The sequence below is a fragment of the Carcharodon carcharias genome, chromosome 15, assembly GCF_017639515.1.
Source record: "Carcharodon carcharias isolate sCarCar2 chromosome 15, sCarCar2.pri, whole genome shotgun sequence".
Classification (NCBI taxonomy): domain Eukaryota; kingdom Metazoa; phylum Chordata; class Chondrichthyes; order Lamniformes; family Lamnidae; genus Carcharodon; species Carcharodon carcharias.
The window spans coordinates 65,226,632-65,370,810 of NC_054481.1; the positions used below are offsets into that span (position 1 = coordinate 65,226,632).

A 144,179-nucleotide genomic window follows, 5' to 3' on the forward strand; every position below is an offset into this window, starting at 1 on the left:
TTAAATAACCCACTCAATCACTTTATCATCCTCACCCTTGCTCTCACTCACTTCGCCCTTGACTCTACTCCAATCTGCTATTCCCAATGGCCCAGAAGGAGGTGGCAACAAATAAGGTGCTCCATCATACTCAAGGCAGTTTCTCTCTTTCCTACCACTCCAAACGTATCAGTTTATTTCTCTTAAAGCTTTGGTTGCTTTCAAAATTCAAGTTAAAATAAAAAAATCAAATTAGAATTTCTTGCGCTCTCTCTCTCTCTCTCTCTCTCTCTGTCCCTCTGACTCAAATGTTAGAAATTAGAATATTTTTCTTTCACAGGTCTAAGCATTTAGCATTGTCGGTCAACAAAACACAAACTAGACAATCAACTGACTTCAAAATTCAGCCATTTCTCCTTTCTTATGTTTTTTTTCTGCCTCCAACCTCTCAGTTTCTAACTTTCATAGAACATAAACCAAAAGCTATAAAATCTGTACAATCAAATGTCTTTTCTTTCCCTCACATGCACACCATTGTTTTAAAAAAAAAAAACTTTCAATATGACTTTGAGCTTAATAAAGTTATAGAAATTTACCATTTAGTTTTTGTTCAAATAGCTTGGAAAGTGTTTGAGCAGAAAATACTAGAAGCTCAAGAAAAAATATTCCCCAGTATGGCTGACTGAAAGATACTGGTGAATCCTGGATAAGTTTTCAGGAACATTCCAAATGTAGTTCTATGTCAAAAATATCACTTCCACACCCAGCTTCCAGGAGAGGCTGAGGCCTTCAAGTAATAATATTAATAAATATATTAAAATACAAAAATCAATGGATAGATTTAATCGTGCTCTTGTGAAATATGTAATTGTTTTAATTTTATATTTTGGACAATAGAAATTTCTGTTCTAAAAAAAAATAGTATCTTAAACAAATTTGAAAAAGAATATTGAGAGATTTATGGTTCTCCTGTGTCCGCATTGTGTAACCCAGTGGCCAGATGTAGAGTGACAATTTACATAGATGTTTCCATTATAAATGTGCACATGGGAATTCATAATGAGAAGTACAGAACAACAGATGTAAAACGAACTTAAGAGGAAGTGACCACAAAAGTAAGATTTTTAATACAGTATAATCTCTTAGTCTGGAAATGTATTGTTTGGAAACACCAGTTGTCTGGAAGTATTTTGAGCAGATCCAAGAGACTCATGGACTTGACAATCAAATGTTTGGGCACTGTACTTTGGAAGCAGAAACCTGGAAGATGCAGTATTTGGATAAGTAAAACAATTTTTTAATTCCTGCTTTTGATATTTTATCCCTGTTTTGTTTCTAATGTCACTCTCCAGAAAATTCTGAAATCCAAAAATGGCTTGGTCCCAAGCATTTTGAAATGTATATTGTAGACATATCTGTACACAAACACTAGTGAATTGTGTGGTGTTGGTTATTATCATAGAATGTGTTGCTCTATAACAGAAGACAGTGAAACCTTCCTGAAACAGTTGAGAGGTTGTGGAATTCACAGGTTTAGCAGTTGAGGCAGATACACCCAACATTTGAAATTGGATTGGATAAGGTGAATGAAAGAAAAAGGATTGAAAAGGTATGGTAACACAAGATCAGAAATAGGAGTAGACCACTAACTCCTTTGAGCCTGTTCCCCATTCAATCTTCTACCTCAATGCTACCTTCCTGCACTATTCCCATATTCCTTGATTCCCTTAGGATCCAAAACATATCGATCTCTATCTTGAATATGCTCAAGCATAGCCCTCTGGAGTAGGAATTTTAAATATTCACACACTTTGAGTGAAGAAATTTCTCGTCTCAGTACTAAATGGCTGACTCCTTAGCCCAAGACTGACCACTAGTTCTCGACTCCCCAGCCAGGGAAACAGGGTGTGATTAGGACTGGCTTTGTGGAGGGTAAATACTAATATGGACTAGTTGAGCCAAATGATCTGATTCTTTGGTGCAGTTTCTAAGTGTGTGCATCACATTTGCTATCCACACTTGCCATACTGCGTATTGGGCAAATGGCACAAAGCATTTCCATGATTATAGGATTCAATTACAAACGGGCCACTTACAAAGTATGCCAGATATTTTGGGCAGTTCTTGGCACCTCTATGTACCACATGCAATGTTTGCACAATGTGCAGAAAAGGATGCCAGGCCAGGCTCTTCACAGAACTTTGCTGCAGCCATTAGGCCATAATATGCTGTTACATTGTTGCAACATATTAGCATTCACCATATATAGTGGGAAAAACAAATTAACACGTGTGCCCACTATATAACTGGGATGGAGTGTATCATGACAGGGACACACACCAATGTAAACAAAATGAAGCTGTTTTTACAGACTTGAGGGGATGATAATTTAAACAGCCCTGATCTCTCCTCTCTCCACCTGTCTGCTTCCCCCTTCATAAGCAATGACATATATTTCTGAAACTCTTGGTTTTGCTGTGATCCAATTTCTTTAATAACCCCACAACAAACTTAAGATAGGATGAACTCAAAGGGTTAGTTTATTTGCACACCTACCAAAGTTGGAGAAGGATAGCATCTTTGCTGCCTTTGCCCCCATACAGTGAAATAGAGAAAAGACCACAAAATAATTGTTTCACATATGTCCAGAATCAAAGTCCAATGAGGTATTCCTTCATGGCAGGTTGAAAACCAATGCTGTAAAATTCACCTTTTCCAGTGGCATTGACTTCAGTGGGGCCAGGTATTCAATACGGACAGAGCCCCTTTTCTGTGCTGCTGCTTGCAGATGGTAAAATGGCAGACTGAGACTTTGCAGTCCAGCAAGGCAATATTATAAATATTTCTTTACAATATTTAAACCAGATGGATTTGATAAACGTGCTCCATCAGCTAGAGGTTCAGGCTACATGACTCCCATGACTGGTCAGTGTCTTTGACAAAGGGTGTTTTACCTGTTTGGATTCGTAAGATGGTTAAATGTTTTAACCATTGAGACTTGAAAGGGAGGTTGTGGGATCCTTTGCCCTAGCAGATGAATAGGCTCTGATTAGCTAAGCCTGTCTTATGAAATGCAGATGGCCTTTGTATAGTTCTCTTTGAATTTAGTCTTAACAGCCCACAGGGTGTCGTTAGTGTCTCTTCTGAGTTTCTGCGATGCTGCCATGGTAGCTTCTTTTTGTTTGAGGAGCTTGAGCCAGTTTAAACAGGCATAGCTTCTGCCATTTTACAAATGTCTTTGTCTAGTTTTTAAAATTTTAAAAACTAGCTATATATGAATGTTTGTTTGTTAAAATTTAAATGATCCTAGTTTGTCAGAATCATTGCTTAAAAATGTAACCTTTCTTAAATGAACACATATTGAGGCTTACTACAGCTCTTGAGAAAGAAAAGAAATAATGAGTAGGGGCACCAGGGATAGTAAGCAATCAAAAGATGAATTTGCATATAGGAGGATAATCCAAGAGCCACAAACACCTAGCCCACTCCCCTTTGTGTGATCTCAGTTTAATTCAGGTTGGTTTGCATATGTCAGTTTTGACGTGTGAAGCCAATTTACAGGTCACCTATGACTGAAGCTCCTAATTCAGAGTTACCATCTTCACATGGAAATAGTCTGAAACAAAAGATTCCAAAGAGATTGGGAGATAGATGAGGGTGATTTGGGACCTGTTAAATGTAGATGAGACCTGTTAAAAGTAGCTTCAGCTGGGTAGCTTGATTGCACCTTGTACAACGCAGGAGGGTTTTGTGTGTATTACAGGATGGGTTTCGGCATATGATTGCTACTAGTTATAGATTGGATATGGAGCCTTTACACCTCTTACTAGCAGTTACAGTCAGATCTCCCTCAAATAACAGAATTACAATAAGGCATGGATAGTTATCAGTTTCACTATTAGTTATTGTTGCAATTTCAGTGAGTTCCTATTCATTTTTTAAATTCATTCATGGGATGTGGCTGTCGCTTGCTACACCAGTATTTATTGCCCATGAAGGTGGTGGTGAGCTGCCTTCCTGATCTTGAGGAATCTGAGTTCCACTGAGTTTTCCTGCTGCTGATCCCTCCTCCACTCTTGATTGCAAGGAAGCCGTTTCTTCTTTATATAGACATCTGAGAAATGTGTAGTTGCTTGATTGTTTCTGCTGCAGCTTCCAATGAAGCAGCCAGGGATTAGTTGCTCTCTCCATCTCCACAAAGCACAAACTGCAGCTCTGATAGCAATAAGGGAGAGAACAGACAACAGCTTACCTACTGGCTTCCAAACTATGACAGCCACGATGTAGGCTCTGTCTCAGGCCCTTCAGCATTTGATAGTTGTTATTAATCAGCCTGCTGATCAGTGAGGGCTTAGTGGAATAGTGACAGCTGAGTCTGATATTGCTTCATCTCAGTACATGCCAGCCTTCCCCGTCTCCAGAGCTTGGCCTAAATAGCCAAGTGGTTATGGTACTGGGTTTGTAACCCCAAGATCAAGAGTTCAAATCTCACAATGGCAAACCATGGAACAATGTGACTTCATCTGAAACAGATGGAAACAGGTTTGTACTCGAAAGAGTATCAAGAGTTCAAATCTCACAATGGCAAACTATGAAACTATGTAACTTCATCTGAATAGGAACAGATGGAAACGTGTTTGTACTCTAAAGAGTTACCCCATCTCCAGTCTCAGCCTTCTCTCTGGATTCAGATGTGGGGGAGGGGCAGAATAAGAGTCAAACACTGCAAATTTTTTTCACTTAAAAAGCAACCTAATCTAAAGTCTCTTCTTATCATTACCTTCAAGACCACCATCCTGTGGTATGGGCAAGCAGCAGGACCACAGATGTACACAGGCAACAGTGGGAAATTAGTTAATCCACAATAAATGAAGACAGTGGAGGCTGGAAGCCCACTGGGTGACTTGCTATTCCTCTTTAGGATAGCACTCCATGGCATGAGGTTAGAAAAGGTGCCCTAAAAATTGTCTGCTTTTCTATTCTCTATTTGATTCCAGTATACTGATGAGCAACACATTTTTGTTACTGAAAACATCCAAAATGAAAAATCAAATCGTTCCCTTCCAGCATTCCTGCCTTTACTGTTTAAACAGTTACGGGCAGTGATTTCCCCCAGTAGATCTGAATATCAAATGGCTTTGACTGCCAGAGAGCTGAACAGATATAAAATAGTCAAGCATTAAGCAAAACTCTTCATGCTGAAGTTTGACAACTTGAGGAAACTGATGCTGTCTCTATTGTGGACAAACTTAAGATCTTTCTTGAAGATGTTAACAGGGGTCAGTTGACACTAAGATTGCAACTTCCTGGGGAATATCATGCTCTATGAAGACAGATCATGTTATGTCTTGGGTACCTACAAATGACAAATTAATCATCCTGAGCAGCTTCAATGCTCATGTAATATCAAACCAGCAATCCTGGTGGTATTCAATGGTAAAGCAGGCAGCCCTTCAATTGGGGATCCTGGCAGGGCAATCAGTAGCAAACCAGGATTTGGGAATTACAACAACAATCTTCTAAACCTTAGGAAATGTGCTGAGCAGAGCCTGATCGCCAATACCCTATTCCAACTGCCAAACAAGAACAAGACATCTTGGCTGTAACCTTGTTCTAAGTACTAGCATTTGACTTATTACATCTCATTCATTTCAAAGGACATCAGCCATCCCAATTTCACCAAAGCAATGAGGTGTTGAATGTTGCACAGACCATCACCTCATTCACACACAACTCAACATTCACATTCAACCCCCAGAGCAAAAAAAAACCCCAAAAAATTAAATGTGAGCAAACTCTTGGTGAAAAAAGATCTAATCTTCCCTCAGCTCTTTTGTCAATAATTTTAAATCCTGACCTCTGATTATTGATCTGCTCTCCAGAGGGAATAGTTTTTCTCTATCAAAAGCTCTTAGCTCCAAGGAGAACCGCCCTTTTTTTCTGACTTCTCATCACAGCTGAAGAACATTCACACGTATTAAGAAATGGAATCACTAAAACCTAAGCTTCCCAGCTGACTGACGGTTAGATGGCAGGATAAGATTCCTAACATCAAAGTTCTTAAGAAACCTGGCGTGCCAAGTGTAGATGTTCAGGTCATGAAGGCATGACTGCAATTGCCAGGTCAAGTGGTGTCATGATGATGAATGAAACCCATTAAGATCTTTCGTGGTGTATTGGCAACTGGGAAATGATCTCATGGTGGACAAAGTAAATATAAAACTGAATTACCTGGAAAAACTCAGCAGGTCTGGCAGCATCGGTGGAGAAGAAAAGAGTTGACATTTCGAGTCCTCGTGACACTTCAACAGAATTAGGTGAATCCAAGGAGAGGGGTGAAATATAAGCTGGTTTAAGAGGGGGCGGGGGGGTGTGGTTGTAGGGACAAGCAAGCAGTGATAGGAGCAGATAATCAAAAGATGTCACAGACAAAAGAACGAAGAGGTGTTGAAGTTGGTGATATTATCTAAACGAATGTGCTAATTAAGAATGGATGGTAGGGCACTCAAGGTATATCTCTAATGGGGGTGGGGGGGCATAAAAGATTTAAAAATAATGGAAATAGGTGGGAAAAAGAAAAATCTATAAATTATTGGAAAAAAAGCAAAAGGAAGGGGAAGAAACAGAAAGGGGGTGGGGATAGAGGAGGGAGTTCAAGACCTAAAGTTGTTGAATTCAATAATCAGTCCGGAAGGCTGTAAAGTGCCTAGTCGGAAGATGAGGTGCTGTTCCTCCAGTTTGCGTTGGGCTTCAATGGAACAATGCAGCTAGCCAAGGACAGACGTGGGCAAGAGAGCAGGGTGGAGTGTTGAAATGGCAAACGACAGGGAGGTTTGGGTCATTCTTGTGGACAGAGCAGACCGCATTGGGAGCAACGAATACAGTAGACTAAGTTGGGGGAAATGCAAGTGAAATGCTGCTTCACTTGAAAGGAGTGTTTGGGCCCTTGGACGGTGAGGAGAGAGGAAGTGAAGGGGCAGGTGTTACATCTTTTGCGTGGGCATGGGAAGGTGCCATAGGTGGGGGTTGAGGAGTAGGGGGTGATGGAGGAGTGGACCAGGGTGTTCCGGAGGGAACAATCCCTATGGAATGCCGACAGGGGGGGTGAAGGGAAGATGTGTTTGGTGGTGGCATCATGCTGGAATTAGCGGAAATGGTGGAGGATGATCCTTTGAATGCGGAGACTGGTGGGGTGATAAGTGAGGACAAGGGGGACCCTATCATGTTTCTGGGAGGGAGGTGAAGGCGTGAGGGCGGATGCGCGGGAGATGGGCCGGACACAATTGAGGGCCCTGTCAACGACCGTGGGTGGAAAACCTCGGTTATCTTGACTCCCTTCTCTCTCCCCTTGTCCAGTCCCTTCCCACCTACATCCGTGATTCATCTGATACCTTACGTCACATGCTCAATTTCCAGTTCCTTGGCCCCAACCACTTCCTCTTCACCATGGACGTCCAATCCCTCTACACCTCCATTCCCCACCAGGATGGTCTGAGGGCCCTTAGCTTCTTCCTCGAACAGAGGCCCGAACAATCCCCATCCACCACTACTCTCTTCCGTCTGGCTGAACTTGTTCTCACACTGAACAATTTCTCCTTCAACTCCTCTCACTTCCTCCAAATAAAAGGTGTGGCTATGGGTACCGGCATGGGCCCCAGCTATGCCTGTCTCTTTATGGGGTATGTGGAACATTCCTTGTTCCAGTCCTACTCCGGCCCCCTTCCACAACTCTTTCTCTGGTACATTGATGATTACTTTGGTGCTGCTTCATGCTCTCGTCGGGACTTGGAAAAATTTATTAATGTTGCTTCCAATCTCCACCCCTCCATCATTTTCACGTGGTCCATCTCTGACACTTCCCTTCCCTTCCTTGACCTCTCTGTCTCAATCTCTGGTGATAGATTGTCCACCAATATCCATTACAAGCCTACCGACTCCCACAGCTACCTTGGCTATAGCTCCTCACACCCCGCTTCCTGTAAGGACTCCATCCCATTCTCTCAGTTCCTTCGCCTCCGTTGCATCTGTTCTGATGATGCTACCTTCAAAAACAGTTCCTCTGACATGTCCTCCTTCTTCCTTAACCGAGGTTTTTCACCCACAGTCGTTGACAGGGCCCTCAACTGTGTCCGGCCCATCTCCTGCGCATCCGCCCTCATGCCTTCTCCTCCCTCCCAGAAACATGATAGAGTCCCCCTTGTCCTCACTTATCACCCCACCAGCCTCCGCATTCAAAGGATCATCCTTCACCATTTCTGCCAACTCCAGCATGATGCCACCGCCAAACATATCTTCCCTTCACCGCCCCCCCCCCCCACCCCCCCCATCGGCATTCCATAGGGATCGTTCCCTCCGGGTCACCCTGGTCCACTCCTCCATCAGCCCCTACTCCTCAACCCCTACCTATGGCACCTCACCATGCCCACGCAAAAGATGTAACACCTGCCCCTTCACTTCCTCTCTCCTCACCGTCCAAGGGCCCAAAAACTCCTTTCAAGTGAAGCAGCATTTCACTTGCATTTCCCCCAACTTAGTCTACTGCAATCGTTGCTCCCAATGCGGTCTCCTCTACATTGGAGAGACCAAACGTAAACTGGGCGACCGCTTTGCAGAACACCTGCGGTCTGTCCGCAAGAATGACCCAAACCTCCCTGTCGCTTGCCATTTCAACACTCCACCCTGCTCTCTTGCCCACATGTCTGTCTTTGGCTTGCTGCATTGTTCTAGTGAAGTCCAACGCAAACTGGAGGAACAGCACCTCATCTTCCAACTAGGCACTTCACAGCCTTCCGGACTGAATATTGAATTCAACAACTTTAGGTCTTGAACTCCCTCCTCCATCCCCACCGCTTTCTGTTTCTTCCCCCTTCCTTCTGTTTTTTTCCAATAATTTACATAGATTTTTCTTTTCCCAACTATTTCCATTATTTTTAAATCTTTTATGCCCCCCCCACCCCCACTAGAGCTATACATTGAGTGCCCTACCATCCATTCTTAATTAGCACATTCGTTTAGATAATATCACCAACTTCAACACCTCTTCGTTCTTTTGTCTGTGACATCTTTTGATTATCTGCTCCTATCACTGCTTGCTTGTCCCTACAACCACAGCCCCCCTCCACTTCTCTGCCTCCACCCACCTCCCCCCACACACACCTTAAACCATCATATATTTGAACCCTCTCCTTGGATTCACCTAGTTCTGTTGAAGGATCATGAGGACTTGAAACGTCAACTCTTTTCTCCACCGATGCTGCCAGACCTGCTGAGTTTTTCCAGGTAATTCTGTTTTTGTTTTGTATTTCCAGCAGCCGCAGTTTTTTGTTTCTTCCTCAAAATAAAATAAAGACTGTTTAAAAGCAACACAGAGATTGGCACCCATATGTGAGAACCACATGCTCAAGAATCCATCCATGAAAGCACCTCCTTTTGAAGGCTGTTCCATTGCTGATATTGAACACAAATAGTGGCTGAGTAAGTTTCCCCTGAAAAATCCAGATTCCTGACCTATTTCCAGGATCTACAGTTTACTGTGATTCACATGCCTAGAAAAAAACACATCAACCTCATCAGTCATCAAAAAACTAACTGTAGAAGATGAGATTATAAATTAGCTGTCCTTTTCCAGGACAAACAAGGTTCAATAGAGATCATTACACTGCTGTGATGCAACCTCAGGAGTTCAGGTGATTGTCATAAACCAGGTGAGTGAGGTTTGAGCCATTCATGAATACCACCTGATTTGAAATTTGATTTTATATATTGGTAGAACTACCATTTAACTTAATATGCAAGTGAATTTGGAGGAGAATATATTACATTAAAGTATATTCCTCTTTCTGCCCTTTCCCCAATTTTCCTGTCTCCTTCCCTAACTGAAATTGGAAACCTCTTGTACTTTCCCAAAAAACACTGGTGGATACAGTATTGGACTAATCCTACCAGAGGTCAAGTTCCATTGTGACATGTTGTGAAATTCCCAGAACTGTTACAGCACAGGAGGCCACTTGGCCCATGTATCTGCACTGCCTCTCCGAATGAGCAATTCATTTCATGCCATTCTTCCTTTTTAACCCTGCACATTCTTCCTTTTTCAGAAAACAGTCTTAATCCCTTATGAATGCTTTGAACCTGCCTCAACCACCCTCAGCCAGTGCATTCCAGACCTTAAATACTCGCATCACTTTTGCCAATTACTTAAAATCTGGGCCCCTTCATTCTGGTAAATTGTGGGTGACATCAGAAAAGAAACTGTTACGAAAGTTGCTGGATTGTCATTTAATTCCAACTGGTCCCTCAGGGAAGCAATCCCACCTCTAGACTACACATGACTCCAGTCACACACTATGCATTTGAATCTTAATGCCTTCTGAGGTAATCCAGCAATTGAGGCGTAAAAGGAATCACTACAGAAAGCAAGTCCACCACCAGGGCAAACTAAGTGAGCAACAAATGCAGCCTGACCTGTGCCATCCACTTTCCATGAAATAAAATTCAGAAAATTATACAATGAGCGTTGGCAGGCTTTAAACTATCAAGGTGTCACAGCCAATGTTGAATCCAGGAAAAAACACAAGTGTATTTTTTGAGCACATCACAAGATATTTCTGCCATTAGTTCAGAGGTATGGATTTAGATATCTTGTGAATTTCAGTTACTGAATTAAATTGAATGTGAGATTTCTGCTGTTATTATGGGGTGAGTAATAGGGCTTTACCTCTGGGTGGGGTAATAGGGCTTTACCACTTACAATGAGTTTGGTAATTACCAATGATAATGACACACACCAATGGGTATACTGGATGGAATATGTTTCACGAGTTGCTGGGGCCATAGCTGAGTCACCCCTGGAACTCCACCAAAGCACTTATGGTTGGATTGTTATGTTCGATTGATATTACATAGCTTCATTTTCCCAAGTTTACAGTTGGCCTCCCAGATAGGGAGGTACAATCTGCAATTGCAAACAGTCTCTGTATAGGACAGGTCTAATGGATTAAACAGTGGGGTACAAACTTAACAAGTTCTGTTGATCTTAAGTGCTACATTGTTGGAGTTACTGCCCTTTGGACAAAACCTATCCACCATGGTTCGGGTAAGTATTAAAAATACTAATATACTAACCAAAACTGCACCCTCAGTCATTGCCAAAGACAATTTAATTTATCATTCATCTTATTGCTGTGTATGAGATTTGTTACATGTTGAGCATTCTGGACAATTTTAAGGTGTCACAAAGTGCTATTTAATCCACAGCATGTTTTCTTATTTTCAGCTGCTGTATGCAGGGGAGTTAGATATCTCTGTAGGGAAAACAAAAACAGTATTACCTGGAAAAACTCAGCAGGTCTGGCAGCATCGGAGAAGAGAAGAGTTGACGTTTCGAGTCTTCATGACCCTTCGACAGAACTAGGCGAATCCCAGGAAGGGGTGAAATATAAGCTGGTTTAAGGTGGTAGGGGGGTGGGGTTGGGTGGGGGGAGAGAAGTGGAGGGGGGTGGTGTGGTTGTAGGCAAAAGCAGTGATAGAAGCAGATCATCAAAAGATGTCACAGACAGCAGAACAAAAGAACACATAGGTGTCGAAGTTGGTGATATTATCTAAACGAATGTGCTAATTAAGAATGGATGGTAGGGCACTCAAGGTATAGGTCTAGTGGGGGTGGGGGAGCATAAAAGATTTAAAAAATATTTTAAAATAATGGAAATAGGTGGGAAAAAGAAAATTCTATATAATTTATTTGGAAAAAAACAAAAGGAAGGGGGAAGAAACAGAAAGGGGGGTGGGGATGGAGGGGGGAGGTCAAGACCTAAAGTTGTTGAATTCAATATTCAGTCCGGAAGGCTGTAAAGTGCCTAGTCAGAAGATGAGGTGTTGTTCCTCCAGTTTGCGTTGGGCTTCACTGGAACAATGCAGCAAGCCAAAGACAGACATGTGGGCAAGAGAGCAGGGTGGAGTGTTGAAATGGCAAGCGACAGGGAGGTTTGGGTCATTCTTGCGGGCAGAACGCAGGTGTTCTGCAAAGTGGTCGCCCAGTTTAAGTTTGGTCTCTCCAATGTAGAGGAGAATGCATTGGGAGCAACGAATGCAGTAGACCAAGTTGGGGGAAATGCAAGTGAAATGTTGCTTCACTTGAAAGGAGTGTTTGGGCCCTTGGACGGCGAGGAGAGTGGAAGTGAAGGGGCAGGTGTTACATCTTTTGCGTGGGCATGGGGTGGTGCCATAGGTGGGGGTTGGGGAGTAGGGGGTGATGGAGGAGTGGACCAGGGTGTCCCGGAGGGAACGATCCCTACAGAATGCCACCGGGGGGGGGGTGAAGGGAAGATGTGTTTGGTGGTGGTAACATACTGGAGTTGGCGGAAGTGGCGCAGGATGATCCTTTGAATGCGGAGTCTGGTGGGGTGATAAGTGAGGACAAGGGGGACCCTATCATGTTTCTGGGAGGGAGGAGAAGGCGTGAGGGCAGATGCGCGGGAGATGGGCCGGACACGGTTGAGGGCCCTGTCAACGACCGTGGGTGGAAAACCTCGGTTAAGGAAGAAGGACGACATGTCAGAGGAACTGTTTTTGAAGGTAGCATCATCAGAACAGATGCAACGGAGGCGAAGGAACTGAGAGAATGGGATGGAGTCCTTACAGGAAGCGGGGTGTGAGGAGCTGTAGTCAAGGTAGCTGTGGGAGTTGGTAGGCTTGTAATGGATATCGGTGGACAGTCTATCACCAGAGATTGAGACAGCGAGGTCAAGGAAGGGAAGTGTCAGAGATGGACCTCGTGAAAATGATGGAGGGGTAGAGATTGGAAGCAAAATTAATAAATTTTTCCAAGTCCTGAAGAGAGCACGAAGCAGCACCGAAGTAATCATCGATGTACCGGAGAAAGAGTTGTGGAAGGGGGCCGGAGTAGGACTGGAACAAGGAATGTTCCACATACCCCATAAAGAGACAGGCATAGCTGGGGCCCATGCGGGTACCCATAGCCACACCTTTTATTTGGAGGAAGTGACAGGGCCCTCAACCATGTCTGGCCCATCTTCCGCGCATCCGCCCTCGCCTTCTCCTCCCTCCTAGAAACATGATAGGGTCCCCCTTGTCCTCACTTATCACCCCACCAGCCTCCGCATTCAAAGGATCATCCTGCGCCATTTCCGCCAACTCCAGCATGATGCCACTACCAAACACATCTTCCCTTCACCCCCACTGTCGGCATTCCAGAGGGATCGTTCCCTCCGGGACACCCTGGTCCACTCCTCCATCACCCCCTACTCCCCAACCCCCACCCATGGCACCACCCCATGCCCACGCAAAAGATGTAACACCTGCCCCTTCACTTCCACTCTCCTCACCGTCCAAGGGCCCAAACACTCTTTTCAAGTGAAGCAACATTTCACTTGCATTTCCCCCAACTTAGTCTACTGCATTCGTTGCTCCCAATGCGTTCTCCTCTACATTGGAGAGACCAAACGTAAACTGGGCGACCGCTTTGCAGAACACCTGCGGTTTGTCCGCAAGAATGACCCAAACCTCCCTGTCGCTTGCCAGTTCAACACTCCACCCTGCTCTCTTGCCCACATGTCTGTCCTTGGCTTGCTGCATTGTTCCAGTGAAGCCCAACGCAAACTGGAGGAACAACACCTCATCTTCCGACTAGGCACTTTACAGCCTTCCGGACTGAATATTGAATTCAACAACTTTAGGTCTTGACCTCCCCCCTCCATCCCCACCCCCCTTTCTGTTTCTTTCCCCTTTTTTTTCCAATAAATTATATAGATTTTTCTTTTTCCCACCTATTTCCATTATTTTAAAATATTTTTTAAATCTTTTATGCTCCCCCCACCCCCACTAGAGCTATACCTTGAGTGCCCTACCATCTATTCTTAATTAGCACATTCGTTTAGATAATATCACCAACTTCGACACCTATGTGTTCTTTTGTTCTGCTGTCTGTGACATCTTTTGATGATCTGCTTCTATCACTGCTTTTGCCTGCAACCACACTACCCCCCTCCATTTCTCTCCCCCCACCCCCCCCCCCTCCACCACCTTAAACCAGCTTATATTTCACCCCTTCCTGGGATTCGCCTAGTTCTGTCGAAGGGTCATGAGGACTCGAAATGTCAACTCTTTTCTTCTCCTCCGATGCTGCCAGACCTGCTGAGTTTTTCCAGTTAATTCTGTTTTTGTTTTGTATTTCCAGCATCCGCAGATTTTTGTTTTTTGTTTTTATCTCTGTAGGGAAAGTTGTCACCAACTAATTCACTGCTCCATGTTTCCCATTAAGGGGTGTTAATGACACTGGGAGCAGGTAGCTCATGGAGAGTTCTCAAATGTGTAAAAGGCATTAGCAAGGAAGGTCAGAAGTGTAGAAATAATTGAATAATCAGAAGGTAGAGTACCCTCAAAGAACTTTTTCCTTCCATGTTCATTGTGTAGTCATTTAGATCTTGCATTTCTGATTTTTGCTGCCCAGGTTGAACATTTTTTTTTGCCTGTTTCATAGCACAAATTGCAACTTTGCTTCTGTTCAAACTGCTTTTACATTACATCAAACCTGGCAAATTAAACTGCTGTATCAATTGGTTTATGGTTTCAGAAGTATTCTATAGTTCATCCAAACATTGATCAAGTCGTCTGGCTATTCAAATTTGTTCCTTCCTAATCTCTCATTCAACTTAATCTAGTAACTGAAATTCACAAGATATCTAAATCCATACCTCTGAACTCAGTAGCTAGACTCAACTAACCAGCTCTGAACTTAATGGTATTCTAGATTAGCCCAGTGCTTTGATATAAAATCAAAATAACCTTCAATATATGTCAAATATTCAATCCATACTGAATTTTATCATTTTAACTGATATTTAATTAAGTGTTGAAATAATCTCCAATATCAACAAATTATAGGTGTGGTAATTGATATTCCCAATAACTGATAGAGCTTATGTTCTGCAGAGTTGAAGTGCCAGTAGATCCATTTCTTTCAATAGATTCAACATTTCTTGCTGATGTTTGTTTGTACCCTTCTTCCCTGAGGATTATGAATTAATAATCAGAGTAACCAGGCACAATCAGATTTCATTCTGAACATTATTGAAGGACTTAAGCCTCCTGCCAGATATGTCTATCTTTCTATTTATTTCACTAGAATCTGAAGCTTTATACAAACTTAGCTGGCCAGCGGTCAGGCTGCCAAGAGAAATACAACCCACTGTTTCCACTCCTGATCACTATGCAGCAACTCTGATCCAATGTGTGTATTATGATGTAGGGCAGGATCAGCATCAACTATGATAGTGCTCAGTGGTTGATGTCTAAATGGATAGTGGATACTTGAATAAAATGCCAGAGCTCTGACAACGCCTGCGGACCTGTACCCCAGCAAATGTCTGCATCTATGAAACTCTATCCCAGTAAGTGGCAGTATCTTCAGGAAAGAAGAAAAACTGGAGGAAAATACTTAAGTTTGATATCGTCCTCCAAAAGAGAAATAACAGATATTTTAATTACTTTTTTTAAAAAAAGCTTCCATATCCTACCTGTATTGGAAGAACACAGTTGTCACTTAATGATCACAAACAGATGTGTCTGAGTGTTTGTGTAGTGAAGTACCATGTATGTGAGGAGAGGAGGATGTTTAAATATTAACCTAAACAATGCAATGCTATCTGTTTGAAATAGTAGAGGCAAATAAATAAAAATCAAACCTGGTTATCAATGTGTCAGTGCTTTTACTTGCAATGAGCTGAAGACTTGGCACCATATCAAGACAAAAAGCATCAGATCCTGTTCTCTTCAATGGCTAAGTAGGTAAAACCAACACACAAACTTACAGAAGTTCCAAGGTTAAATTCTTCCTCTACTCAGCTCATTTCATAAGAATGGGAGCAGGAGTAGGCCATTCGGCCCTTTGAGCCTGTGGCATCATTTAATAAAATCATGGCTGATAATCTGCCTTGATTCCTGCACTACCTCAATTCCCTCTAACCCAAAAATTTATTAACCCCTCTTCCTTAAATATACAGAACTAAGCATCCACAGCTTTCTGGTTTGGGATTTCCAAAGATTACAACCCTTTGAGTGAAGAAATTTCTCATCGCAGTCCTAAATGTCTAAGCTCTTATTCTGAGACTGTGACCTCAAGTTCTAGACTCCGCAGTTAAGGAAATCATCCTTCTAGCATCTACACTATCAAGTCCCTTAAAATTTTATGTTTCAATTAGATCACCTCTCATTCTTATTTCTAGGGATTAGAAATTTGTATCGTCAACAAATTTGGATACGTTACACTCGGTCTCTTCTAAGTCATTGATGTAGATTGTAAGTAGCTGAGGCTCCTTGCAGTACCCTACTACATATAGCCTGACAACCCAAAAATGACTAGTTTATTCCTACTCTTAATTTTCAAACATTATTTCCGTATTATAAATCCATATTGGCACTGCCTAATCATGTTACAATTCTCTAAGTGCTCTGTTACCACATCTCAAATAATAGATCCTAGCATTTTCTCTCCTACTGAAGTCAGGTTAACTGGCCTATGGTCCCTCATTTTCTCTTTATCATCTTTCTTGAATAGTTAACAGGGTAAATACAGGAAGGATGTTTCCCTTGGCTGGGGGTGCAGGGGATTGAGGACCAGGGGACACAGTCTCAGAATATGAGGCAGCCCATTTAGGACTGAGATGGGGAGGAATTTCTTCAGAGGGTGGTGAATCTTTGGAATTCTCTGTCCCAGAGGGCTGTGGAGGCTCAGTCATTGAGTATATCCAATACCGAGTTTGATAAATTTCTACATATTAAAAACATCAAGGGATACAAGGATAATGCAGGAAAATGGTGTTGAAGTAGATCAGCCATGATCTCGCTGAATGGCGAGCGGGCTCAAAAGGGCTGAATGGACTACTCCTGCTCCTATTTATTATGTTATGTAGGATCATATTTACTATCTTCCAATCGAAGAAATATTCTTGAGATTAGGGAATTCTGGAAGATTAACAACAATGCATCTAATGTTTCTGCAGCTAACTCTTCCAACATTCTAGGTTGCAGGCCATCAGGTCTAGTGGATTTGTCAATTTTCAGTGCCATTAATTTCTCCAGTACTTTATTTTTATTAATACCAATTTCTTTAAATTCTTCATTTTCATTAAACCTTTGGTTCCCAACAATTTGCAGAGTGTTTTTGAATCTTCTACAATGAAGACAGGTGTAACTTATTTGTTGAATGCCTCTGCCATTTCCTTATTCCCCATTATAATTTCTCCTGTCCTTGTCTCTAATGGACCCAGAATTACCTTTGCTAATTTCTTCGTTTTTACATACCTGTACCTTTTTACAGGCTGTTTTTCAATCTTATCAGTGTACTCTCAATCTCTATCAATTTCTTGAATTTTAAAATAATTCTAACCCTCCAGCTTATTATTCTTTTGGGCAATGTTATAAGCCTCTTTTTAACTTCTTTTATAACTTCCTTTTTAATTTCTCTTGTTAACCGTGGTAGAACCATTTTTATTCTTTTGAGGAATGTATATTTGTGGCAAATTATAAATTAATTCTTTAAATGTTTGCCATTGCTCAACTACTGTCATGTTTCTTAATCTACCTTAGCCAACTTTCCCCTCATTCCTATGTAGTATGTTTTGTTCAGATTTAAGAGCCTAGTTTTTGACTTAACTTTTAAACTCAATATCAAATTTTCATATTATCATTCTTCCCTAAAGTCTCCTTTACTAGGTTATTAATTAACCCTTTCTCATTGCACTAGATCCAAAATAACCTTCCCCCAAGTTAGTCCCTCTATGGGACTATATGGATCTTAAACTCCTGTAATTACAAGAACTCATCCTCCACATTATTGTAAATTTGCTTTTCCCAGTCTTGAGGATTAAAATATCCCACAATTACTGTATTACCCTTGTTTCATGCCTTTAAAATAATCCCACTAGTGCTTTCTGCCTCATCTTTTTCTTTAGCTCCACACAATGATTATAATCTTGATTTTCCTAGTTAAGATCTTTTATTTCTAATGTCTTTGTCTCATGTTTTATTATCAGGGCTATTTCCCCTCTTCCAACTTTTCCAATTTGCCTATCTCTTCTAAAAGTATCCTGGAATATGTAGTTCCCAATCTTAGTCGCTCTGTAGCCATAATGGCTATTAGGTCAAAGTGTTAACTACTTTTAATTCAGCTATTTTGTTGTGAATGCTTTGCACATTCAGATACAGTAGTTTTAGCTTTAACTTTTATCTATTTTTCCTTAATGTCACTATTGCCTTATTACCTTTAAGCTCTCTGTCCCTTCCCAATCCATTTTGCTTGATTTTACTCAAATTGCTACTCTGTTCAATAGCATTGATATTTCTCCTACTGCTTTTGAATTTACCTCTTCCAGAATCCTCCTGTCCTTGACTATTAACCAGGCATGCACCACTTCCAAACCTAAGGGGTATGACTATCATCTGGATTGAAGGTAACACTTGCCACAGATGTGGTTATCTGGGATCACAATATGAGCAAATAGTCCACACTGCGAGCCCAACTGACAAATATTAAGTTGGTTGTATGTACTGGAAGCTACATATATCAATACACAGACCCTGTTCTTTGCAGACAGAAAGAACATGTATGTACATTGCGCCTGTTTCAGCTAAACAAAACAAGTGATAGCCATTCGCTAGTTCATTCCTCAGGGTGATGCCTTGACCAGAACCAAGCTGCCTGTTTTAAATTTCAAACAATGCTTGGCAGTTAACTGCCAGTCACCATTAACTGGTGCATTTTTCATGACATTGCCTCCACCAACCTGAGTTCACTTGCCAACCAATTAGCGCTCTCTTCTCATACAGTATAAAGTTCTTGCTTCCCCTGACATTGGTATTCTTGCGATTTGTGCAAGATGAGTGCAAGACAAAAATGTTCAACAAAATGTATTTTTTTTTAGCAATACTCAGGTTCTGTACTACCAAAGAATTACTTAAACGTGAGTTAAAGATTTGGGTAGTAGACTTTTGGATGGGAGAGCTCAAGATGATGAAGATGGGAGGCTGATTAGGAGAAGGAATAAAAGGCTAAAGCCAATGGTTTCGATCTTCTCAATAGCTAATTGGAAGAACTTTTGCTTATTCGATACTGGATGTCAGACAAGCAGCATGACAAATCATAGATAGATGGTGGTGAGATAGAACTGGGTGTCATCAGGATAACTGTGGAATTGGATATCATGTTTCTGGATGATGTTGGTGAGGGATCTCACATAGATGAGAAATAAAAGGGAGCCACTCTCTCCTCAAAGCCGTCTATCTTTCCTCTTCAGATATTTGTCTATTTTCTTCAAAAGACGCAACTGCATTCAAACTAGAAGCAGTAGATCACTCAGCCCTTCAAGCCTGATCCACCAGTCAATAAGATCATGGCTGATCTAATTGTAACCTCCTGCTTCAAAACATTTTATGCTCCAAAAGGAAATTTCTGCTGACCCCCTTTGCTATTTTAAATTGAGGAAGCCTTTATCATAGACCCTCCAACAAGAGGAAATATAAACTATACCAAAACCTTGATAAAAACTTAAGTTTTCTCTAAGCCTTTTCCATTCCTGTAGAAATAGTCCCAGTATCTGGAGTTCCTTTCCATCACAACAGCTTCTCATCCCTGATATCAGCCTGGTGTGTTTTCTATGGCTTTAATTACCTTTGTAGTGGTATGCTCAAAATTATGCACACAAAATGAGACCTAACCATTGCTTTCTGCAAGTCATCATAACCATCTTGCTTTCATACTCTAATATTTATGTAACCCAAAATATACTAGCCTTTTTTTTTGCTTTCACCTGCACTCAATTTCAGGAAATTACATATTTGACATGAGCAAAAATACGATGAATCCTGTAAATCTAGAAATAAAAACAGAAAATGCTGGAGACACTCAGCAAGTCTGGCAGCATCTGTTGCGAAACAGTTAACGTTTTAGGTCAAAGACAGTATGTCAGTGAACCCTTAAGGATCTCAGTTCAAGCACACTTTTAAGCACTTCTTTACTTGGCAAATATTCCCATTTTTTACTTACAAGAGACCAGAACCATTTGTCCATAGAATTTGGGAGCAGAAGTAGGCCAAAGGAACAGAAAATGTGTGTTGGGGGGTGGGGGAAGGGATTGGAAGGCACACAGAAAATGGGGAAACAAGGTCATGAGGGATTTAAATATGACAATGAAAACTTTAAATCTGAGGCATTGAGGGGCTTGGAGTGAATGGAGGTCAAGGATGAGTGACTGGGGTTGAATACAGGCCAACAAGAGGTACACTGGAATAATCAAAGATAGAGATGACAAATACAAGAATGCAGACTTTAGCAGTAAATAGGCTGAGGTAGAGGTGAGGTAGACAATGTCACAGGTGGGAAGCAAGTGGCCTTTGTAATCGAGGAAATGGAGTTGAAAGATTATCTTGGGGTCAAATTAGGATGCACAAGTTGTGATCAGTCTGGTTCAGACAAACAATAACCAAAAATGAGTGGGATTGTTGGCAAGATTATTGAGTTTGTGGCAGGAGCAAAGAAGATAGCTTCAGTCTTCCCAATATTTAACTGAGATAAAAAACACCCTTTAACCTCCACTTACACATCATGGGCTGGATTTTCCACCTGAGGCAGGTAGGCTTGGCCTGCTTTTTTAAAAAAATCCGTTTGTGGGATGTGGGCATCACTGGGTAGGCCAGCATTTATTGCCCATCCCTAATTGCCCTTGTTCAGAGGGCATTTTTAAGGATCAACCAAATTTCTGTGGGTCTGGAGTCACATGTAGGCCAGACCAGGCGAGGGTGGTAGATTTCCTTCCCTAAAGGACATTTGTGAACCAGATAGGTCTTTACGACAATTAACAATGGTCTTTAGGCTTTTAATTCCAGATATTTATTGAATTCAAATTCCACCATGGTGAGATTTGAATCCGGGTCCCCAGAGTATGAACCTGGGTCTCTGGAACACTAGTCCAGTGACAATACCATTACCCCAATGCCTCAACTTATTGCCTCAAAGTGCCAGGAAAGACAGGATTTTCATTCCGGGTTTAGGATGTGGGTGTTGGCACTGGCTAGAGTTGGGCCAGTAAGCCCAGGAAAAATTTTAGAGGGTGTTGAGGCAGGCTGTTTAAAAGGTCCCCGTTGGCACTGTGGAAATTCATTCCAGTTATCATGAAAAAAAAGGCCCTTTAGCCCTTAACTCCCCATGTCCTATCTTTGCTATCTCATGCCCTCACCTACCCCCCCATTGCCCTTCATGCCAAAGTACACCTCCACCTACCCCTTATGGCCCCTCCATGCTCATCATCCATTATATGAACCCTATAGTGACAATAGGATGTGTAAAAATAAGAGCCATTCATTGATAATTTTCCACTTTCTCAAAAAAAATTCTTTTCCTACAGTGCAATAAAAGCGTCAGCAGAAACTGCAAGCACTGAAACCTCCATGTGTAAATGAACACTGTGAAATTGACAGAGTAGAGGAGAGAACCAGCGCTGTCAATCAAGCAATGCTTTCCCTGGGACTGGGCTGTTTCAACAGTCTAATGGTCTTCTGGGCTATCAGCCAAGCCTCACAATTCATCCTTGGCTGAAAGCCCAGAAATCTATTAGAGTACCTAAACACCTGAGCCCCAGGGAAAACATTGTTTGATTGACAGCTCTGGCTCTGATCTCTTCTGACAACTGCACAAATGTTATCCTTTGTGGTTCAACACAATAAACTACCCTCTCACCCATCCTTGGAACAGTCCTGTCTATAAATAAAAACTTTAATTTTGGTAAGAGGAGAAAGACTGATGGATGCTGATATTTATAGCTATATGGCAAGCTGTATTCATAGCTAAACCAACAATATTAAAAAAATAGATTAACTGCTCATTTGTCCTCCTGATATGCAAATTGTTTGCCACATTTCCCTCACTCAACAGTGACTAACATCAAACGCACTCCATTGACTATGAAGCATTCTGGCAAGTATTGTAAAAGGCACTATAAATATGTAACTTCTCTTTTTAAAGATGATCGATAAATATTACAACGACTGCTTCACTACATACCACAGGCTATTAGATAAACCAATCTACAGAGATAAACACAATTCACACTTCAAACAATAAAACAAACCACTTTGATCTGGTCAAAAAAAGACCATCTACTTTTTAATCAACAGAAACAAGCAATTCAAACTTGTTGACATTCAGGTTTACTTTTATCCGTCCTGGTAAAATCAATTTCATTCCTAACATTATTTATCCATCATCTTTTTGCAAGTTGATTGACTCATGAACTGCTCAAATCTTACTTGGAGTACATTGATTTTGCACAGAAGTCTTCTGGTTGTACGTTCAAAGCTAAATATCCAACTTACATAACATTATCTATGCCTCTGATTTGCATAAAGCTTCTTTTCTTCAGTGAATACATGTTTCTGTCAGCTTCTCTTCATACAGTTCAATCTCCCAGGTCATCAATTTTCTGAATGCTCATCAATACAACAATAACCTTTTGACGATAGCATTCCCAAGATTTCACAGCAAGTCCAATATATTGCTCCACGTGTTTTCAAACTTATCAAATGTCTTTGAGAACCACAGTTTAGTTGACTGAGTTAGCGTCAAACATTGCTGCTCATTTATATTGATGCCATGCAGCAGACAAGCCATGATAAAGAAAGGCCCACAACCTCTGAGCACAGCTCTCTATTTTTCTCCTTTGACCAGCCGTCAAACTTATGGAGCTTTTAAATTGATCTTGGGGCACCAAATGAGTAACATTCAAACCATGTTCCTGATGGTTATCTAGTGACTTCCTGGAAAGTGCAGTGCAAGTCTCTTGCAAGGGTAAGTTTAGACTTGGCAACAAAATCCTCCATGGTTGAACATCCTGCTGATATTAACTGCTTCGTCTTACAATGAATGTCTAAAGTACCAAAGTGCCAATGTCATCAACTTTGACATGAAAGAAGAAAATTGGGAATGACTTTTTTTTGTAAATTACTATGGGGATAAAAAAACAAAGAAACAAAAAGGGACCCAATGGACAAATGTGTTTTTGTGTGCTGATATAGGAAGATGCAAGCTCTGCTCTGCAATACATATGGGAAGCAAGGAGAACATTAAGCTAATTAAAGCACTTGGTAAATGCCTTGCACAATGAACTGGATCTCATCTCCATTCAAACATATACATATTTGAATTACTGTAAATCACACACTAATTGGATATTTTTCAGTTCCATAAGGAACAAGTCTATGTTTTGAAAGTTGGCAAAAGGCTAATAAGGGAAATACTATCAGAGTCCTTTGCGGTAATGAAACATTTTGGTGATAAAATAAGAATTGTTACAAATAAACAGGCGTTACTGTTTGAGCAGGAGCCACAAAGTATAGTATTAGCCTATATAGTGGGCACATGCTTCCATTTTAACAGTCACCTTACTACAGAATACCAGTCATGGTATATTTGGTATTAAAGGGCTGCCACAGCAAATCATTTCCATCGGCAATTTAACACAATTCTTGCATTACAATTTCCAAAAAGTCCATTTTCACATTGCCTGTCGTGCGAGGGAAAGAGAAGGCTGGTGATACACTGCAGGTACTGTGCAACATGGGTCATTGTTTATTTCTTGACGATTTGGATGACGTCTTCATGTTCCATTATGTGAGTCAGCCCCACTCGTTGAGGACTATATTTTGTACTTGTTCCCTAGAATTAAACAAAATGATATTCCTCATTAGCAAAAAATTTATTTGACGTGAGCAAGTATCAAACATTTGAAATTTGCAACTCAATGTAGAATGTCAACATACTCACCCAGACAAGAGCATATTTGAACTGGCTCGCTAATGTCCTATGAATTCGATGACACTACAACAAGAAGGCAAGAGCAGTACATTTAAAATCTTGCATTCTGTTAAGTATGTAACACAGGTTAAATTCATTGTTGAATTTCGCTAATCTCGCTAATTCAAAATCGAGCAGAACAGTCAAAAATATAATGGTCAATATGGCAAGCCAGACTCTGCTTTATCAAACACAATCAATTCACCCTAAAATGAAAAACTAAAGTAAGACTGTTACTAACAAAGCTTAGCTGCCAAAGCCTCTTTTCTTCCTTTCTAAGTGTGCAACAGGATGGTTTAACACTCACCAAAATGTCACTAATTCACAGGAATATAACAACAATTGTGTGGCATAATTGTGCATTAAATTCTCCCTTCTTCCATTAAATGACGATGAGGCATCTAAACTGTCAAGCTTATTGCTTGCAATCTCACCTCTGAAGGCTGTGATTTTAAGCCCCACTTCAGAACTCAAGATATAATCTAGACTGACACTTCTGGGTACTAAGGAAATGCTACTTTGTCAGCAGTACCATCTTTCCAATGAGATGGTAAACTGATTTCTGCCTGTTCAAGTAGATGTAAAGGATTCTATGGCACCACCAAAAGAAGACTCAGTGTCCTGGTCAGCCTTTATTAACATCAAAGACAGACAACATTGCCTATTTATTGCCCTGTCATTTGTGGGACATTGTCACGTGCAAACTGCCTGCTCAGTTTTCACAACAGAGGACACAAGCAACATCTCAGAAATAGCTGCAAATCAGGACATGGGAGGGAGGGAGGAATTCAAGAAAATTACAATCACCAGGGGAATGGTACTGAGCAAATTGTTGGAGCTGTGGGCTGACAAGGCCTCGGGTCCTGATGGGCTTCATCCCAGGGTCTTAAAAGAAGCAGCTGGGGAGATAGTTGATGCTTTGGTTTTAATTTTCCAAAATTCCCTGGATTCAGGGTAGGTTCCATTAGATTGGAAAATAGCAAACATAATTCCTTTATTCAAAAAAGGGAGACAGACCAGTTAGCTTAACATCTGTCATGGGGAAAATGCTAGAAGCTATTATTAAAGAAATCATAAATTAGCAGGGCACTTGGAAAAATTTAAGGTAATCAGGCAGAGTCAACATGGTTTTGTGAAAGGGAAATCATGTTTACCCAATTTATTGGAGTTCTTTGAAGAAGTAACATATGCTGTGGATAAAGGGGAACTTCGATTTCCAGAAAGCATTTGATAAGGTGCCACATCAAAGGCTATTGCAAAAAATAAAAGCTCATGCTGCAGGGGTAATATATTGGCATGGATAGAAGATTGGCTAGCTAACAGGAAACAGAGGGCAGGCCTAAATGTGTCTTGGCAAGATGTAACAAGTAGTTTGTCACAGGGATCAGTGCTGGGGCTTCAACTTTTTACTATATATGAATGACTTGGATGGAGGGAATGTAGGTATAGTTGTTGATGGCACAAAGACAGGTAGTAAAGTAAGATGTGAAGAGGATATAAGGAGGCTACAAAAGGATATAGATAGGTTAAGTGAGTGGGCAAAGATCTGGCAAATGGAGTATAATGTGGGAAAGTGTGAAATTTTCCATTTTGATAGGAAGAGTAAAGGAAAGCCACATTATCTAAATGAGAGATTGCAGAGCCCTGAGATGTACAGCGATCTGGGTGTTCTAGTGCATCAATCACAAAAGGTTAGTATGCAGGTACAGCAAATAGTTAGGAAAGCTAATAGAATGTTATCATTTATTGAGAGAAGAATTGAATACAGAAGTAGGGACATTATGTTTTAGTTATACAGGGCATTGGTGAGACAATATCTAGACTACTGTGTATAGTAGTGGTCTCCTTATTTAGGCAACGATGTAAATGTATTGGAAGGAGTTCAGAGAAGGCTTACTAGGCTAATATCTGGAATGGGGACGTTGTCTTATGATGAAAGGCTGGTCAGGCTAGGCTAGTATCCGCTGCAGTTTAGAAGAGTAAGAGGTGACTTCTTGGAACAAACAAGATCCTGAGGGGTCTTGAAAGGATGGATGTGGAGAGGATGTTTTCTCTTGTAGGAGAATCTGGAACTAGGGGTCACTGTTTAAAAATAAGGGATCATCCATTTAAGACAGAGAGAAGGAAAGTTTTTTTTCTCTGAGGGTGCCGAGTCTTTGGAATTCTCTTCCTCAAAAGGCGATGAAAGCAGGGTCTTTGAATATTTTTAAGGCAGAGGCAGATAGATTCTTGATAAACAAGAGGGTGAAAGGTGATGGGGGGAGGTGGGAACGTTGAGTTGAGATTACAATCAGATCAGTCATTATCTTATTAAATGGCAGAGCAGGCCCAAGGGGCCAAGTGGCCTACTCCTGCTCCTAATTTGTATGTTTGTATATAGCATAACAATTGTGACTACACTTCAAAGTTAATTCTTGCTATGGAGCACTTTGGACATCCTGAGGATATGAAAGGTGCTATAACATTTTCTAGTATTTAAAAAAAATATAAACAAAGAGTGCTTCACCAACAAATCCCATTTTAAAGACGTATATAGCAAGCTGAAGATCATAACTATTGGTATCACTAATTCTTATCAACCCACCTTCTTGCTATGCTTGTGAAAAGATTGAAAAAATCTGAAAATATTGTTTTGCGTCTGCAGCAAAGCCTTAAGTTTGGAATGTGAGACCTATCCTGATTTGAAATCGTGGAGACCATAACGTGCTTGGGAATCTTTTTTTATTTATTCGTTCACAGGATGTAGGCGTCGCTGGCTAGGCTAGTATTTATTGCTCATCCATAACTGCCCTCGAAGACAGTGGTGAGCCACCTTCTTGAACCTGCAGTCCATGTGGTGCAGGCATACCCACAGTGCACAATTCTAGGACTTTGATCCAATGACAGTGAAGGAATGGTGATATAGTTCCAAATCAGGATGGTATGTGGCCTGGAGGAGAGCTTGCAGATGGTGGGGAGCTTGCAGGTGCTGGTGTATCTGCTGGCCTTGTCCTTTAAGGTGGTATTGGTTGCAGGTTTGGAAGGTGCTGTCGAAGGAGCTTTGGTGAGTTGCTGCAGTGCATCTTGTAGATAATATCCACTGCTGCCAGTGTGTGTCAGTGGTGAAGGGAACGAGTCCTTAAGGTGGTGGATGGGGTACCAATCAAGCGGGTTGCTTTGTCCTGGATGGTTTCGAGCTTCTTGAGTGTTGTAGGTGCTGCACTCATCCAGGCAAGTGGAGAGTCTTCCATCACACTCCTGACTTCACAGAAGCAAAGAATTGTTATAGTGCGCGAGACAGCCATTTGGCCCATCGTGTCTACATCCAAATAATCAACTTGTCTAGATCCATTCTTCCACCTTCTCCCCATAACCCTGCACATTCTCCTTTTCAAATAACTGTCCAATTCCCTTTTGAATGCTTCAGTTGAACCTGCTTCCACCACATACTCAGACAGAGCATTCCAGACCCTAACCACTCACTGCGTGAAAAAGTTTTTCCTCATATCATTATTGTTTCTTTTACTAATTACTTTAAATCTGTGCCCTCTTGTTCTCGATCCTGAATGGGAACAGTTTCTCCCTACCTACTCCATCCAGATCCCTCATGATTTTGAATACCGCTATCAAATCTCTCAGCCTTCTTTTCTCTAAGGAAAACAGTACTAACTTTTTCAATCTATCTTCATAACTGAAGTTCCTCATCCCAGGAACCATTTTTGTGAATCTTTCCACACATTCTCCAATGCCTTCACATCCTTCCTAAAGCGCAGTGCCCAGAACTGGACGCAATGCTCCAGCTGAGGCTAAACTGGTGACATAACCAGTTCAACATAACCACATTGCTTGGGCACTCTATGCCCTTATTAATATGCCCTTATTAATAAAGCCCAGGCTACTGTATCTTTATTAACCACTCTCTCAACCTGTCCTACCACCTTCAATCACTTATGCACATATAGATCCAGGTCCCTATGCTCCTGCACCCCTTTTAGAATTTTCCCCCTACTTTATACTGTCTCTCCATGTTCTTTCTACAAAATAAATCACTTGACATTTCTCTGCATTGAACTTCATCTGCTACCCGTCTGCCCACTCCATCAACTTGTCTATGCCCTTTTGAAGTTCTACACTATCCTCCTCACAGTTCACAATGCTTCAGAGTTTTGTGCCATCTGCAAGATCTAGGTCATTAACATATACTAGGACAGCAAGGTTCCCAATAATGACCACTGGGGAACTCCACTATAATTAATATATAAATTCCACCACAAACCTACCTCCAGCCCCATAAACATCCATTAACCACCACTCTCTGTTTCCTGCCACACAGCCAATTCCACATCCACGTTGCTACTATCCTTTTATTCTATGAGTTCTAACTTTGTTCACAAGTCTGGGGTATGACAACATATCAAACATCATTTGGAAGTCTGTGTACACCACATCAATTGCAATGCCCTCATCAACCCCCTCTATTACCTCTTCAAAAAAAACTCCAGCAAGTTAGTTAAACATGATTTTCCCTTAAGAAATCCATGATGGCTTTCCTTGAATTAACCTATGTTTGTCCATGTGGCTATTAATTTTACCCCAAATTATTGTTTCTAGAAGATTCCGCACCACCGAAGTTGAACTGACTAGCTTGTAGTTGCTGGACTTATCCTTACACCCTTTTTTGAACAAGGGTGTAATATTTGCAATTCTCCAGTCCTCTGGCACCACCCGTGAGTCTAAGGAAGACTGGAAAATTATGGCCTGTTCCTCTGCAATTTCCACTCTCACTTCCCTCAGTATTCTTGGGTGCATCTCATCTGGTCCTGATGCCTCATCGACTTTAATTACAGATATCCCATCCAATGCCACCTCCTTTTCAATTTTTAAACCCTTCTAGTGTCTGAATTAAGTCCTTTTATCATGGCCAGGATAGCATCATCTTTCTTGGTAAAGACAGATGCAAAGTATTCATTTAATATATCAGCTATGTCCTCTGCTATCACATGTATATTTCCTTTTTGGTCCATCATCCCTTCTCCTTTTAACCACTTGTGCCTTGTAGATAGTGGACAGGCTTTGGGGAATCAGGAGGCGAGTTACTCACTACCGAATTCCCAACCTCTGACCTGCTCCTCTAGCCACAGTAGCTTTATGGCTGGTCCAGTTCAGTTTTTGGTCCATGAGTAACCCCTAGGGTTTTAGTGATGGTAATGAATGTCATGGGGGGATGGTTAGATTCTCTCTTGTTGGAGATGGTTTTTAAAGTAAATAGCGGAGGCAAGGGATCAAGTGAAGCAAGATGTGATAAATTAGAGAGGGGGACAAGGCAAGACAGCAAGGTAGCAATAAGGGAATTAATAATCTGAGCGTGGCAGGAAAGGAAAGAATATACAAACTTAAGAGTGCGCCAGCAGATAAAGTTAGAGGCTGCAAAAATAACAAAAAGACAAAATTAAAGGCACTATCTGAACAGACACAGCATTCACAAGATAGATGAACTGACGACGCAAATGGAAATAAACAGGTATGATCCAATTGCCATTATGGAATTATGGAGACATAGCTGCAGGGTGACAAAGGCTGGGAACGGAATGTTCACGGGTATTCCACATTTAGGAAGGATAGGCAAAAAGGAAACGGAGGTGGAGTAGTGCTGTTAATAAAGGATGAGATCAGTACGTTAATGAGAAAGGTGTTTAGATCAGAAGATCATGATGTAGAATCAGTTTGGATGGAGCTGAGCAACAACAGGCAGCAAACTTTAGTAGGAGTTGTTTATAAGCCAAACAGTAGTGATAATGTTGGACACAGTATAAAGCAGGAAATTAGGGGTGCATGTAAATGTAATTAGCACCAATGCTGTGGAGGACAAATTCCTGGAATGCATGTGAGATGGTTTTCTAGAACAGTTTGTTGAGGAACCAACTAGAGAACTGGCTATTTTAGATCTACTATTGTGCAATGAGGAAGGGCTAATTAATAACCTTGTTATAAAGGATCTGCTAGGGAAGAGTGACTATAATATGTTGTAAATTTTACATTAAGTTTGAAAATGATGTAGTTCAATCTAAAACTGGGGTCTTAAATCTAAACAAGGGTATGAGGGGCAAACTGGCTGTGGTAGACTGCATCAAAAAGAATGATGGTTGACAGGCAATGGCTAGTATTTAAAGAATTAATACATGGTTTACATTAAATATACATTCCTTTGAGGCACAAAAACCAGCAGGAAACGTGATCCAACCATGGCTAACAAGTAAAGTTAAAGGCTGTATTAGATCAAAGAGACTTGTAAAGTTGCCAAAAAAAAGTAGTAAGCCTGAGGATTGGAAGCATTTTAGAATTCAGCAAAGCAGGATCAATAAACTGATAAATAAAGAGAAAATAGAATATGAAAGTAAACTAGCAAGAAACATTAAATCAGACTAAAAGCTACTTACTATGGGTATGTAAAAAGGTAAAGATTAATAAAGACAAATGTGGGCCCACTACAGGCAGAGTCAGGAGAATTTATAATTGCGAATAAGGAAATGGCAGAGAAACTAAACAAATACTGTGTGTTTATGTCTTCACGGAGGAAGATTTAAAAAAACCTCCCAGGAATATGAGATATCCCAGGAATAGCGAGAATGGGGAACTGAAAAGAAATTAGTATTAATAGAAAAGCATTACTGGAGGAATTAATGGGACTGAAAGTTGATAAATATCCTGGATCTGATGATCTATATACCAGACGGTTAAAAGAAGTGGCTGTAGAAATATTAGATGTGTTGGTGGTTATCTTCCAAAATTCTATAGATACTGGAATGATCCATGCTGATTGGAAGGTAGCAAATGTAACCCAACTATTTAAGAAAGAACGGAAAGAGAAAAAATGGGAAACTACAGACTCATTAACCTGTTATCAGTAGTAGGAAAATGCTAGAATCTATTATAAAGGATGCGATAACTGGACACAGAATAGTAATGGTGGGATTGGACAGAGTCAGCATGGATTTATGAAAAGGAAATCATGTTTGACAAACCTGTTGGGAGTTTTCTTTCAGTATGCAATAAGCAGAAAAGATAAGGGGGAACCAGTGGTGGTAGAGCATTTGGATTTTCAGATGGTTTTTGATAATGTCCCACGCAGGGTTTCAGTAAACAAAATTAGAGCATGTGGGGTTGGGTAATACAGTGGCATAGATTGGGAATTGGTTAACAGACAGAAAACAGAGAATAGGAATAAATTGGTCAGTCTTGGGTTGGCAGGCTGTGACTAGTGGGGCACCACAAGGACCAGTGCTTGGGCCCCAGCTATTTGTAATCTACATCAATGCTTTGGATGTGGGGACCAAATGTAATATTTCCAAGTCTGCTGATGACCCAAAAACTAGGTGGGAATGTGAATTGTGAGGTGGATGCAAAGAGGTTTCAAGGGGGTTTAGAGAGGCTAAGTGAGTGGGCAAGAACATGGCAGATGGAATATAATATGGAAAAAGTGCAATTATCCACTTTGATAGGAAAAACTGAAATGCAGGATATTTCTTAAATGGCAAGAGACTGGAAAGTGTTGATGTCCATAGGGACCTGGATGTCCTTCTTCATAAGTAACTGAAAGCTAGCACGCAGGTGCAGCAAGAAATTAGGAAGACAAATGATATGTTGACCTTTATTGCAAGAGGGTTTGAACACAGGAGTAAAGGAATCTTGTTCCAATTGTATACAATCTTGGTGAGACCTGGTGGTGAGGCAACTCGCCACCACCTTCTCAAGGGCAACTAGGGATGGGTAATAAATGCTGACCCAGTCAGCAAAGCCCACATCTCATGAATGAATTTTTTTAAAAAGGCCTTTCAGGGACTTATACCTGCATGAGGTTCTAGATAGTTAATTGTCTCTCTTGAGCCTAAGACTGATGACCAACTTTTCAAACTCTGCAATATGGATCAGTGGTCAAGTGGCCATTCACATCAGTCAGGCAGACTGCCGAGCAAAAGAGAGCAGTTTAGAAGGACTAGCTCAGGAATAGCAGGAAGAGAAAAGAGGCGCAGAAAATTTTCAGAGTTCCTGGGGCTGTCCCATAGCTATATGATTTTGGATAGCTGAGAGGAGAACTACGACAGTGACTCTGAGGGTTCTAAACATAGTGGCACAATGGTGAAACAAGATACACAAGGCATGCAGAAAAAAGCTGCACAGGAAAAGACAAAAGCAGTGTAGTGTAGTAAAAGGATTGCATAATCAGAGACAATGATGGCATATTTTGCAGCTCCCACCACAAACCCCACATGGTGGTTTGCCTTTCTTGCACCAAGCTGAGGAATATCATGCAGAAATTCAATAAATCTCTGATAAGGAAGAAAGGAACAAAATATGCAGGAAATTGTTTTTTTGGAAGTCATGCATTAGATTTCCATGAACTAACTAAATCTATAGGTCACTAACTAGTGGGAAAAGTATAGAGGAGCAAATTTGCAGGAAATTAGAGAAAGAAAGCAAGACTTGCATTTATATAAGGTTTTTCATGGATGTGTTTACAGCCAATGAAACACTTTTGAAGTATAATCACTGTTGTAAAATAGGAAATTTGCACACAGCAAGCTCCCACAAACAGCAATTTGATAATGACCACATAATCTGTTTTTTGTGACGTTGATTTAGGCCAATAAATAAGCCAGGAAACTGGGAAAAACTCCCCTGCTCTTCTTCGATAATGCCATTGGATCTTTTATGTCCAGCTGAAGGTAGACAGGGTTTCTTTAATGTCTCATTCGAAAGATGGCACGTTTGACAGTGCAATACTTCTTCAACACTGAAACAGAGTGTCAGTTTTGAGTTTGTGCTCAAGTCCCAGAATAGGTCTTGAATCCAGAATCTTTTGACTCAGAAAAGAGAGTGCTTCTAAAGGAGCCATTGCTGACACAGAAAAGTGCAAAAACTATAGAATAGCAATGAGGGGCTTTAGTTATCCTAAGATAGACTGGGATATTAATAGTGAAAAAGGGCAGGAAGAGGGGGAAGAGTTCTCGGAAATGTGTTCAAGGGAAATTTCTTGATCAGTATATATACGAGAGAGGTGGCATTGCTGGATCCGGTTCCAGGAAATGAAACGGGTCAAGTGGATCATGTTTCAGTTGGGGAACAGTGATCATAGTATTATAATGCTGAGGTTAGCTGTGGAAAAGAACAAAGTGCAATCTAGTAAAAAATGCTTAATTTGAGGAGAGCCAATTTTAGAGGAGTGAGAATAGATCTGGCCCAGGAAAACTGGAATCAAAGGTGAGCAGGCAAACCTTTGTGCACAATGCCCAATGAGCTGCCTTTAAAGAGATGGTTCAGGTGCAGTCAAAGAACATTCCCATGACGGGGAAAGGTAGGGCAACTAACACCAGAAATATTTGGATGATAAAAAAGAAAGAGAGAGAGAGAGGAAGATGCAACAGAAAAAGGATACTTATAACAGATGTCAGGTTGATAATACAAGTGAGAACCACTGAATATAGAAAGTTCAGAGGACTGGAGAATTGCAAATGTTATACCCTTGTTCAAAACTGTGTGCAAGGGTAAATCCAGCTACAGGGGGCTACAGGCCAGTCAGTTAAACTCAGTGATGGGAAAACTTTTCGAAATAATAATCTGGGACAAATTGAACAATCACTTGGATATGTTTGGATTAATTAGGAAAAGCTAACATAATCTTTTTTAAGGGCAAATTGTGTTTAGCTAATTTGATTGAGTTTCCTGCTGAGGTAACAGAGGGGGTTAATGAGGCTAATGTGGTGTAAATGGGCTCCCAAAAGGCTTTGATTAAAATGCCACATGATAAGCTTGCCAGCTAAATTCAAGCCCATGAAATAAAAGAGAAAGTGGCAGCTTGGATATGAAGTTGGCCGAGTGACAAGAAACAGAAACTAGTGGTGAATGGTTGTTTTTTGGACTGGGTGAATTTATACAGTGAGGTTCCCTAAGGGTTAGTACTAGGGCTACTGCTTTTCTTGAAATATACTAATGATCTAGACTTGGATGTGCAGGGCACAATTTTAAAATCTGAAAAACTTGGAAGCATTGCAAAATGATGAGGACAATGATAGACTTCAAGAGGGGATAGACAGACTGGTGGATTGGGTGGGCATGTGGCAGATGAAATTGAATGTAAAGTGATACATTTCAGTAGGAAGAATGAGGAGTTGACATAAAACAGAGACCTGGGTCTATATGTGCACAAATTGTCAAAGGTGGCAGAGCAGGTTGAGAAAGTGGTTATAAACATGAGGTGCCAACTGGGTAAAGGTGAGAGCCCATTCATGGAGACCACAAAGATAACAAATTCTATATGTGCTCTGTGCTGAGTTAGCTTAAGTAAATTGACAGCAAACTGCTACAACCCAAATTAAGGAAGAGAAAATTTGCCAGAAAGATGCTTTATCTTACCACATGTTCAACTGAGGCTGATCTTCTCATAATTATAGCACCCGAAAAATCTGGTCTTTCTGTTCAAAACAAAATTTGCACAACATTATTCACGAGCATACAAATTTAAAACATGAGGTAATTCAGTATTGAATCTTCTCCTACCTCCTCTCTTTTTTGTGTAGATGCAGATTAATGCGAGGTATTCCCACAGCATTTCAAGCAGATAGTCCAAGTTCAGCTTCATTTCACAGCTAAAGAGATGGATGCATTAGATATAAATAACAAACATCCCGACAAGCTCAAGAATTGAAAATCAAGTAAGGTTTCATAGGGATTTTGCTTCACATCTACACACCAACCAAGTTACTGAAAGCAACGATAAACTGGCAAAACTTATCACACAGAATTGGAAGTGGTGGAACAAGAGAATCTAGTAAAAGACATTTTAAACTTTATACAACTGAGAAAGCCACATGGCAAGTGAAATTTCACACTGATGAATAAGATTTCACAAATGCCAAAAATATCGATGGTTAAGGAACATTGGCCTATTTCTGTGCCTTTCAGCCCCTCAAATCTAATCAATCAGATCATAGCTGATTAGTATCTTAACTCCATCTTATTGCTTTGGTCCCCTAGCCCTTAATACTGTTGCCAAACCAAGTCTATCAATGCCAGTTTTGAAATTTTCAATTGACCCAGCCTTGTCAACTATTTTGAGGAGAGAGATCCAGATTTCCACTAATCTTTGAACGAAGAAGCGCTTCCTAACATCACCCCTGAACAGCCTAGCTCTAATTTCAAGGTTATGCCCCATGTTCTAGACTCCCCCACCAGAGGAAAGTTACACTCTTTCCATCTTAAGAACTCCTTTAATCAAGTTAGACATTCTCAATCACGACAGTCTTTAATCTTTTATATTCACGGGAATACAAATCTAGCCCATGCAACCTGTCCTCACAACTTTACCCTTTTAACACTGGTCCATCTGATGAGTTTGCATTGTGCCTGCTCCTCGGCTAACGTATCCTTTGAAAGGTGCGGTATCCAGAACTGAGTGCAATACTCCAGATGGGGCCAAACCAGAGGTCTGCATTTGTAGGGTGACCTCCATCCTTTTGCATTTCAGTCCCCCTGTGATTAAAAAGCTAATATTCCATTACCCATTTTAATTAATTTTGTACCTATCAACCAGCTTTTAGCAATTTCTGTACCTGGACCCCCAAACCTCTCTACAGTTCAACTGTACAATGAATGCAATTTAAGTAGCAGGGAAGACAGAAAGGGACCTAAGATTAATCATATGCTGCTTGTTTTCAATGAGAAATATGGTTAAGTAATTTAAAAGGACAACTAGATGTTAAATTGTGTAGCATTCAATAACTGAGTATTAAATGGATCTTCCACTGCCATCTCTAACATTTCCCTACCACAAAGCAGATCTTCCTAGTCTTGCACTCCACAGGGATCATTCCCTGCATTACTGTCTGGTCCACTCTTCCATCCCCCCAATGCTGCTTTCCTTCCACCAGCACTTTCCCATGCAAACATAGGAGATGCACCAACTCCCTTTCACCACTTCCCAGGGCCTGCAACACTCCTTCCAGGTCAGACAGTGGTTTACCTGTACTTCTTCCAAACCCATAACCCGTATTCGTTGCTCACAATGCAGTTTCTTGTTCGTTGGGGTGACCAAACACAGACTGGGTGCTCACTTTGCTGAACATTCCTATTTCACCCACACACGTGACTGAGCTTCCAGTCACCTGCCACTTTACTTCTCCATCTCACTCTCAGGATTCTGATGGGAGATCACTGCATGTTTACAGCATTCCTCTTTTATTTCAGTTTCTAGAATCCACAGCATTTTACTCTTTAAAGGTAGTAAAATATCAGTCAGACCTCCAGCTGCTAATTGCTATCCTGTGATTTCTGCTGGAGCATATCCATTAAACATCGTGAGGAGGATTGGGGTTAGCTATGATGATCCACCACAATCAAATAACCTGCTGACATCACCATCTAAGCTCACAACAAAACAATGACCAATTGGCTAAGGCACCAATGGATGACCAGCACCCATAGAAGTAACAGAGTTAATGATTTCTGAGCAGGAAAAAGGAGGGGGGAGAAAAATTTCATAATTTCTTCACCAGTCTAGTGAGGCCTACCCATACTTTGTGCTTTCATTACATTCATCAGCCTAGTAAAAACAGGATTTTAATTTCTATACAGCATGCTGTATACATTTGGAATAAGGAATGGCAACATTTTATAGCACATGTAACAAAAAGCTTACCTAATGACTACACTGTGCGGCTGCCTGGCCAATCTGTCCACCTCCTCCAAGGGTATCTGATCAATTTTATTATAAACCTTTTTTAAGAGCAAAAAAAAAATTCACAAACACTATGACTGAAAACTTGTAAAAACATTAAGTATTCATAGACAAATCACAGCCTAGTTATACAAAAAGTGTGAAGTCTTTTTTCAGCAGGCATTGTGCAACTGTACAGAAATTGTCTTTATTCAGTACAACAGGAATTATCTCTATAATGGCACAGAAATTCTGTAATTCTGCAGGGTAGGGATTAAGTATTTATGAAATTTGAATAAAATCTGCATAAACAATATTTTGACCACTAAAGTAGACATGGATAAACAAAGCATCTTAATTCATCTTGCATTCAAATAACACTCATTTTTCCAGAGTAATTTTGCTGCTCCTTTCCTGGAGGTAGCAGCACCTGTTGGGATACAGAAACCAGGTACAAAAAGCTGTCCTATACCTCTCCATGTCAGTGTGTTAGTAAGGTAGTCACCACAGAGGCATCACAGAGAGCCCAATCTTATCCTCGCCCAATATTTGTACATATATATCTTTTAGCAGAAAACCTGGAAAATGAGCAGCAGCCTGAGGTCATATTAGAGCTCCACTGCCACGATGAACATATAACTGGCAAGACCTACCGTACAAACTCAATGGGTCAATAATAGAAAGTACAGTAAAACATTACAAAAGCATGTTAGACATTATCTTTAAGGCAAAGATGAAATTTACAGTTGATGATATTTTACAAATATGTGCTCAAGTGACAATCTGGTAGTTTCATATTTGGCTTATAAATTACTGATGCATTTTACTTTTCAAAATGTTTTTTTCTGGTCAATTTTAGTATCTTGCTTTGAAAAGGATCTTGGTGGTGTAGAAGGCTCAAACAGCAACATGGATTCTAACATTCAAATAAATCAGAAAGATTGCTTTCATGAAGAAAAGGGCAAAGGTATATGATCTAAGGCAGCCTTCACATGAATTAAGATATTTACTCTCCAGAGACCCGCGTCCCCTTATGTCGTTTACCCATTTACGTACATGTTCACAGTTGCTTTGGGGACATGCCCTGTAACTGGCCCCCTGAGGTCCTGCAACTGCAGTGTGTGAAGGGCTTGGCTTCATTACATGTACAGAAAAGTACTTAGCCTCTGCTCCCTACCTCTTAACAGTCAGATTCATCTTCTGCAGAGGCACTGGGGCACTTTTTTTTCTTAAAAAATCATTATTTTCATTTCACCATTCTAGTCCACATTAGTTACTGAACAGTTTTAAAAAAATCAAGTACACCAAAAGCTGTCCATCAAGAGATTGAGTCTAACTTACATAAAGACAAGGCATGTGCACACGGTTTCCAACTACCACATCTATAAATTGATCAGGAGTTGCATCTTCCCTGAAGAGAACTTCTGCATTAAAGATTTCTGGGATGGAAATATTAAGAATAAAAAAACCCCTCAATTCTTCTAATTAGTACTACAATTGAGTCAATTCCAATTGTTGCTCACCCAATAAATGCTGGAACACAGGATAGACAGTTGAAAATCAATAATTAAAAAAAAAAATTCCCACTCCTTGGTCACAAGGCAATCTTCAGGCAAGCCTACAAATGGGAAGCCACTGGTCCTGCATGAAGCAGGTAGGAGCCTACATAAATCTGCAAATTGGGATCCTACGTTCGCTAAGGTGCCACTGCCAATTCTTCCATATGCATGAGGGGCCTGCAGGAATGGTATAATCTGCTGCTAACCAGTCTGTGGATCTCCCCGCAGAGTTCCTTCCTCATAGATTGAAACAAGCTCAGTAGATATGGGGAAAGCCAGTGAATATAATGTACTTGGACTTTCAAAAGGCATTCAATAAGGTGCCACACAGGAGATTATTACAAAAAATTAGGACTCATGGGAATAGAGGTAACATATTAGCAGGGAATTGAGGATTGGTTAATGGAAAGAGAACAAGAAAACATGTCATTTTCAGGTTGGCAACTGTAACTCTCCGGGAGGGTGGGGGGTGCGGTGGGTTGGGTCTCAGTTGTTTATAATCTAAGTCAATGGAAGAACCAACGCATCCAAGTTTGCTGACAGCACAAATTTAGGTAGAAACAGAAAAAGCAAAGAGACTGTAGAGTGATATAGATAGGTTAAATGACTGGCAAGAACATTGCAGATGAAATATAATGTAGGGAAGTGTGAAGTTATCCATTTTGGAAGGAAAAGTAGAAAAGCAGAATTTTTTTCTGAAATGTCAAGAGACTGGGAAATGCTGGTATTCAGAGGCACCTGGCTGTCCTTGTACATGAATCACGGAAGTTTAACATGCAGCTACAGCAAACAATTGGCAAAGCAAATTAACCTTTATTACAAAGGAATAGGTGTATAAAAATGGAGCGATAGTATTGCAATTGCATAGGGCCTTGGTACTCCCAGCTGTGGTCTTACCGTGTACAATTCTGGTCTCCTTACCAAAGGAAGTATTATATTGGCCTTGGTGGGAGTGCAACAAAGGTTCACTAGACTGATTCCTGGGATGAGGGGTTTGTTCTATGAGGAGAGATCAATTATAAGAATGAGAGGTGATCTCATTGAAGTGTATAAAATTCTTAAGGGATTTGATAGAGTGGATGCTGGGAGACTGGTTCGCAGGCTCTGGAGTCTAGAGCTAGAAGTTGGCCCTTTAGGTCTGAGGGGAGAAGAAATTTCTTCATTCATAGGGTTGTGGATCTTCCAAATTCTCTACCTCAGAGGGGTGCAGATGGTAAGTCGTCAAATATATTGAAGATTAAGATTGACAGGTTTTTGGATACTAAGAAAAATAAAGGATATGGCGAGATTGTGGGAAGGTGCAGTTGAGATAGATGATCTACTATGATTGCATTGAATGGTGAAACAGATTTGAAGGGCTGAATGCTCCTAATTCTTATGTTCTGAAATTATTCCTTCTGGCTTGGCACCATTAAGGAGCTGCTAGATTTCCTGCCTCTCGGACCGTTGAGCTGCCACTCAACGTTCTGTGCAAGCGGCAGTTTGTTAACCCAATACAAACAAGGCTTCAACTCATAATTCAGATATTATGCGACAGGGATTAGTCAAGAAACGTGACTGTGTTAACCATCTGATATAGGAAAATGTTGAAAAGCATCCATGAGTCAACATTATTATGAAAAGCAGATTCTGTGCACAAAGCCATTTCACAAATGGCTAGCTTGATCAGGGAGGGAAATGGTATCAGGATTCAACATCTAAAATTGATGCAAAGCCCAAATTTCACACATCCACAATTAGGATGATTGTCGAAATTAAGGATTAATGTAAAGAAAATTTTATTTATGAGACTTGATTGCATGTTTTTCATTCAATTTTAAAAAAAATCACTCACAGGTCCTGGTGTCACTGACAAGGCTGGCATTAATGTCCCATCCCTAACTGCCCTTGAAGAACTGGTGGTAAGCTGCCATCTTGAGACACTGCAGTCGATGTGCTGAAGTTGTTCCCAGTGCTCTTAGGATTTCAACCCAGCAACAGTAAAGGAACAGCGATATATTTCCAAGTCAGGATGGTGTGCAACTTGTAGGTGCAGTGTTCCCATAAACCTGCTGCCCTTGTCCTTATTGACAATAGAGGTCACAGGTTTGGGTGCTGCTGCTGAAGAAGCTTCGGTGAGTTGCTGCAGAGCACCCTGCAGATGGTACACACTGCAGCCAGTGTGGAGGGAGTGAATGTTTAAGGTGGTGGATGTGGTGGAGAGGGCTTCATTGTCCTGGATAGTGTCAAACTTGGAGTGTTGTTGCAGCTGGACCCACACAGGCAAGTGAAGAATAATCCATCCTGGCTTGTGCCTAGGCTGTGGAAAGGCTTTGGGGAAGTCAGCTGTGTCACTCACTGTGGAATACCCAGCCTCTGACCTCATAGCCACAACGGTTATGTGGCTGGTTCAGTTCTGTTTCTGGCCAACGGTAATTCTGCAGGATGTTGATGGTGCTGATTTGACAGAGGGGCCATTCTGGATGAAACATTAAACAGAGGTCCCATCTGTCCTCTCAGGTGGACACGGAAGAACCAAAAGCACTATGGAAAGCAGATCAGGGCAGTCCTTCAGAGTCCATGGGCTAATATTTATCCTTCAACTAACATCACTGCAACAGATTATCTGGTCATTTATTTGAATGTGACTTGCAGGATCTTGCTGTTTGCAAATTAGTGCCATATTTTCTACATTACAACAATGACTGTGCCTCACACAGTACTTCATTGGCTGTAAAGGGCTTTGAAGTGTCCAGAGGTTGTGAACATCGCTATCTAAACGCATGCCTTTCTAAGAATGTTGGTGGCAACAATTTAAAATTCCTCATCATGATGTTTAAAGCTACACATGTCCTCACCCCACCTATTCCGTCATCTTTCTCAATGGTACAAACTAGTCCTTCCTCACCTTCCATCCTGAGTATCCCCTTCTCTCGCCGCTCCACCACATGCAGCTGTGCCTTCAACTGACTAATCCAAACACTGAAATCTCCTCCAGGAACCTCTCCATCTCTTTTATAATCCTCCTAAAAGCAAACTTTTTTGACTGAGTTTTAGGCCATATTTCTAATATTTTCTTTGACTTGGTGCCCATGTTTTCCCATTGTGTCTGCAAAGTGCCTTGGTACATTTTTCAAATTAAAAGGCGTGAATGGTGTTATTGCTTACAGAGAAACAGTATTCTTTCACAACCACAGCCCAAAAACATCAAGGAGAAACTTTACTACGAAGGGCTAGATTTTGAATCTGCATTTCTTTCTGAATGGCAAAGGATACTGTACTCGTGCAAGATGAGCTGTACTAGTTTTTCAGAACATTGCGACAATGTAACTGTCGAGTTGAAAGAGATCCCACCACCTTTCTTTGGCTGAAAAGAAATAAAGTCAAATAAAGTTCAGAAACATAACCTGAAAACACGTACCAATTAAAAAACTATTAGTGATACTGTTCTAGTACAAAATGAATTTTAGTCAAGGTTAAGAATGCGTTATGATAGAATGAGAGTGTCCAACACAACATTCCAGTGGCAATCCAGCCAGCAGGTTCCTTTCATCTCCAAATGGGACTAACCAGAGTTATTAGCTTTGTATACTAATAGGAGAAGCCAATGGGGTCAGATCAAGACTTCTAAATCTCCTGGGCCTGATAATGCAACAAGGTTGCTCCCCAATTGGTAGATAGAGACGAATCAGGGAACAGTTGTTCTGACTAATTTTCCAGCCTGCAAACTTGAATTCATGTTGAAGCTTCACTGTACACTATTTGGGGTGAGGGGAGGGGAAGGATGGGGGGGGGGCGGTGGAAGAAACAGTGGAATGGAGAAAGACTTGAATTGTGTGTGTATGGAAGTCTTGTTAAGTGTGCTTGTGGGAGAAGTTTGTATTTTGGGGACTGAATGGTTTTAACACAAGTATTCGACCTACAGCTTCAAAAACACCCAGATCCCTACAACAGAAGACAGTGGAATCAGAATTCCTGCAACCAAATGCAGATTGGCATTCTACTGTGCCTGGTGATTGACTCACTTATGAGAGCACTGTCATGCACTTAGAACATGCTGCTTGTGATGCAAGAATAAAGTGGAATTAATACTTGCAGCACTGATGCCAGGGGGTATGATCAAGAAGTTTGTGGATGACACAAAAATTGGTAGGGTTGTAAACAGTGAGGAGGATAGCTGTAAACTGCAGGAGGATGTCAATGGACTGGTCAGAGCAGTGGCAAATGGAATTCAACCTGGAGAAGTGTTAGGTAATGCACTTGGGGAGGGCTAATAAGCAAGGGATTACACTATGAATGGTAGAATGCTGGAAAGTACTGAAGATCTTTCCAGTACTTGGTGTGCATATCCACAGATCCCTGAAGGTAGCAGGGCAGGTAAATAAGGTGGTTAAGACGGCATATGGGACACTTGCCTTTATCAGCTGAGGCATAGAATACAAAAGCAGGGAGGCTATGCTGGAACTGTATAAAATGCTGGTTAGGCTGGAGTATTGCATGCAGTTCTGGTCACCACATCATAGGAAGGATGTGATTGCACCGGACAGAGTGCAGAGGAGATTTACCAGGATGCTGCCTGGGCTGGAGGATCTGAGCTGTGAGGAAAGACTGGATAGGATGGGGTTGTTTTCCTTGCAGCAGCGAAGGTTGAGAGGGGACATGATAGAGGTGTATAAGATTATGAACGGCATAGGTGGTGTGGATAAGGCGGTGCTTTTTCTATTAGTAGAGGGGTAAATAACCAGGGGTCATAGATTTAAGGTAAGAGATAGAAGGCTAAGAGGGGAATTGAGGAGAAATGTTTTCACCCAGAGGGTGGTGGGAGTCTGAAAGGCTGGTTGAGTTAGAAACTCTCGTAACATTTAAGAAGTATTTAGATATTCACTTGCATTGCCATAGCCCCTCCAGGGCTATGAGCCAAGCGCTGGAAAATGGGATTGGTGTAGTCAGATCTTTGTTGACTGGCATGGACACGATAGGCCGAATGGCCTCCTTCTGTGCTGTAGACATCTGAGTCTATAAACCTTGGGGAAAGATTAGGAGAGATGCCCAAAGTGATGAGATTTGATTAAGTCTTTTAAGCACAGAGAAAGGAGTAGAGAGATGAAGTGATTTAGAGTCAACGTTCCAGAAAGCAGGTGTGAAATGGCTAATATTAGAATGGAGAATGGGCAGTGTGCACACCAAAGCTTGAGTCAATCATAGGACATGAAGCCAGCAATGAAGCTTTGGAGTTTATTGGGTGAAAGGGACAACAAGAAGGCTGTTGGAGAAATCATGTCCAGAAGTGACAACAGCATAGATAAGGATTTCAGCAGTGCTGGGAGGTAAAGAAGCCTATGGTCCCTTTCCAACTGTGTTAACTGCCCAAAAACAGTGACACTATACAAATTCAAACTGTTGTAGAGAACGCACAGATAATGTCAAGCTTCTCAACTCCTTGGTTACGTAACCTGTTTTCCATCTATCCCTAATAACACTTCTAAGCATCGACTAGCTGTTGTCTCTCGGTATTGTTTTATGCTGGGTGGGTTGTCCTTTATCAGCAGCACTGCAGGTTAAATGGGGTGAGGGTTTTGGGGAGTGGAGAGTTAATAGGATTATTGGCTCAGGACCAAACACAAGGTATAATATGCATAACTCAAAATAACATAAGCAATTATTGTGGGGCCATGCTGACTGTACTGAACTTTTACTGTTGGAACCGTCATAACGGACAAGGGCCTGAAGGATGGGTGAGAGCAACGGGCCTGAAGGAGAGACGAGGGATGCAAGGGTCTTAATGGGGAGCTGAGAGCGAGCAAGTGACAAGCCTGAAGGGGAGGTGAAAACAAGTGAGCGATAGGCCTGAAGGGGAGGTGAGAGTACTTCTTTAGAGGAAAGAGGATAAGCCCCACATGATTTCCTTCTACAGGAATACTCTCATCTCCCTTTCAGGTCTTTGGCTCCCTCACTCTCACTTCCTCTTCAGGCCCATCGCTCGCTCTATTTTTATCTATATCTTTTTAGATATTCCTGACCCTGAGAGGCATGATAATATTGTAACTACAAGTTTTCCTGTCCTTTTTGGATGTCAAAAAGAACAAAACAACTTGTATTTATATTACACATTTAACATAATAAAACTACTAAAAAACACTTCATGAAAGGCAGAAAAGACAGTGAGGAGAGAATAATCTAGTTTATAAAATTTCATAAGTGAGAAAAACATTAGCAACCCTCAAAAACACAAGCCAAGAACAGAAATCATTTACAGGAATTAAAGTTAAAGATTCAAACTGATTAGCCCAAGTTCAACTTCAGAAAAATAAAGAACAAAAACTACGGCCCTCACCTTGAAGTAAATATTGGGCTTAGGCTTGTTCAGTCGGATTCCTACAGACTCCAACTCCTTTTCTAGTAAATTTCTAGGAGTGAAAACAGGAAGCACTGTTTCAGTTTATTCCCATAAACTATTTCAAAGTATTAAAAAAAATTAACTCTTTGTATCAATACAGAAAATAACAAATCCATTCTAAACATTGAACAGTAATAGTAAGCATGGGAACCTTTCTCTCCCTCACCACCTGGTGGGGGGGGGGGGGGGGAAGAGGAGAAGCGAGAGAGAGAGGGAGATGGGGAGAGAGAAAAAAGAGAAAGCAAAAATGCCTTTATATCATATCTTCTACAAACCAAGGATGCTGCAAAGTACTTTTTGAAGTATAGTTACTGTTGTAATGCAGGCAGGTAGTAGGGAAACAGCTTCCAGCTGCAGAACTCTTTTATTTAACAGTAGATCAATTTTAACTCAAATTTTGCTAATTACAAAATTGTTATTGGCAATTGCATTGGAAATAAGATAATGTTAAAATACAACCACAGAGTGTTATTCAAACAGTAGGTGTATGAATAGAGCTGATCTAATCCAAGATATATACAATAGCTAGTGGGTAAAAGAACAATTTGATGTGCTCAGCCATACTGACAAAAGGTCCCAAAGTTCAATCTCTAATTTGTGCTAAATTATCTGAAATCAACCAAAATGGCAATCAGGGTGCTTCAACTGGACTCCATAACTGAATTTTTAATCTATCTTTTCTCTTTCACATTCTACCAATATGTTAAATTTCAAGTATATTTTTGTCTTTTTTTGAGCTGCTTGAGAAGGGCACTGGCAGAGGGAGATAAAAACCTTAGGTAGAGAGCCCCTTTAACCTGTTTCTACTTGTCAGAGCCGAAGTGTCAGAGCCGAAGTGTGACGTCAAAGGAAAACAGGTTGGTGGGTATCTCTTCTGTGTCTCTTTTGATTGGCCAAGTGATTTAAATCAGGAGACATTATTACAGCTGAGTACAGTTAAGAAATACACTTTTAAAATACTTTTAATTAATTAGAGATGGCTGGGCAAGCGATGTGTTGCAGCTAGTATGTGGGAGCTGGTGGACGCCGGTGCGATCCATGGTGACCACATCTGCAGCAAGTGTTGGTTGCTCGAGGAACTTTGGCTCAGAGTTGATGAGCTGGAGTGCAAGCTGCAGACACTAACACATCAGGGAGGGGGAGAGTTACCCGTACACTGTTTTAGGAGACAGTCACACCCCTTAGATTAATTACGTCAAATTTGGGCCATGGTCAGGGACAGGAGGGTGTGACTGTGAGTGAGGCAGGTATGAGGATCCAGAATTTAGCTTTGGAGGAGCCTCAGCCAGTGCCCTTGTCCAATAGGTACAAGGGCAGACTGCAGGGAGGATGAGCGAACTGACCACAGCACCTTGCAGAGTGCCATTCAAGTGGGGGGAAGAAAAGAGAAATGTAGTAATAATAGGGGATAGCATAGTTAGGGGAATAGATACTGTTCTCTGCAGCAAAGACAGAGTCCCAAAGGCTGTGTTGCCTGCCTGGTGCCAAGGTTAAGGATCTCTCTTCTGGGCTGGAGAGGAACTTTGAGTGGGAGAGGAAAGATCCAGTTGTCATGGTCCATGTAGGTACCAATAACATAAGTAGGACTAGGAACTGAGTAGACTACGAGCAGCTCGGGGCTAAATTAAAAAGCAGAACCACAAAAGTAATAATCTCCGGATTATTACCTCAGCCATGTGTAAATTGGTGTAAGGTAAATAAGATTAGAGAGGTAAAAGCGTGGCTCAAAAATTGGTGTGGGAGAAATAGGTTCCGATTCATGGGGCACAGGCACCAGTACTGAGGAGGGGAGGGGCTGTTCTGTTGGGATGGGCTTCATTTAAGCCATGCTGGAACCAGTATTCTGGCGAACCATAAAACTAGGGTTGTAGATAGGACTTTAAACTAATTAGTGGAGCGGAGGGTTCAACTGAAGGGAAGTTTAAAAAATCAAAAAGAAACAAGAGAGCAGAGGTGCAGAATAGTGAAGAGGCGAATGATACTCAGTGTGACAGGAAGGGGCAGAAAATATAAGCAGAAGAGTGCAACAGAACTCAGAACCAGAGTGAGCAATAATGGTAAAAAGTTAAAGCTTAAGGCTCTTTATCTGAATGCATGCAGTATTTGTAACAAGATAGATGTGTTGATGGCACAAATAGAAATAAATGAATTTGACTTGATACCTATTAGAGATGTGGTTGCAGGGTGACCAGGACCGGGAATTCAATACTCAAGGGTCTTTGACATTCCGGAAAAATAGGCAAAAAGGAAAAGGAGGTGCGGTAGCTTTGTTAATAAAGGAAGGTATCAGTGCGGTGGTGAGCAGTGATATAGGTGCAACAGATCGTGATGTGGAATCAGTTTCGGTGGAAATAAGGAATAGCAAGGGGAAGAAGTCATGAGTGGGAGTTATCTATAGGCCCCCGAAGAGTTGCCTCACTGAAGGACAAAGTATAAATCGGGAAATTATGGAGGTGTGTAAGAAGGATGCTACAATTGTCATGGGTGATTTTAATCTGTACATTGACTGGACAAATCAGATTGGTAGGGGTAACACGGGAGATGAATTTGTAGAGTGCATCAGGGATTGTTTCTTGGAGCAATACTTGCAGAACCTATCTGGGAACAAGCTATTTTAGATTTAGTAATGTGTAATGAGGTGGAATTAATCAGAGATATTGTAGTTAAGGATCCTCTAGGGTGTAGCGGTCACAACATGATAAAATTTCAAATTCAGTTTGAGGGAGAGCAACATGGGTCTCAACCCAGTGTCCTCAACTTAAATGAGGGCAATCACAGAGATATGAAAAATGAGTTGTCTAAAATGGGCTGGGAAAATAGACTAAGGGGAAGGTCAGTGGCAGACATTTAAGCAGATATTTCATAACGTTCAACAAAAATTTATCCTGGTCAAAAAGGACTCGATGAGAAGGATGAACTACCTGTGGTTAACAAAAGTGGTCAAGGACAGTATCCAATCAAAAACTAAGGATTACAAAGCGGCAAAAACTTGTGGTAGGCCAGAGGATTGGGAATTTTTTAGGAACCAACAACAGATGACAAAAAAGCTAATAAAGAGAGAGAAAATTGATTATGAAAGTAAATCGGCAAGAAATACAAAAACAAACAGCATGAGCTTCTACATGTATATAAAAAGAGAGTGGTTAAAATGAATTTAGGACCCTTGGAGGATGTGACTAGAGAATTGGGGAACAGAGAAATGGCAGATAATTTAAACCAATATTTTGCATCGGTCTTCACAGTGGAGGACACTATAAACATCCCAAAGATATCAGATCAGCAAGGAGCTAAAGGGAGGAAAGATCTTGTAACAATCTCTATCACAAGGGTCAAATTATTTGACAAACTAATGGGAATAAAGGCAGACAAGTCGCCTGGACCTGATGGCCTGCATCCAAGAGTTTTAAAGGAAGTGGCTGCAGAGATAGTGGAGGCATTGGTCGAAATATTCCAGAGCTGACTGGATTCTGGGAGGGTTCCGGCAGATTGGAAAACTGCTAATGTAATGTCCCTGTTCAAGAAGGGGGAGACAAAAAGAAGGAAACTTTAAGCCAGTCAGCCTGACATTTTCCCAACGACAGATGTTAGAGTCCATTATTAAGAAAGAAATAGAAGGACATTTAGAAAAGCTTAACACAATCAAACAGAGTCAACATGGTTTTGTGAAAGGGAAATAACGTTTGGCAAATCTGTTGGAGTTCTTTGAGGACATAACAAGTAGAGTTGATAAAGGGGTACCTGTAGATGTAGTGTATTTGGATTTCTAGATGGCATTCGATAAGGTGCCACATAAAAGGTTATTGCACTAGATAGGAGCTCACGGTATTGGGGGTATTGGACAGAGAGTCAGGGTTAATGGGTCTTTTCAGGTTGGAAAGATGTAGCTAGTGGAGTGCCACAAAGATCAGTCCTAGGGCCTCAATTATTTACTATCTATATTAATGACTTGGAGGAGGGGACAGAGTGTAATGTATCCAAATTTGCTGATGAGACAAAAATAGGTGAGAGGGCATGTTGTGATGAGGACATAAGGAATCTGCAAGGGGATATCGATAGATAGAGTGGGCAAAAACTTGGCAGGTAAGAGTTTAATGTAGGAAAATGTGAGGTCATACACTTTGGTAGGAAGCAGCAAAAGGCAGAGTATTTAAATAGAGTCCAAAAGAGTGCAGCACAGGGGGATCTGGGTGTTCTAATGCATGAAACACAAAAAGTTAGCATGCAGGTGCAGCAAGTAATTAACAAGGCAAATGGAATTTTGGCCTCTATTGCGAGGGGGTTGGAGTTTAAAAATAGGAAAGTCTTGTTACAACTGTACAGGGTGTTGATGAGGCCGCACCTGGAGTACTGTGTACAGTTTTGGTCTCCATATTTAAGAAAGGATATACTGGCATTGGAGGCAGTTTAAAAGAGATTCACTAGGCTAATTCCTGGGATGAAGGGGTTGACTTATCAAAAACAGCTAAATTGGTTAGGCCTTTATTCATTAGAGTTTAGAAGAATGAGGGGTGATCTTATTGAAAAGTACAAGATTCTGAGGTGGCTCGACAGGGTAAATGTTGAGAAGATATTTCCACTAGTGGGGGAATCCCAAACTAGGGGACATAGTTACAGAATAAGGGGACACTCGTTTAAAACTGAGAAGGAATTTCTTCTCTCAGAGAATAGTGTATGTCTGGAATTCTCTACTCCAGAGAGTTGTGGAGGCTAGATCACTGAAAGTATTTAAAGAGGAGGTGGATGGACTTTTGAAATATTGGGGAGCTGAGGGCTATGAGGAACAGGCATGAAGAGGAGTTGAGGCCTGAGGCAGATCAGCCTTGATCTTGCTGAATGGCGGGGCAGGCTTGAGGGGCTGAATGGCCTACTTCTGCTCCTATTTCTTATGTTCTTATGGACATCTTTGCTACCTCCACATGTGCGCACACACCTTTGCACATCACCCTTTGTCGCATCCAGCATCATTATTACAACATCTGCTGTCCGAGCAACTGCAATCACCTGGCGGCCACGACCCTTACCTGTAACGAATTAGAAAAATATTTTAGCAATCTGTCACTCCAGTTAAACCTCAAAAACAAACTTGTGATTACTAGTTATTGTATTTCCTGAAATTTGGATGAGTTGCTGTTTTACAAGTTTATTTTCAAGAGGCAGCAGAGAGGAGAGAGGATTTCATAAGAGGAGAACACAAATTAATTTGCATTTATATAGCACCCCAAAGTAATTCACAGATAAAGTACTTTAAAGTGTAGTCATGGTCCTAATTTAGGGAATGTATAGCCACATACACCCATATTATCTATATTTCCAGAAGTCAGGACAACAAGAAGGTTCAACCAGACATTTGCATGGACGCCTCATTTAATTAAATTCCTACAAGAGCCATACCCATCCTGTGGAAAGGTGCTCTGCTCTTCCGTCATTCCCAGGGCCTTTCTCTCTCCTCCAAGCCAGAGGAAGACCGAGTGCAAAACCAGGATTGGAATTTGGAACACAAGATTTTTTTCAGACCCAAGCCTACACTCAAACCTTTCTGAGCAATTGCAAGCTCTCCAACCCAACAAAGAAATACAGACCTTGTGCTGCTCCTTCAATGATACCAGGCAGATCCAAAAGCTGAATGTTAGCTCCTTTGTGCTGCATTATAAAAAAATAAATAATTTTATTCCTATTTTTCAGCAAATAAAAATCTGCTCACAATAGTTTTGAGTTTTATTTTGTGGACACAAAGATTTTTCTCAGCTTTATTTAAATTAAGGTATTTAATGTTTCTATTCTGATTTCTTGACTCAGAAGCTAACAGAGGTGGCAGACAATCTGCAACACAGAAGGTCCAGTTCCAGACTCCCTAGCCACTCTGTTTCATGTCTGCCTGTGCAGAAATGCACAAGTCCACGATGCCTCACTTTCCAATCTCCAACCCCACTGATGAGGAAGTTCCCAAGTTCCACCTATTCTCTATGGTACAACACATTGGAACTCAATAGTATACATCTACACAAATCCTCCTAGTTCCTCCAGCCCAACAAGTACTATGATGACATTTTCTGAAATTCTCTTGGCTGTTTATGTCATGTGAAGATTCAAATGAGCATCACGGAAGCAAAGGATGGAAGCTTGTGGTGTCACCAAGTTTGGATCATTAGGACAGGAGTTCCGTTTAGCTCCTTGAGCCTATGCTGCCATTCAATGAGACTATAGTTGATATAGGACCCAACACCAGATAATACCTGCACTTGCCCCATATCTCTTAATAACTTTGATGGATTTTTGTTAACCAATCTCAGATTTAAAATTAACAAATGATCATGCATCAATTATCAAGTTCCAAACTTCTTCCATGCTACGCATGGTGATTCTTAATTTCAGTTCTGAAAGAGCTGGCTCTAATTTTTAAAAGTATGCTCCTAGTCTTGGACTCCCCAACCAGCAGGAAGAGTTTCTTTCTACCTTCCCAATATGCGCCTCTTAATACCTTAAAAACCTTGATCAAGTCACTTAACCGTCTAAATTCCACAGAATACAACCCTAGTTTGTGTAATCTCTCCTCAGTTTAACCCCTGGAGCCCAGGGACCATTCTGAACATTTTGGATCAAATGCTAAACCGGGCAAGAGTTGAGCTTGATTCACAAAATACATTAAGCCACAAATAAAAGGTCTTGTTTAAGAAATCTTTTAAAAAAAGGATTAACTTCAAACAATATTTATGAACAGACATGTTATGCAAATAAAATACAAAAGAAATCCTTAACTACTCGACTGTACAGCTGGGTTTTATTTCCTATTTAAAGCACTTGAAGAAACTAGGAATCTTCAAGTACTTGCTTAGCTTAAACAGATTTCAACTGACAAAAAAAATCAGTCAACATAACATTTTTGTTTATATTTGTGCAGTTATTCAAATATATGTACAAAAATGAATCAACACATAGAAGATAAAACTAGACAAATTATGATTTATTTTTGCTAAATAAATACTGCTATAAAATCTAATACATAACTCATCTCTTCTAATTTTAGGAAAACTGCAAAATGTTCAATGATTGAAGCACCAGAAATAGGTCCAACCAGAGCTGCAACCCCATAAGCATGATATTCTCCTGAAGGCTTAGCTGGCAAACATCAACTTAGAACCAAGCCATATGGATCCACTAGTCATTTACCTTATTCTTGTTTCAGGAATCCAAGCTTGTTCTGTATTGACTAGAAAGGTCCCCAATTCGAGCCCTAGTCTGTGCCAAGTTAGCTGATCTCAGCAAGGGTAACAGTAGATCCGGGCTAAAGGGGATTGTTTTGGGTGGGAGGGGGTGGGGATAGAGAAGGGAAATCAGACCAGTGACTCCATCTTGAAAAGGTATGTATGGACAATGAGTAGACAAGAGTGTGGCATGGTCTGAGTACTAAACCCTCCCCGAACAGAGACAATAAGCCTGCTTCTAGCCTCAAAAACAAAGCTAGCAATGGGAGCCACAATCATGAACAAGTGTCTGCATCATTCAGAAAAGGTCAAAGGGAGAAGATCAATGGAAGAAACCTCTTGCTAACCTGCGCATTCATAACTTGGAGCAAATTACTTAGTGCTTTGTAACAGAGGAAACAAAAAAGGGTGTAACAAAAACAGCATAGAAACAGAGCATAACTGCATGACAGCTCAAAGGAAGTGATCCGAGGGAGCACACCAAGTGCTCCAAAATACGGTAAATAGCATTTATGACTGTCTAGTTGTGATTAAATCTATATTCATTTCTAAAACAAGCAGTTGAACTCCACAAATAACTGAGGCTTGGAGCTTAAAAAAACCTCATCTAGTTATAATTTGAACACAAAGAATAATATACAGTCTCCTGTCAAGGCCAGCAGCAAAGCACAACAGCAACTACAGTCCAGTCTCATGCACACAAATATCCAGTACAGTTTAATCTTACTAAGGTCAGCATAAATAAACAGGTAAGAGAATTTCTCACCTCTATGACACCTGGGATACAGGTAAGGGTTGTGAATTCATACGAAGCTGCTTCACTTGCAGTGGAAGTCATCAAACTCAAGAATGTGGACTGAAAGACAAATATTTGCCACAACTCAAGTGCAAGCTCATCACAACAGAGAGCATCAATGTTTCAATTTAAGATAGTTTAACTAGCAATATTTAGCTTATTTTTCTAGGTTCCTATGCAGTTTTTAAAAATATATGTATTTGATTTTTCTCTTTGTAGTCCAGTTTCCCCAGGGGTTAGAGTTGGCGCTGCTTGTAAGTAGAGGGGACCTGGGATATTCCCATATATCAGGCAACAGCATTTTATTAACCTCTCAAATAATTCAAAGCACTTAATGTGCAAGGAATTATTTCGTAAATTATTTAATGACATCAAGGGGTCTTTAATACACATTTCAACCATTGGAAATGGTAGGAGTTCAACGTACAGGTAGAATACCTCAAAACCAGATACCCAAAAACCGGCGGTGTCCAAAAACCGGACATTTTTTTCATGCACTCCAATGAATTTTGACCCTACCCTGCCCAGCTTGGAAAAGTTTGGCGAGTTGCCGAGTTTTTCATATGCCCGACGTTTCCCATGCTCTAGCAAACCTTGACCCCACCCGACCCAGTGCAGGTGTGGCAGAGATGGTTGAACTCACTCAGCAAGAACAGAAGACTCTTGCAGAATCCAATGAGGTACAATATTTAGCCATGTATTGTACTTGGAATCAGGACAAATGCCTATTCTTGCTAAAATATTGAGTTTTGATGCCATTAAGGCCACCCAATAGGAGCCCACAAGCTTAAATTCAAACACTGCACTTCATTCCCAATAGCCTTTAAGCTCCAGGGGCACTGGTAGCCTTCTTGCAGCTGGCCCAAGTCAGTTCAAAGGAAGTTATTAAAGAGTGCTGTACAACCTTGCATGAATAAAAAAACAAATAGTTTTCAGTTACAACCCAAAGTATTTTTAAACATTTGTCTGATTGATCTTTTCTCATTTTAAACAGGTAAACTGATGTAGGGAAGTGGGGGAGTCATGAAAGAGCTATTAAATCCAAAGAAGTGAATTAATATTAGCAGCGACATGGTCATTAACATAAAATGCTTTGCAATCATATCATTTGGCTTTCCTGCATCCCTTATTCACTGAATTAAGAGTTAATTCACTGAATTAAGAATTAATTTGAATAAAGGCGTTTTGATTTTTTTTCTCAAACTGGCAAGTTTCCAAATCCAGCACAGGCTCAGCCCCAAGGTTGCTGGATTTGAGGTACTCTATGTGTAGTGCTTTATCTGAATGACAGAAGCTCTGATGATAATGTGAAGCACAAAATTCTGATGACGAGGCAATAGCGCTACCACATATGCCAAGTTGACGGGTATACAAACACATGTGTACAACATTTTATTGTGACCAAGAATAAGCAAGCTCAATGGTATTCAAAGTTTACATTGTCAAAGGCTAATGCATTTGCTGCCAAATTTTCATAGAACCCTAAATATATCTGGGCATTTACTGGTGACTCACAACCTTCTTTTATTATCATGCTTTTCAATTTCATAGTCACTGGCAGCAAGCATTGTGTACAATCCTCTCTTCACTGAGATGATACCACTGTGAAACTCTACACAAAATAACCACTTCCTCACTGACTCTAGCAGGTGCCATTAAGGCACAAAGACATGAACAAAATACTAAGAAACTCCAGAAAGTACAGACAGGTCTATGTACATTTAGGTTCATGTGGCCTTTTATTATAAAACACACCCCTTTTTCAAAGTGAAATGTCAGATTACTACAGTAATCAACGTTGTTTTGATGACCAATGTTTTCAATGATGATATATAAGCTCCTTTACAAAGGGGGTGATGGCAACTGAGCAGGAAACAGAGGAGAGGTTACTGAAGTTGACTGAAGCCGTGACCAAAGTAAGGGAGACTTGTGGCAAGGTAGAATGATTTAAAAAGAATTCTGGGGTGCAGGGAGTGTTTCCCCATCTATATCTTGCAGCCCAGCTTTTGTGCTCTGACAATCTAGAAGCCCATGGAATTGGCCAGGAAAAAGAGACATGGATCTAAGCTGGGAGAGCACTTTAAAGCCCATTTAAAATGTAACTGCAGCTGTTAAAACTTGGTATTAGGAGGGGGAAAAATCCTTGAACAATCCCTAAAGCTCCTTCATTATACAGAGGAAGTTGCATGGGATTTTCTATTGCAGCAGGAGCCATAAATAATGTATTTTGTAGCCATGGTCATGTCACATGATAATTAAGGACAAGAAGTAATGTTTAAACTTGCACACACTGGGAAAAAAATTGAAACCAAAATAGGAATAGCAACTTGAAATATAGCAGGTGAAGTTTTGGGTGTGATCCTAAAAAAATACAACCTATTCATTGTATATTTCAGGTGCTGATTGAACAGCTGTGTATTTCCACCATTTACTCTAGCTTGTCCCACTAATCCTTTACAGCTCATGCTTGTCAAGCAGCTAGTATGATTACTGTGAAGAGAATGAGAACTATTAATATGTCAACTTAACTTGTTCTTACCTTACCCACGGAAGGGAATCCAATCAATGCTACCCTGGCATCTCCCGATTTCATCACATCAAAGCCTTCTCCTTTTGATCCTGTAGATTTCGAGGGTTCCAACAGCTGGGCTCTGTACTTAGCAAGCTTGGCCTTCAACAAGCCTAGATGGTATTCAGTGGCTGTAAAACACCAATCATATCAGTGATATATACAGTTGTGTTGTCAACAGACTTATTTAGCAGAGTGATCCCAATATACTATAGAGAAAAAATGGACAACTCCAAGATAATATGTATTGTGCATAATACTCTCAACCCCTTCCCTCAAATCGTTCCACTATCAGAGACAGATCTGTAAAAAACCATAATTCACTAACATTCTACGCTCAAAACGTTAACTCCAAATGCAAGCCAAACTTAGAATGAAGAAACCACAGACTATACCATCACCTTTAAGTCGTACGCCATCATGACTTGGACATGTAATGCTGTTAGATACACACAATATTCATGGTACAATATAAACTGACAGAGTGTATAGAATGTTATGTTAAAGGGTGCATCTAGTATATGGAGTATATTACATATAACTTACATTAATACGTAGGATATTTTACATATTGTCTATATAGTATGCAGGGTCTATTATATACTGTGTATAACCATATATACAGTGTATACAGAATGTCAGATGGACTGTATAGTGTATATGATGTCTAACGTCCTTCAGCCTCACAGACTCCTGTTTAATTGTATATCATTTGTTTAATTATAGGCAGGTGGAGGGCATTAATTGAGGTTTCACTTGAGAGGCATTTACTGAAACTGTCATGGGGTTGAGTTAAGAAGTGTATACTTGTAATGTTTAATTATGTAAATACATACAAGGCAGTAAATATTAGCTTCTGCATCATCCTTCACAACTGGCTTTCCGGAATAGAATAATCCTGACAATGCTGCACTCCTCTTATTACTTAGTCAATTATGTACTTAATTTATCAACATCCCTTTAATACCACGCTTCCATTTTCTCAGTATGTATGTTATATGGTTCTTTACCAATGCCTTTCCAAAGTTCACATCTACATCTACAATACCACCATCATCAATTCTTTGTTACTTTATCAAGGACAGTCAGGTTAGTCAGACACCATTTCACTTTTAACAAATTCACACAGAATCATGCAATCTTATAGGAGAAGGATATTCAGCCTGTCGAGCCTGCTCCACCATTCAATTAGATCGTGGCTGATCATCTACCTCAACACCACTTTCCCACACTATCTCCATATCCATTGATGTCATTACTCTCCAGAAATCTATCAATTTCTGTTTTGAACATGCTCAATGATTGAGCTTCCACAGCCCACTGGGGTAGAGAATTCCAAAGATTCACCACCCTTTGTGAAGAAATTCCTCAATATCTCAGTCTTAAATGGCCTACAACTTATCCTGAGATTATGTCCCCTGGTTTTAGACTCATCAGCCAAGAGTAACATCTTATCATCCACTCTTTTAAGCCCTGTAAGAATTTTGTAAGTTTCAATGAGGTTACCCCTCATTCTTCAAAACTCTAGGGAATACAGACCCAGTCTCTCCATCCCAGAGATTAATCTGGTGAACCTCTGTTGCACCCCCTATGGCAAGTATATCCCTGCTTAGGTAGGGGGACCAGAACTGTGCACAATACTCCAGGTGAGGTCTCGCCAAGGCCCCATGCAACTACAGCAAGACATCTTTACTCCTGTACTCAAATCCCCTTGTGAAGACAAACATACTATATGCCTTCCTAATTGCTTGCTGCAATTGTATGCTAACCTTTAGTGACCCATGAACAAGGATACCTAGGCCCCTGTGGACACAGATGATGTGTCCCTTATGTCACAGAGGTGGTGATTTGGCCTTTCATGCCTGACTATTCCTAGTTTCTACGAATGAGATTTTGTCTTTGACAATGGTCTCTCAATTTTCCCACCAACGATGTGAGATTGATGGGTCCGTATTTTCAGGTTTATCCTTTCCCCCTTTTTCAAAAAGGTATGTAATATTTGCAATCCTCCAGTCCTCTGGCATCACTCTCACATACAGTAACAGAGTGGCTCTAAGAATGGACTCGTAATCCAGAGGCCTGGAATAATCCCATCACGGAAGCTAGAGAATTTAAATTCAGTTAATTGAATTTTTAAAATCTAGAAATAAAAAGTTAGCAACAATGACCATAAATCAACCTGACTTGTAAAAATCTATCTGGTACTGTCAATTCAGGCAGGATATCTGTCCTCACCCAGCCTGGCCTATGTGTGACTCCACACAGCAAAGTAATTGAATCTTCACTGCCCTGTGAAATGGCCTAACAAGCCACTCGGATGGACCAAAGTACTTGTAGTAGTTTAAGGCAATGGCTCACCACCAGGGGAATTAGGCAAGGGCAAATGTTGGCTTTGCCAACAACACCCATACCCCAAGAATGGATATAAAAAATATATCTCCCATAACAGCAGGCTATTGAAAGGTTGTGGTCAGAGCTTCCCTCAGAAACAGAGGACGGATCAGGCTGAGTAATGCCGACCTCTTAAAACCTCTTTTCTATGTATTTTTATTCTATCCAATATCACTACTAGCCCCTCTACTTCAAGATTTTGGTCTTTTGTGAAGACAGATGCAAAGTACTGATTCAGTACTTCAGTCATGTCCTGTGCTTCTACAAGGTGATTTCTTTGGCCCAAATCGGCCCACCATTCCTTTAAATTTAATGTTTATTGAAAGCTTTGTGGATTCCCCTTTATTTTACCAGTTAATCTTTTTTCAGACTTTTTTCCCATCTGATATATTTGAAAAAAATTTCCCCTGTACTCTCTACCTGCATTGACTGTATTCTTTACCCAACATGTCATAAATCTTTATGTTTTAATTTAACCTCCATTTCCTTTGTCATCCAAGGAGCTCTAGATTTGAACCCCCCACTGCCCATATTTCCCCCGATTGGTGTGTACCTGAATTATCCCCACACTGAAGCTCCACTGTTGCTGTATAAATGCAACCCTAACCAATCTTTGAATTTAGACTGCCTGCATTAGATCCCTTCTCAAAACACTGACACTGACTTTTTGCAGTAAGATATTTTCATCATTGATTTGTCTCTTTCCATACCTACTTTAAACCTAATTTCATTATTATTATTGTCCAGACGTTCTCACAATGCAACACACACGACCTGCCCACTTTATCTCAGAGCCATATTCAGCACCTCTTTCTTCTCTGTTGGACTAGAAATGCACTGATTAGAGTTCTCCTGTATACATCTGAGGAATTCTTCACCCTCCTTGCTCTTAACTTTTAGCATTCTAAATCAAGAAATTGATTTATTGCTCTACCATTATTGCTCTATTTCACGTAAAATTCTCAAATTTGCTTCCATATCTCCTTCTCATTATTTTATACTAAACTCTAACCAAGTAGATTCAGTCTTTGAACACTTTAGCATATCACCCTCAGCAGAACTGTTATCCTATCCTGGAACAATACTCCTACTTTCCCTCACATGTCTTCTTCCCTTCCTAAATACTTTGAAGCCAGGAATGTTTAGTAGCCATTTCTGTCCATGTTTAAACCAAATCTCTGCGACAGGACCATAAATATTGTCATGTGGCAACCTGTGCCTCTATGTAATCAACCTCACTTGCAGCCCTGGTGTACGAGGGCGAGGGGAGACAATGCATTTCACATTGTGGAAGGGAGTAGGAGATGTTGTACATGGGGGGGGGGGGGGGGGGGATATATACAGTTACCGCTGGGGGGGGGGTGGTGTACATGGTGACGGGGTACAGTGTCCAGTGGCGGAGAGGGGGTGTACAGTGTCCAGTGGGGGAGGGAGGGAGTACAGTGTCCAGAGGGGGAGGGGGAGTACAGTGTCCAGTGGGGGAGGGGATGTGTGTAGTGTCCAGTGGGGGAGGGGGTGTGTGTACAGTGTCCAGTAGGGGAGGGTGTGTGTGTACAGTGTCCAGTGGGGGAGGGGGTGTGTGTACAGTGTCCAGTGGGGGAGGGGGTGTACAGTCTCTGGTGGGGCAGAGGGGGTGTGTGTACAGTGTCCAGTGGGGGAGGCTGTGTCCAGTGAAAGAGGGGGAGTGTACAGTGTCCAGTGAGGGAGGGGGTGTAGTGTCCAGTGGGGAGGGAGTGTACAGTGTCCGGGGGCGGGGGGAGGTGAAGTACAGTGTCCAATGGGGGAGGGGGGTGTACAGTGGGGGAGGGGGTCGGGCGGAGCGGGGGGAGGGTTCTTTATTTTTATCGGGACCTTTACCTTTGTTTTTCTGGGTCCGGGAGATCTCTTTCTCGATTTCCGAGATTTTCTCTAAAATCCCCATGCCTGCGGGATTTTAGCTGAATGTATTTTTTCTGAGAAACTAGCCGAATGTTCTCCCAGATTCTGGAAACTTCCCGCGTGGACGACCCAGGAATCGGAATCGGAACCGGAATCGGAATCTGACCTCGGTGTAACCTGGAAAATGTCTCTCTGGTCATTGACGCAGAGACTTTGGTTCCGAGATCTTCGACTCAAACATCTCATCTTCAAGCACTCCCTTTTCCTTGTGCACCATGACGTATCTTTATCATTTAACCTTCTCCGCTCTTGAATCTATCCCGATCTTCTTTTTAAACATCTTTTGTTCCGCCTGAAGAGTCATGTTGGACTTGAAACGTTAACTTTATTTCCCTGGAAAAACTCAGCAGGTCTGGCAGCATCGGCGGAGAAGAAAAGAGTTGACGTTTCGAGTCCTCATGACCCTTCGACAGAACTGAGTGAATCTAAGGAGAGGTGGTTTAAGGTGGGGGGGGGTGGGGTGGGTGTGGTTGTAGGGACAAGCAAGCAGTGATAGGAGCAGATAATCAAAAGATGTCACAGACAAAAGAACAAAAGACCCACAGTCATTGGCAGGGCCCTCAACCGTGTCCGGCCCATCTCCCGCGCATCCGCCCTCACGCCTTCTCCTCCCGCCCAGAAACATGATAGGGTCCCCCTTGTCCTCACTTATCACCCCACCAGCCTCCGCATTCAAAGGATCATCCTCCGCCATTTCCGCCAACTCCAGCATGATGCCACCACCAAACACATCTTCCCTTCACCCCCCCTGTCGGCATTCCGTAGGGATCGTTCCCTCCGGGACACCCTGGTCCACTCCTCCATCACCCCCTACTCCTCAACCCCCACCTATGGCACCATGAAGGGGCAGGTGTTGCATCTTTTGCGTGGGCATGGGGTGGTGCCAAAGGAGGGGGTTGAGGAGTAGGGGGTGATGGAGGAGTGGACCTTCACTTCCTCTCTCCTCACCGTCCAAGGGCCCAAACACTCCTTTCAAGTGAAGCAGCATTTCACTTGCATTTCCCCCAACTTAGTCTACTGCATTCGTTGCTCCCAATGCGGTCTCCTCTACATTGGAGAGACCAAACGTAAACTGGGCAACCGCTTTGCAGAACACCTGCGGTCTGTCCGCAAGAATGACCCAAACCTCCCTGTCGCTTGCCATTTTAACACTCCACCCTGCTCTCTTGCCCACATGTCTGTCCTTGGCTTGCTGCATTGTTCCAGTGAAGCCCAATGCAAACTGGAGGAACAACACCTCATCTTCCGACTAGGCACTTTACAGCCTTCCGGACTGAATATTGAATTCAACAACTTTAGGTCTTGAGCTCCCTCCTCCATCCCCACCCCCTTTCTGTTTCCCCCTTCCTTTTGTTTTTTTCCAATAAATTATATAGATTTTTCTTTTCCCACCTATTTCCATTATTTTTAAATATTTTTAAATCTTTTATGCTCTCCCCACCCCCACTAGAGCTATACCTTGAGTGCCCTACCATCCATTCTTAATTAGCACATTCGTTTAGATAATATCACCAATTTAACACCTTTGCGTCCTTTTGTTCTGTTGTTTGTGACATCTTTTGATGATCTGCTTCTATCACTGCTGGTTGGCCCTACAACCACACCAACCCCCTCCACTTCTCTCTCTCTCTCTCCCCCCGCCCCCCCACACACACACCTTAAACCAACTTATATTTCAACTCTTTCTTGGACTCGAACTCAAGTTCTGTCGAAGGGTCATGAGGATTCGAAACGTCAACTCTTCTTCTCCGCCAATGCTGCCAGACCTGCTGAGTTTTTCCAGGTAATTCTGTTTTTGTTTTGAATTTCCAACATCTGCAGTTTTTTTGTTTTTAACTTTATTTCTCTCTCCACAGATGCTGCCAGACCTACCGAGTTTTTTTTAGCACTTTATTGCAGATATCCAGCAACCACAGCATTTTGCTTTTATTTTAACCTAGTTTTATCCTCCATTGACATTTTTTTATATACTAGTCTGTTTTCCTTTAAATTCGATAAGTTTTTAATCTCAGTTCTCATTTTTGGAAGATCCTGTCACAATTACTATGACCATGTGTTATATCTTCACCTTTCATTCAAGTGACAATCCTGAAACTTTGCTTGTCAATTTCCTGACATACGAGCAATCTTTCACTCTTCGTTAAAATCCTTAATGATTTTGAAAACCACAGTATTGTCTTCCGTCAATCTCTGTTCAAATGAGTCCATAATGTAAGATTTAAATACTAACTAGATTTTCTTAGTCTCAGGAGGCTAGTTTGCATTTAAAGTATTTAGCAAACATTTTGTTTGAACATTTGTTGTATTCATTCATAAGTGATCTTGTGCTTCACGAAATTATGGTGTAGAAGGAGGCCATTTGGCCCATCATGTCTGCAATGACTCAGCATTTTAACTTAGTGCTAATCTCCTGCCTTTTCCCCATAATCCTGCACATTGATTCTATTTAAATGATCATCCAATGCCCTCTTGAATGCCTCAATTGAACCTGCCTCCATCACACTTCCAGGCAGTGCATTCCAAACCATACCTACTCGCTGCATGAAAAAGTTTTTTCTCACCTCACATTTGCTTCTTTTGCAAAACACTTTAAAACAGTGCCCTGTGGTTCTTGATCCTTTTATGAGTGGGAACAATTTCTCTCTATCTACTCTGTCCAGACACCTCATGATTTTGAAAACTTCTATCAAGTCTCCTCTTAGCCTTCTCCTCTCCAAGGAAAGCAGTCCCAACTTCTCCAATCTTTCCTTATAACTAGTCTCATCCCTGGAACCATTCACTTAAACCTCTTCTGCACTCTCTCCAATGCATTCACATCCTTCCTATGGTGTGGCACCCAGAACTGTAAACACTACTCCAACTGAGGCCTAACCAGTGTCTTATATAAGTTCATCATAACCTCCCTGCTTGAGAAACAGCTCTACCTGTCCTGCTTCCTTTAATGACTTATGTACATATACACCCAAGTCTCTTTGCTCCTGCACACCCTTATACTGTCTCTCCATGTTCTCTGTACTGAAGTGCATCACCTCACAACTCTCTGCATTGAACTTTATCTGCCAACTCCACTAATGTCATTGTTCTATTGAAGTTCTAAACTGTCCTCCTCACAGTTTACAATTCTCCCAAGTTTTGTGTCATCCGTAAGCTTTGAAATTGTCCCCCGCACACCAAGATCTTTATCATTTATGTATATCAGGAAAAGCAAGGGTCCCAATGCCGACCCCTGGAGAGCTCCATACAAACTTTCTTCCAGCCTGAAAAATACCCATTAACCTTTATCTCTGTTTCCTATCCATCAGGCAATTTTGTATCCACGTTGCTACTGTCTCTTTTATTCCATGACCTATAACTTTCTTCACAAGTCTGTTGTGTGGCACTGTAATGAACACCTTTTGGAAGTCCATATGCACATCAAAGGCCTTGCCCTCATCAACCGTCTCCGTTACCTCTTCAAAAAACTCCAGATTTGACATGATTTTCCTTTATAACAAATCTGTGCTGATTCTTCTGAATTAATCCACAATTTTTCAAGTGATTATTAATTCTATCCCGAATAATTATTTCTAGAAGTTTCCATTATTTCTATAAGTTTCCCCACCATCGAAGTTAAACTGACTGGTCTGTAATTGCAGGGCAGATCTTTACAGCCTTTTTTGAACCAGGACGTAATGTTTGCAATTTTCCAGTCCTCCAGCATGTACCCCAAATCCAGAGAACAATGAAAGATTATTGCCAATTTCCACTCTCACTTCCTTTAATATTCTTGGATGCACTCATCCGATCCCGGTTCCTTATCACTTTTAAGTACCAACAGCTTTTCCAATACCCCCTCATCAATTTTAAACCCTTCTAGTGACTGAGTTTCCTCCTCTGTCACCATGGCTTGGGCAGCACCTGCCTCGTAGTTAACGACAGATGCAAACTATTCATTTAACACCTCAGCCCTGCCTCTTGCCTCTATGTGTAAATCCCTTTTTTGATCCTTAATTGGCCCTACTACTCCCTTTACCGCCTCTTTACTATTGATATGCTTATAGAATACTTTGAGATTTCCTTTCATGTTAGCTGCCAGTCTTTTTTCATAATCCCTCTTTGCTTCTTGTATTTGCTTTTTCACATCCCTTCTGTATTCAGCTTGGTTCTCAATTGTATTTGCTACTTGACACCTGTTGTAAGCACACTTTTTCTTCTTCAACTTAATTTCTATCTCCTTTGTCATCCAGGGAGCTCTGAATTTATTTGTCCTACCCTTTCCTTTTGAGGGAACATATCTTGACTGTGCCCAAACCATTTCCTCTTTGAAGGTAGCCCACTGTTCAGCTCCTGTTTTTGCCGCCAATCTTTGATTCCAGTCTATCCGGCCCAGCTCTGTTCTTGCCCCATTGAAGTCCGCTCTCTGCCTGTTGATTATTCTTACTCTAGATTGACCAATGTCACCCTAAACCTTAGGATACAGTGATCAGTCCCCTAAATGTTCCCCCACTTGGCCCACCCCATTCCCAAGAACCAGGTCTAGCAGTGCTTTCTTTCTTGTTGCTTCAAACTGCTTACAAAGGTTTGACAAACATACTCCCAGAAAAAAAGTTAAAATTGATCGACTAAACTTTTTTTTGCACCTTCTCCAGTGCCTAGTTTTATAATAGAGACCAGAACTTTGCACAATACTCCAAAAATAAGATAAACAGTAAGTTTTTGTAACCTTCCTGCTTTTCAATTGTGAAGAAGAGTGCTTTGATTGTATTTTTATGGCCTAATTAACCTGTGTTCCCACTTTTAGTAATTTGTGTATCTGAACTCCCAAATCCTGCTAGAAACTGATTATTCAAGCAAAATATGCTTATTACTCATACCAAAATGTACCACTTCACACTTATTTGAATTTAATCAAAATAGTGTTGCTTATGCACGGAGATATCCTTGCTGTTTATCAAGCACTGGGTGTTGTTGGTAGGGATGATCCGTTCTAGCACTATACCCCTTTCAGTGCAAAGCATATACTGTAAAACCCATTTATAGATGTTTACTCCTGAATCAGTAGTATTATTGAGCTCATTTAGCAAATTGGTACTATTATGCTTTACCCAAAATGAGTTTGTCATCTCGATTCACTGAACTCTCCTTTTCACCACTGACTGATCTATACCCATTAGTACTTCACATGACTTTTATAAAACTCCAAATGTTTCTGAAGATAAAACTATAATTGTCCTGTTGGATAACAGTGTCAGTTTGTGAAATGTTGATGGGCTCACCATAATATTCAACTAAAGTTACTATGTTAATACTGTAGATATTCCCATTCCATTCACTCGGGTACAGATAAGGAATGAAGTAACATCCAATTCCATTTATCAGAGAGAAGAATCATCCAAACTCCATAAAGTCTTTCACAAGGAACTTTATTGGATGTGGTACCCTCATTTATTTCACCACAGATCGGAAACTTAAAGCTCCTGATGTCTCATGAACAATGCAATGTAATAAAACATTCATTTCCATGCTCTGATTTATACAATAAAACCGACTCACTTTCAAACCAGTTAGTTGCTCTCTTTGAAGTGTCAATAGGTCAAACTCAATGTACATGGGCTGTTTCACCCTAGTTAGCAGTCCTTCCTCTCACTTACACAACTCTTCATATGTTTTAAATAAAAATGGACTTTCAGCTTATTTATTGGAATTCCAAAAATATGTAAAATCAGAAGAAAAGGAATTCTTGACCTGTGAGAGATTAGAAGTTCCTATTTTTCAAAAAGACTGCAATAGGATAAAGCAAAATACTGCCCTCACTTTTAGATGTAGGATTCCAAAGTTAGAGTCCATTCAGATGTTTTTAGGAGGGGCTTCAATTAAAAGAACACATCAATCTATGCATAATCTTGATCCAAGGGTGAAATTCCATCCCATTCACTCCCATTTCACACAGGACACACACATACACACACCCCCCAGACAATCAGACACACAAAAGCAGACATACATCCTGATTCAGGCATAACATCTTTCTTGGCAAATCAATAAAGCATTTATCAGGATTTAACTATCTTTATAGAAGTCACAATGGACAAAAAACCTGGTGCAATAAGTTTAGTACAAGTGGTGGTATTACATTCCTTTGTACGTCATTGGTTTACAACGGTTGTAATAAAAGAATTCTTCTTTGACTTTACACAAAAAGAGGAAGAGATACCCCCTCCATTGGATGTTAAAATGTCCATATTTTGAGTTGCATGATAATTTCACTGTTGTATTGAAATCCTAGCTGTAATATTGCAAGCTTTGCCATTTCATGCAACATTAAATCCCAAAGCATGTTAGATTTAATTGGAATACTTGCAGTGTCACAACTAGAATTTCACTGAAGTGTAATGGTAGGTACATGACATTTTCATTAGTCACTCCGTGGGCGTTTTAACATCCTGCATATCTAGCCATAACTGAAGAAAAATTGTTTTTGCACCAATTTCATTTAAACATCTATATTTTAAAATTATATTAAATAGGTTGTCCAATTTGGAAACCTCTTTTCCTCTCCCCCACCCAATATTTAAGTGCAACATCCACCATCAACTGAATAGTCAGAACCATGGCTAGATCTAAGATGATTTTTTTCTATTAATCTTTTGTGTATACTTAAGATGAAAACCCAATGCTTTGCACATGCTCTGCACAAAAGCTTTTCTGGGAAGGGGCAAGATGGGCTTCAACCTTCAAATGAGAAATATACTGTGCATGGAATTTCCCACTGTTGTAAGGTTAAGTTGAATGTTTCTGTAAGTCCGAAGGAATTACATCACAAAAGGCACACAGTATCATCTGTGAACATCTGGGTTAGCACCAACAATGGAACATCCTCTCCTGCCACATACACAAAAAAAAATACAACTCAGACCCCACACGAAGTATGTATTAGCAGGAAATTACAAAGCTGCAGCCTGGCAACTGCTTCCAAAGGGTTTGGTTTAATCCTCAACTTCTCAATTAGGTCATAGGCCTTACTAAAACACTGCCAGGTATCCAATATATATATGATTTTAGAAATTCTCTATACAACTTGAGTCTTACAGAAGTCAGTTATTTAGTTAGAGTATTTTATTTTAATTTCTCCTCGCCCCCAATACTGCTTTGTGATATCTAAGACATCTGCTGCTCTCTTAGGATAAGGCCACTTCTGTTCTCCCATAAAAACCTAGCACAGAACATGTGCAACAGCACCTGTAGAGTAGATTAAAAAGACCATCTGAAGAATCCAAGCTTGATTAGCAATGTATAAAAACAGCAACAGCAAAAAAGGGGAAAACAAAAGACAATAGCACACTGCATCGTGCTACTGGCTCATTAGTTCTTGTACAACAAAGTTAGAACTACAAAAAGAACTTAACAAATCAGAGACCAAAATTAAAAATCAGTAAGTGCAGTTTAAATTAGCATTAAAAATGAGATTAAAATGAGTTCTCTTTTGCTCGGTGAAAACAAGCTCCAACAGTCATGCACTTGGATTGGATTATTGATGCTCGAGCTCCTCATCGTGTTGTGGTTGGTCTGTCAGCAGCAGAGAAAACAGTAATTGTTCTCATTGTTACAGAACACTTTTGTGTCCATCACTCTCTTCCTCCTGAACAGTTCCACCATCTGCCTACTCCCTCTCCCCAACTGTCCGAGGAGGGTTGTATTGATGAATGTCACCGAAACTCATAGATGGGAGTGCTGTGTTCAGGGACGTGTGTCAGATTTAAAGACTGGTACCTGTTAAACAGAACAAAGTACTTCAATCAAAACTTAAAAGATTCAAACCCATACTTTTAGAATTAAATAAACAATTGAACTTGGTGTGTCATTAAAGAGATCAGAAGATATCAGCCATGGTTCTTGTTTATTATTCTGTGACCTGATGAACAATTGGCATGAAAGAGATTGGGCTAGGATAAAATTAAGCTCATTTGTGGTGTGCCCCATCCACAGTTAAATAGCCTAAATATACGATCTAGGTGCTTGCAACTGAGTGAAGTTTCCAAGAATTGTCAATGTCCATTTGAAATGCAAATTTCACAAGTGAAAAGAGAAAAAGCTGGCAGGAATAATAGTTTGAAAAATTAGTGACTCCTGTAACTGTTTTATTATCCAGTTTAAAGTTCAGTTTCCCAAACTTTTCAGCACTATTGGTCAAATGCTTCAATTAGCATTATGTGTTACCTCTCATGTTTAACATTTTACTTTTACTAATAAATCTCCAGTGTCACTGCTAGTGGTAAGTCAGAGAACTCAGTATTTTCTGAATACAGTAACAATAAATAATGTAAAACAACACATTAATCTGCTGCTAAAGTGAAAAGACATATCCTTTAAGACTACATAATACAACTGTTCTGCATTCTGGAATTGAATGCATCAGTTCCAGTTCAGACAGATCATAATTCAGGCTTTGTTCACAAGAAAGCTAATGTCACTTCATTAAGAGGCAGGAAGGGATAAACTATCAGACTAACCTCAGTTGTGGAGAAGTTACTATAGTAAATGAGCATTTGGATAAATATGAGCTAATTAAGGAGTCAACACAGATCTGTAAAAAGGAATTTGTATCTAAAACTTAAAAGCAAAGTATTGTGAATGCCAGAAATCCGAAATACAAAGAGAAAATACTGGAAATACTCAGTAAGTTTGTCAGCACATGTGCAGAGAAAACAAATTGCTAAGCAGAGCACCTCCATTCAATCGGTGAGACCCCTGAGCTTCCAGTTGCCTGTTGTTTTAATTCTCTGCACCGCTCCCACTCTGACTTTTCTGTCCTTGGTTTCCTAATGATACTTAACCCAAGCTTGAAGGACAGCACCACATCTTTCAACTCAGAACCTTACAACTTTCTGGACTTAACACTGAGTTCAACAATTTCAGATCATAAGCTCTGCTTTTGTTTTGGACAAAAAGCAAGACAGAACCCCACTGGAAACAGCCTTCCAGTCACAAAAACACCCAACAACCATTACCCTTTGCTTCCAAGTTGGATTCAACTTGCCACTTTTCACAGGTTTTTCCTTTTCTGACCTGTCTGCCATGTGGGACCTTGTCAAAGGTCTTGCTAAAATCAATGTAGACAACATCAAACATACCAACCTCAGTGATCCTTCTTGTTACCTCCTCAAAAATTCAAATCAAGTGAGTCAGACATGACCTTCCCGCAACAAATCCACACTGGACAGTCCATGATTAATCCCTGCCTTTCTAAATGATGATTAATACTATCCTTCAGAATTTTTTCTTACAATTTGCCTATGATCAAGGACAGACTGACTGGCCTGTAATTATTCAGTCTATTCCCTTCTCCCTTTTTAATCAATGGTGCAAAGTTAGCAGTCCTCCAGTACTACACAGAGGACGGTGGAATGATGGTCAGGGCCACTGGTATTTCTTCTTTTAGCACCTGGGATACATTTCATCCAGGCCTGGGACCTGGTGATTTATCTACTTAAAAAGGTACTAACATTTTTTAATATTTCCTCTCTTGGAATGTTTATTCTATTCAATATTTCACACTCCTCCTCAACTATGTCTGCATCTTTTCTGAAGACCACGTATTCATTGAGAAACATGCCCATGTCCTCTGCCTCCACACAATGGTTTCCTTTATGATCCCTATTATGTGCTACTCTTTCCTTGGGTATCCTCTTGCTTTTTATGTATTTAAAAAACATCTTTGTTACTTGCCAATATTGTTTTCATGTCCTTTTTACTTTCCTAATTTCCTTTCTAATGTCACCCCTGCACTTTATGTACTCTAAGCTTTCTGCAGTTTTAATCTCTCAACATCAGACATAAGCTTCCCTTTTTCGCCCTATCCTATCCTGAATGCTCCTTGACTTCCAGGGCGCCGTAGATTTGGGGAGTTCCACCCTTTTCCTTTGTGGGAACATATTTGCTCTGAATCTTCACTTATTTCTTCCTTGAACCCTCCCATTATTCTAACACTGATTTATCTTCAAGTACTTGTTTCCAGTCCACTTTTGCCAAATCACATCTCAGCGTAGTAAAATATGCCTTTCCCCAATTACCCCTGATTGATCTTTGTTCTTTTCACTATCAACAAAATGCTCTCCCAATGATACCCCTTCCATCTGCCAGCTTAATTCCCTTACTGGAACATCTCTTACTGGACTGGCTACGACTGATTGAAAAAAATCCTCTTGAATTCATTTTAAGAATTCTGAACTCTCTATACATTTTACACTGATTCTATCCAGTTAGTATTAGGGTACTTGAAATCCCCCATCACAGTCATATTGTTTTTGTACTTCTTAGAAATTTGCCTCCATATTTGGTCTTCTATCTCCCTCTGACTGTTTGGGGGGTTTTTAGTACACTCCCAGTAGTGCGATAGTCCCTTTTCTTGTTCTTTAGTTCAATCTATATGGCCTCATTTGACGATCCTTCTTATATATCATCCCTCCTCACAGCTGCAATGGGTTTATTACCCAATACTGCAGCCCTCTGCTTTTTAATGCCCCTTTCCACCTAATCGGAAAACCCTAGAATCAGGAATGCTTAGCTACCGTTCCTACCTTTTTTACATGACATTTGTTATAACCATGATATTATCCAAGACTATCTGTGCCCTCAGTTCATCTACCTTATTCACTAGACTCTTTGCATTTAAGTATATGCCATTAAGCACCGTTTAACTGCTTTTGTTATACATTTTCTAGTCCTTGTTTCCTCTGCCTTCCACACTCACTAATTTTTTGCCTTCCGTTTCTAGCTTTGCTTCTCTCCTTTCTTAATCTACAATCAGGTTCCTATCCCCATGCCAAGCTAGTTTAAACCTTCCCCAATAGCATTAGCAAGCTCCTCAAAATAATCTAAGCTCTATATGCTGATTTCCTAGTCCATCTGGTTTGCACAGCTCCCACCTGAACAGGACCAAACCAACAGCCCAAGAATCTAGAGCCCTTCCTTCTGCACCATCTCTCCAGCCATGCATCCATTTGCACAATCCTCCCATTTCTGTACTCTCTAGCACATGGAACCATGAGTAGCCAGAGGTTACAAACTGCTTAAGAATTTCTTTCTTACCTCCCCAAAATGTGCCTGTAGGACCTCAACCCATCCATGTAATCAGTACTGACATGGACCACAATATCTGGCTGTTCACCCTCCCTTCTCACAATGTTCTGCAGTTGCTCAGTGACATCTTTGACCCTAGTACCAGGAGGAAATAAACCAGTGATCCTGGGATCACTGCTACTATCACGGACTGTCATATTAATTGAAAAATCCTACTAAAAATGAGATCACCAGAAAAGAACAGCAGGACTTTAATTTTAACTAAAAGCGCATGGAACTGGAGACATGGGTTGGCAAGCAGTTGGGATATACTGTAGAAAGTATTCTCTGATTGGAGGAATGTGACAAGTGGTGTTAACTAGGGATTAGTTCTGTGGCCTTAGCTTTTTACCACATATATTAATTACTTGGATGAAAGAATAGAGGGCTGTATATCAGAGTTTGCAGATTACACTCAGCTAAAAAGGTATCATAGTATGGGAGCAGGAAGATACAAGGAGACACAGATAGTTGAAATAAGTACACGGGGTAAAACTCTTCCAAAGCTGGCACAGACACGATAGGCTGAATGATCTCCTTCTGTACTGTATCATTCTATACTGGATGGAGTTCAATGTAGGGAAGAGGGAGGTCATCCATTTTGGATCTAAAAGACAAATCAGAGTACTTTCTTAATGCTGATACTAGGTGTTGCGGAGGAGCAAATAGGTTTAGGGGTCCATGTATACAATTATATAAAAGCTAGCAGGTAGGCATGGAAAGAAATAAAAAAAAGGTTTGTGGTATATTGACTATTATTCTCAAGAAGGGTGGGACAAAAACACAAACTTGGTTTATGTTCCCTTGAACAGGAAGTTAAGGAGTGATCTAATTGTGCTGTTTAAAATGACAAAAGGTTTTGATAGAGTGGATGCAGGGAAATTATTTCCTCTGTTGTGAGAATTAGAGCTAGGACTAGTAGGAGTGAAACCATGAAGCAATTTTTGCATACAAGGGATAAGGGAACTCTGGAATTTGCTTCCCAAAAAGCTGTGGATTCTGGGGGTTAATTGGAATTTTCTACACTGAGATCAATAGACTTTTGTTAGGTAGGGATATTTGAGTATATAGAGAAAAGCTGAGCAAAATGCAGCCGAGGTACAGATCAGCCATGAAAAAATTCAGTAGTGGAACAGGCTCAAGTACTGAATGGCCTCCTCCTGTTTCTACGTTTATACAATCAGTGGAATGTGTCAGGATAAACTAATTGTAATATATCAATGATTTCTGCAGTCCTGGATGAAAGTACCAAGTTTCATTTAAATCAAAATGTTTACTAGTTCCTCTCACCATTCTGAACTCCTGTGGTAGTAATAGCCTTCTATTGAAGCTGTGGACTTTTGGAAGCAAATATAATAAAAGCCTGCAAAGGAAGCACCACTGATGTCTTTGATTGTGTGATCAGGGACCAGAAATTGTTCCTGTTGGTGGAGAAGAAAAAAAAACTCGGTACAATTAAATCAATTTACAGAATATAACAAACCACATTATCAACTAGACTTTAAATTTATTTTCCAATATATCATACCTGTTGCGAGTTTCTGAAATATTGCACTGATACCAAGAATGAATGAATCAAAGACAATTGCATTGGCCAAAAGGCTGATGTCTATAAAGGAGACATGGTACACTTTGCACATTTAGTGCCAAACAAATGAGGAGACACTTGCATAGATTAGTGTAATTAAAATACCCTGAAAAGCAATCTGCTTCTTACATAGGTATGCTGTGAGGGAAAGCAACCAGTGTAGAGTACCCACATGCAAATCAACAAGTTTTAATGATGGGGAAACATTACATTGACTTTCCCTTATAAGAAGCTAAATTACAAAAAAAAAGAAAATGAGAGATGAAGTCCCTAAGAAAAATACATTTTTTGATAAAACGATGATAAACTGTTTAGACACAAATAAGTACAAGGGGACAAAATGCTTGCTTATAGTTGCAAAAGCACACAGGTCACATTCCACATAACAGGGAAATAAACCTGTCCAATAAATAGAAGCATAGGCATAGCAGTACTATTATATATCAATCCACTCTGCGTGATGATTTAATTCCCATCTAAATTACAGCATTTTAAAATTGAAATGCAAGAGAGTATATTTTGCTTGAAGGCTTCTTCCAATAACTCACTGAAAAAGTGTTGTAAAGCTTGGCTACCATTTATAAAATTTGAGTGGAAAGGACGAGCCAAATGCTCTGTATATAAAAAAAACAACAAAAGGAGGAATAACCCGTATTTACGTAGCACCTCAACATGTCCTCAGGATATCCCAGAACACTTTACAAACAATGGAATACATTTTAAATCCAGTCTCAGTTTTGTATGCATAGGTTAATATTTCATGTGTAGATTCTTCATCGGATTTCCAGTTTAAATGAAAGATCTATAGTGAAACATGAACATATTAGGTGTCAGGCTGGGCTCAAGTCATAGCACTCTTGCTGCTTAGTTAGAATGTTCTTGGCTCAACTCCCAATCCAGAGACCTAAACATTTATGCAGCCACATTACTTTCAAACTGAAGCAATGCTCCATTGTTCGGAGGCGTATGGCCAACATTTATCCCCAATCAACATCATTCCTGTTTGTGAGAGCTTAGTGTGCACAAATTGGCTTACTTATAACATTACAACAGTAACTACATTTCAAAACTACTTTCCTGGCTGTGAAGCACTTTGGGATGTCCTAAAGTTAGGAACGACACTGTACAAATGCAATTCCGTCTGTTCTTATTCTCTTCTTTTGGCTGCTGTTATATCAGTTGCATGCTTGCAGCAGTCTGTTTTCTTTCAGATTTTTAGCAGATTGTTTTTCTTTTAAGAATTTGATTTGTGTTTACCTCTGCTCGACTGAACTCCCGCTCTGCTGTAATATTGATAGTGGAGCCCCCTTCTCCGAATCTTGTACTCTTCTGCCCTTACCCCTTACCTTGTGACATTATCTTCAAAATCCTGGTAAGGCTACTTTTTTGACCATTCTTTCAACTAATTTCCTTTGTGTTTCTGCTCAGGTCTGTCTCCAACTGTGAAGCACTTGATGTTTTTCTCTACAGTCTAACCCTCTTAATTCAAAATTAATTTAAATTGGATAAGTACAAATCATTTTAACATCAAATTCCCATTTTCCTGTGTTATTTACCTTGCTTAATTAAAATTATTGGAGAATTTCTTTTCTTAAAGAACAAAAACAACTTCAAATTTTCAGGAATATAGAAATCAGGAGTACAGAAAACAGTTATTGCAATCTATAAAATATACTACTTTTTAAAAGTCCTATTAGGAAATCTGGCATTTCAGGCCTCTTTTTCCTTGGAACCTCTCTGATGATGGCGACAAGTGTTGATGAGATATCTAGGCATTAGTACTTTACACTACAAAAATTTGTCTTGAATCTGTAGCTCTGGTGCTCTTCTGTAAAATATTTCACCTCATATCTCCTTTTTCTGAGTTTAGAGATAGAACCATTACAATTTGTGAAAAATTTTACCAATGAAAGTGTACTGATAGATTTGTAATACACATTATTGTATTAATTATTTTGCCTGCCTAATTTCAAAGGAACAACGTGATCACATTATCAGTTAATTGAAGTTTTGGACAAGGGTCACCTATATCACAAAATAGTTCAGTTCATTTCAGAACGGATCTGGAAGTATCTGAACTGGACAATCATTACATAGCAGCTCTAAGCAGTAGAGGAGCCTTCCTAGTCAGCATTACCTGAGCAGCTCTGCAGGGAAAGGGACCTGAAATGGATGATCTCCATGAAGCAGTCAAAAAGAATGTGGTAAATAAGGACAAAATCTTGACGAAGAAAATGTCATTCAGCTTAATAAGCCCACTTTGTAATGGACTTGCTCCTACTATCACCTATTTTAAAAGGGGTGCTAAATTCCTTCCCTAAAAAGAAATAAAGTAGTCCTGTTACAATCTATAACCTCACTCCCCTTCTCACGTACTAATCTAGCTACTGTTAAAAGGTTGTTAACTTATCCTGAAACAATTCCCTTCTCTGGCAGTCTGTTCCACATGTCCAGTCCCTTGGTATGACATTTTTACAACTTATTTTTTGGACAACTGGGGAAAAGTACAAGAATAAAACATACTCGCCTAGACTCCTTTCCCTGTGTGGCTTGTGTTTTTAAGGCAATAAGTACAGACTTTTAATTTATACACTTACTGTGCTGGCAGCCTTTGCGCACGAAGGATACTTTGAGGTCCTGTGTTTCGGGGTCGCAATCATGGAGGGAAGCTGCTGTGCATCGGCTGGTAGAGGCAGGCATGGCATCCACGTCGTGGAGCGGTTGTAGACGGGACTAAAAAGAGGTGTTGAGATTTATTTGAGTTGGAGGATTTTTACGGAGCAGTTGCAGAAGGATGAAGTCAAAACATTAATGAGTTCAACATCCTGGAAATCCTTTGCAATTGGAGGCAGATTTTGTAGAAAATTTAGTTTATGTTGTGATTAAAAAAAAAAACCACGGTTCCTCTGCACCAGTATTCCTTTTTGTTTATAGTGCACACGTGGTAGTCATGGGATAATAGTGCCCCAAAAGAGTGACTCTGGATGACTCTCCCTCCCTCCTAATGGAGAAGTGCCTTGCCTCTGGATGCCAGCCTGTTCCTCGCTTTCTTTCCACTTCCCTTCTCCTCTTTCCCCTCCCCGCAAAGCAAACATTAATTGTGGGTCAAATGGAAATTGAGTTTCATAGAAAATGAGAACGGATGCAATTTATTGACGATTCAAACATAATCAGTTTGCCTCATCATAATGCAGCATCACATCTTGAAAGCAAATCGGTAGTGCCTAACAGCAAACATTGGAAGTTCTGACAAAAATTGATTACTTGTTAAAATGTTAAACTTTCTGACCAATAGAAGAAGTTGCTGTGCTGTTAAAATAAATGCTCTCAAAGTCAAACATACCCTTCTCTTTATAACAGAATATAAAAGGAGCAGAAGTAAGCTATTTAGCCCCTTGAGCCTGCTCCATCATTCTGTAAGATCATGGCTAATCTGCTGCCTCAGTTACACTTTCCCACGCTATCCTTTACTCTTATACTTCAATCCCTTTGTAGTCATGGCTAGCATGTCAATTGCTTTTCTACTCCTTGTTATACCTGCATATCAACTCTTTGCAATTCATGTACAAGGACACCTAAGGCCCTCTGAATACCAACATTTTCTAGTCTCTTGCCAATTAAAAAATAATCTGCTTTTCTATTTTTCCTCCCAAAATGGATAATTTCACATTTCTCTACGGTATAGTCCATCTACCATATTCCTTCCAATTCACTTAACTCATTTAAGTTGACACTCGCAGACACTTCCTCCTACCTCTCCCTGGACCATGACTGAACATCAAGCCATTGTTTCCAGGACTGTCACTGACCTCATCTCCTCTGGAGATCTTCCCTCCACAGCTTCCAACCTGATAATCGCTCAACCTCGGACGGTCCGCTCCTACCTCCTACCCAAAATCCACAAACAGGACTGTCCCGGCAGACCGATCGTGTCAGCGTGTTCTTGCCCCATGGAACTCATTTCTCGTTTTCTTGACTCCTTTCTCTCTCCCCTTATCCAGTCCCTTCCCACCTACATCCTTGATTCCTCTGACACCTTACGTCACATCAACAATTTCCAGTTCCTTGGCCCCAACCGCCTCCTCTTCACCACGGACGTCCAATCCCTCTACACCTCCATCCCCCACCAGGATGGTCTGAGGGCCCTTAGCTTCTTCCTCGAACAGAGGCCCGAACAATCCCCATCCACCACTACTCTCTTCCGTCTGGCTGAACTTGTTCTCACACTGAACAATTTCTCCTTCAACTCCTCTCACTTCCTCCAAATAAAAGGTGTGGCTATGGGTACCCGCATGGGCCCCAGCTATGCCTGTCTCTTTATGGGGTATGTGGAACATTCCTTGTTCCAGTCCTACTCTGGTCCCCACCCACAACTCTTTCTCTGGTACATCGATGATTACTTCGATGCTGCTTCATGCTCTTGTCGGGACTTGGAAAAATGTATTAATTTTGCTTCCAATCTTCACCCCTCCATCATTTTCACATTGTCCATCTCTGACACTTCCCTTCCCTTCCTTGACATCTCTGTCTCAATTTCTGGTGATAGACTGTTCACCAATATCCATTACAAGCCTACCGACTCCCACAGCTACCTCGACTACAGCTCCTCACACCCTGCTTCCTGTAAGGACTCCATCCCATTCTCTCAGTTCCTTCGCCTCCGTCACATCTGTTCTGATGATGCTACCTTCAAAAACAGTTCCTCCTTCTTCCTTAACCGAGGTTTTCCACCCACAGTAGTTGACAGGGCCCTCAACCACGTCCAGCCCATCTCCCGCGCATCCGCCCTCACGCCTTCTCCTCCCTCCCAGAAACATGATAGGGTCCCCCATGTCCTCACTTATCACCCCACCAGCCTCCCAAACACTCCTTTCAAGTGAAGCAGCATTTCACTTGCACTTCCCCCAACTTAGTCTACTACATTCGTTGCTCCCAATGTGGTTTCCTCTACATTGGAGAGGCCAAACGCAGACTGGGCGACTGCTTTGCAGAACACCTTCGGTCTGTCCGCAAGAATGACCCAGACCACCCTGTTGCTTTCCATTTTAACATTCCACCCTGCTCTCTTGTCCACATTTCTGTCCTTGGCTTGCTGCATTGTTCCAGTGAAGCTCAACGCAAACTGGAGGAACAGCACCTCATCTTCCGACTAGGCACTTTACAGCCTTCCAGACAGAATATTGAGTTCAACAACTTTAGAGCTTGAACTCCCTCCTCCATCCCCACCCCCTTTCCGTTTCTTCCCCCTCCCTTTTGTTTTTTCCAATAACTTATATAGATTTTTCTTTTCCCACCTATTTCCATTATTTTTAAATCTATACCTTTTATGCCCTTTTAGTCTTATTTCAACCCACCCCCACTAGAGCTATCTGTACCTTGCGTGTCCTGCTATCCATTCTTAATTAGCACATTCTTTTAGATAATATCACCACCTTCAACACCTCTTTGTTCCTTTGTCTGTGACATCTTTTGGTTATCTGCTCCTATCACTGCTTGCTTGTCCCTACAACCACACCTCCCCCCCGCCCCCCCCCCCACTTCTCCCCCCACCCCCCCATCTTAAACCAGCTTATATTTCACCCCTCTCCTACTTTTACTCAGTTCTGTTGTAGGGTCATGAGGACTCAAAATGTCAACTTTGTTCTTCTCTGCCAATGCTGCCAGACCTGCTGAGTTTTTCCAGGTATTTCTGTTTGTTTTGGATTTCCAGCATCCGCAGTTTTGTTTTTATCCCTAAATCTTCGACCCCTTATCCTAAGCCCATGACCCCTTGACCTAGATTCCCCAGCCAGCGGAATAAATCAGTGTCTAGCCTGGCAAGCCCCTTCTGAAATGGTATGTTTCAAGATCATTCTTCTAAACTCCAGAGGATATAGGCCCAATCAGCCTCACTACAGGACAACCTTCTCATCCCAGGGACCAATCTAGTGAAACTTTGCTGTACCGCCTTCAATGAAAGCAAATCCTTCCTTAAACATGGAATACTGTACAGTTTTGGTCTCCAAGTGCAGTAAGACTTAATTGAATAAATAAAGTTATTTATTTCTTTATTCATGAACATGCCGTTTGCCTTCCTAATTGCTTGCTGCCCCTGTAAGCTAACTCTGGGTTCCTTGTACAAACACACCGAAGTCTCTCTGAACATCAACATTTACAAGTTTTATGCCTTTTAAAAAATATTGTTTTTCTATTCTTACAAAGTAAATAACCTCACACTAACCCCCACATTATAGTCATCTGCTATCTTGTTACCCACTCACGTAACCTATCTCTATTTCTTTGCAGCCTCTGTATTCTCCTGACATCTTACATTTCCAATTAGTTTTGTATCATTAGAAAATTATTCTTTGCCTATCTGTCTAAATCATTAACATAGGCTCTAAATTGCTGAGACCCTAGCACTGATCCTTGCAGCACTTCACTAGACACAGTCTGCTAATTTGAAATATGGCCCATTTGTGCTACTGTTTGCCTACTGTCTATTAACTAATCCTCTATCCTAGCTATTATGTTACCGCCAACTCCACGAGCCCTTCTCTTGTCTATTAACCTTTTGTGTGGCACCCTGTCAAATGCTACATCTACTGGTTCCCCTTTAATTATTGTACTAGTTACATTCTCAAAACACTCTAGTAAATTTGTCAAACACGATTTCCCTTTCATAAAATCAGGGTGATTTTAGCTGATCATACTAATAATTTTCTAAGTACAATGTTAAGGCATAATAATAGATCCCATCACTTTCCAATGACTGCTGTCAGGCTAACTGGCCTTCCCATATTTCTCTCTCACTTTCTTGAATAGCGGTGTTAAATTTTCAATCTGCTGGGGCCATTCCAGAATCTAGGGATTCTGGAAAATCGTTGCTGCAGATATAGTGCTTGTGCTGGCTCTCTATTTTGGAACTCTAGGATGTAGGCCATCAGGTCCTGGGGATTAGTTGCATTTTAGTCCCTTAAGTTTCTGCAGTACTCTTTCTCTGTTAACATTAATTCCCTCATTCTTCTTAGCAGCTAGGTTATCCTCTATTATTGGTACAACTTGCATCTTCTGCAGTGAAAAAAGACACAATATATTTGTTCAATATCTCTACCATTTCTTCATTCCCCATAATAATGTCTCCTGTCTCTGCTTCTGCGGGACCAATGTGTATGTTAGCTACTCTCTTCCTTTTTATAAACTTGTAAAAGCTCTTAAACTCTGTTTTTATATTCCTGGCGAGTTTGCTCCCGCATTCTATTTTTTTCCCTATTTATCAACTTTTTGGTGGTCCTTCACTGGTTTCTAAAACACTCCCAATCCTCAGACTTGCTACTACTCTTTGCAACCTTATAAGCCTCTTCTTTTAATCTAATACTATCCTTAAGCAAGTTATGGATGGATCTTTCTTGCTGAGTTTTATATTGTCAGTAAACTTGGATACATTACGTAGGACCTCCTCATTTAAGTCATTGATAAAGCTCGTAAATAGCTGAGGCCCAAGCAATGGGCATTTTGCACCATTAGTTACAACCTGCCAATTCGAAAGTTACTTGTTCATTTCCACTCTTGTTTTTTGTCTGTTAACAAATCTTCAGTCCATACTAACATATCACCCCCAATTCAATGAGCCCTAAATTTGTGTAATAACTTCATATTCAGCACCGTATCAAATGATTTTTAAAAATCCAATAACATTACATCCACTAGTTCCCCTTAGCCACCCTACTAGTTATATCCTCAAAAACTAAAAGATTTGTCAAACACAATGTCCCTTTCATAAATATGCATTAACTGTGCCCAATTATTATTTAATTAATGTTATCATGTTCCTAATAAATTTTCCCTAATATTGATGCCAGGCTAACCAGCCTATATTCTTTCCTCCATGTGGGTTCAAAGATTTGAGCACAGAATCTAGGATGACACTGCAGTGCAGTACTGAAGGAGTGCTAGATATTTTGGGGTGCTATTTTTGGATGAAAAATTTACACTGAGACACTGACTGCCTGCTTAGGTGGATGTAAAAGACTGAATGATATTTCTTTTAAAGATTAGCAGAGAACTCTTTTGATGTTCAAGCCAATATATCCTTGTCAATCAACATAGGTAACAGCAAAGGTAAATTATGAAAGAAAACTAATGCAAAATGTAAAAACTGATAGCAAAAGCTTCTACGAGTATATAAAAAGAAAGAGAGTAGCTAAAATGAATGTTGGTCTCATGGAGGATGAGACTGGGGAGTTAAGTGGGGAATGCAGAAAGGGCAAAGATGCTTAATCAATATTTTGTCTCAGTTTTCATGACGGAGGACACTAGTACCACCCAATAGTAACAGACAGCGCAGAGGGTATAGGGAAGGAGGAGCTTAGAACAATCACCATCACTAGAGAAAAAGTACTGAGCAAACTATTGGGATTAAAGGGTGACAAGTCCTGAGGACCTGATGGCCTACATCCCAGGGTCTTAAAGAGATAGTGGATGCACTGGCTATAATATTCTAAAATTCCCAGGATTCTGGAAAGGTTCCAGTGGATTGGAAAATTGCTAGTATAACGCCCTTATTCAAAAAGTGTTGCCACGCGGGCGGGGGTCGGTGGGGGGGGGGGGGGGGGGGGGGGGGTGCAGAAGGGAGGAAACTATAGACCAGTTAGTTTAAAGTCTGTCGTTGGGAAATTATTGGAATCCATTATTAAAAAAGTGGTAATGGGGCATCTGGAAAGTCAAAATGCAATCCATCAGAGTCAGCATGGTTTTATAAACAGTAAATCGTGTTTGACTAATTTGCTAGAGTTCTTTGAAGATGTGACAAGCAAAGTGGATAATGGGGATCTTGTAGAAGTTGTATAACTGGACTTCCAGAAGGCCTTTGCTAAGGTGCCGCACAAAATATTAATACACAAGATAAGATCACATGAAGTTAGGGGTAATATATTAGCTTGGATAGAGGGATTGGCTAATCAACAGAAAGCAAAGAGTAGGGATAAATGGGTCTTTTTCTGGATGACAACCTGTAACCAGTGGGGTGCCACACGGTTTGGTCCTTGGGCCCCAAGTATTTACAATCTATATTAATGGCTTGGATTCAGGGATAGAAGGTACTATAGCTAAATTTGCAGATGGCACCAAAATAGGTGGGAAAGTAAGCTGCAATGAAGAAATAAGAAATTTACAATTGGATAGGTGAATGGGCCAAAATCTGGCAGATGGAGTTTAACGTGGATAACTGAGAGGTTATCCATTTTGGTCAGAAGTACAAAAAGGCAACTTATTATTTAAATGGAGGGAAACTTCAGAATACTTCAGTGCAGAGGGATCTCGTGCATGAATCGCTGAAAGCTAGTATGCAGGTACAGCAGGTAATAAGGAAGGCAAATGGAATTTTGGCATTTATTGCTAAAGGAATAGAGTATAAAAATAGGGAAGTGTTGATGCAACTGTACAAGGCATTGGTGAGACTGCACTTGGAGTACTGTGAATGGTTTTGGTCCCCTTACTTGAGGAAGGATGTAGTTGCATTGGAGGCGGTTCAGAGGAGGTTCACTGGATTGATTCCAGAGATGTGGGGCTTGTCTTATGAGGAGAGATTGAGCAGTTTAGGCCTATACTCTCGAGTTTAGAAGGATGAGAGGAGATCTAATTGAGGTATATAAGATGCTAAAGGGGATACACAAAGTAGACGTGAGCGGATGTTTCCCCTTGTGGGGTATTCTAGAAGGAGAGGCCATAGTTTTAGGCTAAGGGATGGTAGATTTAAATCAGAGATGAGGAGGAATTACTTTTCTCAAAGGGTCGTGAACCTGTAGAATTCACTACCTCAGAGTGCAGTGGATGCCGGGACACTGAATAAATTTAAGGAGATAGATAGACAGATTTTTAATTAGTAACAGGTTGAAATGTTATGGGGGGAGGGCGAGAAATTGGAGTCGAGGCCGAAATGAGATCAGCCATGATCGTATTGAATGGCGGGGCAGGCTCGAGGGGCTGAATTGCCTACCCCTGCTCCTAGTTCTTATGTCATCCATTTCACTGCTGTGCACAAATTGGCTGCTGTGTTCAACTATAAACAACAGATCACTACATTAAAATGTAATAATTAGCTTGTGTGAAGTGCTTTGGGGTGCCCTGCAGATGTAAAAGGTCTTACTTAACTCTTACTCCTAATTCTTGTGTGTTTATATACAACGCTTTTGTCCTTTGACAGAAATCAGAAATGACACTAACTTGAAATTTACCCCAACTTCCAAAGCATAGTGCAGAAAACATTAATATATAAAGCAAAATAAATAAAATACTAGTAAGTCAACAGATACAGAAATCTGATCAGACAGCCAGAAATCTGATTGCCTGGAGGACCCCCTGGGATCCAGTGATAGGCTCCAGTTTGAAAATGTCTGTTTTGATACTCTGAGAACTGCCAAAACTTTCCAATGACACGTTAAGAACAAGTTTTCATTTTCCACCTAATGCCATAAACATACACAGGGAAATAACCTTTCACTGATTCCTTAAACATTCCATGTTACATTTTAAAAAAGAAATGTTTAAACATTTTCCAAGGCTGACGAGAGTTCCAGAATTGACTGTTCTCTTACTGATCCCTGTAGGCAGCTGCGGATGTCTAACTTCATGCAAAACTAACCAAATAAATCTAAAATAATTAGTAACTAAAAATAAAGATGGTGCCTAGGCAGTTTGCAATCTGACACCTAATAGACAAACACAGATCAATAAAAGCCACTACAGCCTTGGGTGAAAGGCTGGGAACAGCCATTCCTACACAGAAGAATTGAAATCCATATCCTCAAAATGCTCAACCTTACTAGAAAAATTGTGCCAATAAGAGTGAACATAACATATATCTACTAAATAAATGACAGTAATGAGATCTTCAAGCTGAAGAAACTCAGAAACTTCAGTATTGGAAAATTACAGATCATAATGTGGATCTTGAAAATTTTCCCTGCCGGAACTGGAGATTTATCGAGTATCCAGAAAGGTTTGATGGCGGAGATGACAAATGTACTTCAAATTTAATACAAAGGCCACTTAAAAAATATTAGGTTGAGGGAAAGAAGCATTTACTTGACAGGTTATCAGGGAGCAACAGAAATATAAAGATTACAGAGTAAAATAATTTTTTTTAAGAATATGGGAAGCAGAAAATGTAACACAATTTAAAGATTACAGGTTTTGAAAGGAATCTGTTATGGAAATTATCCATTCTTAGTTTCTCAGCGTCCCAATCAAATCTATAATTAAAGATAAAAGGTGGAGTGTATTTTCAATTACTGATGTCTTAACTTGGTAAGTCCATTCTTGGTAGGCAAATTCTATATAACTTATGCTTCTCTGCAGAAATAATCTATTTTTGGTTTCCAAATTCAGCAAGAAGCCAGACATGTTAATAAGCAATCCATAAAGAACATGAATCACCATTCTCTTCTGAGTGACAAAGCTCCAGTATGAACCAAACACTGCCATAAGCTCAGTGGCTCCAGCACCAGAAAGGATGCAACCCTTTAGTTCAAATGCAATCACTGATTAATCATCTAATAGATATTGGATAGAATCTCTTTGCTAAAAGATAAGGACCTCCAAATTCTAAAGATAAAGACCTCCAATATTCCCACACGGCAAGGAGTTTTTAAATTAAAGATTTTTTCTTAAAATGAGAGGCCGGCAAGAATCTTTTAAACCGAAAGTTTCTTCTCCCTGCCACAGTATGTTTATCTTCAAAAGTGAATCACATTTGAATTGTGGTTTATGAATTCTCAATAAAACCATTATTTGTGTAAAATATTTACTTTCATTCAAAACGATTATTTAAGATACTCCAGTCAGTCAATCTGTGGCAGTATTACTTTTCGCTGAAGTTGCCATAATCATTATCAGTGTCTTGCTCAAGAGGCACTTAATTCAGTCAAAAACAAGAATACCTGGAAAAACTCAGCAGGTCTGGCAGCATCTGTGGAGAGGAGCACAGTTAACGTTTCACCTCTTTTCTAGTTTTACCTAGTTCTGTTGAAGGGTCATTCGGACTCAAAATGTTAACTGTGCTCCTCTCCACAGATGCTGCCTGACCTGCTGAGTTTTTCCAGGTATTTTTGTTTTTGTCCTTAATTCAGTCATAGCACTGCAGGTAGATGCCAAGTAGAGGCCAAAGACTTCCCTATAGGAAGAGAAGTAAACCACAGGATCGGTTGTTGTAATAAATAGCATAATTTTTCTAGGTTACTTTCACTTGTATTCCTTTGCCTTTGCTGGAGACCAAGTGAAAGAGAATCAATCACACGTTGATCAGTCATCCTATGAATGAAGGCCAGAAGCACAAATACTTTGATAGGTGAAGACGAAGAGTGCTGTTCAGCCTATACTGGAGTAACATTAGTCTATGGGGAAAAACTTAAATAGTGCATTTACACACACAAGCTTCTCCAAGGACTGTCTCCATCTTCTGTGCGAAAAGTTATTAGATCATATTCACAACCAGTCACACTGGTTACTAAGGTTATACACACCTCTAATGCTGGGAGATGTCAGTTGAAATGGGAACTTATTCCTATTTACATTGGGAATGCTCCATAATTGGAATTAAGTTATAAGGTTCTTAGCTAAAAATGACAAAGCACAACAACATGGGATTCAGGAATTGGATAATTTTTTTCAATGACCTCTGAAAGAAGTATGAATGCAAGTCTACTAACATGCAAGACAATTTTTACCTTGATAACTTACATCCAACAGGTGCATGGTACTGTGACCACCTCGCAATATAAAGGCCAACTCGGTACCTCAAATGGCATCCAGGACACAATTATCCAAGGGGCCCAAATTGTCGTATATTGGAACATACAGGCCGCAAACAGACCTAATAAGAATCACTGGCTGACTAGAAAGGTAAGAGGGGAGAAGGGTACCCTTAGTTGCTTGTTTTGACTGAAGAATTATTCTCCCTCTATGCAAGGGAACACAAAATAAAGGCATCAAAATCCCAGAGCAAACAGGATTTCCTAGCTAATAGTTTGAATATCAATTATACTCGGGAAATTACAACTTTCAGCTCTAGAAGAATCCTGAATTAACAAGAGAAAGGCCAACATTATATAGGGACAGGGACATTTGCGTGTGGTAAATGACAGCTGACAAGATTTTTTTTTTTGGTGTAATATCAGTAAGTGTAGAAGAGGAATGGAAGAGATGTATAGATAAGATGTATTGTGGATTGCCAATTTGCTTTTGTTACCAACATGTAGTTTTTGCTTTTTCAAAGACAAAAATCAATGTTTACCCATTTTAGCATTGATACATACAGACACTGACATAACCTGGCTTTTGTCTCACAAAGTGGTCCCCATCTCAGCTGGGCTTATTTTTTGGGGTAGATTGGAAGGCAAGGGGAAAAAAAAAATGAAACTGAAAGGATGAGAGGGTAAATTAAAGTTGAGATTCAGGGAAAATAGACCACCGCTAGGATTCATTTCAGAGCAGCAATAGCAGATGCCTGGTCATAGGTCACGTACCCCCCCCACCCACTCCTCCTTGATTTCAAAGGGGGCTCTTGTGTTGTAAAAGGATCAAGGAAATGAATGTCACTTCCTGCTTTTCTCTCAATTGAAGTTCCTTTCTATTTCATATGCAAATTTATATAACAGATAATCTCCATGCTTTGTACATCAGAGAACTGAATTAAACATAACAATTCTCCTGAAAACATTTATCCTCACTATACACATCTATGCAAGTGCTCTTCAGGGTAAGATATCCTTCCTGGGCCATTACCTCCCTTCTTTGGGAGAACATTTCTATGTGAAATTCATTAAAGGGGATGAAATTTCTCAGAGCTTCTTGGGCATCACTGCTATAACTTCAGCGAATGTCCCACTTATGCATGAATGTAGGATTTTCACCAAGGTCACAATGGTGGAGCAGAAGTGCTGTGGAAAGTCAACCCAACACTATTCTACATTTAGTATTTTTATGACATGTATTTAGTGCAAATTATAGTAATCCAGTTCAGTAGAATAAAGAAAACAATCTGTTGTTCTTTAAAACAAAGATAGTAATAGTCCGCAGTGACACAGCCATACATGAGGCTAGTGCTCAATCTCTGCACATTGCAGATATGATAGAACAATTGCTTCTTCTACGACAGGATCTCCAGCTTGAACATAAATCAACCCAAACAATCTGCACATATCTGCAATGAAGTTTAAACAGCACTTTTCTTCCTTGTAGAACTCTTTCATACCAGTATCATTATGAAAAGCTGCCCCATGAAGACAGCAATTATACTAGCAATCATTCTTTTGACAATTGCATTACCAAACGTACTGAGACACATGAAGCATGAAGGTCCCAGCTTCAATCCCTCACTATGCTGAGTCAGCTGGTAAGGGCATTACAATTGGGAAAATTAATCAAAGTTCCTGCTCCTGATCACTATCCAGTGATTGCAGTGAGAATGTGCATCTTTGTGGAAAAGACCTTGGTGCATTTGAATTGTCAAAGAGCCTGACACACACTGTGCCCAAGGCATCATAACATGTCAGCAACTTCAGGACAGGATGCAAGAGAGGGAAAAAGTAATCACAAGGAAAAAAAAATTAAGCCAGGTTGTTGGATTGTGCAATAAACCAATGAAAGGCTTTGAATTTGTCCCTTAGAAAATCAGCACAAATTTATCAGGCCATTTTCCTTGCTCACAGTAGCAGTCATAGTGATTTGAAAAAGTATTCTGAAATCTTTATCCTGGCTTCACTCAGTTATACACCAAAATAAAATTAGTGTTAGAATTAGGTCACAGATCCTCTTTATTTGCCTGTTAGGATGACACATAGGTTTCAACACACATACTCAATAATCTTTGTTACCTTCCACCTCATGAAGACAAAATCGCTGTTCTTTAACTCTTCATAATCAAACTCATCTGAGTTGAATGTTTTTGCATATTGGTAAAATGCCAAGAATTTCCCCTGAAAAAAAAATAAAGAAGATAAGCACATCAAAAAGCCAAAACATTGCATACACAACACTAAAATCCTACAGTGTAGAAGAAACAAGAATTTGATGATGCATAATCCTAGTTACTGTGCAGGAAGGTTAAAAATCAGAAGAGAGGGACTAAAATGATTGAATAAGGATCCAATAAGAAAATAACATGGTTAAGTGATAAGGTGTGTGTGATTTTCTTAAGTACCAGTTTTGCCTATTTATGAAAAAGAATTCAACCTCTAATTGAAAACTTGCTTCCAAGATTCCTAGTTTCTCAACCAAATAATGTCCTAAGCTGTAAAGATTGACAGTCACATCACAGACATGACTACTTCAACCTTTGGTGTGCTTTGAAAACAGGAAGTGCTATGATAGAACAAGTTATCCTATTTGGGGTCCTGTCAGTCCAACCATAATGCAAGGTGGTTCTCAAGTAATCCTATAGCGTGGCTGATTTATTTGTTAAATTTCACTTTCCAGAGGTGGTTTTAAAATAAATTTCACAATAAAATTCTTTAATGGGCTCACTTGCAATCTTTTAAAAAACGTCCCAATATAGCTCCAAAATTTAAGCTTAACGCGCCTCCTGATATGTTTCTGTTACTATTGTAAGGTTTTGATTGTGGAAATGCAATGCTTTTCCTCAGAATTTCAAGAACCATCAATTTTCCAACAAATATCATGCTTCCATATACCAGAATCAGTTATATAGCAGAGATAGGCTTTTTCATGAAGATCACAGAAACCTCATGGGACACTGCTTTTTTTTTAAAGCACCTCTGAAAGCAAGTAGGTAAAGATACCTGGTGTAACATTGAGTCACCCACTCTGGAAGGTTCCAGGTTTGCTTCCAGGTTTGTCCAGTTAGGTGATCTCAGACAAGGCAGCAATTGAGGGGTGGAGGTAGTGGTTACATCACAGCTCAATATCCATGGGTTAGAGAGCACTAGCTTGTAATTTTGAGCACTTATTGGGATAAACATCTTGTGCTTTTCAAAAATAAGCTTAGTTGCTAGAGAAAGTATTATGAAAGACCAGCAATTTTCTCTAGGTTTGCCAAATGTAATTCTTTAGTTAGGTAGTAATCCAGAGACCCAGGGTAATTTCTGAAGAAGGGTCAAATGGACTCAAAACATTAGCTCTGTTTCTTTCCCCACAGATGCTGCTAGACCTGCTGAGTTTTTCCAGCATTTTCTGACCCAGGGTAATGGTCTGGGGACCTGGGTTCAAATCTCACCCCGGCAGATGGTGGAATTTGAATTCGATAGAAAAAAATCTGGAATTAAAAGTCTAATGATGACCATGAAACCATGTCGACTGTCATAAAAACCCATCTGGTTCATTAATGTTCTAAAGAAATTTACTAAAGGAAGGAAATCTGCCATCCTTACCTGGCCTGGCCTAAATGTGACTCCAGATCCACAGCAATGTGGTTGACTCTTAAATGCCCTCTGAAATGGCCTAGCAAGCCACTCAGTTGTACCAACCACTAAAAACAAGTCAATAAGGAATGAAACCAGACAGAACAACTGGCATTGACCTAGGAACCGGAAATGACGACGGCAACTCAGGTCTGCCGACCCTGCAATGTCCTGCTTATTAACATCTGGCGGGGGGGGATTTGTGCCAAATTGGGAGAGCCATCTCACAGACTAGTCATGCAGCAGCCTGACATTGTCTGTAAGGTATGTTTCCATGAGTATGACTATGTCCCAGACAACACCATCACCATTCCTGGGTATGTCCTGTCCCACTGGCCAGTAGCACCACTACAGATCCAGCAGTGGCAGCACAGTGAAACACAGTCAGGAAGGAGTTGCTCTGAGAGTCCTCAACATCGACCCCAGACCACATGAAGTCTCATGGCATCAGGTCAAATATGGACAAGGAAATCTCCTGATGATTATCACGTACTATCTTCCCCTCAGCTGATGAATCAGCACTCCTCTATGTTGAACACCACTGGAGGAAGCAGAGTGTGGCAAGGGCGCAAAATGTACTCTGGGGTGGGACTTCAATGTCCATCACCAAGAGTGGCTCAGTAGCACCACTACAGACTGAACTGGCTAAATCCTAAAGGACATAGATGCTAGACTGGGTCTGTGGAAGGGAGTGAGAGAACCAAGAGGGAAAAACATACTTAATCTCATCCTCACCAACCTGCCCGCCGCATATTCATTTGTCCACGATGTTATCGGTAGGAGTGACACTGCATTGTCTTTGTGGGGACGAAGCCCCGTCTTCACATAGAGGATACCCTCTATCGCGTTGTATGACGCTACCACCATGTTAAATAGGATAGAATTCCAACAGATCTAGCAACTCCAGATGGGACAACCATGAGGCACTGTGGGCCATCAGCAGCAGAATTGTACTCAAACACATGACATGACACGTCCCCCACTCTACCATTGCCACCAAGCTAGGGGGTCAACCCTGATCCAATGAAGAGTGCATGCCAAGAGCAGCACCAGGCATATCTAAAAATGAGGTGTCAATGTGGGTAAAGCTACAACAGAGGACTACTTGCATGCCAAACAACATAAGCAGCAAACAACAGACAGAGCCAAGAGATTCCACAACCAATGGATCAGATCTAAGTGCTGCACTCCTGCCACATCCAGTCGTGAATGGCGGTAGACCATTAAACAACTCAAAGGTGGGGAAGACTCCACAAATATCCCCATCCTCAGTGATGGCAGAGCCCAGTACATCAGTACAAAAGAATAGGCTGAAGCATTTGCAATAACCTTCAGCCAGAAGTGCTGAGTGGGTGATCCATCTTGGCCTCCTCCCCAAGTCCCCAGCATCACGGATGCCAGACTTCAGCTAATAAGATTTAATCTACGCAAAACTGAAATCAATGGGAATCAGGGGGAAAACCGTCATACCTAGCACAAAGGAAGATGGTTGTGGTTGTTGGAGGCCAATCATCTCAGTTCCAGGACATCACTGCAGGAATTCCTCAGGGTAGTGTCCTAGGCCCAGCCATCTTCAGCTGCTTCATCATGACCTTCCTTCCGTCAAAAGATCAGAAATGGAAATGTTCGCTGATGATTGCATAATGTTCAGCACCATTCATAACTCCTCAGATACTGAAGCAGTCCATGCCCAGATACAGCAAGACATGGACAATATCCAGGCTCGGGCTGACAAGTGGCAAGTAACATTCACACCACACAAGTGCCAGGTAATGACCATCTCAAACAAGAGAGAATCTAACCATAGCCCCTTGACATTCAATGGTATTATCTTTGCAAGAATCCCCCCACTATCAACATCCTGGCGCTGGGTGGGGGTTTACCATTGATTGGAACTGAACTAAGCTAGCGATATAAATGCTATGGCTACAGCAGCAGGCCAGAGGCTTGGAATCCTGTGGCAAGTTAACTCAACTCCTGACTCCCCAAAGCCTGTCCACCATCTTCAAGGCATAGGTCAGGAATGCAATGGAACACTCTCCACTTGCCTAGGTGGGTGCAGCTCCAACAACAATCAAGAAGCTTGACACCATCTAGGAGAAAGCAGCCCACTTGATTGGTACCCCATCCACAAACATTCACTCCCCTCCACCACCGATGCAGTGGCAGCAGTTTGTACCATTTACAAGATGCACTGCAGGAATTCACCAAGGTTCCTTAGACAGTATCTTCCAAACCCACGACTGCTACCATGTAGAAAGACAAGGGCAGCAGACGCATGGGAACACCACCAACTGCAAGTTCCCCTCCAGGCACTCACCATCCTGACTTGGAAATATATCGCCATTATTTCATGCTGCTCGGTCAAAATCCTGGAACTCCTTCCCTAACACTACTGTGAGTGTACGAACACCACATGGACTGCAGCAGTTCAAGGCAGCAGCTCACTATCACCTTCTCAAGGGCAATTTGGGATGAGCAATAAGTGTTGGCCTAGCCAGCAATATCCACATCCCATGAATTAATAATAAAAAAAAGGTGCACAGGTGAACTGGAATGACTCTCTCACAAGCATTGCCTTTTCCTGAGAAATGACTGACCCACCTCAGAAATTGTGAGCACCCCATGTCAGTACTACATTGAGACTGGAAATTCACCACATAGTAAAATTGCAAGGAGAGCTACATCTTCTACCCCTCATGGCACAAATAACATGTCTAATGTCATTGTTAACAAGTATGTACCAAAAATTTAGTACAAATTGACAGTTATATTTGCAAGGAATGCCTGGTAAACAAAATGGAAAATGACAGAAACTCTTCTATGGTTGCGGCTGACACATACACAATTGTTGCAGGAAGAATTGGAACTTTCTTGAATTTCTTGTACATCCAGTCCTATAACTCACCTAGGAGTGATCAATATTCCACTTCGCAGTATCAGTATCTTTCACTTTGATGAAGGCAATGTTCATGCAAAACAACCCAAAACACAATGGGCTTAAGTTTAACAGGTCAGATGTTAACATTTGAAAAATCTACCCTAACCTTTCCAACTTTGCATTTAATGCAGCAGCTGCTCCCAAGAGGCAGGTTGGTAATTTAAGTATTTTAACAAGCTTTGCAGGGTTTACAGTACTTGACCAGGTTTCTCTGACCTTAGGAAATCTGGTAGCTGAAGGCAGCAAGGAGAAGGCAAGTGCCTCTATACCACTGCTTCTGGGCCAGGAGAAGCGCTCCATCCTTGACCACTCTCCAGCCCCCATACAGAGATTCCCGGGATCAGACCTTACCCCTGCTCTGGGGTTAGGAATTGGATGTACCTGCTCCTGTGGCCTGTTCTGGAGTCCTCTCTGCCTGATCGAAAGCAAAGCCTGTCAGGCTGACATCCAGACAGGGAAGCTTTACAATACAGAACAGGCATGCTGGAGTTAAAACTCCACAGCAGAAGGGGATACCTGGACTTCAAGGTTTTTTGACCAAAACTTCCCACCCCTATGTAACACATGCTTGTTAATATCCAGGCCAATGTCTGAAACAGGGTTAAAGCGTTAAAAAAAACAAAGTTAAAGCATAAAACATTTCTCACATACCCAATGTTTTCTATCCACATCTTCATCTGCATCCCATTTCCTTGTTAAAAATGGATGTTTTTTACTGATGATTTCTCCTTCAAAGAAGGTAGTAAGAGTTGGGTATTCCTGTAAAGTTTAAAATTGAACAAAGAATGTAAAGTGGCACCATTTCATTAGGAACTTGCATACAAAATCCAGCCCTCATTATTTTAGCTAGCAAAGACTATTTCATAACTGTTAGATCAATAACATAGACATTATAAACTATTGGCACATGTCAGGAAAAAAAAACGGAATAAAAGCCCTCTAAAACATTATGCTCCTCTAATTCAAGATAGATGTTAATATATTCTACAGCAAGAGGATATTGTTAATAGTATATTAATTATATTAAGATACACAGGATGAAGGGCATTTTTAATTAAGTACTTTGATCACGTACAAATAGGGGACAGCTGGGACACTAGGAGAGTTATAAGACTGAACAAAGTCAATAAACACTCTTGGTAAAGAAAAGCTCTGCATTTTGGTTTTGGCTTCACCAACCAGCTTGGATTCTGTTAACAGATATGAGATTCAACTTAGAAGTTTAGACTTAATTACTTTTTATTTAGTGGTTGGAGAATGTATGGAATGGACCACCAAGGGAGATAGCGTTGGTCCATCAGTTTTCATTGCTTAGGGTGGATAATGAATTGAATGTACATCTCCACAATATTAAATCAAGACCCCCCATTTTTACCAATGTTAATAGCTCACATTAATTGCTATCCTGAAGTAACTTAATTCCCTTGTCATGCCTCAATAGCCGAATAAAGAATACCTGCCACCATTGTCAAATTGCATTGAAACGCTGTAAAAATCAGCCTCAGCACTGATTATCATCACTACTCCCACAGGTACTAGCTGTACTGTCACCTGGGATTAGCAGCCAATATTGTCTTGCTAGGCTTACTTAAGAATCAGCTTTCAAGGAACTGTGAATAGCTCCCATCAATGAATCATTTAGATTTCTGATCCTCATATGTTTTCTCCCTTAGTGAGAAATCTGTGTGTTAAGTACTGTTTTTACAACAGGCTATATGGGCAATTTGACTGTCTGGTTCTGTAAATGTTGATCACCAGACTCTTCAACAATTGTCAACTTAGTCCTGCTCCAAAAGCAGTGGAATATCATATGATCCTTAAATTCTACATCATAGGTTCCTTAATGGAGAAGATAGCCTGCTACTTTGGTCCTAAGGGTACTCAACAGGCCAGTAGCTACTCAGTATTTCACAACATCAAAACATCCTTCTGAAATAATAGGGGTAACCAGACTGACCTGAACTTTATTAATGTTACATTGTAGTAAAGGTAACCTTTATTAGGCAGGAACATTTAATGATGGTGGAGGATGATTCTTTAAATGTGGAAACTATTGGGTGGAAAGCGAGAAGAAGGGAACCCTATCACGGTTCTGGGAGAGAGGGAAGTGGGAAGCAGTGAGGGAAATGCAGGAGACCGGTTGGACATGGTTGAGGACCCTGTTAACCATAGTGAGGCCAGGGGAATTCTTGGTTGAGGAAAAAGACACATCAAAACTGCTGTTATGGAAGGTTGTCTCATCAGAACAATTACAGCAGAGATGGAGAAACTAGGAGAATGAAATGGAGCCCTTACAAGATGTAGGGTGTGAGGAGGTGTAGTCGAGGCAGCTGTGGGACTATTTCTTTACTACCATTACCACTCCCTTTTTCATTTAATCTCACCTGCCCTCTACCCTATCCTTGACCTTCCCTTCAGTGCATCCCCCACCCTCCCACTCCCCCTCCCCCTCAACAGCATAACATTTCTACCTTCCTTCAGTTCTGAAGAAGAGTTATATTTGACTCAAAGCATGAACTCTGTTTCTCTCTCATAGATGCTGCCAGATCTGCTGAGTACTCCCAGCACTGTTTTTAAGTTAATTTAAAGTTTTACTAGGTTATTGGTCCAGTGCAGACCTTGCAGCAATGGTCAATTCAGCCACTTAACAAACCTAAATTTTAAAAAAGCCATTGAATACTGATGTATGTATTTAATAAGCTGATAACAAGGGCAGGAAAAACAGCTCTGCAAAAGGAAAACATCTGGATATAAATCAATCATTCTTTTAAAATGGGGGTTCTGTAGAAGCAGGAGATTAACAGAAAAGAGATTGTACTGAATCAAAGTAACTGTTTGTAATTAAATGTTCTTCACTGGTGGAATAGCAATTATATGTGACAAGAATGAAACTCAGTAAGAATACAAAGTAAGGGAGTTTAATCAGTTTAAGTTACAGAAAAATGAGCTTGTTAGCTAAGAAAAACTAAAGTTATTGATGGGAAGCAAGTTAAATAATTATGTAATTGAAGGGAGTGGCTTGTCACATAGAGGAGGCACAAGAAATCTAAAAAAAAAAGTTTGTTCATTATGAGTATTTGATTTGTAAAGGCCCAACATACTGAACTCAGAACTGTAACTACTAAGTCCTTCAACTAAACCAGCAAGTTTCAGTTTTTAGTAGTCTTTTAATTATATGTTCAAGTACTACAACATATACTGTGCACTTAATAAACCCGTGACACCCAAAATATTCAATGTTTGTGAACCTTATTGATAAGTAAATTATTAATAAGAACCCTTATACTTATTAATGGAATGAGTGCCAGGAGATCTCATTGACCATATCCCCCAGGATTACACTTTGTGCATATTAGACCACTTCAATGTCAGTTGTCGCTTGTGCTAACTTTATGTTAGTTGCAGTTTGACTTGACAGGGGTGGGTCAGGGGGTAGCACTATTGCCTCAGGAGTCAAAAGGCTATGGGTTCAAATTCCACTCCAGAGACTTAACTAGAAAAATCCAGGCTAACAATCCATTGCAGTACTGATATAATGCCGAACTGCCGGATGTGGTGTATCTTGGATGAGACGTTAAATTGAAGTCCCAATTGCTACCTAAGGTGGATGTAAAACATCCCATAGCAATACTTTGAAGAACAGGCAAGTTATCCCTGGTGTCCTGGCCAATATTCATCCCTCAAATCAGCACCACCTTCTCAAGGGCAATTAGGGATGGGCAATAAAAATACTGGCCTAGCCAGTGACACCCATATCCCATGAAAGAATAAAAGAAATCACTACAACAGGTTATCTGGTCATTATCACCTTGGTGTTTGTGGAGCTTGCTATGTCAAGATGGCTGCCACATTTTCTATGTTGCAACAATGACTACACTTCAAAAGTATTTCATTGGTTGTAAAACGCTTTGGGATATTCTGAGGTTGTGAAAAGCGCTATATAAATGCAAGTTTTTTTTTAAAAGCAGTCTCAAACAGAGTTCGAGCCTTTGTTCAGTTCTTCTCAAAAGGGAATAATTTAGCTCTTTGGTGTGGCTAACATGTTTCCAATGTCAACCATCATCCAGCAACACTGGCATGATATGGGTAAGCAGAGTCTGATCAGTTTAGAAGCTGGGTGACTCACCTCCTGACTTCCCAAAGCCTTTCCACCATCTACAAAGCACAATTCAGAAGTGTGATGGAATACTCTCCACTTGCAGATGAGTGCCACTCCAACAATATTCAACACCATTTTTTTTAAATGCGTCGTGGTAGAGAGAGTGAATGCTGAAGGTGGTGGATAGGGTGCCTTTCAAGCGGGCTGCTTTGTCCTGGATGGTGTTGAGCTTCTTGAGGACCATCTAGGACAAAGCAGTCATTTAATTGGTATCTCCTCCACCACAACCTTAAACATTCACTCCCTCCACCACTGATTCACTGTGACTACTGCAGTGTGTACCATCTACATGATGCACTGCAGCAATGTGCCAAGGGTTTAACAGCACCTCCCAAATCTACAACTTCTACCACTCAGAAGGACAAGGGAAGCAGGTGAATGGGAATGCCACTGACACCTGAAAGTTTCCTCTAAGTCTCACCAACATCTTGACTTTGGAAATAAATCACCGTTCCTTCAGCGTTCTGCGTCAAAACCCTCGAACTCCCCTCCCAACTGCACCGAGTGAGTACTTACACCACACTGTCTGCAACAGGTTAAGAAGGCAGTTCACCATCACTTTCTCAAGGGGAAAAATGCTGGCCTTGCCAGTGATGCCCACATCCCATGAATGAATTAAAAACTAACCTACACAATATAACATCAGCAGTTTGTTCATATCTGCACATAAATTGATTAAATTTGACTTCTACTTTAGGTAGATACACTTATATATAGCAATGTTAAAGACTTGGCTCGCAAATAAGCCACACAGTTCAGTATATCCTTGGGTGGACTCTCAGTCTATAGTCAACTGATCTCAACCTCCCTACAAGTCGTCTGCTGCAGTTAGACTCAGTAGCCTGTAACAGTGAAGAGAAAAACAGCCGCAATTTCTATATCTAACTGCTATCAATTAATCCCTGCTGGAAAGTGCTCATAATTGAACATCAAGTAATGACAACATTGGACTCTGCTGCGAATATGCCCCCAAAACCAAGCCACAGTTGAAGTGCCTGTTAACATTCACAGTCCAGACTCTCTCACAAATTACCAAAAAGAGTTGAGATACCAGAGAATTGTTGATGCCTGTGGAATCGCACCCCTACAAGAGGTCAACAGGAAAGGGAAGAACAAATGAAGTTTTCAGGTGCGAATGCATTATTTCTCACATTGCAACATAAAACTCATAAGATCTATCCAAGAAACATTTCAGCAACCACTCTCTTAATATCCAGCCACATTCTCTATCAGCTCCTTTTCAGTACTGGTTTGATCTTGCGCACAGGTTTCCTTTTGGTCTATCATTAAATTACATATACTGCGGAGACACTGGCCATCTTCCATCTTCCTTCGATACTGGGAAGGTGTCAGGACTGGAGAATTGCAAACATTACACCCTTGTTCAAAGAAGGCTGTAAGGATAAACCCAGCAACCACAGGCCTGTTAATTTAATCTTGGTGGTGAGAAAGCTTTCAGAGAACAATAATCCCGGACAAAATTAACAGTGAATTAATTATGGAAAGCCAGCACTGATTTGTCACGGCCAAATTGTGATTAACTAATTTGGTTGAGCTTTTTTTGATGAAGGCAATGTGGTGTACGTGAACTTCCAAAAGGCATTTAATAAAGTGCTGCATAACAGACTTGTCAGCAAAGTTGAAGCCCATGAAATAATAAAAGGGACAATGGCAGCATGGATGCAAAGTTGGCTAAGTGACAGGGAACAGAATAGTGGCGAGTGGCTGTTTTCAGACTGGAGGAAGGTAGAAAGTGATGTTCCCACAGTGTCAGGACCATTGCTTTTCTTAATCTATATTAGAGCCTTAGATTTGTGAGTGCAGGGCACACTTTCAAAATTTGCAATGACACAAAACTTGGAAGTATGATAAACTGTGAGAAGGATAGTGATAGACTTCAAGAAAACGGACAAGCTGGTGTAACGGTTGAGGGGGGGTGCGCATGGTATATGAAATTTAATGTGGAGAAGTGTGAAGTGATTCATTTTAATAGAAAGAATGAGGAGTGGCAATATAAAATAAAGGTTACAATTCTAGAGGGGGTGCAGGAGCTGAGGGACCTAGGGGGTATATGTACACAAATGGTTGAAGGTGTGAGGACAAGTTAGAAAGTGGTTAATAAAGCAAATGGGATTCTGGGCTTTCTAAATAGAGGCATAGGGAAACAAAAGCAAGGAAGTTATGGTGAATCTTCATAAAACACTGAATCAGCCTTAACTGGAGTATTGTGTGCACTTCTAGGCACCACACTTTTAGGAAGGATGTGAAACCTTTAGGGAGCATGGAGAATTTATGAGAATGATATCTGGCATGAGAAACTGCAGTTACGAGCATAGGTTGGTGGAGCTAGACCTGTTCTTTTTTCGAGAAGGTTGAGGGGAGATTTGCTAGAGATGTTCAAAATCATGAGGGGTTTGGACCATGTAGATAGGGAGAAACTGTTCCTACTGGCAGAAGGACCAAGAACCAGAGGGCAATGATTTAAGGTGACTGGCAAAAGAACTAAGGATGACATGAGGAGAAACTTCATTTTTAAATGAAGCTTAGGTCTCAAATGCACTGCCTGAGAATGTTATGGAGGCAGATTCAATCACTGCTTTCTAACAGGATTTGGATAATTATCTAAAGAAAAAATTGAAGGGCTACAGGGAAAACCAACAGGAAATTGGGACTAGCTGAGTGGCTGTTACAGAAAGCCGAACGCCCTCCTTGTGTGCTGTAACCATTCTGTGATTAAGCACGCTTAACATAGAAATAAACTCTAAAGGCACCTTACAAGTACACTATTATTGGTAGTTAGAACAAATGCACAGTGTATTTGCCAATGTGAGGATGAACATTTAACGAAACCAGCCTCAATCCACAACAGTCACCAATTCTATAATTGGCAGCATTTTTAATCAGCATTGACATAATGGCCTCAACATTGACTCCCCGTACAAACGGCAGGAGAGGGTTGGTGGACAGCATTAAAATTTTACAACATAGAACTTATCCTAACTAATTTTGTGAAATCCAATTCCCTTTCTTACGGTGGAGGATGCAACTAGATCTAGTTCTGTTGAAGGGTCACGAGGACTCGAAACGTCAACTCTTTTCTTCTCCGCCGATGCTGCCAGACCTGCTGAGTTTTTCCAGGTAATTCTGTTTTTGTTTTGGATTTCCAGCATCCGCAGTTTTTTGTTTTTATCCCACAGTGAAATGTTGGAGCCCGATTTAAATTTAACAGTTGCCAGCTGGGTATCCCAGGGCTTAGTGAACTCTGCAGTGAAATGGAGGTGGGAACTGCTGGCTCCAGGAGTGCTCTCTCTCAGCCATTCAAAGAGCCTTTTGCCTCACCTCTGCCGATTGCAGCCTCTCCCGATTCTTAATCCCAGCACAAGCCCCAATCACTTGCTCCCTCCTGATTGCTGTTCTCCAAGTTCCCCTACTCATTAATCCCTTATCTTTTGTACCTTCCCTTTCTACCCTACCCACCTGGCCCCAATCTCTCCCTCCCTCCCAATTGCCACTTGTTACCATAACAATCACCAAACTCTCACTCTCATCCAAGTTCTGTGCAAACTCTCTCAAAATTTGAGGAAAGGGATGTAGAGGCATTCTTTATCTCGTTTCAGAAGGTGGCTGAGCAATGGACATGACTTTTACAGAGTAGGTTGGTAGGTAGAGCTCATGAGGCTCATGCTTTACTTCCAGAAGAGGTATTGGTGGAGTATGAATGCAGTAAAAAAAAGCTATTCTTAATGCATAATGCTTAGTCTCTGAGGCATACAGGCAGAAATTTTGGAATATACCGAAACAGCCTGGGCAGACCTGTATTGAGTTTGAAAGGATAAAGCAAAGTAATTTTGACTGTTGGCTAAGGGCATTAAAGATAGAAACGACATATGAAGCTCTTAGGGCAATAATTCTCTTGGAATAATTTAAACATTCACTTCCTCCTGTGGTTAGAACCCATGTTGAAGACCAGAAGGTTAAAACAGCTAGACAAGCAGCAGAGATGGCTAATGATTATGAACTGGTCCATAAATTTAAACCCATTTCCTGTCATCCCCACAAATCCGAGAAGGATAGAAGATGGGGAGGTGAAAGGAAGACAAGTAGCCAGGGGAGAGAAGCGACTGTTGGGGATTCTCAGGAAATTTCTCCTCAGACCAGAAGGGAAGGTACTGAGGGTGGAAGTGAGATTCAAAAGCCTAAGTGCTTTCATCGTAACAAGGTGGGACATCTAGGGCAGGTTAGTAAAGATTAAATGATAGACCTATTGCAGTAGTTGGAACTCCTAGGGAATCCTCAGGAAAGGTAGCATCAGAAAAGGAAATGGCTGTTAAAACTGTAGCAGTGGTACAGGTGAAACATGTTCCTTCAGAACATATAGGAAAGGGGAATATGGTCCAGGATAGTCGAGAATTCTTCTTTGATTAGTGGTGAAGCAAATCAGGCTAACAGAGGTTCTGGATGTTTTTTGTGTCAAAGGGAGAAGTGATCCCTTACTCCTCCAACAAAATAAGTAAACAGATTAAAATTTTGAGAGATACAGGGGCAGATTAATCAATAATGGTGGCTGATGATTCAATTTGTGTTTCAGGTTTTATGAAAGAAAAAGTTTTGATTAAGAGGTATTAATGGAATTTATGAACCTGTTAACTTACAAAGTCTCTTTGTAAATGGAACTGTTACGGTGGCAGTTATTCCTAAAATCACCTATTGAAAGGGTGGATTTTATTCTGGGTAATGATTTGGCTAGTGGAGACAGTAATGTGGAATGCAGCAGACAGTTGATCATGCTGATCTTGACCAACTTCAGAAAACTACTGTGGCTAAAAATGAAATGCTTATTACAAGAAATTGAAGGAAAATCTGATTAACGTAGAAAAACAACTTTCATGTATGAAAGAAGAGCATTGATGAGAACAATTTGGAACCAATTCCAGAAAGTAGAATACTTGACTGAGGACCTGAAATGTCTAAATGATAAGTTTGTGGAAGAAAATTTCAAAGGTCAACCTTCAGTTAAAACTTGATGAACTTCGAGCATCAGTAGTTGCTATGAAATATCATGGAAAATACCTTGATCAGGAAAAGGAATTATTGGTAAATCAGAATAACTGGTTGCATGCAGAATTAAAAACCAAAACTAACGAACTGTTAGAACTTCATTGGGAAAATATAATGAGATTCGCGAACTTCAATGCAAACTGGAGAAAATGAAGAAGGAAGGTGAGTGGTATGGAGTGTCACAGTTCCAAAGTTGTTCCTGTGAATAAAAACTCTTTATTGAATTGGGGTCCAGTTGAGCAAAGAACTGATCCAGGTAAAATTACTGATGTATCAACCTCAGTAATGGACAATATGAAAAAAATGAAAAGTGCCTGCAGAATTGGAAATCAAGAATTGCGAACAAAAAGGACTGAAAGCGCAAAATGGCCTGGAAAAGTCAATGATCAAAGGGACAGATTTACAAGTGATTGCCGGTGCTAATATACTGTCATGAAGAGATATTAATGTCTGTAGTGTTATTGGAAATTATTTTTAAATTGAAATTGTAGTGGAGAGTGTGTGTGTGTGTGTGTGCGCGCGCGCGCTCGCGTGGGCGTGCGTGTATGGCTTAATTGGATTAAGGCCAGCTAGTCTGAGTGCTTTGATGTATAGTAGTTTTGAGATGTTAATTTGATAAACAATAAGGAGGATAGAAGAAAAGTTATAAATTTGTAATTTGTTGCATAAGCATTCAAGAGTAGAAGTAAAATCTTGCACCTAGCTGTGAGACGCTGAGCCATGTGTTTATATTACTAATAAAATTAGTGGGATGAAAATGTTATTGTTAGAAGACATAACATTAAAAGCCTAGGATATCATGGAAAATTTACATTCAAAGGAAAAGCTAGGTACAAACAGAAAAGAGTTTATGTGTAAGTCAGGGGCATTTAAGATCTAACCAGCCTGTAAGCCTACAACTGCATCTGCAAAGGAACCAAATTGCAAGGAACCTTATTTTGAATTCGTAAGGTCAAATGTGCTTTGCCAGGTGTCTGTTCAAAGTCTATGGGTTATTGTTGCCTTTGTGAAGACTTACCTGCGAGTGATTAATTTGGGTATTTGATTAAAAGTTAATATGGTAGCAATTTGTAGACATGTGTACGTGTTTAATTTCTTATTAAATTAATACATTTTTAACTTAGTTTTATATGAAAGAACCTTGAGGCTCAGTGGTCATATTCCAGAATTCAGCGCTGAATCTCAAACATACCAATTGAAAATATAGGCTGAGGTTTAAAAAACTCAGCCTTTACCAACTGCTGTGAAATGACAATACAAAATACAGTTGTTGGAATCCAGGCAAGTGGACAGGTTGCAAAAGCCCATTCAAAACCTGGAATGGAGTGGAATGATATAGTTTGTGGATTATGCAAAAGAATTAAAGGGCTGGAACGAACTATGAAACTCCACAGGGAAAATATAATTGACACTGCTCAAAAAGAAGTGGAAAAGGCCTGTTCAAAATGGGATCTGGAGAAACAACGATATCATAAAAGTTTAAAGATCAAACCAAGGATGAATATGAAATGCTTGTGTATGAACATAAGAAGCATCTCAATAACATCCTTGAAATGACAAAAAGAGATTTTGATCAGAGAGGAAATTAGATGTTAATGCACAAAGATGCCATTTTGACTTTGCTAAATCAAATTGAGAATTTACCAAACTTGAGTTAGGAAAACGAGCTCGAGGACAGAATTACGCATATAGCGAACGAAAAGGACAATTCGGCTGTAGACTTAAATGCAGCATTCCCTGCGGGGTTAAAGACTGGGAATAAGAGGAAAAAGAAACAAAGGTTGAGTTATGATAATACTATGGTGTGCAAATTCTGCTAATCTTGTCATGTTGATTGACTGTGTGGCTTAAAAAATTGTAATGTCTAATGGCAAAATGAAATGGAAAATTTATTTGTATGGTATGTAATAAGCTATTGTTAGAGCCTTATGACATTAAGTTTGTGTGAGGTGGATGCAAGGCCATTGTTGTGAAGCTTTCCTTCTCCAAAGGGAAAGGTGTTAGGGCATAGAGATAGTTCAATTAAGTTGTATTGATATTTGTGGGTGTTAAGAATGATTTTAGCTTTAAAGTTTAAGTTTGATTTGTATTTCTGTATCTGTGTGTTAAGGAAGGTCAAATGCAGTTTTAGTTTCACTTTAAAAAGGTACTTGCATTTTTAATGAGGAGGTTTAAGACTCCTAAAGAGAAGGTAAAAAAACAAGGGTAAAAGAATTGGACTGTTGCCTAGCAATAGGGGGGCAGAGAGGCAGGTCCCTCCCACAGACAAGAGAAGAGAAACAACAGTTTTGATTTGGAAGCTGGGGAGTTCAGTTGTTTTTTTGAAAGTTGCTGCCAGGAGAGACTGGAGAAGGGGACAGATAGTCAATCTCAAGCTAAAGAAATTCCAAAAATCCAGGAGAGTGGAAAGTCCAAAGACAACCTTCCAGTCAAAGGAAGGTCAGGAACCTAGAAAAGCCTGTTGTGAAGAGTGAAGGGTAGAGAGACATATTAAGAGAGAAATGTTTATAAAAGATAAAAACAAAAAACTGCGGATGCTGGAAATCCAAAACAAAATTACCTGGAAAAACTCAGCAGTTCTGGCAGCATCGGCGGAGAAGAAAAGAGTTGACGTTTCGAGTCCTCATGACCCTTCAACAGAACTGAAGGGTCATGAGGACTCGAAACGTCAACTCTTTTCTTCTCCGCCTATGCTGCCGGACCTGCTGAGTTTTTCCAGGTAATTCTGTTTTTGTTTATAGAGATCATTTAGTTTTATATAAAAAAAAATCGAGGCTCAGTGGTCTTATTCCTGAATTCAGTGTGTCAGAAGGCATTGTGGGGTCTAACAGGAGTATGTGAAGTAGCCTTAACGAAGCCTCCAGCATTTGTGCATAAGCCTGCTGTCTACAGAAACAAAACTGGAGAAAGCCATTTTGAAGTCCACTGTCCAGGGTATTGCGTTAATTTACTGGATCTGTTTAAAATCTATTTTTGGACCGTTGCCTTAAAGGGGGTATAACTGGGAGTCAAGTTAATTAGGAATTTTAGGAGTTATTATAGTAGTAATTTGTAGTCCTATGCATGCACTCGAAATCTTGTCTTTTGTTAATAAATATCTTAATTTAGTTTATAGAAGATCTCCAGATATCTTGGTGGACTTATAAACTTTTGAATTTAGTGCACGCATCTTGAAATAAATACAAATTGCAAAACTATTGTGATAGCGCGATCTGGTCTCCCTTGTGGATTTGATCCGCCTGGCACATATCATCTGCCGCATCATAACGCTTCTTTAAAAAAAATCCCCCACCACACACAGGCACAAACAGAGAGTCTGTCTGCAGAGATGAGCTTTAGAGGTTCGGTATTATAAAATAAAGGATAAAGTTCGCAGGGTCTCAATGCTGTCGATCTGCAGTTCCCTCGTGTTAAGATGGGCTGCTGGTCCCGGTGGGTGTCTGGAAGTTCTCACCCACTAACGGAACTTTGGCATATATATATATATATATATATATACACGGCTGGATCAATTCTTCCTGTCTCAGCTTTGCAGTTCCAAAGTGCTGACAAGTTGCACCCAGATGAGGATTCTCTGGCTACAGGTTGATAGCCACACACAATTTCAGGCCAGGCAGAGAGAGAGAGAGAGAGAGAGAGAGAGAGCGCGCACCAGTTAGGGTAGCCTTCCTTTCTCAGTTAATTCCCCAACAAGGCTGACTTCAAAACCAGCAGGTTCAAACTAATGTTTTTTTTTCCCTCTCTGCCATGTGATTTCCAGTAAGTTACCAGCCTTCGCCTTTCTTCAGTTTTTTTCCCGTCAGTTGATGTGATTGCAATTCAAAATAAACAAACAGATCTTCTTCAAGTACCATGCAGGTCAGGTGATTTCTAGGAAGAGGCCTGATTATTGACAGTTCCAAGATGAACTTATGACCTTTCAAAAAAAATCCAGGTCGGCATCCAAAATTCCAGACAATGCTATGTCCTTCCATATTTTAGAAGAATCATATCTTTCAAGACTGAATTTAACACCTGAAACGCAACCCAACCCAACCACCCCCCCAACTCATGAAAATATAGGCACCCATGTTTTAGGATTTTCCTGTTTTTGACAGAAATCCATTTCTAGCATAATTTTAATACCACAATAGAATTTGTTGAGACCTATGGTTCCAATAACAGTATTAATATGGATTACTATTCTAACTTGTGTGTGTTTATATATCATACTGTTACCAAAATTAGTGTTCTCCTACACAGTCAACTTTGACCCTTCAACTTGCTTTCTCTAATAAAACATACTTCAGTCTGGATCAAAGTACCACTTCCATGGTTTTATATTTAGTTTGTTCAGAACCATTCATAACCTTGTCCATTCAACTACAAGAGCCGAGGAGAACGATCATTGTTCAACATCTGGAACCCGAGGTACAAGATACAATTTCCTGGTAAGTTCTACAAGTCAGAGCTGACATTAATGTTTTTCTTCCAATGTCTTAAATTTTATATCAAAATGAAAGAATGCTTATGAAAATGTACATGTGTGGCTTTGAATATTTGTTCATGTACTTTAAAAATTAGTGCTTTCAAATTTTACTTGTTTAATACGAAGTGTTTTACAATAATACAAGTGTATTCTGCTCCAAATGCCTGCTCATATTTCCATGAGCCTGGCTTATTATAAGCCTGTAATTTCTTAATAGACAAGTTCAGCAGATAAAGTCAGTGGAGTGCTACACCACTTTAGCTGTCACCCTTGCAAAAAACATTAAACCAAAGTGCCAGCTGCCTGCTTTGATGGCTGAGGTAGATGCTAAAGATTCTGTGTCACTACTCAAAGAAGAGCAAGACAATCCCCTAGTTTCCTTGCTAGCACCACCAAAACAGATTAACTGGTCTTTCACCTCACTGCTCTTTATATAACCTGGCAGTGTTAAAAATGCTACTGCATTTCCCTACATAAGAGTCACTGCACTTCAAAGTAATTCATTGTACATGAAGTGGTTGGGGATGTTTGGGACATGTACTGAAGTGCTATATGCACTTTTTGGCCTCTCTCCAAGTTAGTGACCCAACAAAACATTGTTATTGTCCGTTCTTCAATCTTAACAGATAGCTGTAGCACTCATTAGAGGAGGCAGCCTGGAATGAAATAGATAAGCAAGTGCAGTGCTAAATTCAAGACATCTAATATTTCATTTATCAACAAATTAAGTTTATTAATAAATTAAAGCAAGGATATCTGAATTTGGTTAACTCATTTAATGACACCTTCATGTATTTGACTATTTTCTAAATTAGACTGAAGCATAAACTACAGTACGCTGATTAAATGATAATAAAGAACATAAGAATTAGAGAAGTAGATCATATGCCCCTCAAGCCTGCTCCTCCATTCAATATGATCATGGCCGATCTTCTGGCTCAACTCCACTTTCCTGCCCCGATCCCATTTTCTGTTCCAGTCTCATTTCCCTTGATTCCCCAAGAGACCAAGAATCAGTCCATCTCAGCCTTAAATATATTCAACAAAGGAACATCCAAGTCCTCCGTGGAAGATAATTCTAAATGTTTCACAAGGTTAAAATTTCAAATTTGAAGCCTCTCTTTTTCCAAAACAAAGTAATAGAATTGGAATTTCTGAAATTTTGAAGGGCTTAACCAAACTCATTCAGCCAATTTATTCCCAATGTGAATAGCCCCAGAATTAGAGGAGATGCATTTAAAAATCAGTAAATTAGGGTAGAGAAAAATCAGGTTGGCTCTTTATAGAAAACAAAAAGGCATTAAATTTGTATAGCACTTTACTATAGAAGACCACAGAAGTAAGATGTAAAAATACTGGTGTAAAAGGCGACTAGATGCCTTTCTGTTGAGAGGAGGAGTTCTGGGAAAAGTCGATATAATTGCATATTATAGTCTTTCCCATTATTTTAAGTTTTTTAGTTCTAGGTATTGTACACTAAGACTACCAAGCTCTGCAAGGGCAGTGCCAACTACACTGCCCAGGAGTTCTTTTGCTCATGTCTTCAATCATCTTATGAGAACTTAACAACAATGCTGAATCAGTTTTATTAGTCCAAGTTTTTCAAAGGTCCAGTGGCTGAACATACCACTATGCCCAATGCTGATCCATACAAATCAGAAGGAACAGTTTGATTTCTGATCTGTGCCAAATTGGCAAAGCTATTTGTTGGGGCACTACAATTCCCTCCATCTCTCTTGGCTAAGTTGGAGAAAAAAAATTGAAGTACCAATCCTGATTACTATCCATAAATTTCTGCTGGAAACAACACATATGGTCTTTGGGCAAGAACAGGATGGGCTTCACAATGGGCTTTCCATTATTAAACTGTTTACTAATTACTCACTATCTAGACCAATACATGAAGAATTGCAACTGAGAGAAACTGGCACTCTGGAACTGTAAACCAGCAATTCAGCCCCATTAAGAGGGAGAGAAAAACTGGGACAAAAACTTCCAGTGATTCAAGGTACATAGAATTCTACAGGGAGCTTTGTTCTGCAAAACAGGTAGAACACACTGGAAAACGCTTATCTTTCCCAACCAACATACTACATAATGTAAGTCACAAGTAAATATGCCGAAATTTAACTGAAAGTGAAGCTAATTGCACATTAAAATAATTTTGTTCATTGATTTAAAAATATATATATATTTTTGGCAGATTAATGTATTTAACTCAGAATCTCTGCTCTGAATGACTTACCTCAGTGAGCCCCTTGATCTTTAGGTATCCACAGAGAAAGGAGTTTTCCATGTCAACGTGCTACAGAAATAAATAAGCGGTTATTCAGAATTTGCTTTGTTTTGGTAAGTGCAAACAATCAGAGCCATTGAAAGTTATTTCGATGGTATGGGGATGAGGGGAATTTTTTATGCAGAGTTATTAAGAGCTTGAACATTTTGCCATGGGACATGGTTACAGAGACCATTGCATCCTTCAAGAGAAAATATGATAGGATAAATATATGAAATTGAGAAAAATGCAGAGCTATGGGGAACGTGCATTGGATTTAGTCTTGGATTAATCTAGCAAAGAGTCTGCACAGACTTCTGATGGACAGAATAACCTCCTACATGTTAGTGATCCTCAATGATGATCAAGGAAAGAAGTATTGCAATATTTTCTCCCCTCTCTTGCAGATGCTGAACTATACCAAGGAGAATTCCACATTTATCACCTTTGATTATTTGCACCATGAGCACACAGAAATAAATAAAGTTACAAGACGAAAACAGGCCATTTGGCTCAACCAGTCCATGTCAGTGTTCGTGTTCCTTGTAAGCAGATAGTTATGATTAAATTTACACACCCTGGTCCCACTATATTTGCATCCCTTTTTCCTTATCCCATCTATTCAATTTAATCTTGAATACCGACAGTTTCTGCCTCAAACACTAGCCCTGGAAGTAAATTTCAAAGTCTCCCAACAACTGCTTGTGTAGAAGTTTCTCCTGCCATCTCATCTACATTTCTTACATTTAATCATGTAATGTCTAATCTGTCCCATCCCTTCACTATTTTAAATACTATGATACTGTCCAGTAATGTGTGTTCAACTCAAAACGACTCAATTTTGATATTTTGTATATTTTTATTGCTTCATACCAGGCATTATGACAAATTTGCATTGCAACCTCTCTGAAGCCTCATTATCCTTGGTTTTGGTTAGAAGATATCCACAGGGGAAACCTCCAGAGTATTTAAGTCTTCTGGTCGAAGCTTAAAAGTTTATTTTGCAACTATTGAGTTTGAAACCATCCCTTACCTTTGTTATAAAGTTAAATACACAACCTCCACATTTTAAATGGACAAAGCTGCCAATTTTACTTTTAGGTGTTTCTTCCCATCTTAAGTAAATGCAGTATAAACATATATGCCATCCTGCTGGTTCGGTAATTTGATTTCATTTCAAAAGCGTACTGAGAGTCACAGTCTATAATGTCATTGGCAGTAACAGAATATAGCACCACCTATACAACAACATAAACTGGAATGAATTGCAAGGTAGTAACACAGATTACTAGCCTACAAGAATCAGTGTGCCAGACCCCAAACTCACCACCATGATCAGAGAAGCTGCTTTGTCAGAATATCATGAATATATACCTTTGCCGTAACTAATTTTTCTCAAGCCCAATTTTTCCTCAAACCAGCACACAGCATTAGTGACACAGTGAGTTAAATTATACAATCATCTCTATTGGGGTACAAGTGTTGTTACATGCAATATGTCACTGAACATTGATGGGTGGAAAACGTGAGAAGTTCCAAAAGCAGTTGGCTAGCAGTAAAATATAAAGCTGAGCAATTTGTATGATATTCGAAACTGGAAAAATGCAAAGCAAAGAGTAGAATGGTTTACAAAAATTAGCAGGATCTATTTGTTCATTTATTTAATCCTGTGCATTTCAAAACTTTACATGAAGCGGTTAAGTTCATTAGCATTTTAGACATGTAGAATCCATCAAAACATACTTGTAGATAATATATGTTGGTATAGCTGTCCATCCTAAGATCTCACTAGAATTAAATGGGTATATTTATTAACAATGGCTTTGAAATTGTTTTTTTTTGAAGAAAAAAAATTGATCTGATGCTTACCAATGGACACAATTGTGTATGGTATAAAGTCGTTATGGCACAAAATCAACAACCAGAGATTACAAAGTCAAATCCTCCACTTTAACTCCTGAAACTGAATTTATGGGTATGGAAGCAAACCAGGTTGTTGCAAAAATCCATCCAATGTCCAACAGGCAAGTGAACCTGCCATTCTTACATGGTCTGACCAACATGCAGGCAATGTGGTTGACTCTTAACACCATTAGAAGTGGTCACCCAAATCACTCAGTTGTACAAATAATTGCTTCAAATAGAAGGTATATTTATTCAGGGTAATTAGGGCTGGAAAATAAATGTAGCCCTGCATCCCCCACACCCAGAGAATAAAACGATGTCTGTGGTACAGTGTAACAAGAGCCAAAAGAGGACTCAGGATCTGAAGGTACATAACAGCAGCACTGGTGGTGCTATGGATTTACAAGCTCTTTTAAGTAATTTCAATAAACTATGTACTGTAGCTAAATAAAAATCTCCAAAAACAGGAGTTTCTGGCAAGGAGTAACAATATAGTCAATGGGTCAAGGTAGTCTGCAAACTACTACAGCAAATCTTCTGTAATTTGTGATGTTGTCAATACTGTTTAATCTGTGCTAGCCAGCCAGGGTTAATCGTTATAATTACACTCAGTTTTTGTTGGTTAAAGTAATTTCCTTGCAGAGGAAATTGGATAAAAGTTGGCTCAAATGGCAGAAGATATAAAAGGAAGAACAACGTCAGTAAATGTCTATGAGGCAACTTCCTTTTAAATTGAGAAAACTTGGAGAAAAGCCAAAGTTTCAAAACCAAAACTGAAAATAGGAGACAAATAAAATAGCGGTTAAGTGACACTAATTTTGGGTTTTAAAAGGTTGTAGTCCGTAGGAAAAAGGAAAAACAAAGTTTTGACATTAGTGTTGTTCTTTTTGGGTTTCAGTCCAATGCAAGAGAAACTTATGTAAAATTAAATTATTTTTAAAAAATGTTAGAATGGACAGTTTTCCACTTTTGGCACCCAAAAGTTAGAGCAACAGTTATATCTATTGCAAGTTGCCTCCTGCTGTCCTAAAGCTCATACGATTGCTCCCCATCATGCATGTAACAACTCCAATTCCCATACAAGCCAGCCTTCAGCTTTGTTGAGCGAGACTGTCAAGTTAAGAAAATATATTATAAAAACAAAAAAACTGCAGATGCTGGAAATCCAAAACAAAAACAGAATTACCTGGAAAAACTCAGCAGGTCTGGCAGCATCGGCGGAGCAAAAAAGAGTTGACGTTTCGAGTTCTGTCGAAGGGTCATGAGGACTCGAAACGTCAACTCTTTTCTTCTCCGCCGATGCTGCCAGACCTGCTGAGTTTTTCCAGGTAATTCTGTTTTTGTTTAAGAAAATATATTTCTATATTGATTTAGAAATGAAAATTGCTGTCACATCCTCCACACATCATGAAGATTTGTTCTTTGCCAAATGTAGTTCACAAGCAGGTCAGAATGGAGACACTGCTCAAATTCCCAACTTTTTACTGTTGTTCCAAAAATGGTTGACATGGGACAACGTGCCAAAATACCAGCATCAACTTGCATAGAAACAAGTGTGTGTACAGGGTGGTGGGCTGAAAAAAAACTTGTCGTCCAAGGCAGGGCTTCATTGCATCACATTGTTGACAATAATTACTGCAGTTAGTTTAAAACTTTCATCCAAGTTGAGTCAACAAAAGCTCAGCCAGAGCAGTATCGCAGGCCCTTCAATTGAGTTCTGCACCTTGGCCGAGGGAAAGAGGGGAAGAAAAAAAATCTCATCCATGGTTTCCATTTCATCTTCCAATGCCCACTTCCAGAAGCACGTGTGTGTAAATATCAAATATGATCAGGTGTGATGCCCTTCATGATTCAACAGCCTATCAACAATCACATATTAAAAATGGCTACTTAATTGCTGTAGTGCAGCTATAGCTGCAAAATCATACTTTATCAGACAGGAATCAGCACCGTCAGGTAAAAATAGGTATATTCCATTCACAGTTGTCCACAACTAATGACGCTAACAGTACATTCCATGTCACCTTTTTTTAAATTCATTCACGGGATATAGGCTTCGCTGGCTAGGCCAGCATTTAATGCCCATCCCTAGTTGCCCTTGAGGAAGTTATGGAAAGCTCCTTTCTTTAACTGCTGCAGTCCATGTGGTGTAGGTACACCCACAGTGCTGTAAGGAAGGGAGTTTCATGATTTTGGCCCAGTGACAGTGAAGGAACAGCAATATATACCACCTAGAAGGATAAGGGTAGCAGATAGATGGGAACACCACCACCGGGAAGTTCCCCTCCAAGTCACTCACCACCCTGACTGAGAAATATATCATCACCTTCTCAAGGGCAACTAGGGATGGGCAATAAATGCTGGCCCAGCCAGCGAAGCCCACATCCCGTGAATGAATTAAAAAAAAGTGACATGGAACATACTGTTAGCATCATTAATTGTGGACAACTGTGAATGGAATTACATGATTAAATAAAACTTGATCACTTGCAATATTAAAAAAATGTTTGCACTATATGATAAAGGGAAACCAAAGGGAGATCAGGACTTCCAGAGTTTTCAGACTGTGAGAAAGAATGAGATAGAGGAGGTGGTTAGGCAATGATTAAGCATTAATTGTGAGGCTGCAGAGAGAAGGATGAGAATATACAATAACTTGGAACAAGATTGAAGTAAAGGTGACAGTGACAATAGTAGGATTGATAAAATAGATAGAAGGAAAACAAGAATTGATCAAGTTTTCATGAAGAGCATTTCTCCTTGGAGAAACACAGTGAAGCAGATTTCAGACAAAGGAGGACACATAGCTTTTTTGAATAACATTCTATTAGTGGTGGTCATGAGGTGTGCCAGTGCAGTCTAATAGTGACTGAACAGATTTTCTTTCCCTGTGGGCCTCATTCAGACTCCACTTGGAACCTCTCTACAATAGCAGAATCCAGATTGTTAACTCATCACAAGGTGAATTTGAGGCAAAAATACATTGCATTCATTGCAGACTGAAGTTCTAAATACAGTCATGTCAAAACTCTGCACAGGATGTCCAACTTGACCACATGCAGCAGGCAAAACAAATCATTTAGTTCTATTTGGATTTATATTTCTTACTTGCTGACTTATCTTACTTGAATTTTGAGAGCCTTGGCAAGAGTTATTTGTAGTGTTGTTGCCTCATTGGTAGGTAAACTCTAAATCACAACACTGAGATCTGTTAATAACAGCAACTTCAGATACTCAAAAAAATACTGAACAAGGATTTAAATTGGAGATCCTAGTTTTCAATTAAGGGTATTTTGCCAAAGTGCAGCAGATGGCTAGTTTTAAATCTCTACTGGCACCAGACCAATAATAAAGTGATTTACATGATGCAGATTATTCACTCATGTACCTTTCTGGCTAACCTTCAAGTACTTTTTTTTTGCTTCAATCATAGCAGCCTGCAGGTGTTTGCTGAAGAACTCTACATTCACAGTTAAGAAATTATACAATGCATTATTCACATTGGAGTATTTTGATGTGTATTCACCCCAATTATATAGAGGGTGCTGCTCTTGGGCCAAACTCCCAAGATCCACTCTAAATAAACTCATCCAAAACTCCCACTTGCATCCTATCACACCACAAGTAATTTCTCTATTATGTTTGTCCTTGCAAACCTTCACTCGTCCACCAATGATAATTGTCTACATCCACAATCTCCACCAGTCCCACATTCCAGGCTAATGAAAGCAAAGATGAAAGTGGCCGCAGTCCCAGAGGACCACAGGCTGCTCTCTCATCAGAGAGAGATGACTGGTGGTGAGTTCAACCTGAGGGTCACCACACCTCATGGGTGAGGTTGAGGAAGCGGGACCTTCATGGATGACCTCAGCTGGTACAGGAATTGAACCTGCGCTGTTGGCGTCACTCTGCACCACAAACCAGCCATCTAGACAACTGAGCTAACTGACCCCCTAGGCTAATATCTGTTCTGCCAACTCCAGTTTATTCTTTGCATTCCCCCTTTCTCTACTCCAACCTTCAGCCATCTGGAGCCCCACCCTGAAAGTCCTCCAGCTTGTTGGCATTCTCCCTTATTCAAATGTTTCTTTAAAACCTCCTTCTTGGCATTTGCTCATCTCCCAATTTTTCTTCTTACTATTCCTCCACATTCCTTTTCATTTGTGTGAAGTACCTTGGGTTGTCTTATTATTTTAGGATGTCCTGCTATTTATAAATGTACATGTTGTTATTTCTGATCGTTGTCACCAGATCTTCGCTGCTAAAAGAAAACCACTCAGTTAGTTTGTAGGGCAGGTCCCACAGTATCAGCCTACCGATGCCCTCAATGGTTGAAGGTGAACTCAATGCCCAAACTGCTTCACCAGGCATTGACCAGGTTAGCCTGGCAACAGTCATGAAAGGCATGAGTGCCTTTTACTGCTTTTGGAGGTGATGCCTCCACCAGTGGTGTCCAAAAACATTTCAGTTGGTCTGTAATGGACATTGTGTAGGCAACAACGCTGCCCCGTTTAACTGACTGAAATGCTGTCAAAGTTGCCTTGTCCTGTTTACAAATCCCTGCATTGTAAAGGAAATGCACCTTGTATTGGAGTTAAAAGGACAGAAAATTTGAAGGACACTGAAATAACTTCAGTCACAAATGCACGTCTAGTATGATTCCAACCATAAAATTCACAAACATTAACCATAAGTGGGTTATACCATGTGAAGTTTAGAAAACCACTTTCAGATTTGACTCCCTAATACATATAGACTATAAGTAAAACACCTTTCCACTGGCCAAGTTAAAAATTAAATTCAAATATCTTTTTGCTGATTTAGGTTTGACTCACTGGGTTCTATTTAGTGAAGTCACGTGAAGCAATCCAAAAATCAGCAAAACAAACACCTTATATGCATGTTTGACTTTAACGAGTTTCCACATTATATTCAGTAGCTTGGCAAGATATACTGGCAACACCTGAGGTTCAATGTACACCTCAAGCAGCAGGATAAGCCTAACTGAAAAATACTCAAATGCACTGGAATCACCAGTAGTAAGGCTGTACTGATAACAACACGAGTCCTGACAAAATGTCATAGTCCTTCAATATAAACCTCCCCGTTCCTCTCTCCACAGATGCTACCTGACTAGCTGCATATTTCCAGCACTTTCTTTTTTTTCCAGATTTTCAATAGTATTTTGCTTTTTGTTTTATTGTTTAATTCACTATCACCTAATCTTCCAGGAATCGCTATTTTGAAGTTCTGCTCTTTGATGTGATTTTTCTTTCGCTCTTCCACCCTGGTCACCTTTGTTGCTATCCATTTCCCATCTTGTGTGCCTTAAAAAATACGTTCACTGCCACTTCTCTGTTCTCAGAGACTGTTTCTTGTTCCGACTTACTCAACAGGGGTTCTAGCTTAAATGCCATATTTTGTTTTATATTTACTCAAGCTCGTCAACACCTTTGTGACATTCAGTGTAACTCTAACAATTCTTACCGTTTCATAAAATCCACCCTCTCCACTAGATGTCAATACATTCATGTTCTCAAACTTCCTCTTCATCAGGACAGACTTACTTTATTTAACTGCTGCCCTGGCCCCAGATCATTTCTATGGGTTCTGACAAAGAGTCACAGACCTCGAACATTAACCCTAACATCCTCTCACCATAGATACTGCCTGACCTGATGTTTCCAGTATTTTGTTTTATGATAAGAGCACAGCTGCTCTGATCAGCACCGGCCATCCTGATGAAAGATCTCAAAATCTGCAACTATATATATTTTTGCCAATGCAAAAAAAAAAGGGAAAAGCAAAGGGACATGGTTGGCAGAACAATAGAAGAGAATCCATGGAAGGGTGGGGAATGTTTATAAATTTTACACATGGATTAAAAGATAGGACAAGATAGATAATGGGAATGTCAAGATGGTTTCCTGCCAAAATTCCTATGGACAGAACCACACGGGTCTTAAAACCATAAAAGGATAAAGCACAGGAGGTCATTCAACCCTTCTGGCCTGTTCTTTGGAAGCGCTATCTAGTTACTCCCCTGCTCTTTCCCCAAAGCCCTGCAATATTTTTCTCCAAGTATTTATCCAAGTTTCCTTGAATGTTACTACTGAATCAGCTGCCATCACCCTTCCAGGCAGCACACTACAACTCACTGCAGAGAAAAAAAATGTTTCCTCAGTAGCCTCTAGTTCTTCTGGCAAATCGGGTGTCCTCAGATTACCTACCCTTTTGCTGGTGGAAACAGTTTTGTCCTATTTACTCTGTCAAAACCGTTCATGATTTAACACATCTATCAAACCTTCTTCTAAGGAGAAAACCAGCTTGTCTACATAACTGTAGGCCCCATCCCTGGTACCATGCCAGTAACTTTCTTCTGTATCCTATCCAAGGCCTTGACATCCTTCCTAAAATGTAGTGCTCAGAATTGAATGCAAGGCTTTCAGCTGAGTCCTAAGCAGGGTTTTTATTAAGGTTCAGCATGACTTCCTTGTTTTTCACTATTAATAATACCAAGGATCCCATACATTTTAAAAACAAAACTAGTCTTCTCCACTTATCCTGCCACCTTCAATGACTTGCATACATACAACCCAGGTCTCTCAATTTTAAAAGGAGGTGCAGGAACTGAATCAGCTAGTACATATTTAGCATTTGGTGTATATCAGCTAGTGCATATTGCCATGCTTATTCCTTTTTCAACAGGGATGTAATATTTGCAACAGGGGTTTGACAGCGAAAGGCTTTTTAACACAGACATGCAAATATTAAAGTGATATTGATACATCCATCCTTACAAACTGGCAACGGTCAGTAGATATTTGAAAGCCATGGCAGGATGCATACTCCGTATGTGGGATAGTGGAGACAGACATATCAGCACTGGGACAGCAATATCAGAAGAAATCTGAGTTGCATCTTTCTGCAGTTGTTAGTTTAAGGATCAGTAAGATAGATTGTGGTAAACAGTAATGTCCGGTCAAGGTTGATGTGCAAGTTTCTGATAGAACCAATGGCAAGCCTTGTAGGAATACAAGTGGAAATCCAGTGGAGTGGGAGAGCTATAAAAGCAACTGATACAAAGAAAGTATCGAGAGATACAAGGAAGTATGGAAAAAACTTGCATGCAATATCAAAGTTAATAGTAAAAGTTTTTATAAATATATTAAGACTGGTAAATAGGTATGTGAGCTCCTTATAGCAAGGCACACTAATTGATAAGGAAATGACAGATTTGTTAAACAAGTCCTGTGCATTCATGCTTACAGTAGGGCAAGATATTTTTAAAAACTCAGCAGAACAAGGGAAACTAGAAATAAGTCAAGGGAAGAACTTATTGGATGCAATACAAATAAAAAAAGCTAATGGAGAAAATAACAACGTATGACAGTCACATCTCTAGGCTCTGATGGTTTCCACTACAGGAAACAAAAGAAATAAGTGCTGAAATTGGAGGTGAATTGGGTCATAATTTTCCAAAGCTCTCCTGATGTGTGAATTGTGCCACTGGATTGAAAAATGGCAAATGTCACTCCATTAACGAAGAAAGGAGAGAAAAAGAAAATCAGGAAACTACATCCAAATCTGCCATCAGGACAGACTGAGCACTTAGACAAGCAAGGGTAGATCAGAGTCAGTCAGTATGGATTTATAACAGGTAAGTCATGTCTGACTAATTTAGTTACAATTTGAGGGGTCAATAACTTGGTGGATAAGGGATTATCTACAAATGTTATCTGTAGGGACTTTCAGGAGGCACTGGATGAAGTTCAGCACAAGGAATTATCAGCAAAAATGAAAGTGTGCAGAATTGAAGGCAGTCTTAAGACATGGATTGGAACACAAAGTTGGGGACTATTCTGATTGCAGGGATGTGACAAGTGGTGTTTCCCAGGTATCTTCATTTGTATTGTATCCAATAAGTTCTTCCCTTGACTTATTTCTAGTTTCCCTTGTTCCACTGATTTAAAAAAATCTTCCTCTACTGTAAACACACTTGGAGAGGCAGGGATTAATCAAGGATAGTCAGCATGATTTTGTTAAAGAGAGGTCATGTCTGACCAATTTGATTGAATTTTTCAAAGAGGTGACTAGGTGTGTAGATGAGGACAATGCATTCGATGTAGTCTACTTGGACTTCAGCAAGGCTTTTGATAAGGTCCCGCATGGGAGACTGATAACGAAGGTAAGAGCCCATGGGATCCAAGGCAATTTGACAAATTGGATCCAGAATTGGCTGAGTTGCAGGAGGAAGAGGGTGATGGTCAAGGGGTGTTTTTGTGACAGGATTTCTGGGTTCAATGGGGTTCCACAGGGATTGGTGTTGGGTCTCTTGCTGTTTGTGGTATATATAAACGATTTAGACTTAAATGTAGAAGGGTTGCTCAGTACATTCACGGATGACACGAAAATTGGTGGGGAGGATTGCCTTAGTTTACAGGAGGATATAGACAGGCTGGTTAGATGGGCTGATCAGTGGCAAATGGAATTTAATCCAGATACGTGTGAGGTAATGCACTTGGGCAGGACAAACAAGACATGGGAATACACGATGAATGGTAGTACCCTGGGAAGTACAGAGGATCAGAGGGATTTTGGTGTGCATGTCCACCGGTCCCTTAAGGTAGTGGGACATGTAGATAAGATGGTTAAGAAGACATATGGGATACTTGCCTTTATTAGCCAAGGTTAAGAGCAGGAAGGTTATGCTGGAACTGTATAAAATGCTGGCATGCAGTTCTGGAATCCGCATTATAGGAAGGATATGATTGCACCAGAGTGCAGAGGAGATTTACCAGGATGTTACTTGGGCTGAAGAGTTTTAGTTATGAGGAGAGTTTGGATAGACTGAGGTTATTTTCCTTGGAGCAGATGAGATTGAGGGGGATCATGATTGAGGTGTATAAAATTATGAGGGGCATAGATAGGGTAGACATGGAGGAACTTTTCCCCTTGGTGGAGGGATCAATAACCAGGGGGCATAGATTTAAGGTAAGGGGCAGGAGGTTTAGAGGGATGTGAGAAGAATTTTTTCACCCAGAGGGTGGTGGGAATCTGGAACTCACTGCCTGAAAGGGTGGTAGAGGCAGAAACCCTCATAACATTTAAGAAGTATTTGGATGTGCACTTGCGATGCTATGGCATACAAGGCTATGTGCCTAGTGCTGAAAAATGGGATTCAAACAGTTAGGTACTTGTTTGACTGGTGCAGACTTGATGGGCCGAAGGGCCTTTTCTGTGCTGTAGACCTCTATGACTTTGATCTGTACTGGGACCTTGGCTTATTATCCAAATCAATGAGCTAAGGAAAAGGGAGAGTCATATAGCCATGTTTGACACTAAAGAAGGAGGCACAGTAAACTAAATGAGAGCAGAAAGTTACTAAGAGTTGGACAGATTAAGTACATGGACCAAACTGTGGCAAATGGGAGTTTAATGTGGAGAAGTGAGAGTTTGGATCTAAGTAAGACAATTCAAAATATTTTCTTAGTAATGACAGAGTAGGGTCTGTGGAAGAACAAAGAGATTTAGGTATCCACGTATTAAAAGCTAAGGGACAAGAGCAGAAAGTTGTCAAAAAAAGGTAATGGAATACTGAACTTTACCTCAAGGGGGCTGAAATACAAACAGTGGTTTGTTCAGAGGCTTGGTCAAATCACCAACTAGGATAGTGCTCCCAAGTCTGGGCACCACATTGCAGGAAGGTTATATTAGTCCTCGAGGAGGTACAGCACAGATTCGCCAGATACCAGGGCTCAAAGAGTTAAATTAAGAGGATGGTACGCATAAACGGTTTGTATTCTTACAATTTTAGTTGGTTGCAGGGGATCTGAGATAATTAAAATGATTCAATAGAGTAGAAACAGCAAAGCTCTCCTGGTGGAATCCAAAACAAGAGGGCACAATTTTAAAATTAGAACTAGGCCATTCATGAGTGAAATCAGAAAGCATTTTTTTCCACAAAAAGTGATGTAGATATTGGGTTAATAGAAATATTCAAAACTGAGAATTATAGATATTTTTGAGTAAAAGTATCAAAGAATATGGATCATCAGCAAGCAATTGGGGTTGAGGTACTGATCAGTCATGATCAGATTAAATGATGGAACAGGTTCTAGGGGCTGAATGCCCTACTAAAATTACTATGGACTAAGAGGCAAATTTAGAGCTGCCACTGAAGAAACACGTTAGGCATAAGAGGTAATAACAGGCAATAACAGAAAATAAATTTAGTTTAAACTTAATTAAAAAGTCAATTTCTAAAAAATAATAAACTATTAAACTGTCATTCAGTATGTGCCAATTAGGTCTGACAGGCAAAGGAAGATACAAACTTACAAAGACACATACCTACAAGCTGTGTATTAAGATCAATCTGCAGCAAGAAAATCGAAAAGAATGAGAGAATCAAACTACAAATCTGCCGATATTAGAGAGTTGAGAGGTTAGCACTGGAAACATTAATATGTATGCTCCACAGATGCTGTCAGACCAGGTGAATGTTTCCAACATTTGCTGTTTTCTTCCTAACGACATTCTAGTAAGAAATGTAAGACATGGTAACTTTTAAAATGACGAATGACATTAACAGAGCCGAAAGTTATCATTAGCAGACAGGGACTCTGATGGGTTCGGAATAGGAGTCGATTTCAAGATCGAAATGGTCCTTCCCTGCTTTGATCTTTCTGACAAACGGAGAATTATCAACACGAACATGGCAGAGGTAGTATTTATAGGAAAGAGGAGTGAAACCAGATTGCAAACCCAATGTCAACACTGAGTTTCGGAGTGACACTGATCATCACCCTGAGTGAACAGAGGGTTAGAGAGTGAAGTGCAATTATAACTTTACCTGAAGCACCACTTCCACGTCATAAGAGTTGCCTTTACTCTTCTGGTGCCCCCTGAACTTGGAGCCGCTGTACAGGAGCGTGGTGGCGACCCCAGGCTGTTGAGTATTGATGGGGGGCGGCGGGATGAGCGAGGCCGACTCGGTGCGGACCGGCATCGCGCGATGTCACCCCAGCCCAGCCTCTGAGAGCGGGGAGAAAGGGAAAGAGGGAAGGGGAGGGGGGGAAGGGGAGAAAGGGAGGGAAAAAATCAGCTATATAATCGCAGTATATCCAGCCACCACAAGCAGCGTCGCCACCGCTTCTCCTTCACAAGCCCTGACAACGCGAGATGGCCGCAATCCTCCCACCGCCGACGAAAGAGAGCAACATCACCTCTTCTCATTGGCTACTGTCAGCCGTCACTGCAGACCTAGTAGCATTGCGCTTTTCCATTGGCGTAAGAACGAGGAACAAGGTCACCGTTCGACGACAGTAAAAGCTCGATTAGTGCGCACGTGCAGGCCCCCAAGCATTCTGGGATCTGTAGTCCTTTGCCTGGCGCGGCCCCATCAACTACCCCATTGAACAATGGCAGAATTGGCGGCTTTTATGTTAATTGGAGCGGAACACCTCTGCAAAATTTCGTTGCTGTGCATGTTTTTTGGATAACAGTCCTCTCCATGAGACGATTTCTAACTAAACATCTACATACACCACATCTACAACTCTTTAGTAACAACAACTTTCATTTATCTTGTGCCTGTAATACAGTAAACGATTCCAATGTGCTTCACAGGAGCATTATAAAGCAAAAAATTGACATCAAAAAAGGTGATATTAGGACAGATGACCAAAAGCTCAGTCAAGAGGAGGATCGAAGGAAATATTGAAGTTATAGCCCACCCTTGTTCGTCCAAGCATAAGAACATAAGAAATAGGAACAGGAGTAAACCATTCGGCCCCTCCACCCTTCTCTGCCATTCAATAGGATCATGGCTGATCTTCTTGTGTTTCGATTTCTCCGTTTCCATCTAACCCCAATAACCTTTGATTCCCCTGCCTAACAAGAACCTATCTACCTCTGCCTTGAAAATATTCAATGACCCTGCCTCCACCACCTTCTGAGGCAGAGAATGCCAAAGTCACACAACCCTCTGAGAGAAAAAAATCTTCCTCATCTCTGTCCTAAAAGGACATGCCCTAATTTTAAAACAGTGCCCTCTAGTTCTGGACTCAACAATAAGAGGAAACATCCTTTTAACGTCCACCTTGTCAAGGCCATTCAGGATCTTGTATACTTCAATTAAATCACCCCTCACTCTTCTAAACTCTGGTGAAAACAAGTCCAGTCTGTCCAACCTTTCCTCATAAGACAACCCACTCATTCCAGTTATCAATCGAGTAAACCTCCTTTGAACTGCCTCCAATGCATTTACATCCTTCCTTAAATAAGGAGACCAAAACTGCACACAGTATTTGAGATGTGGTCTCACCAATGCCATGTGTAACTGAAGCATAACATCCCTACTTTTATGTTCAACCCTCTGGTAATAAAGGATAACATTCCATTAGCCTTCTTAATTACTTGCTGTATCTGCATTCTAACTTCTTGTGACTCGTACTAGAACACCTAAATCCCTCTGCACCTCAGAATTATGCAGCCATTCTCCATTTAAGTAATACTCTGCTTTTTTGTTCTTCCTGCCAAAGTGAACAACTTCACATTTTCCCACATTAAGCTCCATTTGCCAGATCTTTGCCCACTCACTCAACCTATCTATATCCAGCTGCAACCTCTTCATGTCCTTTTCACAGCATACTTTCCTATCTATCTTTGTGTTATCTGCAAATTTATCTACTATGTCTTCATTCCAGCACAGACCCCTGTGGGACTCCACTCGTCACATTCTGCCAATCAGAAAAGACCTATTTATGCATACTCTCTGCTTTCTGCCAGCCAACCAATCTTCTATCCATGCTAATATGTTACCCCCTACACCACAGGCTTTTATTTTCCTTTAATAATCTTTCATGTGGCACCTTTTCAAATGCCTTCTGGAAATCCAAGTACAGTATGTCTACAGTCTCCCCTTTATCCACAGCGCATGTTACTCCTTCAAAGATCTCCAGTAAATTGGTTAAACATGATTTTCCTTTCACAAAACCATGCTGCCTGTTCCCTGTTGCCTTGAGGTCTTCTAAGTGCAGCTATAGCCTCCTTAATGATCAATTCTAATAGCTTCCCCATGACAGACCTCAAGCTAACTGGCCTATAGTTTCCTGTTTTCTGCCTCCACCATCCCCCCTCCCTTCTTGAATAGAGGGGTTTATATTTGCTATTTTTCAATCTGATGGAACCTTTCCATAATCTAGTGAATCTTGGAAAATTAACACCAGCACATTGACAACCTCATTAGCCACCTCTTTTAAGACCCTGGGATGTAGTCCATCAAGACCCAGTGACTTGCCAGCCTGCAGTTCCAATAATTTGCTCAGTACCATTTCTCTAGTGATAAAAATTTCACCAATGTTCTTTCTCCTGTTCGCCTCCTGATTTGTAGCCATTACTGGAATGTTTTTTTGTATCCTCTATAGTGTACGCAGAAATAAAAATATTTGTTCATTTCTTCCGCCATTTCCTTATAATTTACTGTTAACCCCACACTGTCACTATCTAGAGGACCAAAACTCACTTTACTTACTATTTTCTTTTTTAAATACCTGTAGAAGCTCTTGCTATCTGATTTTAAATTTCTAGCCAGCTTCCTCTCATACTCTAATTTCTTTCTTCTGATTAACCTTTTAATCATTCTCTGCATTCTTTATATTCTGTCCAATCTTCTGTCCTGCCACTCATCTTTGCGGAGTTGTATGCTTTTTCCTTAAGTTTGATGCTTTCCTTAACATCTTTAGTTAACCACGGATGGTGGGTCCTCCCTTTAGAATTTTTCTTTATCGTAGGAATGTACTTCTTCCGAATACTCTGAAATATCCCTTTAAATGTCTGCCACTGCTTCTCTATTGTTCTATCCTCTAGCCTAATGTCCCAGTTCACTTCAGCTAGCTCAGCTTTCATCCTCACATAGTTGCCCTTATTTAAGTTTAAAAAACTAGTCCTAGACCCGCTCTTCTCCTTTTCAAACTGGATGTAAAATTCAATCATATTGTGGTGCTGCTACCTAGGGGTGCTTTTACTCTGAGGTCATTAATTAATCCTGTCACGTTACACAATACCAAGTCTAATATAACCTGCTCTCTGGTTGGTTCCAGAACATGCTGCTCTAAAAATCTATCTTGAAAGCATTCTAAGAACTCTTCACCCAGGCTACTACTGCCAATCTGATTTTTCCAGTTTATGTGTGGATTAAAAATCACCCATGATTATTGCCGTCCCTTTATCACAAGCACACAATATTTTCCCTTCAATACTTTGTCCTACACTGTGGCTAATGTTAGGGGGCCTTTAGACCACTCCCACTAATGACTTATTTCCCCTACTATTCCTCATCTCCACCCAAACCGATTCTACATCCTGATCTCCTGAACCAAGGTCATCTCTAACTATTGCACCAATGCCCTCTTTGATTAATAGTGCTATCCCTCCACCTTTACCTAGCTTCCTATTCTTCTTGAATGTCATGTACCCTTCAGTATTAAGGACCCAGTCTTTGTCATCTTACAGCCACATCTCCATAATTACTATCAGATCATTTTTTTACTTTAATGTGGGCCATCAATTCATTTACTTTGCTATGAATGCTGCGCGCAATCAGATAGAAAGCCTTCAGTTTTGTCTTTTTGTTACCTTCGTAAAATCTAGTCTTAACTGCTGATGTATTCTTAGGTTTTTTTTCTCTCTGTCCCTTCCTGCCATTCTCTGACCCTCATTTCTCATATTACTATTTTGCTCTCCTGTCTTGGCTCTACACCTTGAATTGCTACCTTTAACCAAGCTTGATCCTTCACCCCTCTTGTTTAGTTTAAAGCCCTCTCTACTTCCCTAGTTATGCGACTTGTGAGGACACTCGTCCCAGCACGCTTCAGATCCCAATGGTACAGCCCGCACCGCCCCCCCCCCAACCCCCCCCAACACCCCTCCCCCCACTACCCCCCACACTTTCCCCAATATTGTTGCCAGTGCCCCACAAACTTCTTCCACACCAGTCTTTGAGCCACGCCAATCCTGGAGCATGCAAATTGCCCTTATATGGTGCAAGATTTTTTTTTATTCATTCATGTGTTGGGACCTTCGCTAGCTGGGCCAGCTTTTATTGCCCATCCCAAGTTGCCCTTGAGAAGGTGCTGGTGAGCTGCCTTCTTGAACCACTGCATTCCATATGGTACAGATACACCCACAGCACTGTTAGGAAGGGAGTTCCAAGATTTTGACTCAGCGGCAGTGAAGGAACGGCAATATATTCCCAGTCAGGCTGGTGAGTGACTTGGAGGGGAACTTCCAGGTGGTGGTGTTCCCAACTATCTGCTGCCCTTGTCCTTCTAGATGGTAGTGGTTGTCAGTTTGCAAGGTGTTGTCTAAGGAGATTTCGTGAATTCCTGCAGTGCATTTTGTAGATGGCACACACTGCTGCTGTGTCAGTGGTGGAGGAAGTGAATGTTTGTGGATGTGGTGCCATTCAAGCAGGCTGCTTTGTCCTGGATGGTGTCAAGCCTCTTGAGTGTTGTGGGAGCTGCACTCATCCAGGCAAGTGGGGAGTATTCCATCATTCTCCTGACTTCTGCCTTGTGGCAGAACTTCCAGGTGATGGTGTTCCCATGCATCTGCTGCCCTTGTCCTTCTAGATGGCTGTGGTCGTGGGTTAGGAAGGAGCTGTCTAAGGAGCCTTGGTGAATCCAAGTTAATCTTGGTGCTTTTTGTACAGTACAGATATTAGTTTGTGATGCTGACACAACTAAAACAGAAGCAGAAATGAAGAAAGAGATAAATAGTAGGTTTACAGAGGAAATTTTAGAGCTTAGGCCTTGGCAGCTGAAGATATAGCCAATAATGATAGTGTGTTTGAAATCAGGGACGCTCAAGGGACCAGAATTAGAGGAGCACCAATATATCAGAGGGTTGCGGGGCTAGAGGAGATACAGAAATAGAGAGGGACCACACCAAGGACGGATTTGAAAACAGGGATAAGGTTTTTAAATGGAAGCCCTACTTAACCTGTAACCAATGGCGGTTCAATGAGGACTGTGGGACAGTATGCCAGAAGAACCAGGCATACTTAAAAATGAGGTGCTAACCTGATGAAGCTACAACACAGCACTAACTGCATGCAACGGACAGAGCCAAGCAATCCCACAACTAACAGATAAGTTCAAATCACCGCAGTCCTCTCACATCCATTTGTGAGTGGTGGTAGACAATTAAACAACTATTTGGAAGGCGAGGCACCACAAATATCCCTATTCTCAATAATGGGGGAGCCCAGCACATCAGTGAAGACAAGGCTGAAGCATTTGTAACCACCTTGAGCCAGAAGTGCCGAGTGGATGATCTATCTCAGACACCTCTTGAGGCCCCCGGCACCTCAGATGCCAATCTTCAAGCAATTCAATTCACTCAGTGTGATATGAAAAGGGCTAAAGGCACTGGATACAGCACAGGCAATGGGCCCTGACAACATTCCAGCAGTGGGACTGAAGACTTGTACTCCATAACTAGCCACACACCCCAGCCAAGATGTTCCAGTACAACTACAACACTGGCATCTACCTGACAATGTGAAAACTGCACAGATATATCCTGTCCACAAAAAGCAGGACAAATGCAATCTAGCCAATTCCCAACCCATCAGTCTACACTTAATTAACAACAAAGAAATGGAATGTGTTGTCGATAGTGTTAACAAGCAGCATTTACACAGCAATAACCTAATCACCAATGCTCAGTTTTGGATCCACCACTCAGGTCCATTTGGCTCCTAACCTCATTACAGCCTTAGCCTTAACATGGAAAAAAAGCTGAACCCTAGAGCCAGGATTTTACGCTCCCTCACCGGTGGGTTTTTAGGTGAGGTGGGGAGCATGAAATTAAAAGAATGGGATTCCCTCTGGGTTCCTGCCTGCCCCAACCACACAGCGATTTTATGCTGGGGCGGGTACATTTTCGGATGGGAAGCCCGCCCTTGCCCCAACTGAGGCACTTAAGTGGCCTCAGGAGTCCATGAGTTAGGATCAAGAGGTTGTGCTGAGGCTGTTATGGCTAGGCTTTTAGGGTAAGAAGATAAGGGAAGAGGTTAGGGTCAGGATATTACAATTATGATGTTAGGCTGGGGATGTTAGGATCAGGAAGTTAGAGTCATAGTTTAGATGTTGGGGTTATTATGTTATGGTTAGGGTATTAATGTTAGAGGTTAGGGGCTATCTTTAGGAGATTAGGGTTAAGGTTTTTTTTATTCATTCAAGGGATGTGAGCGTCACTGACAAGACCAGCATTTGTAACCCATCCCTAATTGCCCTTGAGAAGGTGATGGTGAGCTGTCTTCTTAATCCGCTGCTGTTTGTATTGTGTAGGTAACCCACAGTGCTGTTAGGAAGAGTTCCAGGTTTTTGACCCAGTGACACTGAAGAAATGGCGATATAATTCCAAGTCAGGATAGAGTGTGGCTTGGAGGGAAATATGTAAGTGACGGTGTTCCCATGCATCTGCTGCCCCTGTCATTCTCGGTGGTAGTGGTTGTGGGTTTGTAAGCTGCTGTCGAAGAAGGCTTGGCGAGTTGCTGAAGTACATGTTGTAGGATGTAGATGGTACACACTGCTGCCTCTACATGCTTCGGTGGTGGATCTTGAAGATGGTGAATGGGATGCTGATAAAGTGGGCTAGTGTCAAGATTCTTGAGTGTTGTTGGAGGTCTTCCAGGCAAATGGAGAGTATTCCATCACACCCCCGACCTGTACCTTGTAGATAGTGGACAGGCTTTGGGGAGTCAGGAGGTGAGATACTCGCCACAGAATTCCTAGCCTCTGACTTGCTCTTGTAGCCACAATATTTATATGGCTGGTCCAGTTCTGAGTTTCTGGTCAATGGTAACAGCCAGGATGTCGATAGTGAGGGATTCAGCAATGGTAATGTCATTGAGTGTCAAAGGCAGATGGTTAGATTCTCTCTTGTTGGAGATAGCCATTGCCTAGTACTTGTGTGGCATAAATGTTATTTGTTACTCATCATTCCAAGCTTAAATACTGTACATGGTATTGCTACATGTGGGTACAGACCACTTTAGTATCTGAGGAATCGTGAGTGGTATTGAATATTGTGCAATCATCAGCAAATATCCCCAATTCTGACCTTATGATGTAGTGAAAGTCAGTGACGAAGCAGCTGAAAATGGATGTGCCAATAATATTACCCTAAGGAACTCCTACAGTGATGTCCTGGAGATAGGATGATTGGTCTCTGAGAACCACAATCATCTTTTGTGCAAAGGTATGACTCCAACCAATGGAGAATTTTGACCCAACTCCCATTGACTTCAATTTTGTTAGCACTCCTTAAAGTCATACTCATCAAATGCTGCCTTGTTGTCAAGGGCAGTCACACTCACCTTACTTTTGACCTGAATTTTCCAGATTGTGGGGTTTTGTTTCCTGCCATTGCTGACTTCAAGTGCCCTGCAGCCATTTCACACTCGAATCAGCATTACGTGACTGCAGGCGGGACTTCGGCCCTTCACCCGGAATTAAGTCCCACCTTGGAGAGATGCCGACCAGTCAGGTTGAGCAACTCACCAAGCCTCCTTGTAGCTTCCAAACTCACAACTGCTACCACTGAGAAGGACAACGCCTTCAGGTGCATGGGAACACCATCATTTACATGTTCCCTCCAAGCCACACTCTACCCTGACTTGGAATTATATCACCTTTCTTCACTGTCGCTGGGTCAAAACCCTAGAAGGGTCTGGAGCCCTTCCTAACAACACTGTAGTTTACCTACATGATAAGAACAGCAGCAGATTAAGAAGTCAGCTCACCATCGCCTTCTCAAGGGCAATTAGGGATGGCCAACAAATGCTGGTCTTGTCGGCAATGCCCACATCCTTTGAATGAATAAAAAGCCCTAACCCTAACCTCTTAAAGATAACCCTTAACCCTAATTCTAATGCACCCTCTAACCTTAATACCCTAACCATAACATAATAACCTCAACATCGAAACTATAACTCTAACTTCCTTATCCTAACGCCTCCACCCTTTCATCATAAATGTAACATCCTGATCCTCACCTCTTCCCTTAACTTCTTACCCTAACAGCCTAACCATAACAGCCTCAGCACAACCTCTTGACCCAGCTCCTTGACTTTAACACACTGACACTAATACCCTAATCCTAACACCTTAACCCCCTAGCTATAACTCCTTAACCCTGGCAGCCTCATCCTAACACCCTGATCCTCACATCCTAAGGCCCTATCCATACGCCCTAACCCTAACTGCTTCTGACTTGATTCTGACATCATCACCCTAACCCCATGACCCTAACCACCATACCCTAACAGCCTTACTTTATTACCCTGATCCTAACCTTAACATCCATATACAAACCATACTTTCATTGTTGAAATTCTTCAGATATTTTAATGTAACTTTACACAGAATATTCCCAAAATTTCTGGACTTTTTCCAAGACGTGAAATAGGGAACCTCTGCCAACTAGTGTATGTAGACCTGCAGCCATGCTTACCTGTTTCGACAGCTCTCTATGTGCAAAGAAGGTCAAAATCACTGCTACAACTTTTATGGCACCAGGTCAGTTCAGCCAGCCATGAAAAATCAGTATAATATTCGTTGTTACCAAGCATGCAATTGTCTGGTAACTGAAACACCTTTTGGCAGAGCTAGGGAATTTGTCCATTTTGGCATCATGGCAAGGCAGCAGCTAGACAGGACTATCTTGTTTTACGAGTTTTCCCAAAATCCAAGATGCACTAGATAGCACCTGCATTACTTTGCAATTGTGGATGTATTCAACAGAAAGGACTACCAATCATTAAAGATCCAGATCGTGCATGGTAACCTGCAAAGAATTATTCAAGTCAACTTGAGATTTGCTAAATGATAGTTGTACTAGAGAGAAAGAATTGTTAGAAATAACTCTAAAAATGGAATTGGTTCTGAAAAATTAATAGAACTCAAGTTGGATCAGCCACTGATATCATAAACTCTAGGCTGTTGAAGGAAGTCAGAGAAGATATAGCAGAGACTCTGACCTCAGACAAATTCAGATATGCAAATTGGATGATAGTCAATGTATCTCCACTGTCTAAAAGGAAGAGAACGAGATCTAGTTAAACAGAGCCCAGTTAATTTAATTCTACTGCAAACCACCATCCAGTATGAAAAACATTCATCCATCATCACAATCTGCTTCCGGTCACTGAGCCAATTCTATACCCAAAGTCACTCCCCTCTTAATTCCATGGTTTTCCATCCTATTAATGAACTTCCTAAGTAGGACTTAGTCAAATACCTTCTGAAAGTCCATATATACATATACTGCACCACCTTGATTAACCTTTTCTATTCCTTCAACAAAGAAATCAGTCAAGTTAGTCAGACATGATTTACCTTCAACAAATCCATGCTGGGTCTCCTTGATTAATTCATGCATTTTCAAATTAAAATTTATTTCTTCCCTAATAATAGCTTCCAATCACTTTTGTGCTCCTGATTTTAGGCTGAATGGCCTGTATTTCCTGGTTTATCCCTCTCCTCTTTAATTGTGGTATTACATTAGTAACCCTCTAGTCCCAGGGTACTGCTTTTGCAACTATTACTACTGCTACAACAGGAACAGTTTATACTTATATAGCACCTTTAACATCCTAAGGGGCTTCACAGGAGTATTGTAAAACAAAGAATGTCATTGGCCAAAGAAACATTATTAGGTCAGCTGACCAAAAGCTTTGTCAAAGTGGTCAGCTTTAAGCACTGTCTAAAGGAGGAAAGTGAGAGGCGGAGAGGTGCAGGGATGGTTTTCCAGAGCTTGGGGCCGAGGCAACTGAAGGCATGACCATTAAAGGTTGAGCCAATGAAGATGAAAGATTGCAACCAATGCCTTTGCTATTTCCACCTTTGCATTTTTCAGCAACCAAGGATGCATTCCATATGGAAGAGGTGTTCAAAAAAGATAGGAAAGGAAGAAAAAGAGGAGGGGTGGCAGTATTGGTTAAGGAGAGCATTGCAGTGCTGAGGAAAGAGGATGTCTCAGAGGGTTCAAGGACAGATTAATTTGGCTAGAGCTAAGGAACGGAAAGGGTGCAATTACATTGCTCGGTGTAGCCTATAGACTGCCAACTAGTGGGAAGAATTTAGAGGAACAAATCTGCAAGGAAATTACAGAGAGATGCAAACATTATAAAGTAGTTATAAAGGGGGACTTTAATTACCTGAATGTAGACCTGGACAGTGGTAGTGTAAAGGGTGGAGAAAGGCAAGTCCTCTTAGATTGTGTTCAGGAGAATTTTCTACAGCAGTATGTGTTCAGTCAACAGGAAAGGATGCACTGTTGGACCTGGTTCTTGGAAATGAGGTGTGCCAAGTACATCAAATATCAGTGCGGGAATATTTAGGAAACAGTGATCATCGTATCGTAAGGTTTAGGATGAAGGTAGAAAAGGAAAATGTGCAATCCAGAATAAGAATAGTTAACTGGGGGAGAGCCAATTTCAATGGGGAAAGAATGGAGCTAGGCCAGATAGACTGCAAGCAAAGGTTGGCAGGTAAAACTGTCACTGAACTATGGGCTACCTTCAAAGAAGAATTGGTTTGGGCACAGTCAAGGTATATTCCCTCAAAGGGGAAAGGTAGGGCCAACAAATCCAGAGCTCCCTGGATGAAAAAGGAGATAGAAATTAAGATAAAGAGGAAAAGTGTGCTTATGACAGGTGTCAGGTAGAAAATACAATTGAGAACCAAGCTGACTACAGAAGGTTCAGAGAGGAGGTGAAAAAGCAAATAAGAGAAGCAAAGAGGGGTTATAAGAAAAGATTGGCAGCCAACATAAAGGGGAATCCCAAAGTCTTCTTTCAGCACACAAATAATAAGAGGGTGGTAAAAGGAGGAGTAGAGATATTTAGGGACCATAAGGGGGATTTACACATGGAGTCATGGGGCATAGCTGAGGTGTTAAATTAATACTTTGCCTCCGTCTTTACCAAGGAAGCAGATGCTACTGAGACCACAGTGACAGAGGAGGAAACTCTGTCATTAGAAAGGTTCAAAATTGATAAGGAGGAAGTGTTGGATAAACTGTCAACACTTAAAGTTGACAAGGCACTGGGACCAGGTGAGATCCATCCAACGATATTGAAGGAAGTAAGAGATGAAATTGCAGGGGCACTAGCTATAATCTTTCAGTCTTCCATAGACTCAGCAGAGGTTCCAGAGGACTGGAAAATTGCAAACCTTACGCCTTTGATCAAAAAAAGGTTGTAAGGATAAGCCCAACAATTACAAACCAGTCAGTTTAACTTCAGTGGTGGGGAAGCTTCTTGAAACAATTATTCGAAATAGAATTAATCATCACATTGAAAAATATGGTTTGATTAGGAAGAGCCAGCATGGATTTCTAAAGGGGAAATCATATTTAACTGACTTGTTGGAATTTTTTGAAGTGGTAACAGAGAGCGTTGACGAGGTAATGCAGTTGATGTGGTGTACATGGACTTTCAAAAGTAATTTGATAGTGTGCCACACAACACATTTGTGAGAAACGTTATAGCTCTTGGAATAAAAGGGACAGTAGCAATGTGGAAACTAAATTGGCCGAATAATAGGAAACAGAGGGTAATGGTCAATGGATATTTTTTGAGCCGGAGAAACATTTGTAGTGGAGCTCCCCAGGGATCAGTGTCTGGACCTCTGCTTTTCCTAATATGTACTAATGATCTAGATCTAGCTGTGCAAGGGACAGTTTCAAAATTTGCAGATGATATGAAACTTGGAAGCATTGTAAACTGTGGGAGGAGGACAGTATAGGATTTCAAAAGGACATAGTCAAGTTGGTGGAGTGGGCAGATAGGTGGCAGATGAAATTCAATGCAGAGAAGTATGAGGTGATGCATTTTAGTAGTAAGAATATGGAGAGATAATATAAAAGAAGGGGTACAATTCTTAAGGGGGTGCAAGAGCAGAGGGACTTGGGTGTATATGTGCATAGATCATTGAAGATGGCAGGACAGATGGAGAGAGCAGTTAATAAAGCATATAGTATCCCGGGCTTTATTAATTGGGGAATAGTGAACAAGAGCAGGGAGATTATGCTGAGCTTATATTAGACACTAGTTAGACCTCAGCTGGAGTGTTGTGTCCAGTTCTGGGTGCCACACTGTAGGAAGGATGTGAACGCATTGGAGAGAGTGCAGAAGAGGTTTACAAGAGTGGTTTCAGGGATGAGAAACTTCAGTTATGAAGATAGATTGGAGAGGTGGGGACTGCTCTCCTTGGAGAGGAGAAGGCTAAGATGAGATTTGATAGAGGTGATCAAAATCACGAGGGGGCTGGATAGAGTAGATAGGGAGAAAATGTTCCAGCTCGTAAAAGGATCGAGAAAGAATGGGCACAGATTTAAAGTGATTTGCAAAAGAAACAAATACGATGTGAGAAAAAGCTTTTGAATGCTTCGAGTCTGGAATGCACTGCCTGGAAATGTGGTGCAGGCAAGTTCAATCGAAGCATTCAAGATGGTATTAGATGATTATTTGAATAGGAACAATGTGCAAGGGCATGGGGAAAAGGCAGGAGAATGGCACAAAGTCATAATGCTCATTCGGACAGCCAGTGGAGACATGATGGGCTGAATGGCCTCCATCTGCACCTTAACACTATGATTCTGTGGATCTGTGAATTTTCAATCAGGCTGATCTTTTAAGTATGTCTTCTCTATCTATTATTAATCATAACTGGGAGTGGCGCAACATAAAAGGAGAGGCTGGGAGCAGAGAGGAGTAGCACTGTGATTGGACTATGAGTCTGAACCGAATGGGAGGAAAAGAAAATCGCAAAGTGACTTTACAGGACAAGGAGTCACATGGAGTGAGTACACTGGTAAGCTTTTAATTTGCTTTAAATTAACTATAAAGTAAGACCGGATCAATTAATTAGTATACAAACTAAAACCAAATTGATAATTTGTCATATCATTATAATCAGCATTCAATTAATTTATCACATCTATGGGATAAACTTAAAATTAAATAATAAGGTATAGGAACACTAAATAGTTCTGAATTTTTCAGTAAATTAAAATCTGAAGTTTGCTGATAATAAAAGTTAAGTAAAATATTTAAGTTCACTTCTTATAAATTAAAGTGGCATCAGTACAAAGGAAGAAGCTGATTGGTGAGTAGCTGTTGAGCATATTAATTTAAGCCTTAAGTTTATTTCTGTTAAATCAGTTAATGATCAAACCAATAGAGGTATGGCAAGGCATTTTAGTCACATGGAGTGCCCGTTCTGTTTCATGTGGGAATTTCAGGATATTTCTCATGTCCTAGACAACTACATGCACAGCAAGTGTTGTCAACTGCAGCAGCTTGAGCCCTTACTTTCGGAGCTCAAGCAGCAGCTGGTATTACTCCGGTGCATCTGCAAGGCTGAGAGCTATGTGGAAAGCACATTTCTATATGTGGTCATCCTGCAGCTTAATAGTATTCATGCAGAGAGAACTTGCAGTTTGTTATTTTGAAATATGGGGGTTGGGTTGTCGAATCTGATCGAAGAAACCTTATGCATCAAGAACTCAAACACAATGGAGCTCTGGGACAAGAGGTAGACCACTTGACTGTCACCAACTTATGCTGACAACAATGCTGCAGGTCGCAGTGTGTGTGAGTAGTGCCCAATTTATTAGGGGAGTAGAATAGATACAAAGTTGTATGGTATTTTAATGTTACAGTGGAGGGGGCCATTGTATACATATACAGACCTCAATCTTTGTAAGCATCATGGAAAAGGGCGATTGTTCTAAAGTATAATGGATACAGTTCACCTCCAATAAGGGCCAACTGGACCAAATGTGGTACAGTTGTAATAAATTGGATTAAAATAATGCAAATGGTACTTAATAAAACTGAATAGGATAATAATGGAGTAAACTTGTGGATGGTGTGGGCAAAAGACCATAAAGGCAGGCAGTTGTTACACTATGCAGTCCATGTTTGCACACAACACGGTGACATAAGGTTCAATGACTATCAGAGAGATGAAATAGAGAGGGAAACAGAACACCAGAAACTGTAACAAGGATTGGTGATCTAAGCAGTTTGGTACCCCCAACACCAGCCAAGGGCTGCCGTAACAGAAGCAGAAGCTCTGGGAATTCAGGAAATGAAAGAAAAGAACACGGAGTTAGAGAACCAAAACAAACTATGAGGACAACAGTTCAAAAGGTGGAAAAATGGACCTTAAATTTGAAATGGGCATTGAAGTTGTAAATTCTACCCCGTTCTGTGATGCGAAAATTCAAACACAAGAGTTACTGACTGAAAGAACATTTAAAGGATGCTGGAATTTCAGATTGTGTGAATGTGTGTCCACATGTGTGGCAGTTTTCCTGACTATGATTGATTAAGGAGTTATAGTATTTTCTGAAAGTCTCTGTTTGTAAGTGTCTATGCAATTGTTTTGATTGTCAGCACCGCCCACTGTTCTGTGCACAGAGCTAATATGTATTTAACCCTCTGTTGTCTAACTTTCAATGTTAGAAGCCTACAGGCATGTGCTGTTTCAAATTTGTCAACTCTTTTCTTTATTCGTGTATATGTGTATTACTTTTGAGATCCTTGAGTCATGCTTTTGGTTTTGAACCGATTTAATTCATCTAATATTTCTTGAGCTTATGATCAGAAGGTATCACATAAATTTTGGAACCTTGCATTCATAACCCAATACAGGGATCAATAGTTCTAACTTGCATGAAAGCGTGAATATAGTTGATTAATTACATTCGTTTCAATTTAAGATTGTGCAGCCAGGCGTGGGATGCAAAAACTTGGAATTACGTTTTAAGTTAAAAAGGCTGGTATGGATTTATTTTGACTAAAGCTTGCTTGTGTAACTGTGAAAGCCAGTCCATTAGACTAGTCAGAACTTTTCAAAGTACTTTTATTTAATTGGAATACAGCTAAAAGCAACAGTGACTGCCCTCGACATCAAGGCAGCATTTGACCAAGTGTTGCTTCAAGGAGCCTTGATAAAATTAAAGCCAATGGGAATCAATAGAAAACTCTCCACTGATTGTAACTCTTCTGAGTACAAACACATTTCTATCTGTTCCTATTCAGATGAAATTACATTGTTTCATAATTTGCCATAATGAGATTTGAACTCTTGATCTTGGGGTTACAAGCCCAGTACCATAACCACTTGGCTATCATACCAGAACTTCTCCACTGATTATAACTCTTTTGAGTACAAACATGTTTCTATCTGTTCCTATTCAGATGAAGTTACATTGTTTCATAGTTTGCCATTGTGAGATTTGAACTCTTGATAATCTTTTAAATGAAAACCAAATCAACAAAATTGGGATAAATCAGGCACAGCCCCTAATTCAGGTCAGCTGTAAAACCAAGGACAAAAATTTAAAGGAACCTTACAAACTTTAAATCAAAATGTGATTAAAGGGGTCAACAAAACACCCCAGTCCCCGCGGTGCCCACCGAGCACGGAAGACCTCGAGAGTGCCAGCAGACACCGCGTGCTCCCTCTCCGGGGACATCCGGCAGCGAACGTAGCCGCGGAAGAGGGACAAACAATCGGGTGGGACTCCCCCGTCGATCGCCCGCTGCCTGGACCTGTTAACGGCCAACTTGTCCAGGCCCAGGAGCAGGTTCACGAGGAGATCCTCCTCCTTCCCGACCCTCTTCCGCACCGGGTGCCCATAGATCAGGAGCGTGGGGCTGAAGTGCAAACAAAACATCAATAAAAGGTTTTTCAAATAACTAAAAAGGGAGTGCAGCCTACAACACCCTATGAAAACTCTCCACTGATTGTAACTCTTTTGAGTACAAACACATTTCTATCTGTTCCTATTCAGATGAAATTACATTGTTTCATAATTTGCCATGGTGAGATTTGAACTCTTGATAGTTTGCCATTGTGAGATTTGAACTCTTGATATCTATTTGTAACTCTTTCAAGTACAAACCCATTTCCATCTGTTTCAGATGAAGTTATATTGTTTCATAGTTTGCCATTGTGAGATTTGAACTCTTGATACTCTTTTGAGTAAACCTGTTTCCATCTGTTTCAGATGAAGTTACATTGTTTCATAGTTTGCCATTGTGAGATTTGAACTCTTGATCTGGGGGTTACAAACCCAGTACCATAACCACTTGGCTATTTAGGCCAAGCCTAAACTGTTTCCATCTGTTTCAGATGAAGTTACATTGTTTCATAGTTTGCCATTGTGAGATTTGAACTCTTGATACTCTTTTGAGTAAACCTGTTTCCATCTGTTTCAGATGAAGTTACATTGTTTCATAGTTTGCCATTGTGAGATTTGAACTCTTGATAATCTTTTAAATGAACCCATTTCCATCTGTTTCAGATGAAGTTACATTGTTTGCCATGGTGAGATTTGAACTCTTGATCTTAGGGTTACAAACCCAGTACCATAACCACTTGGCTATTAGTCACACCTATCACAAAGGAAGATGATTGTGGCTTTTGACAGTCAATCATTTCAGCTCTAGGCTATTGCTGCAGGAACTCCTCAGGCTGGTGTCTTAGGCCCAACCACATTCAGCTGCTTTAACAATAACCTTCCCTTGTTCATGATGTCAGAAGTGGGTGTTGGCATCTAACAGCTTCTGTTGATGGATGTTAAATACCCAGTAGTTTAAGATAATAAAGTGAACAGGTGTTGGGTATTGACTGGTTAATTATACTGCAATGTGTATATAAAGAAGAGTCAGCCAGCGCTGGATGGCTGGTGTTAGAGTAGAGAAGTAAGCTCTTTAATAAGTAGTAAACAGTCTTCACCAAAGCAATTTAGTCTCAGTTTCTTCTTCACAACCAGGCTTGGGAATTCCACTGACAGTGGGGATGTTCGCTGATGATTGCAGTGTTCAGCACCAGTCGTATCTCCTCAATTATGAAGCAGTCTGTGCCTGCATGCAGCAAGACTTGGACAACATTCAGGCTTGGGCAACTAAGTGGCAAGAAATATTGCCTAGCACTTGTGTGATATGAATGACCATTTCCAACAACAGAGAATCTAACCATCTCCTTTGATATGCAATGAAATGACCATCACTGAATCCCCCGCCATAAACATCCTGGGGATTACCATTGACCGGAAACTTAACTGGACTGGCCATATAAAGACTGTGGTGTGACTAAGGTACGCCACCAGGCTGATAATCCTGTGGTGAATAATTCACCTCCTGACTCCCCAAAGTCTTACAAATGTTGGAGTCAGAAGTGTGATGGAATACTCCCCAATAGCCTGGATGAGTGCAGCTTGAACAATGCTCAAGAAACGCAACACCATCCAGGAAAAAACAGCCTGTGTGATTGACACCCCATCCACCAGCTTGAACATTCAGTACCTCCACCACTGGCACACAGTGGCAGTAGCATGTACCATCTCTAACATGCACTTCAGCAACTTGCCGAGCTTCCTTCAATAGCACCATCCAATTCATGACCTCTACTACCTAAAAGGGCAGCAGGGGCATGGGAATACCACCATCTACAAGTTCCCCTCCAAGTCACATACCATAGTCACTTGGGAACATATTGTTGTTTCTTTACTGTCACTGTCACTGGGTCAAAATCCTGGAAATCCCTCCTAACAGCATTGTAAGTGTACCTACACCAGATAGACTGCAGCAGTCCAAGAAGGCAGCTCACCTCCACCTCCTCATGGGCAATTAGTGATGGGCAATAGATGCTTGCCTTGCCAGCAAAGCTCACATCCCAAGAATAAATATTAAAAAAACGCTATTGCTTTGAGAGACGGTCTCACATGTGCATGTATGATCCTGGGCCAAGAGTTAAAATGACTTCTGGCCATGTCCCAGTAGCCATGGCATGTGGAGAAATTTTTGGATTGATTACATTGGCCTCTGTTATAGGACTCAGAAAGGTAAGTACTACTTTCTGGATATAATACACAGTTATCTAAGTAAGGTTAAATAACAGCCATCAAAAATTGAACATTTCTTAAAGAGAAAATACTAAATCAATCTGTGACATAATTAAGGAGAAAGGGAGAGAATCTGCCCTTTTCTACTCTTAAGGTCTGCAAGATTTCAATCATGTCTCTAAAATGTCTGCACAAATATTTTGGTATGGCTGAGTGGCTGAGGGTGGCTCTATCTTTTCTTCCCTTTTGTGTAAGAATATTACAATGGTTTTGTTTAACTCTGAAAAATAAATTTGTATTCAGTTATGTTACACTCATTTGGAAAAGTGCTTGAAGAAAGAACAGTAAAGGAAGGTTCTGTAATTTACAGTTTGTTATAAGCATTTTATTTTATCTGTTCTATATTGTGTTCAGTAATAAATATTGATCTGAATCAAACTGGGATTATTGAAGTTAACTAATGTATTAAACTGTGAGAAACAGACACCCAGGGCGGGATTTTACTCCCCACCCCACCTCTACAGTCGGACCATAAAATGTGGCGAGCCATTCAACAGTCCATTGATTTCGGTGGGTCCGGAAAATCCCGCCGGCGAGAGGGGTTGTAAAACTCAGCCCCTATTGTGGACACACAGTGAGATCCTGGGCCAGAATTTTACATCTCTTGGGTGGGCGCGCACCCAACTCGAACGGACGTTAAATAGCATAAGGTGACATCAGGTGAGTGTCCCGATGTCACCCCGCACGTGAACAATCTTCAGGTCGGTGGGCATGTGCGGGTGTTGGAGCTGTGCCCACCAACAATTAAAGGGCCACTTAAGGCCATTGAAAAAGCAATTGATCCCGATTTTATGTTGCCCTGTGTGATTTCGTGCTCGTCACACGGGCAAAATGGGCAGGCGGGCAACCCACTTTTAACAAGACCTTATCCAAGCATTGCCATTGAGGAGTTTAGGAGATAGTTTGCTGCTGGTTGCTTATTTGAACTCGACAGCTTCATCTCTATTCTGAGCTTCGGTCTTAGTATTTCCAGGTTTCATTTCAGGACTCACAGGTGTCTCCAAGGCCCCAGGAGGATTTTGAGCATGCAGACCCTTCCAGGCACCCAGACAGCCTTCTGTTACGCTGGTAATGGGGGTTGTGGTCTCTGCTGGTAGCACCTCCTTTGAGGAGGAAGAGAGGGGCAGAAGAGAGAGGAGGCCAGGTGTCCCTATGCAGCTTCCAGGGGAGCGACCTGTGGGTGGAGAGGCGCAGGCGCAAGGGGTGCAGGGCCAGCAGGGAGTCCAAGGTGGAAGGGGCCACAGAAGATGCCACTATCCTGCTCTCAGGGTTTACAGGCGGCGATGCAGCTATCTCAATATGTCCGAGGTACAATGCCGAAGGAGGCTCTGCCTCTCCAGGGAGACAGTGACCTCCATTTGTCATATGATTGTGCCAGAGATCACCTCCAAATGTGTGGGCGGACACCCCATGCCAGTGGCTCTGAAGGTCACAGTGGTCCTCAACTTTTAGCCTCTGGCTCCTTCCAGGGGTTAGTGGGGGATCTATGTGGAGTCTCCCAGTCAGCTGTCCACAGTTGCATCAAACTGGTGACAGAAGCCCTGTTTAGGCGGGTAATGACATTTATTAATTTCCGCATGGATGGGGCCAACTAGGCTGAGTGAGCCAGAGGCTTTGCAGCGATTGCTGGGTTCCCCTGCACCCAGGGTGTATTCAACTGTACAGTAGTCATCAAGGCACCAGTGGGTTAGCCGGGTGCCTTTGTCAACAGGAAGGGATTCCACTCGATGAGCTTACAGATAATTTGTGATCACAAGATGCAGATTCTGCAAATCTGTGCAAGGTGCCCTGGCAGCTCCCATGACTCTTACATCCTCTGACACTCACAGGTTCCAAGGCTATTCGGTGCTCCAGCCCGACTGGATGGATGGTCATTGGGTGACAAGGGCTGTCCATTGAAAAGGTGGCTCATGGTGCCTCTCCGCCACCCAAGAACAGAGGCAGAGCAGCATTATAATAGGGGTTATGCCTCCACAAGGGCGGTGTAAGAGAGGACCATAGACCTTCTGAAGATGCACTTCCGATGCCTGGACTGTTTAGGGAGAGCACTACAATACCCCCCAGAGTGGGTGTCACTGATTGTGGTTGCAGGCTGCGCTCTCCACAATCTGGCACTGGCAAGGGGGCACCCACTGGAGGAAGAGGATGGCAGCTCCAGAATCCACAGAGGATGAATCCACTGGTGAGTCAGAAGAGGAGCACAGTGAGGAGCATGCTGAGGACGTGGAGCCAAACCTCGGTAATCTCCAGGGAGGCAGGGACACCAGGGACACCTTGATCCAATGCTCTTTCAGCTAGGCTATCAAAGATCTGCTTCCACCTCATGCCACCTCCATCCCGGATGTTTGAAATGACTGTTACCTTTGAACCCAAAGTCCACTCAGTGCCTGTGCAATAAAATTTAGAGCTTCTCGTGTCCAGCATGAGATACTGGTGGGTCCTGCACCTACAAAATAAGTGAAGCACACTCAGGCTATTTAAGACAAAAACAAAATTTATATCATGTTGACACTCACATCAAATGAACATAATATATCTGGTGTTAATGGCCACACCAGTAAACATAATAACAAAACATGGCAGAACAGAAGATCACCTGTGAACAGTCCCTCTTGTGCTCATGGTGCCTTAAACTTACATTTGCGAGTGCTGCATCTTAGTGGCCCTCACCCCAACCCTGACTGGCATCAGCATTGGAGGCAGTCGCTGACTCTACTGTCTTGTTGGCCTTGATGACCTTGGTAGTCGTCCTCTGGCCAGTGGAGCCTGTGCTGGCCCCGCCTGGGAGGGAGTGGCCAATGCCACGGCTGGCATCTCCCCAGTCATCACAGCCTCATCAGATGCCATGGTCATTGGTGAAGGGGTGGAGGAGCTGTTGCTGTCATCCAGAATGCCCTGAGAGGAGCCCACAGAGATGACAAGCAGCTCCTGCACCAATGTGAGGTTGCTCTGGACCTCCCTGCTCACCATTGATGGATGGGCACCTAGCTGAGATACTGGGTGCCTCATCCGTCTCCCACACTGGCACTGACCACCTGAGGTCAGTGCCCATGTGAGGGCCTGCAGGTCCAAGCGCAACCCCAGATTCCCCTGATCCTGTCCCTGGAGTTGCATCTCCATGAGAGTCACCACTCTCTCAATGGAGGAGGCAGTATGCCTCGGTGATGAGGGCCAATGCAGTGGTCATGCTCTGCATGGACTCCTGCATAATAGAGACCCTCATGGATCTCCGCCAGATCCTCCCGCACATTCCACTGGACATCCAGCAACTGCTGCCTAATGGATGACTCCAGAGGCTCATCATCTGCCTGTCCTCCAACTGCCGGCGCCTTGGGCACTCTCTGTCTCTGCCTGCTCCTCAAGAGAGTGTGAACTGACATTCTAGCTGATGATCTAATCCCCACTGAGGCGTCGGTATCCGTGCTGCTGCTTGATGCAGAGAGTGGGGGGTGCCACTGATGCATCTAAAGCCCAGTGGTCCTCTGGTGTCAACAGTGGCTCTTCAGGGTCCTGTGTCCATGGGTGAGCTGGCGATTCAAGGGGAGAACAATGACATCACATTAGCTTAAGTCATCACACTGTCACTGTGCATGCCAGGTGCCCTGGTGAGACCATGGAGATCTGCATCATGGTGCCATCATCTTTCAATGATCAATGGGGTCTCCAGGTTTGAGGCTCCCATTAATGATGAGACTACACAAGAATGTTTGCACAATCTGACATTCTCATCTTTGTGCACTGCACTCTTAGCTTTGTCAGAGACCCCTGCCTCTCCACGCCTGGCTGACCGAGGTGGGTGGCGGCTCTCCCGCTCCATGGCATCCATCTCGTACCTCATCAGAATGAGGAGATTTGGGGGGGGGCCACCAACTGCCTTAGTTCTTTTATTGGTGTTGTGGGTTCTCTTCTTCTGAAATGGCAGGAGAGAATTAATTAGTCTACTCTCTACCCGCGGCGCCATTGCAACCTGGCAAACCTCCCCCTTTAGGACACCTTGCAGGGCACATCTGAGTCGTGGCCCTCGACCCGCAAGACAATCAGGCCAAGCAGCCAAGGCTTACCCCTCTTGGCCAGTGCTGGTGCCAGTGACAGTTGGCACTCAGACTCTAACAGCCCTGAGCTCCATGGGGGATGGCCAGACTTTAACACTTCATGCTGATCCATGCCAACTCGGTACCCACCCTTGCAGCATGTCGTTGAACCTTTTGCGGCACTGCACCCATGTGCGCCACACAACATTGTGGCAGCTGACCTCAGCTGCCACATCCTCCCAGGCTTTATTGGTCAGGTGCAGTGGCTGCCCCCTACCATCCCTGGATACTAGAGTGTCCCACCTGACACCGACCTCCTTCACAAGGACTGCGAGGCACTTGTCTGAGAAATGGGTGGCTGAGTGCCCACCTGACTTGCCTTCCTGCCTGATGTCTCCAGCTGCTGGCAAGGCTATTGTTCGAATGAAATGGTTTCCTGGACAGACTCCCAGAGATTCTCCCCGGTAGCCTTCAGGGAGCTGCCTCTGCTGGTTTTGAAGTGCCCGCTGGGTCGCCATTGGACCCGGCGCCCGACAATCTCCTGGCCCCACCTGGCCCTTCCCGACCATTGAGGAGACGAGTTTCATGCTGGGCGCGCCTTTGCGTGCCCACTCCAAAACGTCCCCCCCCAACGGGGGAAAATTCTGACCCCTGAGCCGAGAGTGTGCTCTTTCGCGCATGCGCAGGAAAGAGCACATTCATCTCCCTGAGGCTAACTGCTGCCTCAGGGAGATTGGCTCCACAATAAAAAATCTTAAAAATAGAAAAAAACAAATTACCTGACATGCTCCCTCATGTGAGACTGTCACATGAGTTGGGACATTTCCATCACTTTTAAATACACTTTTGTTAATTTTTAAAAAACCTACATGATACCTCATCCCGCCCATGGATGAGGTTTCATGCTTTTTCTAATGCTCGCTAGGTCTTCCGGCCTGCCCACTAACCTTAAGGTTGGACAGGCAGGCCCACTAATTACTTTAATGACTTTGTCAATGGCCTCAGTTGGCCATTGACAGGTTGGTGGGTGCACAGCTGATTCTGCTGAACCACCACCTACTTGAAAATTTAAATGAAGCAGGGTGATGTCGGGAGTTCCGCCTGACGTTAGCCCGCATTATTTTACGCATCAGTGAGCGGGCCCCGCCCCCCCACTTGCCGACCGGGAAATCCTGGCCAGGGAACCCACACCCCCACCTGCATAGGGAGCGCGTAGCACTTCCTTGCAGACATCATGCTGGGCGGGCCTTAATTGGCTCGCCCATGTAAAATGGTGGCGCGCCACAAATTGGGGGCGCCGATTGGAGGCGCGCCACCATGCGCCCACTCCAAAACATCCCCCCCCCCTGCCGATGAGGGGAAAATTCTGCCCAAAGTGTGCAGAGTAGACCTGGTAAAAGCAGGTCTGAACTTTGAGGATCCCTTTGGATAGCCAGGGCCCCTTTGGAGAGGTAAGGTTCCCCTTTGGATATGGCCTCGAGGCCATTTTGGAGGAGGTCAGGGCCCTTTGGAATTGTTAAAAATAGGCATAAATGTATTTAAAAATTGCATAAACTCATTAACTGTCAAGCTCATTGCAACCGTCAACAGACCTGTCAAAATCAACTCTCAAAACTGTCAAAAGCAACTGTCAAGAAGACCTGTCAAGGCAAGAGAGCAAGCTAGCAATAAGGGAATTTATAATCTGAGTAAGGCAGGATGGGACAGAGTGGACAAATTTAAGAGAGTACAAGCAGATAAGGCTGGAGTTTGCGAAAGTAATAAAAAGGTAGAATTAAATGCGCTCTATCTGAATGCACACAGCATTCACAGCGAGGTAGTTGAATTGATGAATCAAATGGAAGTAAACAGGTACGATCTAATTGTCATTACTGAGACGTGGCTACAGGATGATCAAGTTGGGAACTGAA

At 41.0% G+C, this 144,179-nt stretch overlaps 2 protein-coding genes across 5 annotated transcripts; both read right to left on the reverse strand.

Annotated features, from left to right (window-relative positions):
• Positions 1-22,126: 22,126 nt before the first annotated feature.
• Positions 22,127-59,484, reverse strand: drg2 (developmentally regulated GTP binding protein 2). Of its 2 annotated transcripts, XM_041206414.1 has the most exons (13): positions 59,278-59,482; positions 55,000-55,160; positions 52,431-52,520; positions 50,042-50,102; positions 49,393-49,483; positions 44,400-44,472; positions 41,342-41,432; positions 37,869-37,966; positions 36,510-36,586; positions 34,373-34,461; positions 34,229-34,287; positions 23,810-23,863; positions 22,127-23,701 (listed from the first exon to the last, which is right to left on the reverse strand). In XM_041206414.1, exons 1-13 carry the CDS (start codon positions 59,339-59,341, stop codon positions 23,615-23,617), a joined length of 1,095 nt encoding a protein of 364 aa, XP_041062348.1. In that variant the 5' UTR covers positions 59,342-59,482; the 3' UTR covers positions 22,127-23,614. The 2 variants fall into 2 exon arrangements, with proteins under 2 accessions (XP_041062348.1, XP_041062349.1); XM_041206415.1 differs by lacking the exon at positions 23,810-23,863 and having other exon boundaries at positions 59,278-59,484.
• Positions 59,485-64,743: 5,259 nt separating this feature from the next.
• gid4 (GID complex subunit 4 homolog) lies at positions 64,744-120,477 on the reverse strand. 3 transcript variants are annotated; one of them, XR_005945395.1, is made up of 7 exons: positions 120,099-120,477; positions 107,309-107,368; positions 92,030-92,137; positions 86,896-86,997; positions 74,641-74,776; positions 71,746-71,876; positions 64,744-67,107 (listed from the first exon to the last, which is right to left on the reverse strand). XR_005945395.1 is itself a non-coding variant. In XM_041207253.1 (6 exons), exons 1-6 carry the CDS (start codon positions 120,252-120,254, stop codon positions 67,044-67,046), a joined length of 621 nt encoding a protein of 206 aa, XP_041063187.1. In that variant the 5' UTR covers positions 120,255-120,467; the 3' UTR covers positions 64,744-67,043. The 3 variants fall into 3 exon arrangements, 2 of the variants coding, with proteins under 2 accessions (XP_041063187.1, XP_041063188.1); XM_041207253.1 differs by lacking the exon at positions 74,641-74,776 and having other exon boundaries at positions 120,099-120,467; XM_041207254.1 differs by lacking the exons at positions 74,641-74,776; positions 107,309-107,368; positions 120,099-120,477 and adding an exon at positions 95,505-95,627.
• Positions 120,478-144,179: the final 23,702 nt, after the last annotated feature.

What these genes read in the sequence shown, in the direction of transcription:
- drg2 (XM_041206414.1), bottom strand. Translation starts at nt 59,341, where the DNA reads ATGGGGATTTTAGAGAAAATCTCGGAAATCGAGAAAGAGATCTCCCGG. An exon ending in GTATCCCAGGTGTCATAGAG is followed by an intron (nt 50,103 to 52,430) that starts GTGAGAAATTCT and finishes TTTATAATGCAG; the next exon opens with CACAAAGGAGCTAACATTCA. An exon ending in TGCACATGCCTTGTCTTTAT is followed by an intron (nt 36,587 to 37,868) that starts GTAAGTTAGACT and finishes CTCTTAAAAAAG; the next exon opens with GTTTATAATAAAATTGATCA.
- gid4 (XM_041207253.1), bottom strand. Translation starts at nt 120,254, where the DNA reads ATGCCGGTCCGCACCGAGTCGGCCTCGCTCATCCCGCCGCCCCCCATC. An exon ending in ACGTGGAAGTGGTGCTTCAG is followed by an intron (nt 107,369 to 120,098) that starts GTAAAGTTATAA and finishes TTATTTCTGTAG; the next exon opens with CACGTTGACATGGAAAACTC. An exon ending in AGATCAAGGGGCTCACTGAG is followed by an intron (nt 92,138 to 107,308) that starts GTAAGTCATTCA and finishes TAAACTTTACAG; the next exon opens with GAATACCCAACTCTTACTAC.